General features: G+C 41.7%; 1 protein-coding gene across 1 annotated transcript; it reads right to left on the bottom strand.

Moving 5' to 3' along the window:
- Positions 1–51568: 51568 nt before the first annotated feature.
- Positions 51569–121626, bottom strand: LOC124278895 (protein unc-93 homolog A-like). The gene is made up of 5 exons (XM_046714699.1): positions 121549–121626; positions 95757–95902; positions 55238–55351; positions 54548–54812; positions 51569–52347 (listed from the first exon to the last, which is right to left on the bottom strand). The coding sequence occupies exons 1-5, from the start codon at positions 121592–121594 to the stop codon at positions 52118–52120; spliced, it is 801 nt and encodes a 266-aa protein (XP_046570655.1). The 5' UTR covers positions 121595–121626; the 3' UTR covers positions 51569–52117.
- Positions 121627–121896: the final 270 nt, after the last annotated feature.

A 121896-nucleotide genomic window follows, 5' to 3' on the forward strand; every position in this document is an offset into this window, starting at 1 on the left:
CTATATCCAGTATTCAGCTGATCTGTCTACACTATATCCAGTATTCAGTTGATCTGTCTTCAGTATGTCCAGTATTCAGCTGATCTGTCTACACTATATCCAGTATTCAGCTGATCTGTCTACACTATGTCCAGTATTCAGTTGATCTGTCTTCACTATGTCCAGTATTCAGCTGATCTGTCTACACTATGTCCAGTATTCAGCTGATCTGTCTACACTATGTCCAGTATTCAGTTGATCTGTCTTCAGTATGTCCAGTATTCAGTTGATCTGTCTACACTATGTCCAGTATTCAGCTGATCTGTCTACACTATGTCCAGTATTCAGCTGATCTGTCTACACTATGTCCAGTATTCAGCTGATCTGTCTACACTATGTCCAGTATTCAGTTGATCTGTGTAGACTATATCCAGTATTCAGTTGATCTGTCTACACTATGTCCAGTATTCAGTTGATCTGTGTAGACTATATGCCAGTATTCATCTGATCTGTCTACACTATGTCCAGTATTCAGTTGATCTGTCTACACTATATCCAGTATTCAGTTGATCTGTCGACACTATATCCAGTATTCAGTTGATCTGTCTTCAGTATGTCCAGTATTCAGTTGATCTGTGTAGACTATATCCAGTATTCAGTTGATCTGTCTACACTATATCCAGTATTCAGTTGATCTGTGTAGACTATATCCAGTATTCATCTGATCTGTCTACACTATGTCCTGTATTCAGTTGATGGCCTTGACCTTCCAGCATCGTAGGAACCGTCTGCAGTGGTCATCACTACATCGCTGTTTATTGTTACAATGTCATTTTGCTGATAAAACACGTCTATTGCAGTGTGCTTCAACATACATTTTCCATTTCATCAAAAGGTTTTGTTATTTTTATCTTATTGGAAGAAACAAAACCTGTGTACTTTCTTTTGCACATCAGTTTACATTGGGTCAAAAGACATGTGCCTGTGATAGCCAAACGATGAGGAATATTTGTCTTTCTTTGACTTCAACCATGTGTTTTTCTCGCTTGGAGGGGGAAGCAATGATATTTTCTCCTAAACGGGCTCCGCTTCATGCATGGCCGATGACGTGTGCACTTCTGATTGCGAGCCGTCTGCAAACCCCACGTCCATCAGCCTGGGTGCGGGAGACATTAATCAAAATCAGTGTCAGTCAGCTAGACCAGCTTTGAGAAATGAAATTAACCATTTTGTTTTCATTACTTTGGGTCAATAACTCAATATCTTTCAAAGAACGTCGATTCTTGAACAAGTCATCATACGGTAAGCAATGTGTTTGTGGAGAAGTTGGAAAGTGGATGTTTACGTTGATCTTGATAGTTATAAACGCACCTGTTCATCTGAATAAAGCACATGGAGGCCATGGGATTCTATACAGTCTTTCTTCTGGTGTGACACTCACTGCTTCCCTTGCCCCAGGTTCAATACTTGTTTGACCTTGTACAATGTGAAAATTGAAGGTTAAGTTGCGAAAGCCGAGATTGTCAGATTTTTGTGCCAGCAGCTCTATATGCGGTGTGAGGTTGAAATTGGGCAGCGGGCTCGTTAATATTTCAACAGAGTGTAGGACTGGGCGCGAAACAGGGCAGAATGAAGGCCTGTCGCTGGCTGCGCGCCCGGCATGATCAATGAAACACACCTCCTACAATATAGGTATGATTAAAGGACAACACGTGTCGGGACTCACATTCACGGCGTTATCATCTCTTTTTAATATGAACAAAAATATATGTGCCGAACAAGAGAAGTAGACTATTTTATTATCAAGATATCTGAAATGTGTAATTATCCTAAACGACATGATGAGTCAACCATTATCCACAATCAGTTTCTGTTAAAGAGCTATCTGTCCTTGCCTCTCACTGTGCCTGTCACTGTACCTTTCACTGTGTCTGTCACTGTACCTCTAACAGTGTTTGTTATTACACCACAACAGTGTCTGTCACACTGCCTCTAACAGTGTCTGTTACTACACTACAACAGTGTCTGTCACACTGCCTCTAACAGTGTCTGTTACTACACCACAACAGTGTCTGTCACACTGCCTCTAACAGTGTCTGTTGCTACACCACAACAGTGTCTGTCACACTGCCTGTAACAGTGTATGTTGCAACATCACACCGGTGTCTGTCACACTGCCTCTAACAGTGTCTGTTGCTACACCACAACAGTGTCTGTCACACTGCCTCTAACAGTGTCTGTTGCTACACCACAACAGTGTCTGTCAAACTACCTCTAACAGTGTAGGGCGGTGGGGTAACCTAATGGTTAAAGCGTTGGCTCGTCACGCCGAAGACCAGGGTTCGAATCCCCACATGGGCACAATGTGTGAAGCCCATTTCTGGTGTCCCCCGCCGTGATGTTGCTGGAATATTGCTAAAAGCGGCGTAAAACCAAACTCAGTCAGTCAGTCAGTCTAACAGTGTATGTTGCAACATCACACCGGTGTCTGTCAAACTGCTTTTAACAGTGTCTGTTGCTACACCACAACAGTGTCTGTCACACTGCCTCTAACAGTGTCTGTTGCTACACTACAACAGTGTCTGTCACACTGCATCTAACAGTGTCTGTTGCTACACCACTACAGTGTCTGTCACACTGCCTCTAACAGTGTCTGTTACTACACCACAACAATGTCTGTCACACTGCATCTAACAGTGTATGTTACTACACCACAACAGTGTCTGTCACACTGCCTCTAACAGTGTCTGTTGCTACACCACAACAGTGTCTGTCACACTGCCTCTAACAGTGTCTGTTGCTACACCACAACAGTGTCTGTCACACTGCCTCTAACAGTGTCTGTTACTACACCACAACAGTGTCTGTCACACTGCCTCTAACAGTGTCTGCTACACACCACAACAGTGTCTGTCACACTGCTTCTAACAGTGTCTGTCACACTGCATCTAACAGTGTCTGTTACTACACCACAACAGTGTCTGTCACACTGCCTCTAACAGTGTCTGTTACTACACCACAACAGTGTCTGTCACACTGCCTCTAACAGTGTCTGTTGCTACACCACAACAGTGTCTGTCACACTGCCTCTAACAGTGTCTGTTGCTACACTACAACAGTGTCTGTCACACTGCATCTAACAGTGTCTGTTGCTACACCACAACAGTGTCTGTCACACTGCCTCTAACAGTGTCTGTTGCTACACTACAACAGTGTCTGTCACACTGCATCTAACAGTGTCTGTTGCTACACCACAACAGTGTCTGTCACACTGCCTCTAACAGTGTCTGTTACTACACCACAACAATGTCTGTCACACTGCATCTAACAGTGTATGTTACTACACCACAACAGTGTCTGTCACACTGCTCTCTAACAGTGTCTGTTTGCTACACCACAACAGTGTCTGTCACACTGCATCTAACAGTGTCTGTTGCTACACCACAACAGTGTCTGTCACACTGCCTCTAACAGTGTCTGTTACAACACCACAACAGTGTCTGTCACACTGCCTCTAACAGTGTCTGTTGCTACACCACAACAGTGTCTGTCACACTGCCTCTAACAGTGTCTGTCACACTGCCTCTAACAGTGTCTGTCACACTGCATCTAACAGTGTCTGTTACTACACCACAACAGTGTCTGTCACACTGCCTCTAACAGTGTCTGTTACTACACCACAACAGTGTCTGTCACACTGCCTCTAACAGTGTCTGTTGCTACACCACAACAGTGTCTGTGACACTGCCTGTAACAGTGTATGTTGCAACATCACACCGGTGTCTGTCACACTGCCTCTAACAGTGTCTGTTGCTACACCACAACAGTGTCTGTCACACTGCCTCTAACAGTGTATGTTGCAACATCACACCGGTGTCTGTCAAACTGCTTCTAACAGTGTCTGTTGCTACACCACAACAGTGTCTGTCACACTGCCTCTAACAGTGTCTGTTACTACACCACAACAATGTATGTCACACTGCCTCTAACAGTGTCTGTTACTACACCACAACAGTGTCTGTCACACTGCCTCTAACAGTGTCTGTTACTACACCACAACAGTGTCTGTCACACTGCCTCTAACAGTGTCTGTTACTACACCACAACAGTGTCTGTCACACTGCCTCTAACAGTGTCTGTTGCTACACCACAACAGTGTCTGTCACACTGCCTCTAACAGTGTCTGTCACACTGCATCTAACAGTGTCTGTTACTACACCACAACAGTGTCTGTCACACTGCCTCTAACAGTGTCTGTTACTACACCACAACAGTGTCTGTCACACTGCCTCTAACAGTGTCTGTCACACTGCATCTAACAGTGTCTGTTGCTACACTACAACAGTGTCTGTCAAACTGCCTCTAACAGTGTCTGTTGCTACACTACAACAGTGTCTGTCACACTGCATCTAACAGTGTCTGTTACTACACCACAACAGTGTCTGTCACACTGCCTCTAACAGTGTCTGTTACTACACCACAACAGTGTCTGTCACACTGCCTCTAACAGTGTCTGTCACACTGCATCTAACACCACACCACAAGTGTCTGTCTGCCTCTAACACTGTCACACTGCATCTAACAGTGTCTGTTGCTGCACTACAACAGTGTCTGTCAAACTGCCTCCAACAGTGTCTGTTGCTACACTACAACAGTGTCTGTCACACTGCATCTAACAGTGTCTGTTACTACACCACAACAGTGTCTGTCACACTGCCTCTAACAGTGTTACTACACCACAACAGTGTCTGTCACACTGCATCTAACAGTGTCTGTTGCTACACCACAACAGTGTCTGTGACACTGCCTGTAACAGTGTATGTTGCAACATCACACCGGTGTCTGTCACACTGCATCTAACAGTGTCTGTTGCTACACCACAACAGTGTCTGTCACACTGCCTCTAACAGTGTCTGTTACTACACCACAACAGTGTCTGTCACACTGCCTCTAACAGTGTCTGTTGCTACACCACAACAGTGTCTGTGACTCTGCCTGTAACAGTGTATGTTGCAACATCACACCGGTGTCTGTCACACTGCATCTAACAGTGTCTGTTGCTACACCACAACAGTGTCTGTCACACTGCCTCTAACAGTGTCTGTTGCTACATCACAACGGTGTCTGTCACACTGCTTCTAACAGTGTCTGTTGCTACACCACAACAGTGTCTGTCACACTGCCTCTAACAGTGTCTGTTGCAACATCACACCGGTGTCTGTCAAACTGCTTCTAACAGTGTCTGTTGCTACACCACAACAGTGTCTGTCACACTGCCTCTAACAGTGTCTGTTGCTACACCACAACAGTGTCTGTCACACTGCCTCTAACAGTGTCTGTTACTACACCACAACAATGTCTGTGACACTGCATGTAACAGTGTCTTGTACTACACTACAACAGTGTCTGTCACACTGCATCTAACAACGTCTGTTGCTACACTACAACAGTGTCTGTCACACTGCATCTAACAGTGTCTGTTGCTACACTAGAACAGTGTCTGTCACACTGCATCTAACAGTGTCTGTTGCTACACTACAACAGTGTCTGTCACACTGCATCTAACAGTGTCTGTTGCTACACTACAACAGTGTCTGTCACACTGCATCTAACAGTGTCTGTTACTACACCACAACAGTGTCTGTCACACTGCATCTAACAGTGTCTGTTACTACACCACAACAGTGTCTGTCACACTGCATCTAACAGTGTATGTTACTACACCACAACAGTGCCTGTCATCAAGCATCTAAAACAGCCTCTGTTACCACGCCCCCTACGTGCGTGCGCCTGTTTGTGTATGTTTGTTAATGTTTGTGTGTGTGACTATGTATGTTTCCTTGTGAGTGTTCTAGGGGTGGGCGATAATACCGGTTAACCGGTATATTGCAGTTCGAACATCACAATACGATATGTTGTGGTACACTTTTCGCGAACCGGTTCTCCCGATACGATCGTAATTTGTAAGGGTGGATATTGCAGAGAATTTTCATATTGCGATATACTGCGATGCGAAGGCATATATTGCGATGTGCATTGCCTGATATTTTGGACAGCAACTTGACCTGGTCAGGACATATCAGAGATTACTGGTCATTAATGAGTAAATAAACTGACGTACAAAAGAAAGTACACACCTGATGCTTTGGTAAAATGTTTTCCTAAAAACAGCGTAATATTTAGAAAAGTGTTTAGATTGCGACTCACAAGTCACAAACATTGTGTACGTGTTGCAATAATATCATAGATATCGTACCCAATTGAAACACTGCTAGCAAAATATTTACGTTGTTTTAATAGTCGCAAAACACAAGGTGTGTACTTTCATTTGTACATCAGTATATTTAAAACTTTGCGAAACACTTCAACTTAAATTTAGAACACAACTTCATACCGAACTCAGTGTGAAAAACGGAAATATCCGAAGATTTCCGAGTGTTACGAAGTTATCCGAATGCATGTGAAAAGACCGGTTTTGGATCAGCGTATCGCAATACGTATCGTTTTGATGTCTGAACCGGTAAATACCGGTAAACCGGTTATGTTGCACAGCCCTAGTAATTTTCGTCATGTAGTCAAAACTACTAATACCATTTGTATTTTCTTGACATTATTATACATTAATAGTTTTGAGAATGTTTATTGGTCATATAATTGCATTTGCGTGACTTTTAAACCATTTAAATAGAAAACTAGATTGGTACCGGCACTCGCTGTAAGGATAAACAAACCAAAATAGGGGACGCCGCTGCAGGCGCTTTTTCTCGAATTCCAAACTTTAGAGCGAAGTCTTTAATTTTCAACTGATCCCTTGTACAATCACATCTGAGTCCTGACAGTGGCCAGTGGCATCGTTTCAAAAGAAAGGAGACAGCAATTTCATTACCTTAACCCATGTGTTACACTTTCACAATACATTGCAATACATATTGCAATACGCCAACACATATCGCAATACTAAAACTTTAATACCCAATACCCAACCCTAGAGTGTACACACGCGTTTGTTTGTGCACGTGTGTTTATGTTCGTGCTGTGTGTGTGTATGTATAATTGTATGTATATGTTTTGCTTGTGTATGTATGTTTGTATGTGAGTGTTTGTGAATATAGAATAGAATAGAATAGAATAGAATAATACTTTAATGCCTTTTCAGGAATTTGTGTTACATCAGCAGAGCTACTGACACATTAGAGAGATACCAAACATATTTACATAAATTCTTTGATTTAGGTATCTTCACATTTGTTTAAGAGAGATGTGTGTGAAGCTGTGCTGTGTGTCTGTATGTGTATACGTACGCGTGTACGTGTGTGTGCGGGCGTCTGTGCTTGTTTGTACGTGTATGCAGGCACTAATTGCATGTCACTTTTTAGCTCCGTCTACAAAGATCTGAGTGGACTTTTCATTAGAGACGCCACAAAGCAAACCTGAAACTACCCAGGAGCATCATCCTACACCTCGTGTCGCCCAGTTCTATACTAAGCAGGAAAAGAAACGTCAGTTTGGAAGTTTCCTCCGCAGAAACGGATAACTGTAAACTCATTTAATGTTTTGATTGTATATTTTTTTGACAACATCTCCAACTTTACCTGAGCAAAGACATTCCTTCACAAACTCAGAATGGAACCCAGGAAATGGTCTCAAAAACGCAACTTCATCTCGAAGACGGTGTTCTCCATATTTTTCATGCAACTCATGCTGCACGTGATTATCACAAGGACCAGTCCTATAAATGCACCCCTCCCTCCCCAACCCTTCCTACCTGGTTGAAACATTCACATTAAAACGTCAGCAGGATGCCGCGACTCACAACAGCTCAGAGGAACCAGGCGCTAGGAAGACTTGAAGCTGGCCACACTGCACAAGCCGTTGCCAATCATTTTCCAGGTGATTGTTCGGACCATCTACAGGCTGCAGCAACGTTTCCGGGCCACCAACACTACAAATGAATGCCCCCGTACTGGCAGACCAAGGGGGACCACAAGACGACAAGACCGCCATGTTGTGCGACAGCATGTACAGAATCCCTTCATGCAGGCATCCGAAACAGCACGCCAGACAGTGGGAACACACGGAAGACCAATCAGTACTGATATAGTACACCGACGTCTTAACAGCGGGAACCTCCATTGCCGTAGACCTTACCGTGGACCTATCCTCACCCCTCGTCAACGGCGTGAACGTCTACAGTTTGCCCTACAACACCAAAACTGGCGATACAGGCAATGGAGAACTGTTCTGTTCACAGATGAGAGTCGGTACTGCGTATCAACTGCAGATGGCAGAACAAGAATATGGCGACGACGTGGCCAGCATTACTCAGACCAATGTGTTATGGAAAGAGACTAATGGGGAGGTGCAAGCATCATGGTATGGGGTGGAATAGGCCTGAGCAAGAGAGTGGGTCCTGTGGTGTCCCAGAACCTTGGTCCAGGGAGAGGAGGCGGCATCACAGCGGTGCGCTACATCGACCAAGCTCTCAGACCCCACGTCATACCACATTTCGCACGTCGCCGGAACAACCTTTTCCAGCATGATAACGCCCGGGCCCATACGGCCAGAGCTACACGGAACTTCCTACAGCAGAACGGTGTCAACACTATGCAGTGGCCAGCCCTTAGTCCTGATTTAAACCCAAGTGAACATCTTTGGGATGAAATTCAGAGGAGACTGAATAATGTCATACCAAGGCCGAACACAGCCGATTTACTGCGCCAGGCCTTTCTCAGAGTGTGGTTCCAGGTACCAATGGCCTTCATCAATCGATTGGTGCACTCCATGCATAGACAGTTATTGCCGCTCGTGGTGGTCACACTAGATACTGGAGTCAAGAGTCTGAATGGACTGCAAACGTTCACGTAATGTCTTGGAATTGTGCTGAGTCATTCATTGATGTGTCAGGATATTGTACACAAAAAATGTTTCTGATCCGCTTATTATGTCCATTTCTGTAATGATTTGATTACAGTGCCTATCTAATTTTGAATTCGTACTGACGTTGTTTTTTTTGCTGCTGAGTATATTATCGATACTATCATGTCTTTATTTCTTAAAATTTTGATACTACAAGACACAATTTTTTTTTAATCTATAGAAGTTTTTTTAATATTGTCGTCGACAGCTGATGTGGACTGCCGATTGTAAGCTTTGACTGTCGCTTCTGCCTTGCGACTTATTATCGCATGATACGCGACAACACAGCCCGTGTAACAACGGAGATGACGTCATCAGCATTTGCAAATGGCATGTTTTGGAAAGGTAAAAATGTGACCGTGCCTGATCTGGTGACAGACCCAAGCCACAGTCATCCCTTGCAGCCATAGGGGCAACAAAATATGTGCGAGTTGTCGTGGTGGCACAACACACCTTCAGTGAGCAGATAGTGTCTGGCAGTCACGGACCTAAGCCACAGTCATCCCTTGCAGCCATAGGGGCAACAAAATATGTGCGAGTTGTCGTGGTGGCACAACACACCTTCAGTGAGTACCTAGTGTCTGGCTGTGTCAGACCCAAGCGCTGTGCCGCTAGACCATCAGTAATGTAGGAATTATTGTTCTTGTTTCTTTATTCTTTAACATCTTCACTTGACTAAAAGCATTACTGGGCTGCAGTTTATCAGAGCAATATCCTCTTGTACCAAAAATCCATATACCTTCAGCGCGTCTACCATTTACCATGTTGAGTGATGTACTTGCCCTGGAGGCAACGACAGCGTGTGTATTCACTGAGGGAATGGACGGTAACAAGCTGATATCTTCCCTAACAATCTGTACTAGAGTGGCTACTAGGACCTGGTATTTACACTACTTAAACAGAAACGTAAAAGTAGAAACATTGGACATATTTGACGGAGTTGTGCTGATATTCATACAATATGAATACCAGATATGTATTTCTCATGTATGCATGCACCGGGAGTGGTTTGAGTGGGTAGAATCAGGTACGGCGGCTAACAAATACCAAACAAGTTGGGGAAACGCAAAAACGCAACCACGGGAGCATGACGGCCAAACACACCAACATGAAATGAATGTGCAACATGAATTGTTGGCCTATGAAAACGATGGTTTCCATTTGATTGCCATAACAATTGTACAGCAAGTGAAAAGTGAAAGCATGCCACAACTGACAGATGCTCATCGGCAACAACGCCATCGGTCGACTGCAGGCTTGGGATTTGGCTTCCACCGAACCGGTTTCATACCCAGATACGACCGACCGTGTGTAAACTCACCACTGTCATCGCTACAGCTAAAGCAATACCAAGATTGCGTAGGATTTCAGCCCAGACAGTAAGGAACCGACTACGCGCCGCGGGTATTCGTCCGGGACGACCAGTCCGAGGCGTCATTCTGAGTGACGTCTGGTGTCAAGGACATTGAGTATTTCCACAACAGCGATGGGGACGTGTTCGGTTTATTGACGAGTCATATTTTTGGCTTCTTCGAACAGATGGAAGACGCCGCGTTTACAGACGTCGTAGGAAACGTTATGCTCAAAACTGCATACAGACTTTTTAGAGGATTGGTGGCGAGAGTGTAATGATGTGGGTCGTCATCTCCCATGCCGGTAGCACAGACTTGGTACACGCCCTGTTCAATTTAACGGCACAACGTTGCTAAAATGAAATTCTTCGGCCACACGTCCTTTCCATTATGCAACATGCAAACGTAAGTTTTTCAACACGACACGGTAATACTGTTTGAGGAACCACAACATCACCTTGACATTCGATTGAGTATATATCTGTAGACTTGTACATTGGTCCCTCTTTAAAGTGACTGGTATTTGGTGAGTTAGTAGATTAGCAATGTTGAAGAAAACTCCGATAGGGGAAGACATGCCAAAGTATGTTAGATCACTTGGACCCATTTTCAAATAAGTCAGGCTTCATTTTGTCTGACGGATGATGGTCCTTTAACTCGATCCAATGCATCGTCAGGTGGTCGCATCCAACTCGTATTTTGTCAGATCGAGTCTGGGTCTGTCCACTTCCATCTCGGTTCCACGATGTCTTCCTAAATACAATCTTTACCGGTTTGTTCGTGGAATTGAAAAATCGATGTTGAAGTACATCTTGGGATCTGTCAGAGGGCTATAACGTGGCGTCCCATTTCCTTTGAAGTTTTACTTGTTAACAAGCCGAGGTAGAGGGTACGGGGGGATACCATTGGGTACACGGGAAGGAAGGGGGACGCTACATTCTCACAAATTATACCAGTAGGTCACCACGGAGACGCTACCCTGTCAGAGGTCACATGAGAACGTCACTATGGGGACGTTTGATGATCTATTCTCAGCAGCACACGAGCATTGATATCTAGGTTTCACTGCATTAATTTAAAAAATAATTGAAAATTGAATAGAATTACTTGCATGTGTCTTAGAACAGTCAGTAAGAATAGTAAACTTCAGTAGGAATACCTTCACAAAATATGCTGTTTAAGTGTCCATAAGTGATTTTACTTGAAGCCCATACACAAATGAATTAAAGAACTCACCGAGATTGGCATGTAAATACCTTTAATTGAAACACTGAACACACATCATTTCTGAAAACACATGAAATCTTCATGGATAAAGCGTGTAATCATGGATAAAGCGTGTCAAGAATCAATGAAGGTAACAGTGACTGACAGCCTTGGCACCTTGACCCGTCAACTACCCTTCAGAAAAAGACACTCTCTATTATTGGTTGATATTGAACACACTCAGACAAGGCGATATAAACAAGGCCATTGCCATAGGGGAATTGTGGGGTCAACATTCCTGGACGTTTTGGCAAACTATGATCAGCTCTTGGCGACCTTTGACTCGGTGATGCAACACCTATCATCAGGAAATGGCTCTACAAGAATCTATCCGAAATTTGAAGGGAGCAATGACTGTTTTATCCCGGCTAAGGTTCATCAAGTGTCTCTAAACTCTATATATTGATATGATTTCAATGTGTGCACCAAATGAAAAGAGGTGTTTGGAGGTTGTCCTTAAAAGGGAGTGTGCAGGTTTGAAGACCTCCCAGTGGCCTTTATCAAGTGATACAGAACAATATGTTGTGTTTCTCCAACGCGTGTTAAGCAATACAACCACATGCTCGTGTCAGAACAGTATCTTGAATTTTTTCCATCACGTGTTAAACAATGCAACCACATGCTCGTGTCAGAACAGTATGTTATGTTTCTCCAACAGGTCTAAAACAATACAACCACATGCTCGTGTCAGAACAGTATGTTATGTTTCTACAACACGTGTTAAACAATACAACCACACGCTCGTGTCAGAACAGTATGTTATGTTTCTACAACACGTGTTAAACAATACAACCACATGCTCGTGTCAGAACAGTATGTTATGTTTCTCCAACACGTGTTAAACAATACAACCACACGCTCGTGTCAGAACAGTATGTTATGTTTCTCCAACACGTGTTAAACAATACAACCACATGCTCGTGTCAGAACAGTATGTTATGTTTCTCCAACACGTGTTAAACAATACAACCACATGCTCGTATCAGAACAGTATGTTATGTTTCTCCAACACGTGTTAAACAATACAACCACATGCTCGTGTCAGAACAGTATGTTATGTTTCTACAACACGTGTTAAACAATACAACCACATGCTCGTGTCAGAACAGTATGGTATGTTTCTCCAACACGTGTTAAACAATACAACCACATGCTCGTGTCAGGACAGTATGTTATGTTTCTCCAACACGTGTTAAACAATACAACCACATGCTCGCATCGTATTACAGTATTTTGTGCTGCTCCAACATACATGGCTATATATTTTGGTACAAACGGAAGTTACCCTGCGATTTAAGGAAACTGGCAATCTTCCTGGCACGATCTGGACCTCTATAAACCGTCAGCTCACTGGTTTAACTTTTTGTATTTGTACACAATCTAGAGTGGTAAACAGGAATAGGTCAAACTATTGCCTCTAAACCTTCGACAGCAAACACATAAACGACATCCCCGTCATCCCAGATTGTGGAAATTACGCAAGCCACATCTAAGTTTGAAGAGTACTTAGGCCGTCCCCAAGCCGGCAGCGTCGCGTACCAACACCATGTCCGACAAATACTCTCAGAAAATTGATTTTATACAATTTTGCATAGTCGGTAGTACACCATGGAAGAGCTTTCACATCCGAATTACTGCAACGGTGGCAAAAATTCAATTTTGCGGTCTCGCAAGACATTTCAGAAAATGGCTGGCGGAAAGCTTCGTGCTGTGTCGGCGACAGGGGTGAGCTGTTGACTCCGGCGACTACAGAGGACGTCAGCAGGGAGACGGAATCCCAGGTCAGAGGGCAAATAGGACTCTGAAGGTCAATCAACATTACAGGTAAAAAGCGAGAACAATAAACCAATCATGTATTCTGAATTGACAGCCTGCTTAAACATGAATAAAACTGACAAGAGTTTGAAATTCCTGCAAAATATGGGGTTAGCTGTACATTTAACACAAATAGTAATACAGGTTTACAAAGATATACGAAAGTGACGGAAACTAAGGTCTAAATACACTAAGTTTCTATTACTGTTTATGGATGTATATGTAACACTATTCGTGCATTTGTAACACAAGAAGTGTATCAAGAGAGTGTTGTTAGTGATGGTTGCCTCGATCTTACTTTCTACCCACTGTAACTGTAGCGTAAAGTTAGTGATGGTTGACCCGATGTTACTTCCTACCCAGTGTAACTGTAGCGTAAAGTTAGTGATGGTTGCCCCGATGTTACTTCCTACCCAATGTAACTGTAGCGTAAAGTTAGTGATGGTTGACCCGATGTTACTTCCTACCCAATGTAACTGTAGCATAAAGTTAGTGACGGTTGCCCCGATGTTACTTCCTACCCAATGTAACTGTAGCGTAAAGTTAGTGATGGTTGACCCGATGTTACTTCCTACCCAATGTAACTGTAGCGTAAAGTTAGTCATGGTTGCCCCGATGTTACTTCCTACCCAATGTAACAGTAGCGTAAAGTTAGTGATGGTTGCCCCGATGTTACTTCCTACCAAATGTAACTGTAGCGTAAAGTTAGTGATGGTTGCCCCGATGTTACTTCCTACCCAATGTAACTGTAGCGTAAAGTTAGTAAATGTTAGTGATGGTTAGTGATGGTTGCCCTGATGTTACTTCCTACCCAATGTAACTGTAGCGTAAAGTTAGTGATGGTTGCCCCGATGTTACTTCCTACCCAATGTAACTGTAGCGTAAAGTTAGTGATGGTTGCCCCGATGTTACTTCCTACCCAATGTAACTGTAGCGTAAAGTTAGTGATGGTTGCCCCGATGTTACTTCCTACCCAATGTAACTGTAGAGTAAAGTTAGTGATGGTTGCCCCGATGTTACTTCCTACGCAATGTAACTGTAGCGTAAAGTTAGTCATGGTTGCCCCGATGTTACATCCTACCCAATGTAACAGTAGCGTAAAGTTAGTAGCGTAAAGTTAGTGATTGTTGACCCGATGTTACTTCCCACCCAATGTAACTGTAGAGTAAAGTTAGTGATGGTTGGCTCGATCTTACTTCCAACCCAGTGGAACGGTAGCATAAAGTTAGTGATGGTTGCCCCGATGTTACTTCCTACCCAATGTAACTGTAGCGTAAAGTTAGTGATGGTTGACCCGATGTTACTTCCTACCCAGTGTAACTGTAGCGTAAAGTTAGTGATGGTTGCCCCGATGTTTCTTTCTACCTAATGTAACTATAGCGTAAAGTTAGTGATGGTTGGCTCGATCTTACTTCCAATCCAGTGGAACGGTAGTGTAAAGTTAGTGATGGTTGCCCCGATGTTACTTCCTACCCAATGTAACTGTAGAGTAAAGTTAGTGATGGTTGCCTCGATCTTACTTCCTACCCAGTGTAACTGTAGTGTAAAGTTAGTGATGGTTGACCCGATGTTACTTCCTACCCAGTGTATCTGTATCTATTACGCTGCTTGGCTTGACTTTCTATCCAGTGTATGTTGTACCTGCACTCAGTTATGGTTTCATTGCCAGGAATCAGTCATTGGACCAAATGTCCAGTTTGATTTGAGGATTGGGTGTTATGTCCAGTACAGGTTTGGAACAGGTTTACTTCGATACAAAGGCATCAGATATTAATATATTTAAGTGGAATTCAGGGTATTAGAATGCCATACACTGCAATCAATAAAGGTACTAGAATACTCAACATGTCTGTCAATTCAGTGTACTAGAGTACCCAACTATTATGTCAATTGAGTGTACTAGAATACCAAACACTTCTGTCAATTCAGTGTACTAGAATACCCAACATTTATGTCAATTCAGTTTGCTAGAATACCCAACATTTCTGTCAATTCAGAGCACTAGAATACCTAAAATTTATGTCAATTCAATGTAATAGAATGTCCAACATTTCTGTCAATTAAGTGTACTAGAATACCAAACACTTCTGTCAATTCAGTGTACTAGAATACCCAACACTTTTGTCAATTCAGTGTACTAGAATACCCAACATTACTGTCCATTCAGTGAACTAGAATACCCAACATTTATGTCAATTAAATGTGTACTGGAATACCCAACATTTATGTCAATTCAATGTGTACTAGAATACCCAACACTTCTGTCCATCGAGAGTACTAGAATACCCAACACTTCTGTCAATTCAGTGAACTAGAATACTCAACACTTCTGTCAATTCAGTGTACTAGAATACCCAACATTTCTGTCAATTCAGTGTACTAGAATACCCAACACTTTTGTCAATTCAGTGTACTAGAATACCCAACACTTCTGTCAATTAAGTGAACTAGAATACCCAACATTTATGTCAATTCAATGTGTACTGGAATACCCAACATTTAAGTCAATTCAATGTGTACTAGAATACCCAACACTTCTGTCAATTAAGTGTACTAGAATACCCAACACTTCTGTCAATTCAGTGTACTAGAATACCCAAAACTTCTGTCAATCCAGTGTACTAGAATACCCAACACTTCTGTCAATTCAGTGTACTAGAATACCCAACATTTCTGTCAATTCAGTGTACTAGAATACCAAACACTTTTGTCAATTCAGTGTACTAGAATACCCAACATTACTGTAAGTTCAGTGAACTAGAATACCCAACATTTATGTCAATTCAATGTGTACTAGAATACCAAACATTTATGTCAATTCAGTTTGCTAGAATACCCAACATTACTGTCAATTCAGTGTATTAGAATACCCAACATTTATGTCAATTCAGTGTACTAGAACACCCAACATTTATTTCAATTCAATGTGTACTAGAAAACCCAACATTTATGTCAATTCAGTGTACTAGAATACCCAACATTTCTCTCAATTCAGAGAACTAGAATACCCAACATTTCAGTAAATATAGTGTACTAGAATACCCAACACTTTTGTCAAGTCAGTGTACTAGAATACCCAACATTTATGTCAATTCAGTGAACTAGAATACCCAACATTACTGTCAATTCAGTGAAAAAGAATACCCAACATTTATGTCCATCCAGTGTACTAGAATACCCAACACTTCTGTCCATCCAGTGTACAAGAATACCAAACACTTCTGTCAATTCAGTGTACTAGAATACCCAACACTTCTGTCAATTCAGTGTACTAGAATACCCAACACTTCTGTCAATTCAGTGTACTAGAATACCCAACACTTCTGTCAATTCAGTGTACTAGAATACCCAACATTTATGTCAATTCAGTGTACTAGAACACGCAACACTTCTGTCAATTCAGTGTACTAGAATACCCAACATTACTGTCAATTCAGTGTACTAGAATACCCAACATTACTGTCAATTCAGTGTACTAGAATACCCAACACTTCTGTCAATTCAGTGTACTAGAATACCCAACATTTCTGTCAATTCAGTGTACTAGAATACCCAACACTTCTGTCAATTCAGTGTACTAGAATACCAAACACTTCTGTCAATTCAATGTGTACTAGAATACCCAAAACTTCTGTCAATCCAGTGTACTAGAATACCCAATATTACTGTCAATTCAGTGTACTAGAATACCCAACATTTCTGTCAATTCAGTGTACTAGAATACCAAACACTTTTGTCAATTAAGTGTACTAGAATACCCAACATTTCTGTCCATTTAGTGTACTAGAATACCCAACACTTTTGTCAATTCAGTGTACTAGAATACCCAACATTACTGTAAATTCAGTGAACTAGAATACCCAACATTTATGTCAATTCAATGTGTACTAGAATACCAAACATTTATGTCAATTCAGTTTGCTAGAATACCCAACATTACTGTCAATTCAGTGTATTAGAATACCCAACATTTATGTCAATTCAGTGTACTAGAACACCCAACATTTATTTCAATTCAATGTGTACTAGAATACCCAACATTTATGTCAATTCAGTGTACTAGAATACCCAACATTTCTCTCAATTCAGAGAACTAGAATACCCAACATTTCAGTAAATTTAGTGTACTAGAATACCCAACACTTATGTCAATTCAGTGAAATAGAATACCCAACATTTATGTCCATCCAGTGTACTAGAATACCCAACACTTCTGTCCATCCAGTGTACTAGAATACCAAACACTTCTGTCAATTCAGTGTACTAGAATACCCAACACTTCTGTCAATTCAGTGTACTAGAATACCCAACACTTCTGTCAATTCAGTGTACTAGAATACCCAACACTTCTGTCAATTCAGTGTACTAGAATACGCAACATTTCTGTCAATTCAGTGTACTAGAATACCCAATCCTTCTGTCCATCCAGTGTACTAGAATACCCAACACTTTTGTCAATTCAGTGTACTAGAATACCCAACACTTCTGTCAATTCAGTGTACTAGAATACCCAACATTACTGTCAATTCAGTGTACTAGAATACCCAACATTACTGTCAATTCAGTGTACTAGAATACCCAACACTTCTGTCAATTCAGTGTACTAGAATACCCAACATTTCTGTCAATTCAGTGTACTAGAATACCGAACACTTCTGTCAATTCAGTGTACTAGAATACCCAACATTTCTGTCAATTCAGTGTACTAGAATACGCAACATTTCTGTCAATTCAGTGTACTAGAATACCCAATATTACTGTCAATTCAGTGTACTGGAATACACAATATTACTGTTAATTTAGTGTACTAGAATACCCAACACTTCTGTCAATTCAGTGAACTAGAATACCCAAGATTACTGTCAATTCAGTGTACCAGAATACCCAACATTTCTGTCAATTCAGTGTACAAGAGTACGTTACACTTACTATTCATTCAGACTGGATGAAAGTTCCGGCGTTTTCTTTCTTAGAGTCTCCAGCAGCTCAACCCCAGGTCATTTACAACTGTCGTGTTTACAGTGTACAAAATCGTTAGAATTCACTAGATTTTTTCTGGTATCTAAATAGCAGTAATTCAATAAAACGTTTAGTATTCCCTGCAAGTCATCCCGTACACCAGCGTGTTTGGACTACGGAGCCAAATAATGCCCCAATCAAAGGGAAATGGGCCCATCGGCAAATTGACTACAATCACTATCACAGTAATTGTCACAAACGAGGCGTTTGGCTGTGCACATGGATTGTGGCTGTGTGATTACTGAAGCAGTGACCAGGGCGGTCACCACTGGCATCCATTGATCTCTGTAATGTAATCTGGACTGCTGGCAGGATAGGATGAACGTCCTAGGCCCGTCCACACAGACCTCGCCGTCCACACAGGATGTCCCCACTGCAACATCACCACAGACTCAACAGTAGACTCTTGGCCGCAATTCAAGCATCTCAGTTTCGATTTAACATTAAACTGTCGTTGTATATTTCCTATAATCAACACGACACACATGTATTCTCCAGCTGACAATTACCTTGGAGAGAAGTAAATGATTCAGATTTGGCTTTCAGTACGCCAGTGAAAGCAATAGCCTGTTGACTGTGGTCTATAGCTGCGTCGGGTTCATCTTGCACCGTGTTCACCGTGGTTGGAAGTAACCTGTTTACAGATGGACTTGTTCGAATTCACATCTGTAAATATTCAACATATTATATAATGTACTGTCCGTACAGTGCACATTAGACTGTGCAGTGGACATCAGGGCGTTTGTACATTGTACATTAGATTGTCAGTACATCGTCTTTAAGGCTATCTGTACATTGTACATTAGATTGTCCGTACATCGTCTGTAAGGCTGTCTGTACATTGTACATTAAACTCTCCGTACATCGTGTATAAGACTGTCTGTACATTGTATGCTGGATTGTCCGAACATTGTACATTACATTGTCTGTACAATATACGGACAGCCCAATGTTCAATATTATGGACAGCCCAATGTTCAATATTATGGACAGCCCAATGTTCAATATTATGGACAGCCCAATGTACAATATTATGGACAGCCCAATGTTCAATATTATGGACAGCCCAATGTTCAATATTATGGACAGCCCAATGTTCAATATTATGGACAGCCCAAATGTTCAATATTATGGACAGCCAATGTTGGACAGCCCAATGACAATATTATGGACAGCCCAATGTTCAATATTACGGACAGCCCAATGTTCAATATTATGGACAGCCCGATGTTCAATATTATGGACAGCCTAATGTACAATATTATGGACAGCCCAATGTACAATATACGGACAGCCCAATGTACAATATTATGGACAGCCTAATGTACAATATACGGACAGCCCAATGTACAATATTATGGACAGCCCAATGTACAATATTATGGACAGCCCAATGTACAATTAAGCTGTCCGTACATTGATAATGGGATGGTACAAATATACATACGACTATTCGTACATTGTGTATTAGACTTACTCCCCATTGTAGACTGTAGACTGTACAATTGACTGCTTGTTCATTGCATATTAGACTCCATGTCTACATTAGGCTGGACTCTCCATGTCAACATTAGGCTTGACTCTCAATGTACACATAAGGCTGGACTCTCCATGTCTACATAAGGCTGGACTCTCAACGTCTACATTAGTCTGGACTCTCCTTGTCTACATTAGGCTGGACCCTTCATGTCTGCATTAGGCTAGACTCTCCATGTCTACATTAGGCTGGACTCTCCATGTCTACATTAGGCTGGACTCTCCATGTCTACATTAGGCTTGACTCTCCATGTCTACATAAGGCTGGACTCTCAACGTCTACATTAGTCTGGACTCTCCTTGTCTACATTAGGCTGGACCCTTCATGTCTGCATTAGGCTAGACTCTCCATGTCTACATTAGGCTGGACTCTCAATGTCTACATTAGTCTGGACTTTCAATGTCTACATTAGGCTTGGCACTCAATCTCAATGTCTACATTAGGCTTGGCACTCAATCTCAATGTCTACATTAGGTTTGACTCTCCATGTAAACATTAGGCTGGACTCTCCATGTCTACATTAGGCTGGACTCTCAATGTCTACATTAGGCTTGGCACTCAATCTCAATGTCTACATTTGGCTTGGCACTCAATCTCAATGTCTACATTAGGCTGGACTCTCCATCTAAACATTAGGCTGGACTCTCCATGTCTACATTAGGCTGGACCCTCCATGTCTGCATTAGGCTGCGCTCTCCATGTAAACATTAGGCTGGACTCTCAATGTCTACATTAGGCTGGACTCTCAATGTCTACATTAGGCCTGACTCTCAATGTCTACATTAGGCTGGACTCTCCATTTCTACATTAGGCTGGACTCTCCATTTCTACATTAGGCTGGGCTCGCAATGTCTACATTAGGCTGGACTCTCAATGTCTACATTAGGCTGGACTCTCCATGTCTACATTAGGCTGGACTCTCAATGTCTACATTAGGCTGGACTCTCAATATCTACATTAGGCTGGACTCTCAATGTCTACATTAGGCTGGACTCTCAATGTCTACATTAGGCTGGACTCTCCATGTCTACATTAGGCTGGACTCTCAATGTAACATTAGGCTGGACTCTCCATGTAAACATTAGGCTTGACTCTCCATGTCTACATTAGGCTGGACTCTCCATGTCTACATTAGGCCTGACTCTCAATGTCTACATTAGGCTGGACTCTCCATCTAAACATTAGGCTGGACTCTCCATGTCTACATTAGGCTGGACTCTCCATGTAAACATTAGGCTGGACTCTCCATGTCTACATTCGGCTGGACTCTCAATGTCTACATTAGAATGGACTCTCCTTGTACGCATTAGGCTTGACTCGCAATGTCTACATTAGGATGGACTCTCTATGTCTACATTAGGCTGGACTCCCCATGTCTACATTAGGCTGGACTCTCAATGTAACATTAGGCTGGACTCTCCATGTAAACATTAGGCTTGACTCTCCATGTCTACATTAGGCTGGACTCTCCATGTCTACATAAGGCCTGACTCTCAATGTCTACATTAGGCTGGACTCTCCATCTAAACATTAGGCTGGACTCTCCATGTCTACATTAGGCTGGACTCTCCATGTAAACATTAGGCTGAACTCTCCATGTCTACATTCGGCTGGACTCTCAATGTCTACATTAGACTGGACTCTCCTTGTACGCATTAGGCTTGACTCGCAATGTCTACATTAGGATGGACTCTCTATGTCTACATTAGGCTGGACTCCCCATGTCTACATTAGGCCTGACTCTCCATGTAAACATTAGGCTTGACTCTCAATGTGTTCATTAGGCTGGACTCTCCATGTCTGCATTAGGCTGCGCTCTCCATGTAAACATTAGGCTGGACTCTCAATGTCTACATTAGGCTGGACTCTCAATGTCTACATTAGGCCTGACTCTCAATGTCTACATTAGGCTGGACTCTCCATTTCTACATTAGGCTGGACTCTCCATTTCTACATTAGGCTGGGCTCGCAATGTCTACATTAGGCTGGACTCTCAATGTCTACATTAGGCTGGACTCTCCATGTCTACATTAGGCTGGACTCTCAATGTCTACATTAGGCTGGACTCTCAATATCTACATTAGGCTGGACTCTCAATGTCTACATTAGGCTGGACTCTCAATGTCTACATTAGGCTGGACTCTCCATGTCTACATTAGGCTGGACTCTCAATGTAACATTAGGCTGGACTCTCCATGTAAACATTAGGCTTGACTCTCCATGTCTACATTAGGCTGGACTCTCCATGTCTACATTAGGCCTGACTCTCAATGTCTACATTAGGCTGGACTCTCCATCTAAACATTAGGCTGGACTCTCCATGTCTACATTAGGCTGGACTCTCCATGTAAACATTAGGCTGAACTCTCCATGTCTACATTAGGCTGGACTCTCCATGTCTACATTCGGCTGGACTCTCAATGTCTACATTAGACTGGACTCTCCTTGTACGCATTAGGCTTGACTCGCAATGTCTACATTAGGATGGACTCTCTATGTCTACATTAGGCTGGACTCCCCATGTCTACATTAGGCCTGACTCTCCATGTAAACATTAGGCTTGACTCTCCATGTCTACATTAGGCTGGACTCTCCATGTCTACATTAGGCTGGACTCTCCATGTAAACATTAGGCTTGACTCTCCATGTCTACATTAGGCTGGACTCTCCATGTCTACATTAGGCTGGACTCTCCATCTAAACATTATGCTGGACTCTCCATGTAAACATTAGGCTTGACTCTCCATGTCTACATTAGGCTGGACTCTCCATCTAAACATTATGCTGGACTCTCCATGTCTACATTAGGCTGGACTCTCCATGTCTACATTAGGCTGGACTCTCCATCTAAACATTAGGCTGGACTCTCCATGTAAACATTAGCATTAGGCTAGACTCTCCATGTCTACATTAGGCTGGACTCTCCATGTTTACATTAGGCTTGACTCTCCATGTAAACATTAGGCTGGACTCTCAATGTCCGCATTAAGCTGGACTATCCATCTAAACATTAGGCTGGACTCTCCATGTCTACATTAGGCTCGACTCTCCACATTTCATATTAGGCTTGACTCTCCATGTCTACATTGGGCTGGACTCTCCATGTAAACATTAGGCTTGACTCCCATGTCCATGTCTACATTAGGCTTGACTCTCCATGTAAACATAGGCTAGGCTGGACTCTCCATTATGTAAACATTAGGCTTGACTCTCAATGTCTGCATTAAGCTGGACTATCCATCTAAACATTAGGCTGGACTCTCCTTGTACGCATTAGGCTGGACTCTCAATGTAAACATTAGGCTGGACTCTCCATGTAAACGTTAGGCTGCACCCTCCATGTCTACATTAGGCTTGACTCTCAATGTAACATTAGGCTGGACTCTCAATGTCTACATTAGGCTTGACTCTCCATGTCTACATTAGGCTGGACTCTCCATTTCTACATTAGGTTGGACTCTCCATGTCTATATTAGGCTGGATTCTCCATGTATAAATTAGGTTGGACCCTCCATGTCTACATTAGGCCTGACTCTCCATGTAAACATTAGGCTTGACTCTCAATGTGTTCATTAGGCTGGACTCTTCATCTAAACATTAGGCTGGACTCTCCATGTCTACATTAGGCTGGACTCTCCATCTAAACATTATGCTGGACTCTCCATGTCTACATTAGGCTGGACTCTCCATGTCTACATTAGGCTGGACTCTCCATCTAAACATTATGCTGGACCCTCCATGTAAACATTAGGCTTGACTCTCCATGTCTACATTAGGCTGGACTCCCCATGTTTACATTAGGCTTGACTCTCCATGTAAACATTAGGCTGGACTCTCAATGTCCGCATTAAGCTGGACTATCCATCTAAACATTAGGCTGGACTCTCCATGTCTACATTAGGCTCGACTCTACATTTCATATTAGGCTGGACTCTCCATGTCTACATTGGGCTGGACTCTCCATGTAAACATTAGGCTTGACTCCCCATGTTTACATTAGGCTTGACTCTCCATGTAAACATTAGGCTTGACTCTCAATGTCTGCATTAAGCTGGACTATCCATCTAAACATTAGGCTGGACTCTACATTTCACATTAGGCTGGACTCTCCATGTCTACATTGGGCTGGACTCTCAATGTAAACATTAGGCTGGACTCTCCATGTAAACATTAGGCTGCACCCTCCATGTCTACATTAGGCTTGACTCTCAATGTAACATTAGGCTGGACTCTCAATGTCTACATTAGGCTTGACTCTCCATGTCTACATTAGGCTGGACTCTCCATTTCTACATTAGGTTGGACTCTCCATGTCTATATTAGGCTGGATTCTCCATGTATAAATTAGGTTGGACCCTCCATGTATACATTAGGCTGGACTCTCCATGTCTACACTAGGCTGGATTCACCATGTATACGTTAGGCTGGACTCTCCATGTCTATATTAGGCTGGACTCTCCATGTATACATTAGGCTTCACTCTCCATCTAAACATTAGGCTGGACTCTCAATGTCTACATTAGGCCTGACTCTCCATGTATACATTAGGCTGGACTCTCCATCTAAACATTAGGCTGGACTGTCCATGTCAATATTAGGCTGGACTCTCAATGTCTACATTAGGCCTGACTCTCCATGTATACATTAGGCTGGACTCTCCATGTAAACATTATGCTGGACTCTCCATGTCTACATTAGGCTGGACTCTCCATGTCTACATTAGGCTGGACTCTCCATGTCTACATTAGGCTGGACTCTCCATGTCTACATTAGGCTTGACTCCCCATGTTTACATTAGGCTTGACTCTCCATGTAAACATTAGGCTGGACTCTCAATGTCTGCATTAAGCTGGACTATCCATCTAAACATTAGGCTGGACTCTCCATGTCTACATTAGGCTCGACTCTACATTTCATATTAGGCTGGACTCTCCATGTCTACATTGGGCTGGACTCTCCATGTAAACATTAGGCTTGACTCCCCATGTTTACATTAGGCTTGACTCTCCATGTAAACATTAGGCTGGACTCTCAATGTCTGCATTAAGCTGGACTATCCATCTAAACATTAGGCTGGACTCTCCATGTCTACATTAGGCTGGACTCTACATTTCACATTAGGCTGGACTCTCCATGTAAACATTAGGCTGGACTCTCCATGTCTTAATTAGGCTGGATTCTCCATGTATACATTCGGCTGGACCCTACATGTCTACATTAGGCTGGACTCTCCATGTATACACTAGGCTGGACTCTCCATGTATGCATTAGGCTGTACGTTCCTTGTATGCATTAGGCTGTACGTTCCTTGTATGCATTAGGCTGTACGTTCCTTGTATGCATTAGTCTGGACTCTCCATGTATACATGAGGCTGTACGTTCCTTGTATGCATTAGGCTGTACGTTCCTTGTATGCATTAGTCTGGACTCTCCATGTATACATGAGGCTGTACGTTCCTTGTATGCATTAGGCTGTACGTTCCTTGTATGCATTAGGCTGGACTCCCCATGTATACATTAGGCTGTACGTTCCTTGTATGCATTAGGCTGTACGTTCCTTGTATGCATTAGTCTGGACTCTCCATGTATACATGAGGCTGGACTCTCCATGTCTACATTAGGCTGTACGCTCCTTGTATGCATTAGTCTGGACTCCCAATGTATACATTAGGCTGGACTCCCCATGTATACATTAGGCTGGATTCTCAATGTATACATTAGGCTGGACTCTCCATGTCTACATTAGGCTGTACGTTCCTTGTATGCATTAGGCTGGACTCCCCATTTATACATTAGGCTGGACTCTCCATGTCTACATTAGGCTGTACGTTCCTTGTATGCATTAGGCTGGACTCTCAATGTATACATTAGGCTGGACTCCCCATGTATACATTAGGCTGGACTCTCCATGTGTACATTAGGCTGTACGCTCCTTGTATGCATTAGTCTGGACTCTCCATGTCTACATTAGGCTGGACCCTACATGTCTACATTAGGCTGGACTCTCCATGTATACATTAGTATGGACTCTCCATGTATACATTAGTCTGGACTCTCCATGTATACACCAGGAGTCATTGGTCATGGAGTCAACTATGGTCGAAACTACCGATCGAAAGAAAGTTATCGCTGGTACAGGTTTGAACCCAAGCCGAAAACATTCGCCAAAACGCAACATGGTCCCAATAACAACGCAGCTGTCCGAAACCATCGCTCGAATCGTGTATTTTTCAAAACGTGAAAAACGTAATTTTAGTAGGATATTAGTCCAAATGCCATTCGAAAAAGAACAGTCTTTCGACGACTTGGTATGGCTAGTACACGAGCCTGTCGCCCCTTCCGTCTACAATGTCAACGCAGACTGCAGTGGGCACGAACTGTACGTCGGTGGCTGCGACGTGACTGGGGGAGATTGCACTTGACAGGTGAAAGTCGGTTCAGTCGGTTCAGAAACGATGGCAGAGTTCGAGTAGAGGAACGAAGAGGAGAGCGACCGGCGCGAAACTACGTTCAAGAAGTTCATCTGTTCAATGGAGAAGGGTCCATGGTGGTATTTGTGGCCAGAAAACAACAAGACTGGTTATCATCCTAAGGAAACCTGAGTGCCCAGCGACACAGGGATGGAGTGTTGAGGTTTTTTGTGGTCTTGAACTTGAACAGACTCTCTTGTATACAGGATCCCCAACTGACGTCATCCGCCGAGTGAACTCTTTCGGAGTGAACTCTCATTTGTGTAATGTAATTTTTTGACCCCTTGACTCATTCTTAATGAATTGCGGCAAAATGCAAGACCAACATTACAATGAATTTTCAGTTAAATCATTGAAAAATTATTTCTGTTCGTAAAATAATTATCATCAATCTCACGTGTTTGTTGCTATTTTTGGTCAAGTGAAGTCGGTGATAACTTTCTTTTACCCGGTAGTTAGGTGATGTGAACACGCCGGTCACTGCTTGTATTATCTGACCAGTACCACCAGTCTACGTAAGTTACCCACACAAACTCTCATTAACAACACAGAATTCTGTCTGAAGGCCATTTACGGCCAGCTGCAGAGTCGGTCTTCACCATGGTGGTAGTGACAGGAGTGGCCCGACTCTTCACACCAGAAGCACTTGACACTCTGACTGACATATCACGTGGCTCCGTGTTATAACCAGGCCTACGAAAGGCTGGTCCGTCTGCGAACAGTGTGTCCAACCAGTCCTTGAAGGAAATCAATCGCAGATAAGTTTTAGCAATCCCTGTGTACTTATTCTATCATCTTGACCAGTGACGATTGATTCCGGGATTAATGGTTGCTCTAAACTTTCACACCCAAAAACGATCAAACCGAAAACCCGATTTGTATCACAGTTGTTCAATATCGTTCTCCAATTCATCAACTTGTAACTTACACGCGGCGGGGATAATGAGGTGGAATGTACACAAAGAACTTAGTTAAGCACTCCCTGACATCTCTCATGATTGAATGAGCCCCGATCTTGACCCTTTGGAGCAGATCTGGGACATGATTGGTCGTCGTGTGCAAAAAGAGAACCTCCTGTGTAGAAACTGGGCCAATTGGAAGCTCCTTTACACGAGGAAAGGCATAGAGTGCCCCTTCAGAGGATCAGGAGGCTGACAGGGGGTATGAGGAGGAGAGTGCTGGCTGTCATACATACAGTCACATGGATGTTACACTCGGTATTCAACTTGAATCGTGTAAGACACGCAAAATGACATTTTAAATGTTCACATTCACTAATAAATTCAACATTAAACATTCCAGGGCCATTCTTGTACAGACATGGTTTTGTATGAAAATCAGTGTATTTTTTTAAGTGAGCAATTATCATCATAAGATCAACATTCCAGTCATTTCGTCAAAGAATCATACGGGTCAAGAAAACTCTGCTTTTCCATCGTGGTCACCACGACAAGTTTTATGTACGTGTTGAAAACCTACTGCAAAAATACAGGGGTGCAAGTTCTTTGTGTATATACAGAAGCTGTGTTGTCATTCATGTTGATACCTGAAGATCCTATTCGCCTTGCACCTGTACGCCACGCACACAAACGCACTCAAAAGGAGCAGTACTCTTTGGTTCGTTAAATCAGACATTTGACAAAACGACATGCTTTCCCTATTCAGGAATCCGGAATATCAGGGTTTAACTGTAGTTAGCCAGTCGGCCAATGCCCTGGCTTCTTCCATGTGTACGAATTAGGACGGACGGAACACAGTGGCCAAATGTCACCCGTTAATAAGATTATCCTGGATTGTGTCAGGGAGGAATTAATGTCGCCGAAGCTACAGGTTAAAGGTTTCCTTGTTCCACGGTGCCTGCTCCTTGTGTCGCCAGCTGTGATTGGTCAGCCAGGGGTGGTTGTATCCCGTCATCTAATGACCACATCAAATATTGCCACACTGTGTGTTCCCTAATCGGATTTTCCTTGCATCAGGGATAAATCAGAATATATTTTTGTAACAAATCACGTCAGATTTTGTGCAAAACAACACATGAACCGTCATCCATCAACCATCTTAATGGTGGGGCCTTACTGTCGCACTTACCGGCCCTGACTCGGCATCCTGATATTGGCACTGCGCTTATACTTTAAGCTTGACGAATCATTGTAGCATTATTCCGAGAGTACATCGCGCGAAAGGGCGAGGTTTGAGTAATCACGTGCCACATGGCAGTTATCACACACAATTCACATTCGTCACGAGTGGTGCTCGTCCGTAAACCAGCACCCCAGGATGAGTCCTGAACATGTCGCGCTCTTACAGCTTGGGCAGTCGCCAGGAAGGAACTGAAGCCTGCATTTGTATATCAGTGTTTAGCCTTGCCATTTCTGAACCAAGTTTAGTACTGTATGCCGTTACTTGTGTGTAAGTGGTATAGAATCAACGAGACTATCCATGTACATAGCTTACATTGTAGTAGTGAAATTCACTGCATGTACTGGAAGAGTATACTGTCAATACATTAACGACACATCCTGCATCCTCTGACCTACAATGCCAGATTGTTTCAGATTTTCCGAGTGCTTCCAGCTAATGCTCTTTTTATATTCTCGTGTTTAGTTTTCATTTTAGTGTGAATGAGTGAGTTGAGTTTACGCAGCTTTTAGCAGGGCACATCAGGTTTCACACATTGTACTCATGTGGGGAATCGAACCCGGGTCTTCGGTGTAACGAGCAAACGCTTTAACCACAAAGCTACCCCACCGCCCCCTTTCATCTTAGACATTACATTGTCTTCTTTAATTAAAATGTTGTAGTTTTACATGCTAGTTTTATGTTCATATCTGTGATACTCTTGTATTTTTACTGTCCATCGTCGACAGGTTTTACCCTCCAAAATGTTTTCATCTTTATTGTATAAATTGTTTTCGTCACGATATGGCTGAGACAATGCCGATGTGATGTTAAATACCAACTCACTCATTCACTCTTAGACATTACCGAATAAGTGACTGTGTCTTTTTAGGTAACATCTAAATTAGCAAAACAATAAATAAAGGAATATGATGGAGAACTTACGGAATATGGTCAGCCCTCAGTTTGTGAACAACATAGCGACAGAAATCGAGAGGCTGAAATAGTTCACGTAAAAGTCGTGAAGTATTCCTGATTCATTGGTGCAGCCACCTTGGACGTGTCGGTGATGCTTCCATATATATGCTGGTTCCCGGCTCCTTTTGCGCGCGCTAACTTGCGCCAAAGCTAGGAGCCGGTATAGGCTGCCATTTAAAACGTATATTGCGATATGCGAGACGGGGTCCAGCTTACGTCTTTATATATGCTTGTGTGCTTCTTGTATGTAATCAATCACCAGCTATCAGTCTAGATATGAGATGCAAGAACGAAGTAGAATCACACCGAAGTGGAGATGATCTGTGATTTCTGAACGAGGTATCGCCCGGGCATGGGACTGTAAGTGGCGTTTTCTCTGGCATCATGATCACGCAGAGATATTGGCCTCTCGTGCACGTCATCGGCGACAGAAATATCGCACAAATCAAATTTGAACGTCAAGAATTACATCCACTGCATAGAAGCCATTATTTCGACCCAAATCTAGACTTTTAGAATTAAAGATGAAAAACTCGGTTATATAACCTTTAAGAATTACCCCGACCTTGGGAAGAAATATATAACAGGAGGTTAACAAGATTTGCAAGTGTGCAAACATGTTTGTGAGTGGTGAGGTGTTTGACATGATACAGAAATAAGCACAGGTCTCTTCAGCTTGTGTCGGCATACACGGGAATCAATCTCGTCTTGTGAAGCGGTAATCACCTTGTGATGGAACCCCGTAAATGTAGTTTGTTATAAAATCCCCAGGCTCGGTCCGATCCCAAGTCAGCAGCAATTTGTCAGTTAGTCCCAGTCAGAGACCAAAGGACTTTCTTCTTACACATCGAGTGCCGAGCAAACACTATACAGCACATTATCAACACGAGCAGCATATTATCAGTTAAGTGCACAACATCTAAAAAATTGACATGTATTATCATCTTTAACTATATCATCACTGAGAAATATATCGATATGTGCATGTAGCTGATGTATTGACCTCTGTATGAATGAAGCTGTCCCCCTGTAGCTAACCGTCCCTGTATGCATGTATTTGGCACCAGTATGTACGTAACTGAAATCTGTATGCGTGTAGCTGTCCCCTATGCAGTATGAAGTCAACAGCTCCTGCACACAGTCTTGACCCATCAACTCCAGCATACAGTCTTGACCCATCAACTCCAACACACAGTCTTGACCCGTCAACTCCAGCATACAGTCTTGACCCATCAACTCCAACACACAGTCTTGACCCATCAACTCCTGCACACAGAGACGTGTACCATCAACTCCTGCACACAGAGACGTGTACATCAACTCATCAAGTCCTGCACACAGAGACGTGTACCATCAACGATCACACTCATGCACACACTCCTGCACACTGTACCATCAACTCCTGCACACAGAGACCATGTACCATCAACTCATGCACACACAGAGACGTGTACCATCAACTCATGCACACAGATCTGTACCATCAACTCCTGCACCACACAGACGTGTACCATCAACTCATGCACACAGAGACCTGTACCATCAACTCCTGCACACAGACCTGTACTATCAACTCATGCACACAGACCTGTACCATCAACTCATGCACACAGACCTGTACGATCAACTCATGCACACAGAGAAGTGTACCATCAACTCATGCACACATTTGATCAGTTCTCAGGCTCCATAAATTGAAGTGCCTTAAAATGTCCTATATTGAGACGATATAGCTTGGCATGGGCAATGTGAGACTGGTAAGTTTGGAAAGAGTCCCCAAGAGAGTGTCTGACAGGCCACAATGCATCTTGTTTTAATTCAAACTAGATCAGATATTCATACATGGTTGCAACCGCTCAAAATGACATGTGTCAAAACTGAACTATCAGTGAAAAGTGTTAATGGAGATACCCCATGACCGCCATGGGCTACCTGCTTCTTGTCCTTACAGCCAGTGAAACAGACAAGGCCTTAAGGCACAATGCGAGCCCCCGACAACTGGGGAAATAAACATGCCCCGGAAGCAACAAGTCAGGGAAAGGGTCAATCCTAACTGGTTCCCTTGTTAAGAGGAATAGTAGATTCGTGTTCTCCCAAAGTTACGTTCATACTAAGCCTTGTTTATGGGACATGTCTGCGATCTAACAGCCGACCCATAGATATACTGAGATGATACATATCTATGGAATGGAGTTCGGGGGGCGTAGTCTTTGGCAAGAAAAACCTGGGTGACAAGACAAGCTGAAAAGGACTGTACTCTTTAGCCTGAAATTGAGAAATATGTATATTACTGAGTGTTTTGTTTAATGCCATAAATCCACACCATCAGGACATGGTGACACACAGACCGGTCCACACCACCAGGACATGGTGACACACAGACAGGTCCACACCATCAGGACATGGTGACACACACACAGGTCCACACCATCAGGGCATGATGACACACAGACAGGTACACACCATCAGGACATGGTGACACACACACAGGTCCACACCATCAGGGCATGATGACACACAGACAGGTCCACACCATCAGGACATGGTGACACACACACAGGTCCACACCATCAGGACATGGTGACACACAGACAGGTCCACACCATCAGGACATGATGACACACAGACAGGTCAACACCATCAGGACATGGTGACACACACACAGGTCCACACCATCAGGACATGGTGACACACACACAGGTCCACACCATCAGGACATGGTGACACACAGACAGGTCCACACCATCAGGACATGGTGACACACAGACAGGTCCACACCATCAGGACATGGTGACACACACACAGGTCCACACCATCAGGACATGGTGACACACAGACAGGTCCACACCATCAGGACATGGTGACACACACACAGGTCCACACCATCAGGACATGGTGACACACAGACAGGTCCACACCATCAGGACATGGTGACACACAGACAGGTCCACACCATCAGGACATGGTGACACACAGACAGGTCCACACCATCAGGACATGACACACAGACAGGTCCAAAACCATCAGGACATGGTGACACACACAGGTCCACACCATCAGGGCATGATGACACAAAGACAGGTCAACACAATCAGGACATGGTGACACACACACAGGTCCACACCATCAGGGCATGATGACACAAAGACAGGTCCACACCATCAGGACATGGTGTGACACACACAGGTCCACACCATCAGGGCATGATGACACGCAGACAGGTCCACACCATCAGGACATGGTGACACACACACAGGTCCACACCATCAGGACATGGTGACACACACACAGGTCCACACCATCAGGACATGGTGACACACAAACAGGTCCACATCATCAGGACATGCTGACACACAGACAGGTCAACACCATCAGGACATGGTGACACACACACATGTCCACACCACACACACATGTCCACACCATCAGGACATGGTGACACACAGACAGGTCCACACCATCAGGACATGGTGACACACAGACAGGTCCACACCATCAGGACATGACACACAGACAGGTCCACACCATCAGGACATAGTGACACACACACAGGTCCACACCATCAGGGCATGATGACACACAGACAGGTCCACACCATCAGGGCATGATGACACACAGACAGGTCCACACCATCAGGACATGGTGACACACACACAGGTCCACACCATCAGGGCATGATGACACACAGACAGGTCCACACCATCAGGACATGGTGACACACACACAGGTCCACACCATCAGGACATGGTGACACACACACAGGTCCACACCATCAGGACATGGTGACACACAGACAGGTCCACACCATCAGGACATGGTGACACACAGACAGGTCAACACAATCAGGACATGGTGACACACACACAGGTCAACACCATCAGGACATGGTGACACACACACAGGTCCACACCATCAGGACATGGTGACACACAGACAGGTCCACACCATCAGGACATGGTGACACACACACAGGTCCACACCATCAGGACATGGTGACACACACACAGGTCCACACCATCAGGACATGGTGACACACACACAGGTCCACACCATCAGGACATGGTGACACACACACAGGTCCACACCATCAGGACATGGTGACACACAGACAGGTCAACACCATCAGGACATGGTGACACACACACAGGTCCACACCATCAGGACATGGTGACACACAGACAGGTCCACACCATCAGGACATGGTGACACACACACAGGTCCACACCATCAGGACATGGTGACACACAGACAGGTCCACACCATCAGGACATGATGACACACAGACAGGTCCACACCATCAGGACATGGTGACACACAGACAGGTCCACACCATCAGGACATGGTGACACACACACAGGTCCACACCATCAGGGCATGATAACACACAGACAGGTCCACACCATCAGGGACATGGTGACACACACACAGGTCCACACCATCAGGACATGGTGACACACAGACAGGTCCACACCATCAGGACATGATAACACACAGACAGGTCCACCACATCAGGGCATGGTGACGTTCAGACAGGTCCACACCATCAGGGCATGATCACACACAGACAGGTCCACACCATCAGGGCATGGTGACGCTCAGACAGGTCCACACTATCAGGACATAATGACACACAAACCACAGAGCCTGGCTGTAACATCCAGTTTTAACCAGAAATTGTCTGCTTTGGGCCTATCAGAAACACACAATCACAATGTGTGTACACCTAAAGACATTGTATTGCTTTAACTGCGAGTTACATTTGTCTTAAATATGTTGTCAGTGTAACTGGTAGTTCAACTCACTGGTGTTAGGAGCAAGTATAGTTACATAAATACGTCTATCATAAGAATCATGGGTGGCCCAGGTCTACGTTTATGAGGTATAATGTAACTGGAATAAAATTCAAAGCATCATTAAACCCTATTCACTCACACACTCTATGACTTGAGAGTTAAAGTATGAGAATATTGTAGACTATTGATCTTGACTAAAATTCCAGTAATAGGGGCTCTTCCTCAGCCAGCATTGAGGCCACGCTGACTACACACTCAACATCACCAACACCCCTGCCGCGGGCACTCATCAATTATTAAACAACATTTTTTTTTCTGTGAGTGTATAGGTCAGCATCTGCTCACAGTGTATCCTACAGTGTCTTGTCTCTTAGTAGATCCATACTCCAGGAAGTTATCCTACAGTGACTGGCCACTCAGTTGATGTATACTCTGGGAAGTTATCCTACAGTGACTGGCCACTCAGTTGATGTATACTCTGGGAGGTTATCCTACAGTGACTAGCCACTCAGTTGGTGTATACTCAGGGAGGTTATCCTACAGTGACTAGCCACTCAGTTGATGTATACACCAGGAAGTTATCCTACAGTGACTAGCCACTCAGTTGATGTATACTCCAGGAAGTTATCCTACAGTGACTAGCCACTCAGTTGATGTATACACCAGGAAGTTATCCTACAGTGACTAGCCACTCAGTTGATGTATACTCTGGGAAGTTATCCTACAGTGACTGGCCACTCAGTTGATGTATATACTCCAGGAAGTTATCCTACAGTGACTAGCCACTCAGTTGGTGTATACTCTAGGAAGTTATCCTACAGTGACTGGTCACTCAGTTGATGTATACTCCAGGAAGTTATCCTACAGTGACTGGTCACTCAGTTGATGTATACACCAGGAAGTTATCCTACAGTGACTAGCCACTCAGTTGATGTATACTCTGGGAAGTTATCCTACAGTGACTGGTCACTCAGTTTGTCTATACACCAGGAAGTTATCCTACAGTGACTGGTCACTCAGTTTGTCTATACACCAGGAAGTTATCCTACAGTGACTAGCCACTCAGTTGATGTATACTCTGGGAAGTTATCCTACAGTGACTGGTCACTCAGTTGGTCTATACACCAGGAAGTTATCCTACAGTGACTAGCCACTCAGTTGATGTATACTCTGGGAAGTTATCCTACAGTGACTGGTCACTCAGTTGATCTATACACCAGGAAGTTATCCTACAGTGACTAGCCACTCAGTTGATGTATACTCTGGGAAGTTATCCTACAGTGACTGGTTACACAGTTGTTCTATCCTCTTGGAAGTTATCCTACAGTGAAAGGTCACTCAGTTGATCTATACACCGGGAAGTTATCCTACAGTGACTGGTCACTCAGTTGGTCTATACACCAGGAAGTTATCCTACAGTGACTAGCCACTCAGTTGATGTATACTCTGGGAAGTTATCCTACAGTGACTGGTCACTCAGTTGTTCTATCCTCTTGGAAGTTATCCTACAGTGACTGGTCACTCAGTTGGTGTATACACCAGGAAGTTATCCTACAGTGACTGGTCATTCAGTTTGTCTATACACCAGGAAGTTATCCTACAGTGACTGGTCACTCAGTTTGTCTATACACCAGGATGTTATCCTACAGTGACTAGCCACTCAGTTGATGTATACTCTGGGAAGTTATCCTACAGTGACTGGTTACACAGTTGTTCTATCCTCTTGGAAGTTATCCTACAGTGAAAGGTCACTCAGTTGATCTATACACCGGGAAGTTATCCTACAGTGACTGGTCACTCAGTTGGTCTATACACCAGGAAGTTATCCTACAGTGACTAGTCACTCAGTTGATGTATACTCAGGGAAGTTATCCTACAGTGACTGGTCACTCAGTTGTTCTATCCTCTTGGAAGTTATCTTACAGTGAAAGGTCACTCAGTTGGTCTATACACCAGGAAGTTATCCTACAGTGACTGGTCACTCAGTTTGTCTATACACCAGGAAGTTATCCTACAGTGACTAGCCACTCAGTTGATGTATACTCTGGGAAGTTATCCTACAGTGACTGGTCACTCAGTTGATCTATACACCAGGAAGTTATCCTACAGTGACTAGCCACTCAGTTGATGTATACTCTGGGAAGTTATCCTACAGTGACTGGTCACTCAGTTGTTCTATCCTCTTGGAAGTTATCCTACAGTGAAAGGTCACTCAGTTGATCTATACACCGGGAAGTTATCCTACAGTGACTGGTCACTCAGTTGGTCTATACACCAGGAAGTTATCCTACAGTGACTAGCCACTCAGTTGATGTATACTCTGGGAAGTTATCCTACAGTGACTGGTCACTCAGTTGTTCTATACTCTGGGAAGTTATCCTACAGTGACTGGTCACTCAGTTTGTCTATACACCAGGAAGTTATCCTACAGTGACTGGTCACTCAGTTTGTCTATACACCAGGAAGTTATCCTACAGTGACTGGTCACTCAGTTTGTCTATACACCAGGAAGTTATCCTACAGTGACTAGCCACTCAGTTGATGTATACTCTGGGAAGTTATCCTACAGTGACTGGTCACTCAGTTGATCTATACACCAGGAAGTTATCCTACAGTGACTAGCCACTCAGTTGATGTATACTCTGGGAAGTTATCCTACAGTGACTGGTCACTCAGTTGTTCTATACTCTGGGAAGTTATCCTACAGTGACTGGTCACTCAGTTGGTCTATACACCAGGAAGTTATCCTACAGTGACTGGTCACTCAGTTGATGTATACACCAGGAAGTTATCCTACAGTGACTGGCCACTCAGTTGATCTATACTCTGGGAAGTTATCCTACAGTGACTGGCCACTCAGTTGATCTATACACCAGGAAGTTATCCTACAGTGACTGGCCACTCAGTTGATCTATACACCAGGAAGTTATCCTACAGTGACTGGCCACTCAGTTGATGTATACACCAGGAAGTTATCCTACAGTGACTGGCCACTCAGTTGATCTATACACCAGGAAGTTATCCTACAGTGACTGGCCACTCAGTTGATGTATACTCTGGGAAGTTATCCTACAGTGACAGTGATCTCTTGGAAGTTATCCCAGTGACTGGTCATTCAGTTGATCTATACTCTGGAAGTTATCCTACAGTGACTGGTCACTCAGTTGATCTATACACCGGGAAGTTATCCTACAGTGACTGGTCACTCAGTTGATCTATACACCAGGAAGTTATCCTACAGTGACTGGTCACTCAGTTGATCTATACTCTGGGAAGTTATCCTACAGTGACAGGTCACTCAGTCACTGATCTATACACCAGGAAGTTATCCTACAGTGACTAGGCCACTCCTGGTTAGATCAACTGAGTGACCAGTCTACAGGATGACTGGTACACTCAACAGCTAGTCGCTGTAGGATACTCTTCCTGGTGTATAGACCAACTACACTGTAGGATAAGTTATCCCACAAACTGAGTGACCAGTCACCTTGTTGATGACTTTCCAGAGGTAACTAAGTTATCCTACAGTGACTGGTCACCCCGGTGTATGATCAACAGTGACCAGTCACTGTAGATATCCTACAGTGATAGGTCAACCAGTGACTCCGAGGGGACAGTTAGTAACCAGTCACACTGTAGGATAACTTCCCAGTACATCAACTGGAGTGGCTTGGTCACTCGTAGGGTAACTCCTGGCAAGTTATCCTACTGAGTGACCAGTCACTCAGTAACACTACATCAACTGGGAAGTTATCACCGTAGGATGCACTTCCTGGGTGTATATAGACAAACTGAAAGTGACCAGTCACTGTAGGACAACTTCCTGAACTCTGAAACAAACTGGGGACCAGTCACCTCGCAGGATAACCCCAGTAGTATACATCAACTGAGTGGCTAGTCACTGTAGGATAACCTGGTGTACGTTATTCAACTGGAGTGACCAGTCACTATAGGATAACTTCCCCAGAGTATACATCAACTGAGTGGCTAGTTATAGGATAACCCGGTGTACAGTGAACCGAGTCACCAGTCACTATAGGATAACTTCCGGTGTATAGACCAACTGAGTGACCAGTCAATGTCGGATAACTCTTCAAGAGGATAGAACAACTGATAAAACCAGTCACCTGTAGGATAACTTCCCAGAGCATACATCAACCGGGAGGGCTAGTCACTGTAAGGATAACACTCCTGGGTGTATAGATCAACTGAGTAACCGTGTCACTGTGGGATAACTTCCCAGAGTATACATCAACTGAGTGGCTGGTCACTGTCAATTCCTGGGTGTAACTCTAGTGACAGTCACGGGATAAGTTATCCTGGAGTGACCAGTGACTCCCCCCAGAGTCATCCTCCAGTGGCTAGTCACTGTAGGATAACTTCTGGTGTATATCCCAGTGACCAGCCTACTGCAGGATAACTCAGGTGTATGACCAACTGAGTGGACCTTTCACTGTAGGATAACTTCGAGCATACTGAGTGACCACCGGATAACTTCCCAGTATACTCAACTGGACTGAGGTAGTGACTGTAGGATAACTTCCTGGTGTATAGATCAATTGAGTGACCAGGGTAGGATAACTTCCTGGTGTATAACTCTGAGTGACCACACTTTGGGATAACTTCCAAGAGTATAGAACTGGTCACCGGTCTATATTCACCAACTAACTAGTGACTGTGACTAACTTCAAGGCTATAGTAACTGATAACCAGTCTGTAGGATAAATACATCAACAGTGACTAGTTACTGTAGGATAACTTCCTGGTGTATAGACAAGTCTCTGAGATATCCAACAGTGACTGGTCACTCAATAACTCTACACTCTGGGAAGTTATCCTACAGTGACCGGTCACTCAGTAACTCTACACTTTGGGAAGTTATCCAACAGTGACTGGTCACTCAATAACTCTACACTCTGGGAAGTTATCCAACAGTGACTGGTTACTCAATAACTCTACGCTCTGGGAAGTTATCCTACAGTGACTGGTCACTCAATAACTCTACACTCTGGGAAGTTATCCTACAGTGACTGGTCACTCAATAACTCTACACTCTGGGAAGTTATCCTACAGTGACTGGTCACTCAATAACTCTACACTCTGGGAAGTTATCCTACAGTGACCGGTCACTCAGTAACACTACACTCTGGGAAGTTATCCTACAGTGACTGGTCACTCAATAACTCTACACTCTGGGAAGTTATCCTACAGTGACTGGTCACTCAATAACTCTACACTCTGGGAAGTTATCCTACAGTGACTGGTCACTCAATAACTCTACACTCTGGGAAATTATCCTGGTGTCTGGTTACTCAGTAAATTTCTTGGACCTTTGTTTTAGAGTGAGTGTGTATGGTTTCAGGCTGCTTTTAGCAATATTCAAGCAATATCATGGTTTTACAGTGAGTGGTCTCACCAAAGGCAAGTGAGTTTGTTCATAAACGGCCTCTGTTCACCCAGCAGTGAATAGGATAAGTCATATAACTGTTAACCCTCTAGCCCCTGACAGGCTGCTTGGGTTATCCGGGGTAATAATGTGTTAGCACCTTGAGCATGCACAAGTGTTACAGTGGAAACAGGTGCTTAATATAGTATGACCAGAAATTATTGAGAATTTTAGGTATATGTTTAATTGGATTCTAGTATAAACAACCTTGACCAGCTATCAAGTGCTTGGTTTCATTCAAGAGAGACAACTTCGTTAATCATTTTTCATTAGTTTGTGAAGAGTTATCCCCCTTTGTTTACTTGCTAGCAGACGACATTTTCAGCGATCCTCAGTATGGATGATTTAGAGAAGAGGAAGTTGATTTTAGAGCATTATAACAAGGACATCAGATCAGCTAAAGTGATTTCAAGTAGAACAGGCATCCCTTTGTCCACTGTTTATCGTGTTTTGAAAAATATTGCAAATGGATATGGCACTGAGCACCAGGGAGGCGCAGGTAGGCCCAGAAAATTGACTGTAGGTGTCAGGGGGCTGCTTGGTATTCTTGTTTCTAAAAACAAACAAAGAAGTTTAGAAAACTTAAGGCTGGATATGATTGATAGAGGAATTGTGGTTGTCTGTAAGGAGACAATTAGAACTGAGCTTCATGCAATGGGTTGGCAGAAAAGTCGAGGAATTCCATCACCGATCATGAAACCTGAACAAAAGGAGCGAAGGTTGAGCTGGTGCTTACAGCATAGAAATATTAACTCGGACAATGTGATTTTCTCAGATGAAAGTTCTGTGTGGCTGTTTCCTAATACACTGAAATTCTGGACCAAACAAACTGAAAAACCTTTGTATCAGCACCCAAAGTACAGTCCGAAATTTAGTGTGTGGGGTGGCATATCTGTGTTAGGGGCAACGCCCCTCCGTGTATTTGAAGGGAATATGAACAGTGAGCGGTACACAGATATTCTCGAGGGACATTTATTTCCATCTGCTCACGTGTTCTATGGAAATATTTGGATTTTCCAGCACGACAACGACCCAAAACATCGTTCAAAGCATTCACAGGCCTGGTTTCGGACCCAAAATAGGACATAATTAGATTGGCCAAGCTATAGCCCTGACCTAAATCCAATAGAAAATGTTTGGGGACTTATGAAGGAAAGTGACGATTAGAAAAATCTGACAAATATTGCTGAAATGAAAGAAGAGGTGGTCCGATATTGGGACAGCATGGACCACGACTTTCTAACTTCTTTGATCAGTAGTATGCCCCACCGCATTGAAGCCTGCATTGCTGCCCATGGTGACTTGACAAAATACTAACTGTTCACCTGTCTTTGAATCTGGGAGTTATGTTCTGTTAATTTTCACATTTAATACGTGAGTAATGAGTGAAAAAAATATATAAATTTACAATCTTAAATTCTCAATAATTTCTGGTTGTACTGTAAATAGCCATTATTATTATTAAATTGATGTGTTCACATCACACAGGTAATAACCTGTCACTGTATGAACGTGTTTGAAATTTTGTAGACAAAACTGAAGCATGAAATTCCACAGTGACAAATCTTACCGTTGTAGGCCTTAACATAAGAACCACCAGTACAGTAAAATGGTATGCTTCATTTATCTATTTCAAATGTGACCAGTTCATACAGTGACAGGTTATTACCTGTGTTTCTTTAATTGACAGTGATAACCTACCAACCATTACCTAACCAACCACTGACTATCTCTGCTCTAGCTACCAGCAGAATTTGCAAGTGTCACGATAGAATGGAGATACTTCATCCCCCTCAGCATTGGGTGAACTAAAACCTTGGTGTGGTTGTCATCCAGATTGCAGTCATTTTGATTTTATTAATATCCACCAAAACTTACCCTTTTCATATTGGCACTACAATATAACCAAAACACTGGTGAAACAGATCCTTCAATCACATCTTATTAAGAGCACCCAAAAGAACAATATGAACCTCCATGAGGTTGTTGCACTGGTTTATTGCACACAGAAAGAAGTACATGTTGGTGGGTGTCTGTCTGTACGGACCATCTATCTACATGCTGTGGATTTGTGGAATCTGTTGTAACCCAGGATCACACACCATACGGATGGTCAACACTGTCATGATATTTATAATGAGGAACAAACATGGACAATCCTACTGTTGGTTGAAGTGTAAAAAGTATAACTTCAGAATATATACATCAGACAAACCTTGATACAAAAAAATTACAACTGCTTGGGAAATTACATAGATTTTTTTGGTAAGAGACTACTACATTAAATTAGCATTATCCCAGAGTAATGCTTGAAATGTACTGGAAGAGAAAACACTGTCATTAAGTAAAATACATTCATATTTAAATTCACATGAAAGCTTAACAATTCTCTGATGGATAAATACTATTTGTAGTTTTGAAACATTTCAACAAAACTTATACATATCAATAAAAATTATTCAACTAACCAGAACATGATTGTCACATAAAAAGTGGAAATACAAATACTTCTCCGAGAGTTGTTTTGAACTGGAAGAATTGTGAATGCACCTACTTGTAGAGAGTGTTATTTCCCTCAAATCTGTGAAGCAGACAAGATTCCGAAATGAATGTAATGCCACAATCACTGGAGTCAACTGTTCCTGACAGCATCAATATGATGACTCCTGGGATTAACTACAATAGCTGCTTAGCATGGACACAAAGCTGGAACAAACTTTTAGTCTGCATTGTGGTGGCCATCCTTGGGTTATGATGGGTCTATTTAGACAATGAATGATAACCATACAGTATACAGCACTAACATTCTGTCCAACTTAGTATAAGCTTTGATCTATGAACGTGAATTGCACCCGACCTGCTACATTGTTTACTAATAAGGATCAGATATATGTCTCAAGATATTCTTCCTCTTTATGCTTTTTGAAAGGCTGAATCTGATGTTGATATTTTGCATTCATGAATTTGGCAATACCAAGCATATGTAATGGTAACTGTTTCACTGAAGCTACCGTGGAGAAATACATGGGGCTCCCGGTCTACCGAGGGGCATTATATAAGGCTCTCGGGTCTACCAAGGGGCAGTATATAAGGCTCTTGGGTCTACCAAGGGGCAGTATATAAGGGTCTACCAAGGGGCAGTATATAAGGCTCTTGCGTCTACCAAGGGGCAGTATATAAGGCTCTCGGGTCTACCAAGGGGCAGCATATAAGTCTCTCTGGTCTACCAAGGGGCAGTATATAAGGCTCTCAGGTCTACTGAGGGGCAGTATATAAGGCTCTCGGGTCTACCCAGGGCAGTATATAAGGCCCTTGGGGCTACTGAGGGGCAGTACAGAAGGCTCTTGGGTCGACCAAGGGGCAGTATATAAGGCCAATGGTCGACCAAGGGGCAGTACAGAAGGCCAATGGTCGACCAAGGGGCAGTACAGAAGGCTCTTGGGTCGACCAAGGGGCTGTATATAAGGCCCTTGGGTCATCCAAGGGACAGTACAGAAGGCCCTTGGGTCTACCAAGGGGCAGTATATAAGGCTCTCGGGTCTACTGAGGGGCAGTATATAAGGCTCTTGGGTCTACCGAGGGGTAGTATATAAGGCTCTCGGGTCTACCCTGGGGCAGTATATAAGGCCCTTGGGGCTACTGAGGGGCAGTACAGAAGGCTCTTGGGTCGACCAAGGGACAGTATATAAGGCCCTTGGGTCGACCAAGGGGCAGTACAGAAGGCCCTTGGGTCTACCGAGGGGCAGTACAGAAGGCCCTTGGGTCTACCAAGGGGCAGTACAGAAGGCTCTTGGGTCATCCAAGGGGCAGTATATAAGGCCCTTGGGTCTACCGAGGGGCAGTATATAAGGGTCTACTGAGGGGCAGTATATAAGGCCCTTGGGTCTACCGAGGGGCAGTACAGAAGGCTCTTGGGTCTACCAAGGGGCAGTATATAAGGCCCTTGGGTCTACCCAGGGGTAGTATAAAAGGCTCTCGGGTCTACCCTGGGGCAGTATATAAGGCCCTTGGGGCTACTGAGGGGTAGTACAGAAGGCTCTTGGGTCGACCAAGGGACAGTATATAAGGCCCTTGGATCTCTACACCAAGGGGCAGTATATAAGGCTCTTGGGTCTACCAAGGGGCAGTATATAAGGCCCTTGGGTCATACCAAGGGGCAGTACAGAAGGCCCTTGGGTCTACCGAGGGGCAGTACAGAAGGGCCCCTAGAAGGCTCCTGGGTCTACCGAGGGGCAGTATATAAGGCCCTTGGGTTCTACCGAGGGGCAGTATATAAGGCCCTTGGGTCTACCAAGGGCAGTACAGAAGGCTCTTGGGTCTACCAAGGGGCAGGCAGGAAGGCCCTTTGGGTCTATAAGGCCCTTGGGTCTACCGAGGGGCAGTATATAAGGCCCTCTACCAAGGGACAGTACAGGACCTTGGGGCTCTTGGGTCTACCGAGGGGCAGTATATAAGGCCCTTGGGGCTAGGCCCTGGGTCGACCAATGGGGCAGTACAGAAGGCTCTTGGGTCGACCAAGGGACAGTATATAAGGCCCTTGGGTCGACCAAGGGGCAGTACAGAAGGCCCTTGGGTCTACCGAGGGGCAGTACAGAAGGCCCTTGGGGCTACTGAAGGGCAGTATATAAGGCCCTTGGTTCTACCGAGGGGCAGTACAGAAGGCCCTTTGGGCTACCGAAGGCCAGTGTATAAGGCCCTTGGGGGCAGGGCAGTACAGGACCTTGGGCTACCGAAGGCCAGTGTATAAGGCCCTTGGGTCTACCGAGAGGCAGTAGAGAAGGCCCTTGGGGGGCAAGGACCTAAACATGCCATGATTGCAGTGTGTGTCAATCGTTAGATGCACAGTCTGGAAGTAAATTGGCCGCCTTGTGGGAACTCACATTGTTCTCTGGGATTGTCCTTCATATGCCTGATTTAATAAAAAGAGATAGTGTCAATTCTTCTCGCCATATAGCTTGCTTAGCTGATTTCAGAAATACAGTGAGGTCCTGTTGATGAGGACTGTTAGGTATCATCAAATTTGATTTGATTAATTGAGTTTCATGTACAAAATCAAGTAGAATAATGAAATCAACAGACAGAATCTGACATCTACAATGTGTTTGTGCATCTGTAAATAACACTGTTGGAATGTATGTTCATGTGCACTGTTGTTTTTGTTTTGGTCTAAAATATTAAAACCTTTGTAACTGAACTGCATTTTTAAATCATGGAATACACACATGTATGAGAACCACTGGGAAAATCTACAAACCTGAGTGATACAGGCAAGTGACCAACCCACCAGGCACATTGATACAGGTAACTGACCATCCCACCAGGTACAGTGATACAGATATCTGGACCACCCATCCAGGTACAGTGATACAGATAACTGACCACCCTACCAGGTACAGTGATACAGGTAACTGACCACCCCACCAGGTACAGTGATATAGGTAACTGACCACCCCACCAGGTACAGTGATACAGATAACTGACCACCCCACCAGGTACAGTGATGATACAGGAGTAACAGGTGACTGGACCACCCCACCAGGTACAGTGATACAGGTCCACCAGGTTCAGTGAACCACCCCACCAGGTACAGTGATACAGGTAACTGGACCACCCCACCAGGTACAGTGATACAGGTAACTGGACTTCTCCACCAGGTACAGTGATACAGGTAACTGACCACCCCACCAGGTACAGTGATACAGGTAACTGGACCACCTCCACCAGGTACAGTGATACAGGTAACTGGACCACCCCACCAGGTACAGTGATACAGGTAACTGACCACCCCACCAGGTACAGTGATACAGGTAACTGGACCACTCCACCAGGTACAGTGATACAGGTAACTGGCCTGCTCCACCAGGTACCTGGACCAGGTACAGTGATACAGGTAACTGGACCACCCCACCAGGTACAGTGATACAGGTAACTGGACCACCCCACCAGGTACAGTGATACAGGTAACTGGAACTGGACTACTCCACCAGGTACAGTGTGATACAGGTCCACCAGGTACAGTGATACAGGTAACTGGACTACTCACCAGGTACAGTGATACAGGTAACTGGACTACTCCACCAGGTACAGTGATACAGGTAACTGGACTACTCCACCAGGTACAGTGATACAGGTAACTGGACTTCTCCACCAGGTACAGTGATACAGGTAACTGGACTACTCCACCAGGTACAGTGATACAGGTAACTGGACTACTCCACCAGGTACAGTGATACAGGTAACTGGACTACTCCACCAGGTACAGTGATACAGGTAACTGGACTACTCCACCAGGTACAGTGATACAGGTAACTGGACTACTCCACCAGGTACAGTGATACAGGTAACTGGACTACTCCACCAGGTACAGTGATACAGGTAACTGGACTACTCCACCAGGTACAGTGATACAGGTAACTGGACTACTCCACCAGGTACAGTGATACAGGTAACTGGACTACTCCACCAGGTACAGTGATACAGGTAACTGGACTACTCCACCAGGTACAGTGATACAGGTAACTGGACTACTCCACCAGGTACAGTGATACAGGTAACTGGACTACTCCACCAGGTACAGTGATACAGGTAACTGGACTACTCCACCAGTGTATTATGTAGGTTGCCCTGGATGCAGAGAGCACTTATCTTATTCAGGGCAGTGGTGCTGTTGAAACCTGGCTAAAAAGGCTGAGGAATGCATGACAGTGTCTAGTCCATCTAGCCCAAGGAACTAACATGGGCAGTCAACAAGGACAAAATGTTCTGTATAGAAAGGGCATTTGCGGAAAGTCACCTACACAATAAAAATCTGCAACAGCAACCATACAGTCCTTGCACAGCATACAGTGAAACTGGAAGTCTTTGAAGGTCTACAAGTAATTTCAGTTATTGGCCATATACAGTCATACCTAGGTGTTATATTGGCAGCAGACAGATTTGGTTGAAAGGTGTCATCAGCTGACAAGAGGTGGGATGGGAAGACTAATGCCACACACTGTTCTGATCAATGCTGAGGAGACAGTGTGGAAGAAAGGGTCTGAATCAGTCATCTGTGTTGGCCGTCTGTGAGATGTGAGACTGGCAGCAATACTTTACCTACATCAGAAACATCAATAAAACAGTCCTGCAGAACAGCTGGACTTGTATTGCTCATGATTCATGTAAATGTTATATATCTTCATACTAACATATTCAACATTATAAGGAAATGCAAAATGAATCTGTACAGTAAAGATTCTATACATACTTGAGATATACAACTACTGTAATTAAATTGAATGAAACAAAGAACATTGTGATAACCTGAGGTGGAAAAATACATATGTCTATGGTGCAAAAGGAATCCTCCCTACCTTGTATGTCTCTATGTATTCACAAAATACCACATTTCAGAAAACCTGAACAAAACCTAAAACAGGTGACATCATTTGTTGGCGGTGGATGGTCACCTAATTCTGCAGCTTCACTGACACATCAATGTTTGGAATGGCATTGGCCAACCTTACCTTAATTGTAGTCCATCTATTTATATTACTGGGATACCAAGTAGCAATGGAAAAAGATAATATTTGACCAGCTATCACCTATTTATTCTCCAGAGACTGTTTTATACCTTCGCACTGCCCCCACCTGCATCTATCCGGATTTGGAGAGCCGACTCTTGATTCTCTGATAGCCCTCACTGATTCTTTGCTAGCCCTCAGCGCGTGCCAGGGTTAACTGGTTGGGCATATGAATCCCAGCTCTGCCCCAAAATATGAAGTTAAGTTTATCAAGTTACCCAGATTTTATTACCTGTGTCATGTACGTCTTTCCTCAACATGGTGATGTGCTGGCACACAACCATGATTATAAGTAGTTTCAGTTAGTAAGTAGTACTGAGCTTTTACATTAATATATTCTCCTACAGTCCAACTGATCCTCATCATATCAAATATGAATGCTTCATATGTAAGTTATATGTACGAAACCCGTGCCTCTTGGCATCAAGTACCTTCCTTCACTGTCCTGGGACTAGTATCAGCCCCGCCTCCCTCCATCTGCATTACCACTGAAACTGATATCCCGCCTCCCTGGCATCACTCCTCACACCAACCCACAGATCACTGGCTGCTGATGCTTTCTCACAGCTCAGATGAGTACTTGATGGCTAAATCACTGACATGTGAGTTGGCCGAGGATTGTAATCAAATGATGGTGAAGATGGGGTCAGTGAAGCGAGTACTCTGGGTCTTTACAGCAGGCCGGTTGTCGTCCCCAACCTGACACAGCCAACACTGAGTCATCGTAGTCACGTCAGTCACACTTCATTCTAAGCCAAGTACATGTCTCCTGCAAACTAATTTACAATAATTTGTTTCCTGTGTTCTGAAAGCGAAACCCAAATGTCCCTAAACTTAGATCTGTCAGAACACTGTTGCTAGTTTTTGAACATTTGAGGGAAGTTCAAGGTTCGTAGATTACCTCAGCATGATAATTCATTATCGCAATGAAAGTTTGTCTTTTCCCCAGTTTCAGAAAGATCATCTTGTATAATACTACAATATATTGTCAAACTAAAATCTGTGTTGTACATCAGGAGATTATGAAAGTGTAGAATGTCATATGAACACTTGGGATCTTTCTGCCCAGCCTGAAAATTACACTCACAAAACCATATGTTTCAGGTTAATACTACAAGACATAATCTTGTACACAGTTCTTGTTGAACACTACACTATATATATATTGCCTGCTTCAACTTAATTTGGAGTTTCACATTCTGCATCAAATTTCAGAAGACAGTCAACACTGAACATACTCACTTTACTAAAAATAGATATGCTTTGGAAAAATAGAAACTTTAAATGACTTGCAACAGAATTACCTTTGAGGACACCTTGGAAACTAAATACTCTGTGCAACAATTATCATGAATCAAAACTAAAAGATGTCATATTTACAAACATTATCATAATGATCCCCCCAAAAATTTGTTATAAAAGCATACACACCGTGCTCACTTACAATGCTTACATACTCAAACACGGGGAGGTGGTGTCACTGCTTGGGCAGCGTTTCAAGGACTGCTCCATTTCCTGTCACCTGATGTGCAGCTCTGATCATGTACCAACATTTCAGAGCTTTCCTGGCCTAAGTTAGTCCATTCTCTACCTGGTTGAAATCTCAACATTTTGCAATTGTTAATAACTCACCTGTACTTGATATTCAGTTGGTTGTGATGTTTCTGTATTAGAAGATTTATTTATTGGCAGAGTGAATTGTTCCTTACTTTTAGATTGACCCACTGATAGCAGCAGGAATTATTGTCCCTTTTGTGCTTACTTGTCATTGGCCCAATACATGACATATGTTTTCACAAAGGGCTATCAAGAACCCCTCCAGAGTACTACTTCCTAAAGAGTAAACCCTACAGACTGAACTGTGGATTCACATAATCCAAACACCACATTCCAGGATCAGGGCTTAGCTTCTCTGAAAACATGGTATTGTTTGACAGTGGCCCTTCTAACATACAGCACCACCAGGAAAGTTACAACAGAAACAAAAGTGTGATTAAATGTTTTGGCGCGTCAGTTTGATAACTGTGTCCAGTCTTCTTCAGCAGGAGACTAGTGGTGTTTTCAACCTTGACACCAGCTAGTTTCATGAATATTCTGTCTTGTCTCTTGTTGCCACCAATTCAAAGGTCGAAGAGGCTGGGAAGTGAGAATTTACATTCTTGTCACCACAAGGGGTGATTGCATGTCACTAGTCACTGCATAATGTCATGTTACAGATATATAAACATCAGCTGTCATCAAAGGTAGTTACACATTGACAGCCTGCAACTGTCAATGTCACAGACACAGCATCAGCAGCTGACAGCATCGTCGTGTGCCTGACAGACTTACACTATGAAATCACTCACCCTTCAGTAATTCACAATTATTTACAACAGTAACGTCACTCAGCATCTGTACAGCCACAGACCGCTGTGTGTTGTTTCTTCTGTGTGAAATGTCAGTCTCTCTTGTGTGTAGTGCACCATCTCCATCAGAGTGTCTCTTTTATGTACATGTTTGGTGCTGTCTCTCCCATGGGTGTAGCACTCATATATAGAGAGCGTCAACTCCATCACACTTAAGATCTCTGTTTGGAATGTCATTCCTGCAACATGTCACTAGGTTTTAAGACATACAACATCTCACTTGGTTGTAAGTACGACAAGTGTGAATTTCAAATGTCATATATGGTCCAATATGTCACTCCATCAGTGTCTCTCCAGTTTTGTTGTGCACTTAATCACTGTGTCTCCCCAGTGCGTAGTGTACGGATTACATCACCATGTCTCTGTTATTGCACCACTTCCGTTATGTCTCACCTCTCCATCAGAGGGTCTCTCCCATGTGCAGTGCACTAACTCGCTTGTGTCTCTCCGATGTGCAGTACACTATCTCGCTTGGGTCTCTCCTATGTGCAGTGCACTAACTCGCTTGTGCCTCTCCTATGTGCAGTCCTGTGTCTCTCCTATGCAGTGCACTAACTCGCTTGTGCCTCTCCTATGTGCAGTGCACTAACTCGTTTTGCCTCTCCTCTGCCTAACTATGTGCAGTGCACTAACTTGCTTGTGTCTCTCCGATGTGCAGTGCACTAACTTGCTTGTGTCTCTCCTATGTGCAGTGCACTAACTCGCTTGTGTCTCTCCTATGTGCAGTGCACTAACTCGCTTGTGCCTCTCCTATGTGCAGTGCACTAACTCGCTTGTGCCTCCCTAACTCGTTTGTGTGTATGTGTAGGGCACTAACTCCATCACAGCTACAATCTCTGTTTGAAATGTCATTCCTGCAACATTTCACTGGGCTGCAAGTGGTACAAATGTAATACTTCTGTAGCATAATCCATGTAATAAAACAGTTCAGTAAGTTTCTGTCTTTGCCACACAAATCAATACATTTGCATAATATTTGTCCAGCATGAAGTTTGCTAGTGATCTGCACCAGCATGTATAGCCAGTTGTCCTCCAAGCTGACAGTCGCACTCTTGCAGACACTGTATGGATAGTTGGAGTTACACTGTGGCATTACCACATGTATCGCCAGTTGTCCTCCGAGCTGACAGTAGCACTCTTGCAGACACTGTATGGATAGCTGGAGTTACACTGTGGCATTACCACATGTATCGCCAGTTGTCCTCCGAGCTGACAGTAGCACTCTTGCAGACACTGTATGGATAGTTGGAGTTATACTGTGGCATTACCCCATGTATCGCCAGTTGTCCTCCGAGCTGACAGTAGCACTCTTGCAGACACTGTATGGATAGTTGGAGTTATACTGTGGCATTACCACGTCACACATTATTCTGTTTCATCTTAAACAGCTGGCATCAGTGGAGGATCCAATGAATTTGTCCTTTCTGAATGTTTACACTTGCAATGCAGAGGATATCATACATGCCTCTGCAACCCTTGTTAGGATCTCCACCCTAACTGGTGTATGTGTCTTCATGAAGAACTACCCTTAAAGCCACGCTAATACCTCCCAAATAACACAGCAATACTGTAGAATAAAGAAAAAACTCCACTTACAAACACTGAATGTCCAGAATAAGTTCCTGTTCTCATCAACATCACATCACTGATGCTGAATGATCATCAGACAAACGTTGGATTGTGGTGGCTGCATGAGTGATGGATCATCAGATAAACGTTGGATTGTGGTGGCTGCATGAGTGATGAATCATCAGACAAAAGTTGGATTGTGGTGGCTGCATGAGTGATGGATCATCAGCAAGAATCTGATACTATTAAAATCAGCCATTTTCATCTGTTATAACATCTGTTGATTAGTGTGGTGGTGTTTTGTGTATCAGAGTCAATGTAAGGTGTCTTCGTATTATACCATCTTTTAATCAATGTGGTGGTGTTTTGTGTTTTGGAGTAAAGGTAACGTATCCTCTGAATATAACATGTTATTCTATGTGATGGCGTGCCTTAGTTCATCAGATTCTTAAGTTCAAAATAAACTCATACTTGCAATAAATTAGCCAAAAGGAAGTATGTACAACCGACAACTGTTTCAGCAGCCATATTCACTAACACACTGTTCAGTGGTCAACATCTTCAATATGGCTGCTGTGATGTCATACATCAAGACTGTGACAAAATGAAAAAGATACCATAGCTAAGATCATCTTATTACCCTACAGACTTCAGAGGAGATGCCTAAAAAGTAAAATTTATGACTGGTGGAATAAGTGGAATAAGCACAATGACATATGTAATCTCACAATGGCTATTCTGATTTGTATCTGAACAGTAATATCATAATTATTTTTCTGTCATCAATATTTTTGAGTGTCACTCAAACCAGATGTCCAGAGAAAGAAGTTCTCCAGGTAAGTTCCACATATCCCGCACACTTTGACTTCTGGTGATGTTGATATCGCCTTCAGTTGTGTTCCTCAAAAACATCATCCTCATCTACATGCCTCACTCGATACTCGGCCAGCACATAGAACATGATGGCCACCACCAACATTGTCATCAACATGTACAGCTTGGCCGACACACACATGAACGTCCCGCAGCAGAAGGCAATGGTGAGTCCCAGACTCTGGAGCAGGCGGTAGTTGGCAAAAGCTATATCCGGCTCATCTACACAGGTCAGGCAGATGAGAGCTGCAACAACAGATACACTTTTTCTGTAACTGGGAAATGTGGCTACAACTTCGGTTCACAAGAGCTATATGAACAAGAGATGTCATTCTTAATCATTAGGAATAATCACTAAGATACAGTTTTAAGTAAGAATAGTGATAATGAATTCAAATCTCAAATGGCCTAGAGTGAGTTTAATTGTATTTAGCAATAGCATGATGGGGGACACCAGACATGAGATTCACATATTGTACCCATGTAGTTAATTTAACATGGCTCTTTGACATGACGAGCGAACACTTTAACAACTAGGCTACCCTACTGCCCTCAAATCCCCTAGAAGTCAGGTCACAATGACCTAATTACGGTATGAAGTAAATGAACTTGACATTCACAAAAAATAAAATGCAAACATGCGTATCTTTAATACAGTATCATCTCCTTCAAAGTAGTAGAAACATGGACCAAAGACAAAGTCAGAGTCCTCCCCTATGTGAAAGGCATTCAAAGACCCCACTCTACTTGCTCAATCCATAAACTAAACCACCAACTGAAAAAAATCATCAAACATCTCTATTGTTTTTAAAACAGCCACACCTGCAGTACATGAACAAGTTTCAGGAGCACCTTTAGAATACAGCACCACAACTTCTCATGAGGACGATCTCTGCCGTAGGTCACGTGTCATTAAGACAAGCTACCAGTTTGTGAGAACCCGTCGGACGCGAACCCGCGACCTTCGGATTGTTAGCTCGACAGCTAACCGACTGAGCTACGTCCACACTGTTGCACAATGTGCAAATTTATTGAGTCATTCCTGTGACGTCACGGAAATGAACGGAAAGAGTCGAATAGGTCACGGACAATTACGAATGTTACAGGTAGACTTGGTGTCTCGTGATTTTATTCTACGGACAATTGCCGAATGGATCCGATGCCATTTGGCACACTCGTCCAATTCCGTAATCTACAAATTAACGTGTGCCGTGGAATGAGCCGATATGCCTCAAACTGAATAGGGTTGTTGACGTCAGGCATCAGACGTAGATTTCACGGTGCATGCATGAATGACGCGCTTTTATATAAATCGGTGATTTAGTGACAGAAAAGTGATGTAGGGAACACTGTCAGGATAATGTGGATTGCACTAAGGAACGAGGGAGACATGAGCATGTGTAGTGACGGCACGAGGGTGAGTTAGCCTTCGAATCATTACTGAACAAATGTTGCGTATGAAAGAGGCTTGAGTGCAAATTCCAGGCCAATTTCCATTAGCCCAAAATTTCTACATTAACCCATTTCTTAATGTACTTTCGACGTTTTTGGTTTCCCGTTTTTGTGTGAAAAAAATGTATTAAAATGCAAAAAGGAAAAACAACAAATGGTACTCACGTATTACACCGGACATGTACCTACTATATTGGATAAGGTCCCTAACCCTAACCCTAAACCCTCAACCCTAACCCTAACCCCTTGAAATATTTCTAATAAATAGAATGCATTGACCGAACCCCCTGACATGTACCTACTATATTGCATTAGGTCTCCAGCCCAACCCTAACCCTAAACCCTAAGCCCTAAACCCTAGCCCTAGCCCTAGCCCTAGCCCTAGCCCTAGCCCTAGCCCTAACCCTAATCCCTTGAATTAATCCTAATAAATAGAATGCATTGACCGAACCGGCACAAACAAGACTGACGTGTCTAGTGTAATGCATTATTACCGCTTTGAAAAATAAAATACTAATAAAACACTTGCAAATTACTGAATGACAAAAATGTATATGTAAATTTAAAAAATTACAAAATACAAAATACACAAAACATAACACCTCTGCAGCCCGTAATACAAATAAATATGAGCGTATTAGTGAAAAAAGAAAAATATTTCAAACTGGTGCTTGCAAAATATTGCACATCCGCCGGTATACAACTACTGGAAACTCTCAACATCGTTGGGCTTATGCAATGACATAGCTCGTAGAGATGAAACACCAGTGAGCGGAGCTTATACGCACTCGCTGAGCCAGACAACCGTGTTGCCATGCAGGCGTCATAGGGCATTGTTTCGAGAACGTGCTTTCGAACAAAATCACATTACATTACGTAAAAGGGTATTATGACGTATTTTTAAAGTTTGTGGTGCTGTATTCTAAAGGTAGGCCAAGTTTCACACTTCAATTCACTAAACTTATCAGATGTCTTGAACCCTTTGAACACTTACTGTTACACTGTGTCTGCCACACCGCATCACAGACGCCCCAAGCTCCGGCCAGGACAAAAAACAAGACTGGATGCTTGTCTGGTATCCATATAAGGAATCCGATCATGAGTGCAATGTGCATAATGCCGCCAAATCCAAGCACCACCTCCCGGGGTATCCGCTTCCCAGTTAGGGCTACCAAGATGGACCCCAGCATGCTGCAGATCCCCATAGTGATCATTGTGTAGCCCACGTACTCCTCTCCAAGTGTGCAGGTCACATAATGCTGCAAACAAACAGGCACTAATACTCATACCTCAAACACCTTTCCGGATAGATACCTCTCAAATCTTGCCTGTAGGAAAAACAATGATGTCCTGATTTAAACCAAGGGCCATAACTCAGTTCAATTATGAATTGTAAAAGTCACCTATTAATAGCCCCTACAACTCTATCATAGTGATGTATTTTAAGGGCCAATTCTTTGAAATACTAACTGTTTAAACATCCTCTGTTGAAATACATCTTAATACTAATGACCAAGGTGAATTTCTCAAAAAGAAAAATACTTTATTGTAGCCAGAGATACAAGGAAAAACAGCATGTTGCATCATAATGCAGACATACAACTTATTTGGGGTGAAGATAAAAGGATAATAAAGTGTAACAATAGGAGTGAAACAACTTGGGTATTCATTGAAGATTTATTACCTGGTTAAAATCTGAATACATGAAACCTTGTTGTAGGCCAGTAAAAATTAGCAGAGGAATCAGCAGCCGAAATGTTTTGTGAGTCACCATCTGACTGACATGGTCCACCAACATCTGAAACATAGATGACACCATCAACACTTACAGACTCTCTGAAACACCAAAACTATCAACAGCCAGAGTGTCACATTAAACCCACATGACCACCAACATCTGAAACATAGATGACACCATCAACAGTTACAGACTCTATGAAACACCAAGACTGTCAACAGCCAGAGTGTAACATTAAATCCACATGGCCACCAACATCTGAAACATAGATGACACCATCAACAGTTGGAGACTCTGAAACATCAAGACTGTCAACAGCCACAGAGTCACATTAAACCCACATGGCCACCAACATCTGAAACATAGATGACACCATCAACAGTTGGAGACTCTGAAACACCAAGACTGTCAACAGCCAGAGTGTAACATTAAACCCACATGACCACCAACATCTGAAACATAGATGACACCATCAACATATACAGACTCTCTGAAACACCAAGACTGTCAACAGCCAGAGTGTAACATTAAACCCACATGACCACCAACATCTGAAACATAGATGACACCATCAACAGATATAGACTCTCTGAAACACCAAGACTGTCAACAGCCACAGAGTCACATTAAACCCACATGGCCACCAACATCTGAAACATAGATGACACCATCAACAGATATAGACTCTCTGAAACACCAAGACTGTCAACAGCCACAGAGTCACATTAAACCCACATGGCCACCAACATCTGAAACATAGATGACACCATCAACAGTTGGAGACTCTGAAACACCAAGACTGTCAACAGCCAGAGTGTAACATTAAACCCACATGACCACCAACATCTGAAACATAGATGACACCATCAACATATACAGACTCTCTGAAACACCAAGACTGTCAACAGCCACAGAGTCACATTAAACCCACATGGCCACCAACATCTGAAACATAGATAACACCATCAACAGTTACAGACTCTATGAAACACCAAGTTTGTCAACAGCCAGAGTGTAACATTAAATCCACATGGCCCCCAACATCTGAAAACATAGATGACACCATCACAGTTGGAGACTCTGAAACACCAAGACTGTCAACAGCCACAGAGTCACATTAAACCCACATGGCCACCAACATCTGAAACATAGATGACACCATCAACAGTTGGAGACTCTGAAACACCAAGACTGTCAACAGCCACAGAGTCACATTAAACCCACATGGCCACCAACATCTGAAACATAGATGACACCATCAACACTTGGAGACCCTGAAACACCAAGACTGTCAACAGCCACAGAGTCACATTAAACCCACATGGCCACCAACATCTGAAACATAGATGACACCATCAACAGTTACAGACTCTCTGAAACACCAAGTCTGTCAACAGCCAGAGTGTCACATTAAACCCACATGACCACCAACATCTTAAACATAGATGACACCATCAACAGTTGGAGACCCTGAAACACCAAGACTGTCAACAGCCACAGAGTCACATTAAACCCACATGGCCACCAACATCTGAAACATAGATGACACCATCAACTTTTACAGACTCTATGAAACACCAAGACTGTCAACAGCCAGAGTGTCACATTAAACCCACATGACCACCAACATCTGAAACATAGATGACACCATCACAGTTGGAGACTCTGAAACACCAAGACTGTCAACAGCCACAGAGTCACATTAAACCCACATGGCCACCAACATCTGAAACATAGATGACACCATCAACAGATATAGACTCTCTGAAACACCAAGACTGTCAACAGCCACAGAGTCACATTAAACCCACATGGCCACCAACATCTGAAACATAGATGACACCATCAACAGTTGGAGACTCTGAAACACCAAGACTGTCAACAGCCAGAGTGTAACATTAAACCCACTGTCACATCTGAAACATAGATGACACCATCAACATATACAGATTGAAACACCAAGACTGTCAACAGCCAGAGTGTCACATTAAACCCACATGGCCACCAACATCTGAAACATAGATGACACCATCAACAGTTACAGACTCTATGAAACACCAAGTCTGTCAACAGCCAGAGTGTCACATTAAACCCACATGACCACCAACATCTGAAAACATAGATGACACCATCAACAGTTGGAGACTCTGAAACACCAAGACTGTCAACAGCCACAGAGTCACATTAAACCCACATGGCCACCAACATCTGAAACATAGATGACACCATCAATCAACAGTTGGAGACTCTATGAAACACCAAGACTGTCAACAGCCAGAGTGTCACATTAAACCCACATGACCACCAACATCTGAAACATAGATGACACCATCACCCTGAAACACCAAGTTGGAGACATTCTGACCAACACCAAGACTGTCAACAGCCTCTGAAACAGAGTGCCAACATTAAACCCACATGGCCACCAACATCTGAAAACATAGATGACACCATCAACAGATACAGACCTCTGAAACACCAAGACTGTCAACAGCCACAGAGTCACATTAAACCCACATGGCCACCAACATCTGAAACAGAGATGACACCATCAACAGATACAGACTCTCTGAAACACCAAGACTGTCAACAGCCACAGAGTCACATTAAACCCACATGGCCACCAACATATGAAACATAGATGACACCATCAACAGTTGGAGACTCTGAAACACCAAGACTGTCAACAGCCAGAGTGTCACATCAAACCCACATGGCCCCCTGGTAACAAGACTTCAGCTCCATATGCCTGACAACAATCCATCAGTGGACTGATTCATATATATCTCATTTGTCTGTAACACTTATAACCACCCTCACGGAAATCAGGGTCAGATGTTTTTAGAACATTTTTTAACCTTGGTATACATGACATAACCATGAAAAATAAAAATCAGTCACAATCAATAAAGACCCTCTCATGAATATCAGAATATCACAGACATTTCTTGAAAATGAAATAAATGTGATGTTCCAATAATAGCAAATGTTTGTACTGTATGGGCATCAAATGGGTATAACATCAAATTCATCAGACAGAACATTATGCAAGTAGATGAGGCTTGAGAGAAAAACAGGCACTATTTACAGACGAGTTATGGGAGCAATCCTCCAAGGCTAAGATAAACATCACAATCAAATCTGGTAGCTTGGCCTGGATCAAAGTCTTTGTACGAACATGTAATTGGATAATTGTGGGTTTATTACAAATCTGATGAAAATTGGTCGATACAATTTCTCAATTACAACTAAATCATTGGGTATGATTGGATTACTGATGGCAGTTAATGTCATTTTGCAAGTCTATTTAGAGGCAAGGCAGCTACACAAGCCAGCATCAGTAATGACATTAACTACTCAAAGACTTCTGGTTCTTGTCAATAACAAAATACTACACTTAAAGTGTGGATGTCTGCTTGGTATTAGATAGTCTACTGTGTTTAATTCATGGATTGTATGTGATTCATCGACAGTAAAAAAAGACAGACATAGAAATTAACACTTTCCTTAATGAAATGGAAGTGAAATCTAATATAATGCACATTGTTGCTCAGTGGTACAGCTGATTGTAATCAAACTGTCTATGATAACACCTAGATTACCCAGGTAAATTTGAGTCCGACATATAAACCAATGTGTGCAATTACAAAACAAAAACAAATTATTACAAAATGCTATTGATACAAATCTTTCTGCACTATAACGGAGGACTCTGTGCTATAGGGATGAAACTCTTCCTTGCCCCCATGGGTGAAACCTAGGGTGAAACCATTCTTAACTTGTTTTGTTTTAAACATATTTTATTCACTGAGAAAAGGATTAGGAACAAGCTCTCCTTGAGGGTATTTTCTTAGCTTCCTGGGCTGAAACAATTCCTGGGTACCTGGGATGAAACAATTCTGGGTTACCTAGAGTGAAACTATTCTTGGCATGGGTTAAAGCAATTCTTGGTTACCTGGGCTGAAACCTACCCTGACTTCCTTGAGTGAAACCCTTCCACGTTATCTAGGGTGAAACCCTTCCAGGCTACCCAGGGTGAAACCCTTCCAGGTTACCTAGGGTGAAACAATTCCAGGCTTCCTGGGCTGAAACAATTGCTGGTTACCCGGGATGAAGGCTGGAGTTGTCTGCATCCTGTGCTATGTATACGTTAGCACCCTCCTCAAGGGTGATATGGATTTCAGCGTTCGAGCCGTCAGGTGAGAGCGTTGAATCCATATCACCCTCAGAGGGGGGGTGCTAACCTACTTATACCACGTGGGTGCCGAATGGACTCGTACATTGCTTGTTGCACTTGCGTTTCCTGCACTGCCAAGGTTGTTATCCACATATCAACCTCTGCACTTGCAGATAGAAGGTTGATACACAGAAAATCAACCTGCCAGAACAATGGACATAACATACCCTAGTGGTATAAACTCTGATATCAACTAACGGTTTTCTGCATTAGGTTGTATGCACTGATACCACCCAAAGGCAGTCTGTACTAAGTGGTATATGTTGATATCAACCAAAGGTAGTCTGTATCACATGGTATCTGTGATATTTATCAAACGTAGTCTGTATCCATGCAATGATTCATGCCAAGTTGACAATTCAAAACCCTAATGTTTTATGTGCACAAGCTCCCGACACTGAAGTCTACCATTGTCATCATACCTTGGTGTGTTGGTACACACTGAGATACATGTCATGAACCATCCAGGAATTAAAGACAAATTACCTTCTGTACCTCTCATTTGTTTCATACAGAGCAGTTGCATTACCTTAGAATTTCTCAAGACAACTGGTTCTAACACTACTAACCTTGTCACTCCATCACTACCAGAGTGAACTGGGATCTGCATCACTTTGCAGTCCACTTGCCACTAGTTTGGTAATAAATAATATTGAATGAACAACTCTGAAATCTCTGAACATATAGGACATGCATCTGGTGACTTGTCATAGTGACTGAGATAGGACAGCCATGGGTCAAATAATTCCAAAGGCCAAAAAACTATGTAGCCCAAATATGTATGACTTAATTGCAATTATTGATATGACGCTGATCTCCATTAATCCTCATCACCATGGTATTGTACACAGAATTGTCAGCTAACCCGTGCATCTCCCTCATTTTCATTAATTAGCGTACATGACATTTATAACCTTAATTGGTCATCCCATCGGTCGTGTTTGCCATCACATACGTCCAAGGCAATGACATTATCTCTTTATCTGCCATTGTTTACATCTACACTGTCAAGCAGTCTGGCATTCTGACTCCTTGTGTAAGACCGACCATGAACAGGTCGTGTCACCTAATTAATGTTGAGCTGGAAAAGCTGGTAATTGCTGTCTTGTGGATTTGTTTATGATGAACTGTGTAATGAACTAAAGAAGTTTGGATAACATATTTCTACATCATTTCGTCACATGTAAACATTGACAGACTGATGAATGATACAGACAGACATGAATATATAAGCTGTTTTAGAAAGGTTCACGTGAAGAATCCACAGAATCAAACAAGGATTTTATGCAAGTCGGCAAGCACCACTAGGTTTACAGTCTTGATGAATGCTAAAAGCCAATATTGCTGAATATACAACTGCCCTCACCACCATCAGTACGGTTCACTGACACAACAGTACATATGTTACCAAAGGATTGTCATACTATTGCTAGTATAGTTGGAAGTAATTCTGTAAAATACCAATACTGGGATATATGGAGATTATTACATGAGCAAGTGTGTCATATGACGTATGAAACAAGTGCAAAATTTGGTATTGCCCAAGCAAGAGCGAGGGCAATACAAAATTTGGCACGAGTTTCGTATAGGTCATGTGGCACACTTGCAAGTGTAATAATTTCTTTATTATCCAGTTTATTCATGTGCATTTGTGCAGTAAAACACGTTAAGCAAGTGTGACTGCCCAGTTCATTGATGTCACGTTCAATTGTTTAAACAGAAACAATGGTTGCTAGCAAAAGTAATATGTGCACACATGATATTTATGACATTGGTTATGTTTCACCATATGGATAATAAGAGTTTATATGTCATGACTTTTGAAACAAAGACAGCAATAATAAATACAAATGTGTTTCATTTCTGTCCTATGGAAGGTCATCATTATTTGCCATGCTTTCCAGCCATTCCCCCTGAACCATATGAAATGTCTACTCAACATTTATAGAAACTCTAAACAGCAGAAGTCATGCGAAAGCCATAACAACTGAACTCTTATAGCTGTTGAACAGCTCTGAAGGACAAAAAACATATTTGTTCTAATAGACAAAAAAGAATAACTCCAGTAGGAATTTTGTGCCCCCTGAGTGATCAATAACTGAATGCCTGTGTAGCACTACAACAATAAACTGGAATCGTAGTGTTTGATTGGCTAGCAGGGCACAGGACCAAGTCTGGGAGGTTGGGGCAACAAACCCTCTGGAATAACATCCCCACTCTTGTCACACATCATTCTTTCATTGATTAAAAATATCCTGGAACATTAATCCAAATATTGACAGCATCTCAGGGAAGGAAGAGAATTAATTCTTGTTTTAGACTGGGGCTATTAGTCATGGCTTAACACCAAGTATATCAATTACTGGGCAAAGTTGTAGTGAAGTGTGTGTTGGAATGTACAGGAGCCCAGTGTTGGCCTAATGTGTGGTATATTTCATCTATCAATGCAAGTTCGCCTCCATTAACAAGTTGTGTAGTCATTAGAGGTGGTGGTTGTGCTGCTTCCACACAAGCTGGCCAGTCCCCAGGGAACCGCTACATCACAGCTAAAAGTCTTCAAGCTGCTATGGCAAGTGTCCAAATATGGTCGTATTTATTGGGATTTCGTTTTCCAAGCTGCAAATAGATAAGTCTTATGTATGTGAAACACTCTCCCTGAACACATAGACTTAGCCCCACTCACAGCCTGCTGACCCAGTGAAATCAATTGGCAAAGGCCAGCCTTAATATTTCTCTTGAGTTTTGTGCATTTCCAAAGTCAATTTCAGCCTTGACAGTTTCATTTCAGAGAAATGTGTCTGTCAATAGCGTTGTTCAGGGCCGTATTTAAAAAATTCTACAGTAGTTGACCCATCACACTATCTTGTCTTCTTCCAGGACATAAATCCCTGGCACTAATATTCAGTGCAGTCTGGTCTCATTGTTTAACATGAACACCAGCATTGTTCAATGGGTTATGCTGCAGCCAACTCCAATACAGCAGTCCAACTCCACATGACATTCCGGCAGCCTTGCAGATGATCTCCTTTAACTGAGGAAGCCGTGTCTGTCATGGCGGATGATGACACGCAGTGTTGTATGTAACGCAGATATGTGCGTTCAGTATGCACAAATGTATAGAATGGATGCTGACCAAAATATGCACTGCATCCTCAGGGCGCACAATAATATTTACTGTATTGAATTTGTGACAAGAAATATATAGATCTGTTGTTTTCAGCATTCTACACCATTTCCAAGGACCCGTGAAATTGGTAACAGGGGGTCCTCTAGACCCTTAGTTTTGCTGGATAAAGTAAAAGCCTGACACTTTCACATCTTCTCATGACTGAAGGTGACACTATACAGATCTTCTCATGACTGGTGACACTATACAGATCTTCTCATGACTGGTGATACTATACAGATCTTCTCATGACTGAAGGTGACACTATACAGATCTTCTCATGACTGATGATACTATACAGATCTTCTCATGACTGAAGGTGACACTATACAGATCTTCTCATGACTGGTGACACTATACAGATCTTCTCATGACTGATGATACTGTACAGATCTTCTCATGATTGATGACAATACTGTACAGATCTTCTCATGATTGATGATGATGACAACACTGTACAGACAATCTTCAGATCTTCTCATGATTGATGACAACACTGTACATATGACTGATGGCAATCTGTACAGATGGCTGATGATGATACTGTACAGATCTTCTCATGACTGATGACATTGTAGAGATCTTCTCATGACTGATGATATTGTACAGATCTTCACATGATTGATGATATTGTATAAATCTTCTCATGATTGATGACATTGTACAAATCTTCTCATAACACTGTACAGATCCTCTCATGTCTGTGACAACACTGTACATATCTTCTCATGACTGATGATACTGTACAGGTCTTCATATGACTGATGACATTGTACAGATCTTCTCATGACTGGTGATACTGTACAGATGTTCTCATGACTGATGACATTGTACAGATCTTGTCATGACTGATGGCAATACTGTACAGATCTTCTCATGACTGATGATATTGTACAGATCTTCTCATGACTGATAATGATACTGTACAGATGTTCTCATGACTGATGACATTGTACAGGTCTTCTCATGACTGATGGCAATACTGTACAGATGTTCTCATGATTGATGATAATGTACAGATCTTATCATGATCTTCTCTGTACAGATCTTGATCTTTTCATGACTGATGGCAATACTGTACAGATCTTCTCATGATTGATGACAATACTGTACAGATCTTCTCATGATTGATGATGATACTGTACAGATCTTCTCATGACTGATGATACTGTACAGATCTTCTCATGATGACTGTATGATTTGATCTTCTCATGACTGATACAATAATGTATGATACTGATCAGATGTTCTCATGACTGATGATACTGTACAGATCTTCTCATGACAATCTGTACAGATCTTCTCATGTGACACAGATCATCTTCTCATGACTGATGATACTGTACAGATCTTCTTATGACTGATGACATTGTACAGATCTTCTCATGACTGATGATACTGTACAGATGTTCTCATGATGATGACATTGTTCTCATGACTGATGCAATACTGTACAGATCTTCTCATGATTGATACTGTACAGATCTTCTCATGATTGATAATGATACATGACTGATGATATGTTCTTCTCATGACTGATGATATTGTACAGATCTTGTCATGACTGATGATATGTACAGATCTTCTCTGTACATTGATCTTCTCATGACTGATGATATTGATACTGACCTTCTCATGACTGATGATATTGTACATGATCTTGTGACTGAGATGATCTTCTCATGATTGATGATATTGTACAGATCTTGTCATGACTGATAATGATACAGTACAGATCTTCTCATGACTGATGATATTGTACAGATCTTCACATGATTGATAATGATACTGTACAGATGTTCTCATGACTGATGATACTGTACAGGTCTTCACATGACTGTTGACATTGTACAGATCTTCTCATGACTGATGATAATGTACAGATCTTCACATGACTGATGACATTGTACAGATCTTCTCACTGATGACATTGTACAGATCTTCTCATGACTGATAATGATACTGTACAGATGTTCTCATGACTGATGACATTGTACAGATCTTCTCATGACTGATGGCAATACTGTACAGATCTTCTCATGACTGATGACATTGTACAGATCTCATGACTGATGATACTGTACAGATCTTCACATGACTGATGACATTGTACAGATGTTCTCATGACTGATGATACTGTACAGATCTTCACATGACTGATGATATTGTACAGATCTTGTCATGACTGATAATGATACTGTACAGATCTTCTCATGACTGATGATATTGTACAGATCTTCTCATGACTGATAATGATACTGTACAGATGTTCTCATGACTGATGATACTGTACAGATCTTCTCATGACTGATGATATTGTACAGATCTTCTCATGACTGATAATGATACTGTACAGATGTTCTCATGACTGATGACATTGTACAGATCTTGTCATGACTAATAATGATACTGTACAGATCTTCTCATGACTGATGATACTGTACAGATCTTCACATGATTGATTATGATACTGTACAGATGTTCTCATGACTGATGATGATACTGTACAGATCTTCACATGACTGATGACATTGTACAGATCTTCTCATGACTGATGATATTGTACAGATCTTCTCATGACTGATGATATTGTACAGATCTTCTCATGACTAATAATGATACAGTACAGATCTTCTCATGACTGATGACATTGTACAGATCTTGTCATGACTGATAATGATACTGTACAGATCTTCACATGACTGATGACATTGTACAGATCTTCTCATGACTGATGATATTGTACAGATTTTCTCATGATTGATGATGATACTGTACAAATCTTCTCATGATTGATGACGATACTGTACAGATCTTCTCATAATTGATGACAATACTGTACAGATCTTCTCATGATTGATGATGATACGGTACAGATCTTCTCATGATTGATGATGATACGGTACAGATCTTCTCATAATTGATGACAATACAGTACAGATCCTCTCATGATTTATGACAATACTGTAGAAATCTTCTCATGATTGATGACCAAACTGTACAGATGTTCTCATAATTGATGATGATACTGTACAGATCTTCTCATGATTGATGACAATACTGTACATATCTTCTCATAATTAATGGTGATACTGTACACATCTTCTCATGATTGATGACGATACTGTACAGATCTCATGATTGATGATGATCATGTACAGATCTTTTCAGGACTGATGATATTGTACAGATCTTCTCATGACAACACTGTACAGATCATTTCATGACTGATGGCAATACTGTACAGATCTTCTCATGATTGATGACAATACTGTACACATCTTCTCATGATTGATGACGAACCTGTACACATCTTCTCATGGCTGATGATGATACTGTACAGATCTTCTCATGACTGATGACATTGTAGAGATCTTCTCATGACTGATGACATTGTACAGATCTTTTCATGACTGATGATATTGTACAGATCTTCTCGATTGATGACAACACTGTACAGATTTTCTCATGATTGATGATGATACTGTACAGATCTTCTCATGATTGATGATGATACTGTACAGATCTTCTCATGATTGATGATGATAATGTACAGATCTTTTCATGACTGGTGACACTATACAGATCTTCTCATGACTGATGACATTGTACAGATCTTTTCATGACTGATGATATTGTACAGATCTTCTCGATTGATGACAACACTGTACAGATTTTCTCATGATTGATGATGATACTGTACAGATCTTCTCATGATTGATGATGATACTGTACAGATCTTCTCATGATTGATGATGATAATGTACAGATCTTTTCATGACTGATGATATTGTACAGACCTTCTCATGATTGATTATGATACTGTACAGATCTTCTCATGATTGATGATGATACTGTACAAATCTTCTCATGATGGATGACAATACTGTACATATCTTCTCATGATTGATGACAATACTGTACAGATCTTCTCATGATTGATGATGATACTGTACAGATCTTCTCATGATTGATAACGATACTGTACAGATCTTCTCATAATTGATGACATACATGCTGGTAGCCAGTGGCTTATATCACTTGAGGTCTCCTGTGTGATCCTGACAAAGAATACAAGGCTATGTGTGTAGTGGTTGTAACCACCTTTGGGGAAGTATCTTCACATAATTCCAAATTAAGAAGGGTTTTCATCTGGTGTAGTCTGTTTTTACGAATATACACTGCCATTATTCATACAATGCTTTTTTCCATATAACTTGTAAAGTGCAGTGTGAACTATGCGCAGACAAGTAGCAAATCCATGTTTGGGCATCCATCACTGTTCGCACCTGTTGCTGAAGCATTGTCTCCTGATATGCAGGGTCTCAATCTAGAAGGGTAGAAATATATTTATGGGTAATTTGCTTTCATCCATCGTGTTAGTGTGCTTTTAGCGTTAAAAAGTTTTAGGCCCAAGCTGCCTCTTTCACTATTTGCAGGGTATGAATAGCAAAATTCCTGCTATGAAATCAAATGAGTGTCATGAAAAACCAATGGTACCAGCACAGCCATTGATCCACAGCATCTGTGCATGATGAGGCACATCACACATTGTAACAACTCGATCTCAGTCCACTTGTATAACGAGTATTAAGGCTCAGGACCTATTCCGACCCAGTCTCCAAACAGGGTTTTGTCTGAACAAACATGCTTCACACATACTTCACTTGTACTGATTATGTATATGTTTACCTATGAGAGACCTTGCTAAGGACCAATCATGGAGTTATTTACACATTCAGAAAAGTTTAAATTTAGTACTTTTCTTTACTTTTGGATGGCATGGTGTTTTACACAAACAACTTTATTGGAAATTAAGAAACCTATATTTATGACTCTTGCTATGTGATGTCATAGTTAGTTTTGAGTTATCAACCATTCCTCTCATTTTCAACTACATATTGTATTCACGGAATCATGGAAACAAACATGTATCAATAATTTCTCAAAGACCTGTGCACACCAACCATCAAACTAGGTCTGGTATGCCAGGATTGACTAGCTATGTTTGACTGAGGAGGTAGAATAATTAACAAAATTGAAAACAGAAGAATTGTTTTTGCACCAAACACATTTCCTATTAAAGTGAAAAGAAAACTTCCAAGAGGAGAGCTGTGACATCTCTAACTGACTGTACAAAAACTTTTTCTGACACAATTTGATAATGCAAACTTTGAGGATGTAATGATACCCACTTGGATTGGATACAGGTCTGGGTTATTTGTGCTGCAGTCTCACATGCCGTTCTCCTACAACCACTTAATCTAATTGATGGACTGAGGAGGAGGGCTGGGCTGAAGGCACTGACAAATGCTGACAACCTTCATTTATAAATACACTTTGAGTGCACAATAAAACTGATATGATGACTGAAAAACATCCCATTTCTCTGGCCCTTTACCTCTGCCTGTGGATACTTCTCACTTTGACCAGCACAGTGACAGGTGCTTCAAAGACATTGGCTGCTGAGTAGTGCATCATCCCTTTACATGTGCGAGATTCATGGGGGATGTGTCATCCTGCAGGAAAGTGGTTTAACTGACATGTCATGGTAACTGACAAGCTGAACCCTCTGGAAATTGATACTTTATGAAAAGGAAAATTTATTGACAGGTGAAAGAGATTAGAAGTTGGAACCTTCTGGCAATAATACTGCACTGAACAGCCAATACAGTATGAAAATATTGAAAAGAAATGGATTTTCTGGCTCTAGTTGACATGTTAATGGTAACTTGAGTTCAGTGTTATTCCTTACAAATTTATTGGGTTAGTTCATCCCGCATCTCTGGGCCTGTGCAATTTACAGCCTACACTGTTAGACTGTGGCATGATGGCCTACACCGTAAGACTGTGACATGGCTACCTACACCGTTAGACTGTGACATGACAGCCTACACCGTTAGACTGTGACATGACAGCCTACACCGTTAGACTGTGACATGACAGCCTACACCGTTAGACTGTGGCATGATGGCCTACACCGTAAGACTGTGACATGGCTGCCTACACCGTCAGACTGTGACATGACAGCCTACACCGTTAGACTGTGGCATGATGGCCTACACCGTTAGAATGTGACATTATGGCCTACACCATTAGACTGTGACATGACTGCATTCACTGTTAGACTGTGACATGACTGCCTACACCGTTAGACTGTGACGTGACTGCCTAAAACGTTAGAATGTGACATGACTGCCTACACTGTTTGACTGTGACATGACTGTTACAGCTCCATGTTAACTAATGGGTTCTGTCTATTGCTCTGTGTTATTTGATGGGCACTGTTACATCTCCATGTTAACTAATGGGTTCTGTCTATTGCTCTGTGTTATTTGATGGGCACTGTTACAGCTCCATGTTAACTAATGGGTTCTGTCTATTGCTCTGTGTTATTTGATGGGCACTGTTACAGCTCCATGTTAACTAATGGGTTCTGTCTATTGCTCTATGTTATTTGATGGGCACTGTTACAGCTCCATGTTAACTAATGGGTTCTGTCTATTGCTCTGTGTTATTTGATGGGCACTGTTACAGCTCCATGTTAACTAATGGGTTCTGTCTATTGCTCTATGTTATTTGATGGGGCTGTTACAGCTCCATGTTAACTAATGGGTTCTGTCTATTGCTCTGTGTTATTTGATGTCTATTGCTCTCTTTATGGGCTGTTTTGATGGGGCTGTGTTATTTGATGATGGCTGTTACAGCTCCATGTTAACTAATGGGTTCTGTCTATTGCTCTGTGTTATTTGATGGGCACTGTTACAGCTCCATGTTAACTAATGGGTTCTGTCTATTGCTCTGTGTTATTTGATGGGTTACAGCTCCATGTTAACTAAGCTCCATGTTAACTAATGGGTTCTGTCTATTGCTCTGTGTTATTTGATGGGCACTGTTACAGCTCCATGTTAACTAATGGGTTCTGTCTATTGCTCTGTGTTATTTGATGGGCACTGTTACAGCTCCATGTTAACTAATGGGTTCTGTCTATTGCTCTGTGTTATTTGATGGGCACTGTTACAGCTCCATGTTAACTAATGGGTTCTGTCTATTGCTCTGTGTTATTTGATGGGCACTGTTACAGCTCCATGTTAACTAATGGGTTATTGCTGGGCCTGTGTTATTTGATGCTCTGTGTTATTTGTTACAGCTCCATGTTAACTAATGGGTTCTGTCTATTGCTCTGTGTTATTTGATGGGCACTGTTACAGCTCCATGTTAACTAATGGGTTCTGTCTATTGCTCTGTGTTATTTGATGGGCACTGTTACAGCTCCATGTTAACTAATGGGTTCTGTCTATTGCTCTATGTTATTTGATGGGCACTGTTAGAGCTCCATGTTAACTAATGGGTTCTGTCTATTGCTCTGTGTTATTTGATGGGCACTGTTACAGCTCCATGTTAACTAATGGGTTCTGTCTATTGCTCTGTGTTATTTGATGGGCACTGTTACAGCTCCATGTTAACTAATGGGTTCTGTCTATTGCTCTGTGTTATTTGATGGGCACTGTTACAGCTCCATGTTAACTAATGGGTTCTGTCTATTGCTCTGTGTTATTTGATGGGCACTGTTACAGCTCCATGTTAACTAATGGGTTCTGTCTATTGCTCTATTGCTCTGTGTTATTTGATGGGCACTGTTACAGCTCCATGTTAACTAATGGGTTCTGTCTATTGCTCTGTGTTATTTGATGGGCCACTGTTACAGCTCCATGTTAACTAATGGGTTCTGTCTATTGCTCTGTGTTATTTGATGGGCACTGTTACAGCTCCATGTTAACTAATGGGTTCTGTCTATTGCTCTGTGTTATTTGATGGGCACTGTTACAGCTCCATGTTAACTAATGGGTTCTGTCTATTGCTCTGTGTTATTTGATGGGCACTGTTACAGCTCCATGTTAACTAATGGGTTCTGTCTATTGCTCTATGTTATTTGATGGGCACTGTTACAGCTCCATGTTAACTAATGGGTTCTGTCTATTGCTCTGTGTTATTTGATGGACACTGTTACAGCTCCATGTTAACTAATGGGTTCTGTCTATTGCTCTGTGTTATTTGATGGGCACTGTTACAGCTCCATGTTAACTAATGGGTTCTGTCTATTGCTCTGTGTTATTTGATGGACACTGTTACAGCTCCATGTTAACTAATGGGTTCTGTCTATTGCTCTGTGTTATTTGATGGGCACTGTTACAGCTCCATGTTAACTAACTAATGGGTTCTGTCTATTGCTCTGTGTTATTTGATGGGCACTGTTACAGCTCCATGTTAACTAATGGGTTCTGTCTATTGCTCTGTGTTATTTGATGGGCACTGTTACAGCTCCATGTTAACTAATGGGTTCTGTCTATTGCTCTGTGTTATTTGATGGGCACTGTTACAGCTCCATGTTAACTAATGGGTTCTGTCTATTGCTCTGTGTTATTTGATGGGCACTGTTACAGCTCCATGTTAACTAATGGGTTCTGTCTATTGCTCTGTGTTATTTGATGGGCACTGTTACAGCTCCATGTTAACTAATGGGTTCTGTCTATTGCTCTATGTTATTTGATGGGCACTGTTACAGCTCCATGTTAACTAATGGGTTCTGTCTATTGCTCTGTGTTATTTGATGGGCACTGTTACAGCTCCATGTTAACTAATGGGTTCTGTCTATTGCTCTATGTTATTTGATGGAGGCACTGTTCCAGCTCCATGTTAACTAATGGGTTCTGTCTATTGCTCTGTGTTATTTGATGGGCACTGTTACAGCTCCATGTTAACTAATGGGTTCTGTCTATTGCTCTGTGTTATTTGATGGGCACTGTTACAGCTCCATGTTAACTAATGGGTTCTGTCTATTGCTCTGTGTTATTTGATGGGGCACTGTTACAGCTCCATGTTAACTAATGGGTTCTGTCTATTGCTCTGTGTTATTTGATGGACACTGTTACAGCTCCATGTTAACTAATGGGTTCTGTCTATTGCTCTGTGTTATTTGATGGGCACTGTTACAGCTCCATGTTAACTAATGGGTTCTGTCTATTGCTCTGTGTTATTTGATGGGCACTGTTACAGCTCCATGTTAACTAATGGGTTCTGTCTATTGCTCTATGTTATTTGATGGGCACTGTTACAGCTCCATGTTAACTAATGGGTTCTGTCTATTGCTCTGTGTTATTTGATGGGCGCTGTTAGAGCTCCATGTTAACTAATGGGTTCTGTCTATTGCTCTGTGTTATTTGATGGGCACTGTTACAGCTCCATGTTAACTAATGGGTTCTGTCTATTGCTCTATGTTATTTGATGGGCACTGTTACAGCTCCATGTTAACTAATGGGTTCTGTCTATTGCTCTATGTTATTTGATGGGCACTGTTACAGCTCCATGTTAACTAATGGGTTCTGTCTATTGCTCTATGTTATTTGATGGGCACTGTTACAGCTCCATGTTAACTAATGGGTTCTGTCTATTGCTCTATGTTATTTGATGGGCACTGTTACAGCTCCATGTTAACTAATGGGTTCTGTCTATTGCTCTATGTTATTTGATGGGCACTGTTACAGCTCCATGTTAACTAATGGGTTCTGTCTATTGCTCTGTGTTAGTTGATGGGCACTGTTACAGCTCCATGTCATTTAATGCTACCTCCAGCTATACAGAATGTATGTAAACTTTACAACTACTGCAGTTAACGTGTATGTGACACCTAATTGAGGTCATACATCTTGACACCACGCCACATCAATTACAGTTAAAAATAGTCCAGATGCGTCCATATTCCTCTCCCTGTCTCCACCATCAACACTCACAGAAGACAGATAAATCTATAAATAGCAATCCTTAAGCCAGAATAGCTTTTGGCGTTGGATACAATTGCCGAAAGCAGCTGGCCTTGTGCTATTCTGTGCATCTAGCGATTGATTGTGGTTCTCCTTAAGGGTTTGCAACAGTAATAGTAACCAGGATCACTTGTTTGGGACATGCCTGACCTTTACTGCATATGAAACTAGAGCTACAGGAAACAGGGCAAATCCTCATTCACACTTATGCAGCCAATATCACTTTCAACTGCAGAGCATTTAATACATTTGCAAGTTATTGATTCTGATGAATGACCTGAGTTCCATGTAGTATAACCTTTTCCAGTATGGCAATACACAGAGGAAGTACTTGTGGTACCATCTGGAGAAGTGCAGCTCAATTCCAATATCACAAGCTAACACAGATTGCAAAGTGTGAAATAGAGCTCTACAGAATCAATTTTAGATGATGAAGACTGCACAGTGGCATTTACGATGGGAAATAGAATATATGTCATGAGTAGGTACAGCTATGTGATGTGTGTAGGTGGAAATGTGTGCTGTCTGGGCAGAAATGTATTTGGTTTGCTGGTAGAAATATGTGTGGTGTGCACTTAGAAAAAATAATTGTGTAAGTAGAAATAAGCAGGTGTAATTACATGTAGGTGTACACAGACTGTAGGAGTGTATAGATACACTTGTAGTGTATGTAGCTCAAGTAGGTCAGATAGACTGTGGGTGTGTTGCATAGATGTAGGGTACATAGACTGACGGTGTGTCATATAGATGTAGGTCAGATAGACTGTGGGTGTGTCACATATATGTAGGGAACATTGACTGTAGGTGTGTCACATAGATGTAGGTCAGATAGACTGTGGGTGTGTCACATATATGTAGGGTACATTGACTGTGGGTGTGTCGCATAGATGTAGGGTACATTGACTGTGGGTGTGTCACATATATGTAGGGTACATTGACTGTAGGTGTGTCGCATAGATGTAGGGTACATAGACTGTGGGTGTGTCGCATAGTGTAGGGTACATAGACTGTAGGTGTGTCGCATAGATGTAGGGTACATTGACTGTGGGTGTGTCACATAGATGTAAGGTACATTGACTGTGGGTGTGTCGCATAGATGTAGGGTACATTGACTGTGGGTGTGTCGCATAGATGTAGGGTACATAGACTGTAGGTGTGTCAGCATAGATGTAGGGTACATTGACTGTGGGTGTGTCACATAGATGTAAGGTACATTGACTGTGGGTGTGTCGCATAGATGTAGGGTACATTGACTGTGGGTGTGTCGCATAGATGTAGGGTACATTGACTGTGGGTGTGTCACATATATGTAGGGTGCATTGACTGTAGGTGTGTCGCATAGATGTAGGGTACATAGACTGTGGGTGTGTCACATAGATGTAGGGTACATTGACTGTGGGTGTGTTGCATAGATGAAGGGTACATTGACTGATGGTGTGTCATATATATGTAAGGTACATAGACTGTGGGTGTGTCACATATATGTAGGGTACATAGACTGTGGTAGTGTGTTGCATAGATGAAGGGTACATTGACTGTGGGTGTGTCACATAGATGTTGGGTACATTGACTGTAGGTGTGTCACAGAGATGTAGGGTACATTGACTGTGGGTGTGTCGCATAGATGTTGGGTACATTGACTGTAGGTGTGTCACAGAGATGTAAGGTACATTGACTGTGGGTGTGTCGCATAGATGTAGGGTACATTGACTGTGGGTATGTCGCATAGATGTAGGGTACATAGACTGTGGGTGTGTCACATAGATGTAGGGTACATTGACTGTGGGTGTGTCACATAGATGTAAGGTACATTGACTGTGGGTGTGTCAGCATAGATGTAGGAATTACATTGACTGTGGGTGTGTCGCATAGATGTAGGGTACATAGACTGTGGGTGTGTCACATAGATGTAAGGTACATTGACTGTGGGTGTGTCGCATAGATGTAGGGTACATTGACTGTGGGTGTGTCACATAGATGTAAGGTACATTGACTGTGGGTGTGTCACATAGATGTAGGGTACATTGACTGTAGGTGTGTCGCATACATGTAGGGTACATAGACTGTGGGTGTGTCACATAGATGTAGGGTACATTGACTGTGGGTGTGTCACATAGATGTAAGGTACATTGACTGTGGGTGTGTCACATAGATGTAGGGTACATAGACTGTGGGTGTGTCGCATAGATGTAGGGTACATAGACTGTGGGTGTGTCGCATAGATGTAAGGTACATAGACTGTGGGTGTGTCACATAGATGTAGGGTACATAGACTGTGGGTGTGTCACATAGATGTAGGTACATTGACTGTGGGTGTGTCACATAGATGTAGGGTACATTGACTGTGGGTGTGTCACATAGATGTAGGGTACATAGACTGTGGGTGTGTCACATAGATGTAGGGTACATTGACTGTGGGTGTGTCACATAGATGTAAGGTACATTGACTGTGGGTGTGTCACATAGATGTAAGGTACATTGACTGTGGGTGTGTCGCATAGATGTAGGGTACATTGACTGTGGGTGTGTCACATAGATGTAGGGTACATTGACTGTGGGTGTGTCACATATATGTAGAAGTGCATTGACTGTAGGTGTGTGCATAGATGTAGGGTACATAGACTGTGGGTGTGTCACATAGATGTAGGGTACATTGACTGTGGGTGTGTGCATAGATAGATGTGATGGGTACATATGACTGTACATAGACTGTGGGTGTGTCACATAGATGTAGAATTACATAGACTGTGGGTGTGTCACATATATGTAGGGTACATAGACTGTGGGTGTGTTGCATAGATGAAGGGTACATTGACTGTGGGTGTGTCGCATAGATGTTGGGTACATTGACTGTAGGTGTGTCACAGAGATGTAGGGTACATTGACTGATGGTGTGTCGCATAGATGTAGGGTACATTGACTGTAGATGTGTGACATAGATGTAGGGTACATTGACTGTAGGTGTGTCACATAGATGTAGGGTACATTGACTGTAGGGTACATAGACTGTGGGTGTTTTGCATAGATGTAGGGTACATTGACTGTAGGGTACATAGACTGTAGGTGTTTCGCATAGATGTAGGGTACATTGACTGTAGGTGTGTCACATAGATGTAGGGTACATTGACTGTAGGGTACATAGACTAGGGGTGTTTTGCATAGATGTAGGGTACATTGACTGTAGGGTACAGACTGTAGGTGTTTCGCATAGATGTTGGGTACATTGACTGTAGGTGTGTCACATAGATGTAGGGTACATTGACTGTAGGGTACATAGACTGTGGGTGTTTCGCATAGATGTAGGGTACATTGACTGTAGGTGTAGGTGGATGTGGATACAGAATCAATGATTAACAGCATGGTGTCTGACTGTTGGCATGGATCCAGCAGAGACTTGACTCAGGCTGTCTGGCGTTCACCATTCATTCTCTCCTTGCTGCTATGATCACACTTTCACAATCGACTTCACCCATTCCAATCAAGGCCAGACAAATTCTTAACTCATTATTGGAGCATGGACTCAACTTGGCTGGTGAATCATTGTAGGCTGGTTCTGCCCATGCAGGACTTAAGAACTGTCCCATCTAAAAGGTGCAGGGGATTAGTCCTCATCTACACTTGGGATTAATCCTGAATTGTTCCCTGTGTCTGTAAACAACCGAGCACTACCTAATTCCAGACCAATATGACAGATGTACAGAACCGTTACATGAAATAAGTGAAGTTTCATCATCCAAACTATATTGGTTTTGAAAAGAATTACTGGTAATGTTTCAGTGGGGTTGTGATAGTGACCCCTAGTCTTGTTCAAATACATCCAATTACAGTTTCGTAACATTAACTTTGCTGAAGTTTAGGGTTAGGTGATGATGTTTTTCACACTGTATATAACTGTGTATTATTGTCTGTTGGATCTGCAATGTAGAAACCAGGTGGATACAATATGAAATATTACTACCTGTTTTACCTCCTATAATGTTTCAAGTGATCCAGCATGTTTACTGACATACAGTGCTGTGGCAAGTGTCACATCATGTTTACTGACATACAGTACTGTGGCAAGTGTCCCAGCATGTTTACTGACATACAGTACTGTGGCAAGTGTCCCAGCATGTTTACTGGCATACAGTACTGTGGCAAGTGTCCCAGCATGTTTACTGACATACAGTACTGTGGCAAGTGTCACATCATGTTTACTGGCATACAGTACTGTGGCAAGTGTCCCAGCATGTTTACTGACATACAGTACTGTGGCAAGTGTCCCAGCATGTTTACTGGCATACAGTACTGTGGCAAGTGTCCCAGCATGTTTACTGGCATACAGTACTGTGGCAAGTGTCCCAGCATGTTTACTGGCATACAGTACTGTGGCAAGTGTCCCAGCATGTTTACTGACATACAGTACTGTGGCAAGTGTCCCAGCATGTTTACTGACATACAGTACTGTGGCAAGTGTCCCAGCATGTTTACTGGCATACAGTACTGTGGCAAGTGTCACAGCATGTTTACTGGCATACAGTACTGTGGCAAGTGTCCCAGCATGTTTACTGACATACAGTACTGTGGCATGCATCCCAGCATGTTTACTGACATACAGTACTGTGGCAAGTGTCCCAGCATGTTTACTGACATACAGTACTGTGGCAAGTGTCTCATCATGTTTACTGGCATACAGTACTGTGGCAAGTGTCCCAGCATGTTTACTGACATACAGTACTGTGGCAAGTGTCTCATCATAATTACTGGCATACAGTACTGTGGCAAGTGTCCCAGCATGTTTACTGACATACAGTACTGTGGCAAGTGTCTCATCATGTTTACTGACATACAGTACTGTGGCAAGTGTCACATCATGTTTACTGGCATACAGTACTGTGGCAAGTGTCTCATCATGTTTACTGACATACAGTACTGTGGCAAGTGTCACATCATGTTTACTGGCATACAGTACTGTGGCAAGTGTCCCAGCATGTTTACTGACATACAGTACTGTGGCAAGTGTCCCAGCATGTTTACTGACATACAGTACTGTGGCAAGTGTCCCAGCATGTTTACTGGCATACAGTACTGTGGCAAGTGTCCCAGCATGTTTACTGACATACAGTACTGTGGCAAGTGTCCCAGCATGTTTACTGACATACAGTACTGTGGCAAGTGTCCCAGCATGTTTACTGACATACAGTACTGTGGCAAGTGTCCCAGCATGTTTACTGACATACAGTACTGTGGCATGCATCCCAGCATGTTTACTGATATACAGTACTGTGGCAAGTGTCCCAGCATGTTTACTGGCATACAGTTCAGAGGCAAGTGATCCAGCATTTTGAACTGAGGTATGTGTCTCAGCATGTATACTGGCATACAGTACTGTGGCAAGTGTCCCAGCATGTTAACACGCATACAGTACTGTGGCAAGTGTCCCAGCGTGTTTACTGGCATACAGTACTGTGGCAAGTGTCCCAGCATGTTTACTGACATACAGTACTGTGGCAAGTGTCCCAGCATGATTACTGGCATACAGTACTGTGGCAAGTGTCCCAGCATGTTTACTGACATACAGAACTGTGGCATGCATCCCAGCATGTTTACTGACATACAGTACTGTGGCAAGTGTCCCAGCATGTTTACTGACATACAGTACTGTGGCAAGTGTCTCAGCATGTTTACTGACATACAGTACTGTGGCAAGTGTCCCAGCATGTTTACTGACATACAGTACTGTGGCAAGTGTCCCAGCATGTTTACTGGCATACAGTACTGTGGCAAGTGTCCCAGCATGTTTACTGACATACAGTACTGTGGCAAGTGTCCCAGCATGATTACTGGCATACAGTACTATGGCAAGTGTCCCAGCGTGTTTACTGACATACAGAACTGTGGCAAGTGTCCCAGCATGTTTACTGACATACAGAACTGTGGCATGCATCCCAGCATGTTTACTGACATACAGTACTGTGGCAAGTGTCCCAGCATGTTTACTGACATACAGTACTGTGGCAAGTGTCCCAGCATGTTTACTGACATACAGTACTGTGGCAAGTGTCCCAGCATGTTTACTGACATACAGTACTGTGGCAAGTGTCCCAGCATGTTTACTGACATACAGAACTGTGGCAAGTGTCCCAGCATGTTTACTGACATACAGTACTGTGGCAAGTGTCCCAGCATGTTTAGCATGTCCCAGCATGTTTACTGACATACAGTACTGTGGCAAGTGTCCCAGCATGTTTACTGGCATACAGTACTATGGCAAGTGTCCCAGCATGTTTACTGACATACAGAACTGTGGCATGCATCCGAGCATGTTTACTGACATACAGTACTGTGGCAAGTGTCCCAGCATGTTTACTGGCATACAGTACTGTGGCAAGTGTCCCAGCATGTTTACTGGCATACAGTACTGTGGCAAGTGTCCCAGCATGTTTACTGGCATACAGTACTGTGGCAAGTGTCCCAGCATGTTTACTGGCATACAGTACTGTGGCAAGTGTCCCAGCATGTTTACTGGCATACAGTACTGTGGCAAGTGTCCCAGCATGTTTACTGGCATACAGTACTGTGGCAAGTGTCCCAGCATGTTTACTGGCATACAGTACTGTGGCAAGTGTCCCAGCATGTTTACTGGCATACAGTACTGTGGCAAGTGTCCCAGCATGTTTACTGGCATACAGTACTGTGGCAAGTGTCCCAGCATGTTTACTGACATACAGTACTGTGGCAAGTGTCCCAGCATGTTTACTGACATACAGTACTGTGGCAAGTGTCACAGCATGTTTACTGGCATACAGTACTGTGGCAAGTGTCCCAGCATGTTTACTGGCATACAGTAGTGAAGCAAGTGATCCAGCATTTTGAACTGAGGTATGTGTCTCAGCATGTATACTGTGGCAAACTTTCCATGTGTCCTTGTGTTGCACTGTGGAAATTAACCCTGTCTTATTATTGGAAATATCCCTGGTCCAGCTCGATGACATGACAGGGAGCCACAAGGTGTAATTCTAAATGTTCTGTAAACCCATAATCTCACAAGGGCAAAGCATCCTGCCCCAGATTTTATTTCATTAACCTCGTTCTGTCATTATTCTTTAACCTCTAATGCAAGCCTTAACATAATTTACATTTTGATGAATGTAACACAGTTGTTTTTGTACACATTTATTTCATTCAATTTCAACTTTTTAAAGACTGAAAGACAACCCTTTGTTTCCCTGCGTGTCACTTGTACTGTGTCTGTTCAATTTGATTTCTGGAAATCTACTTGAGAGCTATTCCTCTTATAACGCGTAATGAATATATCCCCCTCATTGTTTTCCAACTTTTGCAATTATCTTCACTTTTATGATCTACAGCCTAATAATTGACAAACTGGAAACCTCTCTGCACTGTGGGTAAATTAGGTCACTTAGTTTTATAATTACATATCCACCAAAACACAAAGGTTCACATATTTGAAAAAAAGAAAGTTTTAGCCAACTGAAATTACTTACCAGCATTAAGACAGAGATATGACAAAACAGTCTACCCATGATCAATCTCCAGCATATTTACACTCTACTGAATCATGTCCCTAATAGAAGAATCCTGTACTCCCAGAATAACATCAAGTCTGACATCCATGAGAGAACTCTTCCACAGGGCAAAACACACATGGATCATGTTCTCTCTGTGAATCATTGCAAGAGAACCTAATCAAGGCAACAAACAATAGTGCAACAACATAAAAACATGCACTCTCAACACAACCACTATGAGAGTTCATCTGCAATTACATCACCCTTGGTCCTGAACTGGGCACTGTGGAAAAACACTAAGTAATCAATGCTGAATGATAACAATCCCCTTCTATCGGTATATGCAGGGGAGCGACTGTCATGCATGCTCTCTCACATGCCTTAATGCCAGACATTACCTCTTAAGTTATTATGGATTTAGATAGGATTGACAAACATGCCCCACCAGCTTGTGTGAGATACTTTATTAGACATAGTCTTACATTGCTCTTGCTGTATGATGTTGGGCTGATTGTTTATCTCAGCCTTTAATGGAAATCTTAGGGTTTTTGTGGCTTTTCTATCCTGGTTGTTGGGAGATGATATCAAAGAAGTTACTGCTTTGATGCATCCATGGTTACAATGCCAATTAATCATTTAGGACTCTCTAGCGTATAATAAACATTAACACAAGTCAAAAGATGTGCTTATTTCTCCATTGATCTCCATCAGTGGGATTGCAATATTTCTATAACAACGTTAAACAGGTTCCTTTCCCAGCTCCCCGCTATCTTCTCTGTGCTGGGACCACTGCCAGGAACTTGCACAAGTGCATGACTTATTGAGGCTCCTTGGTGTCTGTGGTAAGGTTTAAGGGGGACCATACATAATTCAATGGTGGGCAAAATACAATTTTGAATGGACGCTGAGAACTGCCTCTGAGCTCAAGCTGCTCACAAAAAGAATGAATATACATACAAAATCAATAAGTTTATGAAACATTGCAAATGTGGGCATTTTTTTAGTTATTTGTTGCATTTTTTCTCTCTTACAAATACAACAAATAACAGTCACATATAATAAGGTAAACATCTGATAGGCATTGCCATGTACATTAGGATTTTCATCTTCATTATTTTCAGATCCTTAAACAAATATCAAAGAGGAATACAACTCATGAATATTCATGAGCTCCTAAACCAATCAAGCACAGTCTAGAGATACTGCTGTGTGGCTTGAGATAATAACAAACAAGCCATAGGGATCACTGAATTAATACTGTAAATCTTTAGCCTTGACTAGAGACCCGCAACATTACCTCACTTAAGGCAGATCATGTTAAGGAGTCAGTTACAAGGAGACTAAGCAATTTGCTATCCATTGTAAGCTTTAGTTTGAAATGGCTGGAAAGGTTCGACACACTGATTAGATAAATCATCTCAGCATAACCTGTACTTGTAATTAAGAAATGTTACTGGAGGCCATCAGCTAGTCTGAGTAGTACCGAATGTATCACCACAACAAACTTCAAAACAACCACAGTACTTGTACAGCTAGCCTGTGTTTGACTGGATGCAGCATCACAACTGTCTTAAGCTGCACTTGTAGCTACACTATGTTTGACTGGATGCAGCATCACAACTGTCTTCAGCTGCACTTGTAGCTACATTGTGTTTGACTGGATGCAGCATCACAATTGTCTTCAGCTGCACTTGTAGCTACACTGCGTTTGACTGGATGCAGCATCACAACTGTCTTCAACTGTACTTGTAGCTACACTATGTTTGACTTGATGCAGCATCACAACTGTCTTCAACTGCATTTGTAGCTACACTGTGTTTGACTGGACGCAGCATCACAACTGTCTTCAGCTGCACTTGTAGCTACATTGTGTTTGACTGGAGGCAACATCACAGTTGACTTCAGCTGCACTTGTAGCTACACTAAGCTTTACTGGACGCAGCATCACAACTGTCTTCAGCTGCACTTGTAGCTACACTGTGTTTGACTGGATGCAGCATGACAGTTGACTTCAGCTGTACTTGTAGCTGCACTATGTTTGACTGGATGCAGCATGACAGTTGTCTTCAGCTGTACTTGTAGCTACACTAAGCTTTACTGGACGCAGCATCACAACTGTCTTCAGCTGCACTTGTAGCTACACTGTGTTTGACTGGATGCAGCATGACAGTTGACTTCAGCTGTACTTGTAGCTGCACTATGTTTGGCTGGATGCAGCATGACAGTTGTCTTCAGCTGTACTTGTAGCTGCACTATGCTTTACTGGATGCAGCATGACAGTTGACTTCAGCTGTGCTTGTAGCTACACTAAGCTTTACTGGACGCATCATCACAACTGTCTTCAGCTGCACTTGTAGCTACACTGTGTTTGACTGGATGCAGCATGACAGTTGACTTCAGCTGTACTTGTAGCTGCACTATGTTTTACTGGATGCAGCATGACAGTTGTCTTCAGCTGTACTTGTAGCTACACTGTGTTTTACTGGATGCAGCATGACAGTTGTCTTCAGCTGCACTTGTAGCTACACTATGTTTGACTGGATGCAGCATGACAACTGTCTTCAGCTGTACTTGTAGCTGCACTATGTTTGACTGGATGCAGCATGACAGTTGTCTTCAGCTGTACTTGTAGCTGCACTATGCTTTACTGGATGCAGCATGACAGTTGTCTTCAGCTGTACTTGTAGCTACACTATGCTTTACTGGACGCATCATCACAACTGTCTTCAGCTGCACTTGTAGCTACACTGTGTTTGACTGGATGCAGCATGACAGTTGTCTTCAGCTGTACTTGTAGCTACACTATGCTTTACTGGACGCATCATCACAACTGTCTTCAGCTGTACTTGTAGCTACACTGTGTTTGACTGGATGCAGCATGACAGTTGTCTTCAGCTGTACTTGTAGCTACACTATGCTTTACTGGACGCATCATCACAACTGTCTTCAGCTGCACTTGTAGCTACACTGTGTTTGACTGGATGCAGCATGACAGTTGTCTTCAGCTGTACTTGTAGCTGCACTATGTTTGACTGGATGCAGCATGACAGTTGTCTTCAGCTGTACTTGTAGCTACACACTGGACGCAGCATCACAACTGTCTTCAGCTGCACTTTTACTGGACTGGATAGCATCATCACAACTGTCTTCAGCTGCACTTGTAGCTACACTGTGTTTGACTGGATGCAGCATGACAGTTGTCTTCAGCTGTACTTGTAGCTGCACTATGTTTGACTGGATGCAGCATGACAGTTGTCTTCAGCTGTACTTGTAGCTACACTATGCTTTACTGGACGCATCATCACAACTGTCTTCAGCTGCACTTGTAGCTACACTGTGTTTGACTGGATGCAGCATGACAGTTGTCTTCAGCTGTACTTGTAGCTACACTATGTTTGACTGGACGCAGCATGACAGTTGTCTTCAGCTGTACTTGTAGCTACACTGTGTTCGACAGGATGCAGCATCACAACTGTCTTCAACTGTACTTGTAGCTACACTGTGTTTGACTGGATGCAGCATGACAGTTGTCTTCAGCTGTACTTGTAGCTACACTGTGTTTGACTGGATGCAGCATGACAGTTGTCTTCAGCTGTACTTGTAGCTACACTATGTTTGACTGGATGCAGCATGACAGTTGTCTTCAGCTGTACTTGTAGCTACACTATGTTTTACTGGATGCAGCATCACAACTGTCTTCAGCTGCACTTGTAGCTACACTGTGTTTGACTGGATGCAGCATGACAGTTGTCTTCAGCTGTACTTGTAGCTGCACTATGCTTTACTGGATGCAGCATGACAGTTGTCTTCAGCTGTACTTGTAGCTACACTATGCTTTACTGGATGCAGCATCACAACTGTCTTCAGCTGCACTTGTAGCTACACTGTGTTTGACTGGATGCAGCATGACAGTTGTCTTCAGCTGTACTTGTAGCTGCACTATGTTTGACTGGATGCAGCATGACAGTTGTCTTCAGCTGTACTTGTAGCTACACTATGCTTTACTGGACGCAGCATCACAACTGTCTTCAGCTGCACTTGTAGCTACACTGTGTTTGACTGGATGCAGCATGACAGTTGTCTTCAGCTGACTGGATGCAGCATCATGACAACTGTCTTCAGCTGCACTTGTAGCTACACTGTGTTTGACTGGATGCAGCATGACAGTTGTCTTCAGCTGTACTTGTAGCTACACTATGTTTGACTGGATGCAGCATGACAGTTGTCTTCAGCTGTACTTGTAGCTGCACTATGTTTGACTGGATGCAGCATCACAACTGTCTTCAACTGTACTTGTAGCTACACTGTGTTTGACTGGACGCAGCATCACAATTGACTTCAGCTGCACTTGTAGCTACACTATGTTTGACTGGATGCAACATCACAGCCAACTTCACCTGTACTTGAAGATGGCCTGTGTTTCTTCAACAAATCATTCGGTGCTTTACATCAACAAGCGTTGCAGTTGTTTACTCACGCTTAATATTTGGCTGAAATTGAAGTCTGTCAAGTGCAACATTCGCCATACTCTGTTGTTAGCTTTGCAAAAGGAGGCATTAACACTTGCCTGCTAACCTATGGCAAATTGATTAATGTGGAGGGCATCCTTCCCATGAGTTAAAGTTTCCGTGTTCTGAAAGGTTTTGCTTGTATTTAATCATTATTTACGCTAGTGGAGTTTCAAAGTTCAGTTCTGGTCATGCTGTGGTATCAAAGTGGTTAATGTAATGTTTCGTTTTCTTTTCTCAGTATCAAGCTTACACCAGCAGACTGACTGGCTTGTGTCTACAGTACAAACCAACAATCATAACTGGAGATCTGTGTGATGAGGGCTGAGAGGAGGAAGACAGGAGGGATTCAGTTCATTTCACTTTCTAAGACACTGACTGACTGCCATCCTAAAATTCCTGAGGATTATATTTTTTATCAAGGTTATGATGTAGAACAATGTCCTTATGCCTTTAGTCTGCTGTGTAATTAAAACTGAAAGTAGTGAGGACAGGGATCTAAGGGCTGTGTGATTAGAGGTGAGCATAGTGAGGACAGGGATCTAAGGGGTGTGATTAGAGGACAGGACAGGGATCTAAGAGGTGAGAGTAGTGAGGACAGGGATCTAAGGGCTGTGTGATTAGAGGTGAGCATAGTGAGGACAGGGATCTAAGAGGTGAGAGTAGTGAGGACAGGGATCTAAGAGGTGAGAGTTGTGAGGACAGGGATCTAAGGTCTGTGTGATTAGAGGTTAGCATAGTGAGGACAGGGATCTAAGAGGTGAGAGTTGTGAGGACAGGGATCTAAGGTCTGTGTGATTAGAGGTGAGAGTAGTGAGGACAGGGATCTAAGAGGTGAGAGTTGTGAGGACAGGGATCTAAGGGCTGTGTGATTAGAGGTGGAAGTTGTCAAGACAGGCATCTAGGGCTGTGTGATTAGAAGTGAGAGTAGTGGTGGGATGAGGTGAGGTGAGACAAGACAAGATATTTTGTACAGAGAGTTTACACATGTGTGGCTGTTTGTAGTAGTTGAAAGAACCACCACTGATGATGGGTTTTGAAAGCACCTGCAATGTAAATCAGTGTGAACACAGGATGATGTTTATCTGTCAGGTGCCCCAGTACATTGCTAATGCCTGTGTTTTTTTAAAGCACCTGCAGTATAAAACAGTGTGACCACAGGATGGGGGATGATGTCTGCCTGTTAGGTGCTCCTCTCCCCTGCTGATGGACTGGGCCTCATCTGTTCATTACTAAAATACTTCTTACAAGCCTCTGTACTAGAAACTAACAATGTGTTGCTGCATTGAAGGGTATGGAAAACCCTTGTATTGTTATATATGACAGCTTTATACTGAATCAACTTCAGGAACTGTGCTGGACACAGATGGCATTTGGACATTTTCATAACTTTATCAACTTCTGATTAAGACAGTACTCTACAGTACAAAATTTGAGGATATTTATCTTCAGGATACTGTGAATGACATCAAAGAACTGGGCCGTTCTTAAAACCTGAAACTAACAAGATGGATGAACACAGACATATTTACTACATAATTTTGCATAATGATATGTAAAATATAAGTAAAATATTGAAGCTGTTAAGTTTGTAGGTAACACATGTAAAGTACATCTACAATAAATCCTTTTTCTTCATTGTGTTATTTGACCCATGATCTTGGGTATATGAGGCAAGCCAACGAACTATGGATCAATGGCTATTTGTATGATGCTAAGTAATTAAGTAGTTATTGAAAGTGAAGTGGTTACAATATTGATATTCATTTCTATCTTGCTCTTGTAGCTCCAATAATTTGAATCTATTTACAGATTCAATTGTGTCAAAAAATATTTCTACTCCAAGTCAGTTTTAATGCTGTGATTGAGGATTCAGGTTTTGTTAGTAAAGTATTAAGTTGAGAAGTCCAACATTAACCAGGATCTGTTACTCAACAGGAATTACTATACAGCAGCTACTTCAAAGAAGTGACAATATTCTCTGTGTGCAGACTGTTAAATAACTTTGGCTGCCCCTACTGACTGTAGCAGGTGATCACTCAACTTATAACTTATCGGTAGAAGGGGCACATGTAGGAATAGGGCTGCCCTACTGACTGTAGCAGGTGATCGCCTCAACTGTAACTTATCGGTAGAAGGGGCACATGTAGGAATATGGCTGCTCCTACTGACTGTAGCAGGTGATCGCCTCAACTGTAACTTATCGGTAGAAGGGGCACATGTAGGAATATGGCTGCTCCTACTGACTGTAGCAGGTGATCGCCTCAACTGTAACGTATTGGTAGAAGGGGCACATGTAGGAATATTGCTGCCCCTACTGACTGTAGCCGGTGATCACTTCAACTGTATCTTATCGGTAGAAGGGGCACATGTAGGAATAGGGTTGTTCCTACTGACTGTAGCAGGTGATCACCTCAATTGTAACTTACAGGGGAGAAGGGGCACATGTAGGAATATGGGTTCTTCTACAGGATGTAGCATGTGATCACCTCAACTGTAACTTACAGGGGAGAAAGGGCACATGTAGGAATATGGCTGCTCCTTCTGACTGTATTAGCAGATGAATACCTCAACTGTAACTTACAGGGGAGAAAGGGCACATGTAGGAATATGGCTGCTTCTACAGGATGTAGCATGTGATCAGTCTGACTGTAGTTTCCAGGGATATGTAATGACATTTGTCTTGGTGACCCAGTCTGCATCACCATCAATAGTGATAAGAACAAGAAAGACAAGGAACTGGAGGTAAAACTGAATAGAATGAGTTTGCAATGCAAGTGTAAAGCCAGCTCAGACATTTCCAGTCTCGTTAAGGCCATGAAAATAATTAATTACACTTGACAGAATCTGTAGCAGACATTAAGTGGAGTAGAATAGTGATGCTGATCCCAGTTGTCAGTGTTCATGCTTTTGCTGTGCATACTTAGACATGCTATAACACGGGCTAAGTCAGACAGTAGAAACGATGAACACACTCAACTCCAGCCTCCCATCTCAGAGCTTAGCAAGAGGCGGGGGAGAATAAAATCTATAACAGCCTGACACGGAGGCCATGGCGAGCTGGCTTAGCCAGGATCACGGTTTGACCGACGGAAGAGGTTTGACTAATGAAGCAGTAACTCGGCTAGTCTGGAGGGACACAATCAAATATGCCCTCACACAGTCCCGACAAAAGTGAACACAGCCTGACAATGCTGGCATGCAACTTAAAGAACAGTGAGAGGCCCATCACAGAATTTGTCCTCACAGCGACAATCATCACAGAATTTGTCCTCATAGCAACAACCATCACAGAATTTGTCCTCACAGTGACAATCATCACTGAATTTGTCCTCACAGTGACAACCATCACAGAACACGTCCTTACAGTGAGAACCATCACAGTATACGTCCTCACAGCGACAACCATCACAGAATATGTCATCACAGCCAGAACCATTGTAGAATTTGTCCTCATAGCGAGAACCATCACAGAATATGTCTTCATAGCGAGAACCATCACAGAAAAGGTCCTCACATTGACACATCACAGAATAAGTCCTCACATTGAGAACCATCACAGAATAAGTCCTCACATTGACACATCACAGAATAAGACCTCACATTGACACATCACAGGACAGAATAAGTCCTCACAGTGAGAACCATCACAGAATAGGTCCTCACATTGACACATCACAGAATAAGTCCTCACATTGAGACACATCACAGAATAAGTCCTCACATTGAGAACCATCACAGAATAAGTCCTCACAGTGAGAACCATCACAGAATAGGTCCTCACATTGAGAACCATCACAGAATAAGTCCTCACAGTGAGAACCATCACAGAATAGGTCCTCACATTGACACATCACAGAATAGGTCCTCACAGTGAGAACCATCACAGAATAAGTCCTCACATTGACACATCACAGAATAAGTCCTCACAGTGAGAACCATCACAGAATAGGTCCTCACATTGAGAACCATCAGAGAACAGGCCCTCACATTGAGAACTTAATATGTCCTCACAATTAGAACCATTATAGAATGAAGTCCTCACTGTGAGACCCATCCCTTAAGAAGTGTTAATAGGGAGGTCAATCACGGGATATGTCCTCATCAAACTTTGCAATCAGATTAAATAGTATAAGTTGCAAAATCTACAGACCTCCACACTTAATAACATAATATATAAAGGGGGCAATGTCCAGTGTAGGAAAGATAGCCCGTCCCAACGTCCGAGACGGGTGAATTTTTTGGAGGACGGGTTAAAAAAATATCTAGTCCGTCCTCATGTCGGGTCAATTTTAGCAAACCAATGACATATATATAATGATTTTAACCTTTTTGAATATTTACTGCCGAAGCTGTTTTATTTATATTTGGAGGACAGGCTAGATTATGGCAGGACTGGTAAAAAATTTGACCTGCCAGTCCTGTGGACAGGCTAGATTTTCTACATCTTTCCTACACTGCAATGTCAAAGAAAAAGTTTAGTTTCATAAACAAATTGACATTATACACTCTACCTACACTGAATAGTTTTAATAGTGTAGTTAATATGGTTTGTAAAGATTGATTCTTTGATAAATCTCCTGAATACATCACTAAATACATGGTCCTTTGATCCTGAATAAATGTTCATTTATTGCCTGCAGAAATTCTGCTATGACCTATTCATACCAGGCCAGACTAAGTTCCCTTTGGTTCTATAGATTTTCTTGGTCAACATGCCAAGGACTCTACTGCTATGAATGCTTTGTCGCTGAATACTCTATTAGTGCAACATCAAATCTAGTATTCTACCCCTATGTCTATTGATTCATTTAGTATAACACTAAGTTCAGCATTCTAAAAAAGAGCTTTTGGGACAGAAAATCAACAGAATCACTGATGTTTGGAGCTATGGGACAACAGAATCACTGATGTTGGTGCTATGGGACAACAGAATTACTGCTGTGTGGTGCTATGGGACAACAGAATAACTGCTGTGTGGAGCTATGGGACAACAGAATAACTGCTGTGTGGTGCTATGGGACAACAGAATCACTGATGTGTGGTGCAATGGGACAACAGAATCACTGATGTGTGGTGCTATGGGACAGCAGAATCACTGATGTGTGGTGCTATGGGACAACAGAATCACTGATGTGTGGTGCTGTGGGACAACAGAATAACTGCTGTGTGGAGCTATGGGACAACAGAATCACTGCTGTGTGATGCTATGGGACAACAGAATCACTGATGTGTGGTGCAATGGGACAACAGAATAACTGCTGTGTGGAGCTATGGGACAACAGAATAACTGCTGTGTGGTGCTATGGGACAACAGAATCACTGCTGTGTGGTGCAATGGGACAACAGAATAACTGCTGTGTGGAGCTATGTGACAACAGAATCACTGCTGTGTGGTGCTATGGGACAACAGAATCACTGATGTGTGGTGCTATGGGACAACAGAATCACTGATGTGTGGTGCTATGGAACAACAGTATCACTGCTGTGTGGTGCTATGGGACAACAGAATCACTGATGTGTGGTACTATGGGACAGAATCACTGATGTGTGGTGCTATGGGACAACAGAATCTCTGCTGTATGAAATGAGTGAGTAAGGCTTTATGCAGCATGTTGCAATATCCCAGCAATATCCCAGCAGGGGACACCAGAAATGGGCTTTTCACATTGTACCCATGTGGGGAATCTAACCTGGGTCTTCAGCGGGACAAATGAAAGCTTTGACCGCTAAGCTGCTATAATACCTCAGTCCTCCCCACAGGAGGTTGAAAACAGTCTGTGCTTTTCAAAATATTGTGCAAGGGCATGAGTGGACAATGATGCTCTAATGAGCTGTGGAATACGGGAAACATGTAGCTACAGTATACTGAAGGTATCAAGTGAACACTACACTATTTAATTGTCTGGGTTTACGTCACTACAAAACAGATGTGCTGAATTTGCCAGGTCAGCATTCTTCATCTGCAGGCCTTTGCTCATACACCAAACACAACAACAAACCCAACAACTTCAACCCACCTAGGTCAACTTGAAAGGATTTTTAAAACCAGATATGCATGTCTGCAATTTGTTGCCAGCATTGATGGTTTCTTCCACATGTGCTTTCCTTCTATCGTCTTTATTCAATGGAACATGGCACAAGCTTAATTTCAATTGCATCTAAAGACATTGCACAGTCTTCCCTGTCAAATACAAAACTGCATAATCAGGTAGCACACGACAAGGCCAAACACATGTGGGTAGAAGGACTCAATCACCAAATATAAACTTCAATGGATGGAGATGAGAACTTTTTAAGCAATAGACACTTCCAAACTATAGTCAATCCATGTTATGTGTATAATAGTGGTCTAGTGATAAAGAACACATTGATAGAATTTTCTTAAATAGTCAAGCCAAGAGTTATTGTGATGACATATACTTACTGAAATTGATATGAATCATGACAATGAAAATAATGTGATCGATCAAGCTCCTAACTTTAGTACACAAGAAAGCACTTACCCTGGTAACCTGATGCCAGTTAAATGTGTATTGGGTTCAAGAAGAAAGTCACACATCAACATTCCTTGCAACTGCAGTACATCTGCACTGGGGAATGAAATTATTTCCCCATATCACACATAAAGAACTTAAAACTGACTAGGCTGCACTGCAATTAAACTTTTGAATAAACATTTGTGGAGAAACAAGAAAATCAATTGGATCCATCTTCAGCCTAATGACACATCAGAAGTTTGAAAGAAAAAGAGAATTTCTCCTCGATAAACACTCTATATGACTACTTTAGAGGCTGGTCCCAGTCATGTTAGCTTTTCTGCACAGTTGTTAATATCTGATTGTTCACTGGAGCTGATGTTGATGTTTGAAGGTTCCCATTAAATATTGATACAAGGGAATATCAACCGGTAGAACAAAATGTTCCCCAATATATAGGACAAACCAAGTCATCCTAGATACAAGGGAATATCAGCCAGTAGAGCATGGGCATTCTAAATGTCACACAGTATATTGGACAAATGCCCTCCAAGTCATCCTAGATACAAGGGAATATCAGCCAGTAGAGCATGGGCACTCTAAATGTCACACACTATATATTACAAATGCCCTCCAAGTCATCCTAGATACAAGGGAATATCAGCCAGTAGAGCATAGGCATTCTAAATGTCACACAGTATATTGGACAAATGCCCTCCAAGTCATCCTAGATACAAGGGAATATCAGCCAGTAGAGCATGGACACTCTAAATGTCACCCACTATAAAGAACAAATGCCTTCCAAGTCATCCTAGATACAAGGGAATATCAATCCAAAGAGCATGGACACTTTGAATGTCCCCTAGTATATGGGACAAACTCCCAAAAAGCCATCTGAGATAAAAGGAATATCAACCAGTAGAGCATGGAAAATCTAAATGTCACACAGTATATAGGACAAACTCCCTCCAAATCACTTTGGAAGCCATGACACTTTGACCCTTGACAGGTGCTGATTCTGCCTCTCAACTGTTACAGTGTCTCCACACTGAAATAGCTCCAAATTTATCAGTATTTGTCAAATTATTGTATTTACAGTCACTGCCGATTTGAAGAAGGAAGGAACAGATGTACTAAACAATCCCAATACCCTGCTTGTACATAGGGACTGTGAAATTAAAACAGAGATCAACATTTGCACTGATGATGACAAAGTCAAATGAGGTTTCCCTTTCATAACAAGCAGACACTTCATGATTTCAAAACAGTGAAAATATCAACTCATTCACTCTTAGCTCACCTGACTGAAAGTCAAGTCAACTTCTGTTGTTGCCTGTTGTGTCATTTCTTGTCAATGTCTACTCCTCAGAAACCATTGGACCAATGAAGATGAAACTGCACATCCTTGGCCAATGAATAACCACACGCCAGTCTGTTCAAGGTGTGTGGTCCTGTGCGCAGAGCTCAGGTCACAATCAGTTAAAGTTAAGCAACGTTGGGCGCAGAAAGTCATCGTATGGGTGACTGTGTTTGGCAGCTTCTGACAGTTTCTTGGACTCCAGTCCTGCCCCACAACGAATCACATGTGATACATGTGGTCTCACCTAAGGCAAGTGAGTTTGCTCAAAATTGTCCACCCAGCAGTAAAATTGGGTACCTGGTATGATACGATGGTAGTCTGAATTTGAACCTTGAGTGCCTGACAGGCGACCGGTTGTATTCTCCACAGGGAGTGATCTGTACTCATTGACAAGGGGTAATATGTCTGAGCTATTGGAGCATGCATCCATGGAGAAACGCGCAATATAAACAGACTATTAAATTATTAGCATGAATCTGAGTTTCAATATGCCATATTGAAAAACCTATTTATAGACATTCATTCATTCATTTCTAAAACTACATAAAAAGTTTGTAAAGTGGCACAACCTATGCATTCCAGTTTTTGTGAAACCTTAATATTTTTCACTTGATCTGACCTTTGTACTTTAATCAAACTAAAAGCTGAAACTTCTTCTGGCCATTACTAAGCCATGTTCATTGATACTGTAACGAAATGCAATGTTATGTGCAGTTAGTAGTGTGACTCAATACATATGTTCCCCTTGAACATTTAATACTTTAGCATGATTTGAACTTTTGACCAGTTTCTAAATTCTATCCTGTCTTATTTCTTTACACTAAAAAAACCATTTCTTTGGAAACCACTGTAGAAACAAGGCTAAACTTCACATTCTACATGACCACTGAGTTTGTTCACAAGGTTTGAAACAGATTTTGAATATGGTCCGGAGTGAGGTGGTTGTTTAGTTAGTTGACAGTGTTTACAGATATGTTTTTAGTCCTTCAGCAACAAGTTTGACCATGTTTTGACAATACCCTTCAATTCTCTTAAAAGGCATAGTTGGCTCTGTGATTTTCTTCTCACTGGAAATGGTTATATTGAGTGTCCTGAAATTTGGCACATATGATTTGTCCTTTACGTGATAGCATCACATTTTTATCAAACCATGGTATTTAGAAAGTATTTGAATGTCAATGCTGACAGGAATTTTTATTAATTATCTTAATTTATATTCTAAACTGTCTATCAAGGTGATTTACTGTCCAGCAGTACTTTTTTCATACAGATCTCCAACTGTGTTTCCCACAGTGTGTGTGTCCGAGACTTCAAAGTGTGACATGAGTACATCTGCTCTGTTCTGTCACATCAGCAGACATAGTAGAGCTTCAGAAACAGAGGGAAAGGAAAGGAAGAAATAAATATCTGGCAAATCTGACTCACTTCTGCCACAAGCACTCACAAAATTACGCTGAGCATGGTAATTTGTTTTGCATAAAGGAACAATGAGATTGTGTGTGCAGTCAGCTGACAGTGACGTTGCCTATTTTTGTAACCACATCGGAAACTGAGTGAATCCAGATGGCCAATGGGAACTGTACATTTTTTCATGAGAGTAAATTACTAGATTGAAATGCAGATGAATTTTGAATCTGTTTTCCACATAACATGAATGTAGCATCCGATAATTTACAATACCAAGATCCCTAAATTTATCTGAAGGTACCATCAGTTTCCTACAATGCAATGATCCCTCAACTTGTCAGGATTTAGCCAGTTTCCTACAATACCATGATCCCTCAACTTATCTGAATGTACCATCAGTTTCCTACAATGCCATGATCCCTCAACTTGTCAGGATATAGCACCAGTTTCCTACAATGCCATGATCCCTCAACTTATCTGAATGTACCATCAGTTTCCTACTATGCCATGATCCCTCAACTTATCTGAATGTACCACCAGTTTCCTACAATGCCATGATCCCTCAACTTGTCAGGATGTAGCCAGTTTCCTACAATACCATGATCCCTCAACTTATCTGAATGTACCATCAGTTTCCTACAATGCCATGATCCCTCAACTTGCCAGGATATAGCACCAGTTTCCTACAATGCCATGATCCCTCAACTTGTCAGGATGTAGCCAGTTTCCTACAATACCATGATCCCTCAACTTATCTGAATGTACCATCAGTTTCCTACAATGCCATGATCCCTCAACTTGCCAGGATATAGCACCAGTTTCCTACAATGCCATGATGCATCAGCTTATTGGGTGTGGGGTCAGTTTCCTATACAGACATGATCCATCAAATTAACGGGTGTGGTGTCTGGGTGTAGTAACTGAGTTTTCTGTTTTATCAGTTCAATTAAGAACATCTGAAGTTTAGCATTTGGCAAAAGGACTCACTGACCTAAAGTTTTAACTCCAATTTAGACATTAACTCACAACCTAACTAAGCACAGGTGGTGGCTATTGCTCTTTCAACATTATTTGTGAACACTTGGTTTGTTTTAGTACACAATCCTATCAACCAATCTGAGACAAGGCTAAAGTACTCAAGCATCCCTGTAACTGGGACCTTGTGCAAATCTAAGTGTAAGCTAAGATGGTTGTCTCTGTTTTTATCCTGTTACAACATAAGCCCTGGATCTCTACCGTTGTCTTGGCGAACCAGAGCAACGTGTAGGTTTTCATTGTGACAAAAGCAAGGTTTCTCCAATTTGTGTATTAGCTGTGACTGATGTCTGTTTCACTGCCAGTCTGCATTATTGGGGCTGTGCAATTCTCCTTGTCTTCCTCACAAACAACATCAGTGACAATAATGTCTGACCCCCCAGCACTCCAGCTATGCCTCCCACATTCCAAGGCCACCATTACACTGCGATGAATTGCTCTGCCTCAGCCCTTACCTAAGCCTTATTACTCTGTACAGAAAACAAAGTGGAGTAGCTTTTGTGTGTGCTTCCTATGTGAAACCTTACATGGATGAGCACTTCACCTTCGAATTCACAGCAGACTGAAACCAGTCCAAAAAATCACAATTCATAACATCTCAATAACATGATCAGTTGATTTGAGTAATGTCTCTTGAGGAAAAATAATCAAATACATGTACATCAATGCAGATTTGTGGCTACTCATCATAAAATCAGATGCTCAATACACTCAAAACATCAGTGTTTGGAAACAAATAGCAATAACACAGCAGCCTGTAAATAACTGAGTCTGGATCAGGCAATCCAGTAACATCAGAACTGACCCCACCATCAGGGCACAATGACAAGTGTCCATCAGTTATCAACAGGAATCCTGAAAAGAAACACATGTACATTCATGAATCCTCCATACTTTGTTTGTAGATTCAAAGTCGAAGAATCACATGCACTTATATTTACCTGATATCCGGAAGATTCTGTGTCAATGCGTGCCCCGATCCTGTCTAGCAGGATCACAATCAGCAGGAAGCCAATGAATCCAAGGACAATGTAGGAACACATCAACTTCCAGAGCACTCCAGAGAACTTGCTGACACTGTCTTCCTCTGTTGCAAACAAACAAAATCATCCTGTGTAAAAGGACTACATGGTCAGAATCATTACTACAGAGAAACAGACTCACATCCGCCTAGACAAACAAAACAGTACACAATTAACATTGCTAAGGCACAGAGTTACAGGGAGCAGGTACAAAAGAAACATTTGAAATTTCTAAATGCCATTATTTAGTATATTGATGGAAAATCAGTGTCGTCAGTTTTGTTTTACATTCGGTGTGCTTAGTTCTCATGAGGATCACATTGTATTCATCAGCTGTTTTAGTCATGGTAACTAATTCTCCCTTGTACCAACACTGATATTTGTACTGGACAAGAAACAACTGAACATAAAGGCCCCACTGTGTGCAGTGTCAATCAACAGTTGTTACATAAGTATTTGTGCATGTACTATAAATTCCATTGCAGTCTTTGGGATGGTACCCATATGACATATCCTTTGGCACCTCAACCTCTATAACATTGATTCTGGTATACACAACCCCCTGCACATAACAGCTGGTAACTTCAATTCATGTAACATCACCATATATCACATTTAAATCTTGATACATTGCATTAGGTACATTCAACCCTGTATTATTGCCTCTCTTACATTCAACCACATTAAACCACTGTTGGCAGATTCACATCCCTGTAACATCACCACTGGTACAATCAACCCCTGTTACATCACATCTGTTAAATTCAACCCCTGTTACATCACATCTGTTATATTCAATACCTGTAACATCATCGCTGGTACTTTCAACGCATCACATCACATCTGTTACATTCAACCCATCACATCTGTTATATTCAACCCCTGTTACATCACATCTGTTACATTCAACCCCTGTAACATCACATCTGTTACTTTCAACCCATCACATCACATCTGTTATATTCAACCCATCACATCTGTTATATTCCACCCCTGTTACATCACATCTGTTATATTCAACCCCTGTTACATCACATCTGTTACATTCAACCCCTGTTACATCACATCTGTTACATTCAACCCCTGTTACATCACATCATTCAATACCTGTAACATATCGCTGGTATTCAACCCTGTTACACATCACATCTGTTACATTCAACCCATCACATCTGTTACATTCAACCCCTGTTACATCACATCTGTTATACAATACCTGTCATCATTGCTGTACTTTCAACCCATCACATCACATCTGTTACATTCAACCCATCACATCTGTTATATTCAACCCCTGTTACATCACATCTGTTACATTCAACCCCTGTAACATCACATCTGTTACATTCAACCCCTGTTACATCACATCTGTTACATTCAACCCCTGTTACATCACATCTGTTATATTCAATACCTGTAACATCATCGCTGGTACATTCAACCCATCACATCACATCTGTTACATTCAACCCATCACATCTGTTACATTCAACCCCTGTTACATCACATCTGTTATATTCAATACCTGTAACATCATCGCTGGTACATTCAACCCATCACATCACATCTCTTATCAACATCACATCTGTTATATTCAACCCTGTTACATCACATCTGTTACATTCAACCCCTGTTACATCACATCTGTTACATTCAACCCTGTTACATCACATCTGTTACATTCAACCCCTGTTACATCACATCTGTTATATTCAATGCCTGTAACATCACATGTTGGTTCAACCCATTCAACGTTATATTCAACCCTGTTACATCACATCTGTTACATTCAACCCCTGTAACATCACATCTGTTACATTCAACCCCTGTTACATCACATCTGTTACATTCAACCCCGTTACATCACATCTGTTACATTCAACCCCTGTTACATCACATCTGTTACATTCAACCCATGTAATAGTTCCTCTGTTACATTCAACCCTGGTTACATCAGCTATGTTAGCTCCATGTCCAAGTAACCTAAATCATCTCTATGAATGAGTGTGTTAGTGAACATTGTGGCTATATACGTGTTATCTACTGTTACCTAAAAGCACATGGTCCTTCGAGCTCTACTTGAGAAGGAAAACAAATACTCAGATTCAAGATACCACAATGACGAATCATACCACTGCTTATTAAACACACATTGTATTTTCTGATGTCAGAAAACCTAGCAAACTTGCCCTATGGAATCTTGAGTATTGGCACAGACTTGGGCAGACTGGGATCATGCCCAGGGTGCCAGACAGCTTCCTATTGGTAGTTCAGGCACCTCTTAACATTTCCAAACCCTTCCATGGACATTGGAACTACGCAGTGGACTTCAGCTACATCTGTTGCTGTTATAACACACCTGGCCATGATTTCTCCAAACAAACTGAAGTCTGAGTTTGGGAGTTTTTACTCAAAATATGAGAAAATGCATTTCCCAGAATGAACTGAAATCGATTTCTAAAGTCAAACATAGTAGACAATTTGAGTTTGGTGGTTAGATTACTTAAGTTGTTTGGGCTTTTATATTTCAAAATAGGCAGTTAGTTGAGTTAAAAATTCAACTTTTTCAGATTGTCAAACTCGGTTTGAAATTTGAGCAAAAAAAAGTTTGTTTCGAGTGAGTGAGTGAGTGAGTGAGTATGATTTTACACTGCTTTTAGCAATATTCCAGCAATATCACGGTGGGGGACACCAGAAAGTGGCTTCACACAGTTTGTTTTGAGAAATCGGGGCCTGATTTGTCATGTTGGAGACAATCAGTTTCTCTGTACTGGGAATTGTGGGCCTGCTCAGAATAATCATTTGACATACACCAACATAGTGGGTAAGTATGTAATATCATGCACTGCATCTCTGGTACTTGTCTCTTGTGCAACTCCTCCATTTGCTGTTTCCAAAATGGGTACCGGTAATTATTCAGAATGAATCTACCTGATACCTGACACAGAATTTCAGATCCTTGAGACTGGAATGCTACACAATTTAACTATGCCTTGAAATGTGCCTCTACTAAGAATCTTACTGCCATGGTAAAATCAAGGTAGCAAACTAGTCCATCTAACTTAACAGACAGAAGACGCAGCAAATACATCCTATGGACTATATCCTGAATGTCACTTTTCTGTGGTGAAATATCAAGGAGACCATGTATAACTGACAGCAAGGAAAGAGAATATTGCATTTATTCTTGGACACATGTACATAGGAATCAATCTGTTCTATTTGATGGCTGTGTTGGCTTGAATTAAGGCACAAACTTAGCTATTCACATACAAGGCAGTATGACATTTTGATAACTTACATTAAAGGTCTGCATTTTGGAAAAAAGAAAACCCAGAACAATCTGTAATCATATTGACTATTCTGGTTTTAATAAAATATTTTGGCACAGTAAAATATATTCATTGTAGAAAAAGTTATCTTCAGCAATTTTTTGGAGTTAGCCATTCATGGAGTCACTGGGTATATATTATGTCCCTGGTGAAGTAGTATGGGAATGGGGTTTTCGTCATATGTGAAAGCAATAAGATGTACTTGGATAAGATAGGTCATTGACGTTACTGGTACTCTGCAGATGGGAAGAAACTCCTACCCCTGAGCTATCCTACTTTCTTGATTCCAGAATGTGCCTTTACAACCTCTTGTTCTGGTACACTACCAAACTGTCAGTTAAGTCAACCTGTGAAGATTAATGGGTGAATTTTCACACAAAGTCAAACCAACATTTTGTAATATAAAAAAAAAAAAAAATTACGATGTACCTAATTTTCAGTTAATTTTGCTTACTGAATATGACAGTTTGAGTGAAACCAAGAAACAGGAAATTTGCTGCAGAATTCTTAACTGTTAAGTGTATTTGTGTACATGATGTATGTTGAATTCAATTTGACTTCAAATGAGGGCTGAAGAGGAGGGATTTATGTCCCTCTGGCATCCAGGGGGGTAACCAGGGTTCAGATGCAGTGTCATTTTGAATCTATTGAACACACAATCTTTCATATGTTATATGTGTATTTTGTGGGAGATGTGGAGATTCAGGGATATGATGATTGCGGTAACCATAACAAGCCTATCTTCCACAACCAACCTTATTGTTTTTTTATATCTAGCAAGGAAAAGGAATGAAATGCTTGAGAAAAGAGATTAATATGATCATGTTATGCTCCAAGACCTATTAGCACAAAGCAATTTGTGTTGTGCCTCCAACACCCCTGTTATTGTACATAGGTCGGGATAGTCAGACAGTCATGATTGCTTTGGGCAGGCGGGCCCTTTTTATTAAATTGAATGTTTTGTGTCCTCAGTTTACCTCTTGTTGTGCAGACCTCTGACAAGCCAAGAAGAGGACATAACTGAAACTATACAGGAAAACCTTCCCTATATGCAGTATCATGAATTATGTTGTGATATTTTCCTTAAAATGCCTTCTGTAGATATAGTCACAGAGGGACCATTCTACAGATCTGTACTGGCTTCGCATATTTCCCATAATCCCCTACTCTGGATATGGCTCAGTTCAGACACACCAGACATAAATTAGAACTGAATATTTTCCTTCCTGCTTCCAGCATTGTGTAAAGTAATAATCACCTATGATGAAGTGACATACAATAAGTAGGAATGTGCAGAAACAGAGGAGACACCGTGAGTGTCAGATTGAATGCTGCAGCCCACGTGTACGGCACGATACGCCTTGTAATGGCCTATTGATCTGCGATGGGAGAGCCGCCATTGTGTGGAATAATAGAGATGAACAATAGCAGTGATAGCAACTCACATCTCCCTGTTATTCCATAATTAGATTTAAAGGCATACAACACTAAGCTGCACTCTCCAATTTCCATGTTGTCTGAGCTTGGGGTATTTCATGAAAGTTGTAACATGATTACATCTGGTGCTATGAAAATATGCTACACTTAAAACTGTTTTCTGTAGTCGTGTGTGGAGAATGAAAGTGAGCAAGACAAACAGAATATATTGTTTCTGTGTTTGAGGCATATGGAGAGCATGATTTTTGTAATGGAATCACACAGGCAATTTGGAAAACATGTGGAATTCAGTACACACATGCATAAATATGATGGCAGCCTGACAATGTTCATCTGGGAGGAGAAACACAATATCCCACTGACACCTAGCCTGATCGTCTTGCATGGTCATAAAGTAGATTCTCGCAGCAGTATTAACTTTCCTACACTTTGGACACTCAAAACCAAATAATTGAATACTTTCTGGGGCTAATAGGTTTTTACACCTAACGGACAGTGTTTTCCTGGATAGGTGAGGTCTTTTACCATTATCACAATGATCAGATAATACTGATATCATTTCTCTATATTATGTGAACCTTCACTCTGCAACATGGCCTCAGTCCTCAAACAACATTGATCAACATTTCTTTTGGGTAGAGCTTAAAGGACAATTTGACTAGATACATTTTGCTGCATCCATGTTTTCAAACCATTTTAAAATGACCTTGGCTTGATTTAAGGAACTTGACTTAATTTGAACGAGGTACATGTTGACAAGAAAACAAAATTGCATCAACAAAACAGGCTGCACTATGGTCCAGTAAATTTATCATAGTTGAAACACAAGCCAGTCTGCCTCAAGTGTCACAAACATAACAATGCATTGTTGTAAAACATAATAGGAATATCATATATACATATAGGAATAATCATTAGGGGTAATGCGTAAAATCAACTTGTGTGGAAAAGTAAGAGACCGTCAGTCACAAATTAGGAAATTTGTTGACATCCTCTTGGTGCTAGTCGACACAAATAAACGGCTGCATCTGTAATGCGGTACATTTGTAGATGTTTTATACAGTTAAATCAAACCCTGATACCACTGATTGAAATAGGTGATTAGTATACATGTCAGTGATACACAGCTTTCTAGGTATCTTAGTGTAGCAGTCACAGTATTCAAATTTACTCTATCCAAGAAAGTACATTCTGAATAGCAGTTGCAATGCAGTAAATGCTACTTGTCATGAGATAGAGGATGTGTCCCACTTCTCATGACATAGAGTTATGTGTCCTACTTGTCATGTGTCCCACTCGTCATGACACAGCCATGTGTGCTACTTGTCATGACATAGATGTATGCATGCTACTTGTCATGACATAGAGGTATGCATGCTACTTGTCTTAACACAGTCATGTGTGCTACTTGTCATGACATAGAGCCATGTGTGCTACTTGTCATGACATAGAGCCATGTGTGCTACTTGTCATGACATAGAGCCATGTGTGCTACTTGTCATGACATAGAGCCATGTGTGCTACTTGTCATGACATAGAGCCATGTGACATGCTACTTGTCATGACATAGAGCCATGTGTGCTACTTGTCATGACATAGAGGCATGTGTGCTACTCGTCATGACATAGAGCCATGTGTGCTACTTGTCATGACATAGAGCCATGTGTGCTACTTGTCATGACATAGAGCCATGTGTGCTACTTGTCATGACATAGAGCCATGTGTGCTACTCGTCATGACATAGAGCCATGTGTGCTACTTGTCATGACATAGAGCCATGTGTGCTACTCGTCATGACATAGAGCCATGTGTGCTACTTGTCATGACATAGAGCCATGTGTGCTACTTGTCATGACATAGAGCCATGTGTGCTACTTGTCATGACATAGAGCCATGTGTGCTACTTGTCATGACATAGAGCCATGTGTGCTATTTGTCATGACATAGAGCCACGTGTGCTACTCGTCATGACATAGAGCCATGTGTGCTACTTGTCATGATATAATATCAAAATACACTGATTCATGTATAAACAAAAATGTGACCATTTATTGAAATGACATACAACTGATAATTCCCCATGGCCTTATGTAATACACTGGATATTGGGTTGAATGGAAATCTGATACTCAAAGACAATCATAAAAATACTGAATCTTATCTAATTACCATACATGTCAACTATACCTTGGACTACTGCCAAATGGATACAATTATTTTCATATGCAATCTGCAGGGCATTAAAAATGCCAACCAGTTGTGAAAGGTATGGCTTTAAAGCACCGATGAAATTAACACAGGTACTATTGGAATACTGTAGGAAAACCTACCTGTTACAGACTGCTCATTCCACATGAAGAAGTCAACAACTCATGTTAATAATGGTGCTCATTAATAATTATCTAATTAACCTAATTATCTGAATGTAAAACAATCTGTATATTTTTTGGCTGTGGTATACCTTCATATGTTACCCTACCTAAGGCAATACTGTAGGAACATGTCCTACTAATATCATCAGATGTAAATAGTTCATTTCTCCCCCATTATTTAAGTTGTATGATTACTCATTGCCATTGATGTTGATTTATATCTGAACAAAGACACCTGCACGGTATCATGCCAAATGACATGTACTGACATCCATATATCTATTCTAATGAACATATTCAAGATAATCAGTGATTAAATACTATATTTTACAACGGATGGCTGAAATGTTAAATCAATTCACTTTTTTTATGTAATTAGCTATCCATTTCCTCCATCTACAAAGTTAGGGTTGATCAATATGCCTTCAGCAAACCATTAATTACATGTGATAATAATCGATAGCATAAAATTTCAGTCTGCTGAACCTAAATGTTTTTGATAAATAGATATTTCAACTAAATTCTAAAGTTTGGTACACTTAATAATCTTCATCCTCTTATGGTTAAGAACACCCACAAATTGGATCAATTCATCTACTATTTGTAAATGGTTTTAAAGAAGAATTTCAAAACAATGTGTGCATAACATTTTCCTCCCAATGTCAAAAGGTAAGTGCAGACAATGATTTCTTCATCAAATCTGAAATCAATCATACTAAATTATCATTTCTGCAAAGTTCTAACTCTCTTGTTTGCCGTTTTGAGAGGACTGAAACATTTGCTATATTCTATTTTAAAAACTAGTGATTTTTCAATTTTGATGCCTGAAATGCATCCCCTTGTGGCCAGCAACACCAGTAAAAAAGTTTCTGCTCAATCCATCAAGTGGCTCTAGAGAAATGTCAAAATTTGTATTTCTGCAACATGATCACCAACTGCAGAAGCTGATTGCTGCTTGTGGTGCCTAGGACACATTGAACAAACCTGATAATAGCTCTGGTTATTATCCTACATTAGAATTATCTTTCTGAGACCTTGAAGTTTCTGGAATTTGGAGGTTCCCACATTTTCTGAATTTAGATTAATAATATTCAAAAGGATAATTATGATAAACAATAATTACGAAAAGAAAGTCCAGACATGTTTTTTTATATGTAACTGACAGGAACCTTCTAGCATTTGGGTTTGAATAAATTAATAAACTGACAAAATATTTCTGTTTTTTCTTATGTTGTTTGTTTGCTTGTTGCTCCAGCTATATGACAGCCTGTAAATAATGGACTGGGGGCCAGACAAACCATACACTGACAATTAGAAAGCCCCATGCCGGTAAATACAACAAAATGGAATCAACCCTGTCAACAACGCCTGACCTGATCCGCTCAGTCACCTTGTATGAACATGTTGCTGGTCACAACTTCCAACAAAGAATCTCCACAGGGTTTACAAACTTCAGGAGGCCCTTGAGTATGTTAATGGCCAAAGTGTGTTGCCTCAGGTGAGATTTCCATCCAAAACCACATTTACTCACTAGACTAAGTTATGTAAGTGCCAAGCAAATTCAAGGTCAAAATGACAGGCCAAACATCAGCCAAGCATCTGCAAAACTTAAAAGTGTAATATCAATAACATTGATACCATGTACAAATGTTTCATTTCTGTCACACCGCTTCATTTCTCTATTTGAATATTGAAGCCATGTACAAATGTTACATTTCTGTCACACCGCTTCATTTCTCTATTTGAATATTGAAGCCATGTACAAACGTTACATTTCTGTCACACCGCTTCATTTCTCTATTTGAATATTGAAGCCATGTACAAACGTTACATTTCTGTCACACCGCTTCATTTCTCTATTTGAATATTGAAGCCATGTACAAATGTTACATTTCTGTCACACCGCTTCATTTCTCTATTTGAATATTGAAGCCATGTACAAATGTTACATTTCTGTCACACCGCTTCATTTCTCTATTTGAATATTGAAGCCATGTACAAATGTTACATTTCTGTCACACCGCTTCATTTCTCTATTTGAATATTGAAGCCATGTACAAATGTTACATTTCTGTCACACACCGCTTCATTTCTCTATTTGAATATTGAAGCCATGTACAAACGTTACATTTCTGTCACACCGCTTCATTTCTCTATTTGAATATTGAAGCCATGTACAAACGTTACATTTCTGTCACACGCTTCATTTCTCTATTTGAATATTGAAGCCATGTACAAACGTTACATTTCTGTCACACCGCTTCATTTCTCTATTTGAATATTGAAGCCATGTACAAACGTTACATTTCTGTCACACCGCTTCATTTCTCTATTTGAATATTGAAGCCATGTACAAACGTTACATTTCTGTCACACCGCTTCATTTCTCTATTTGAATATTGAAGCCATGTACAAACGTTACATTTCTGTCACACCGCTTCATTTCTCTATTTGAATATTGAAGCCATGTACAAATGTTACATTTCTGTCACAGTGTTTCATTTCTCTATTTGAATATTGAAGCCATGTACAAATGTTACATTTCTGTCACACCGCTTCATTTCTCTATTTGAATATTGAAGCCATGTACAAATGTTACATTTCTGTCACACCGCTTCATTTCTCTATTTGAATATTGAAGCCATGTACAAATGTTACATTTCTGTCACACCGCTTCATTTCTCTATTTGAATATTGAAGCCATGTACAAACGTTACATTTCTGTCACACCGCTTCATTTCTCTATTTGAATATTGAAGCCATGTACAAATGTTACATTTCTGTCACAGTGTTTCATTTCTCTATTTGAATATTGAAGCCATGTACAAATGTTACATTTCTGTCACAGTGTTTCATTTCTCTATTTGAATATTGAAGCCATGTACAAACGTTACATTTCTGTCACACCTTCTTCATTTCATTTCTCTATTTGAATATTGAAGCCATGTACAAATGTTACATTTCTGTCACATTTCTGTTTCATTTCTCTATTTGAATATTGAAGCCATGTACAAACGTTACATTTCTGTCACACCGCTTCATTTCTCTATTTGAATATTGAAGCCATGTACAAACGTTACATTTCTGTCACACCGCTTCATTTCTCTATTTGAATATTGAAGCCATGTACAAACGTTACATTTCTGTCACAGTGTTTCATTTCTCTATTTGAATATTGAAGCCATGTACAAACGTTACATTTCTGTAACAGTCTTTCATTTCTCTATTTTAATATTGAAGCCATGTCATGTACAAATGCTAGTTTCAATTCTCCAGACCTTGTGTTTTCAATTGTCTGAAGAAGTCTGATGTAATCAGCCAAAGAGTAGAGTGTGCAACACAGTTTGCATCCATTTCAATTTGTGGTTAAGATAAAACGTCACATTCTGAAGACAATGTGTTAATTTTATATCTGTAGGAACACTAGATGGATTAAGCAGTGAAAAAGCAAATGATTACAAATGAGCTTATGAATCTCTACTAAGACTTTAAACCATTTATGACTCAAATTAATCTAGGCTGAAATTTTGTTGGAGTGCACTGCCTATGAATATATAAGAACAAAACAAATAAAACTTGTTGCTGAAGCTATACACTAACACAAACATTTGTGATATGTTGCAATGGTAGATAATGCAATCTAATTTCTTAAATCTATGAAGCTGTCCATGAGATCGAATTGCATTCATAAAGAGCACATTTCACATCGACAGACAACACTAAATCACTCCTAACAATAACACATGAAATAGCAATGTAACATTGTTTAGAATAACTGGGACCTGAAAGAAGATATCCAATGACAATCAATGTTGTATGACAGCAAAGAAGCCTTGCACCAAGCTAAAGGGCCAGTAATTGCTGATGGCTGGGAAACAACTGAGAGTATTCATTTCCCCTTTATACACTGAAACCCGAGACAGCAGCCAGAGAACATCAGTCCCTTGGTAGCTGGTCAGAACAGCATCATCTTACACCTGAACCAGAAATCCACCATCATCAGCACTGTTCAATAAAACAAGTACAAGAAGTTACACATGTTCCTAATTCTCCATGGACTAGTGCATGTTCTAATGGGGATTTGTTCTCTAGCCATATGTCAGTGCCATCTTCCTGTAGCTGAAGTGTGAGTGAAATCTGAACCCTGACATTCCCATACCGACTACTTGATGCTGTTGCTAGGGGATTCTATAATAAAGGTTTCGGTTTTCAAACCTTGATTCCTATCCTTGTCATATCACAGGGACTGCAATTTTGTTGATCTTGTCCTGGAGACCGAAGTCAGTTGCTTCCTAGTTACTGCATGCTCAAATTACAGTAAAGTGTTTGTTTCCTCCATGCATTGTTTCAGAGAGTCAGCTTCGTTCCAGGGATCAACAGTAAAAACATTTGTAAGCAGCCAATATGGCTGCTGTGTTACTCTTGTCAGGAGCCACATAGGTGGAAAAAGCCAATTCTAACTCAAAGAATTCATTTCTTTCATAGTTTTTCAGTTGTTCTAAATTATCAGAAACCATGAGTTTCAAAACATTTCTACAGTGAAAGACAAATATTGACATTCCCCACTTCTAATAGATTAAGATAATTTTGGCAGATTTCATTTGCTTTGTTCCTTTCAGTGAAGTTCTCAAACCCCATCAAACCTGCAGGTGAACAGCTGTCTCCTAGTGATACATACCTGTGAAATTATGTCACATGTAATTCCTAAAGGTCACTTGTCATAATTAGCTCACCTGACTAAAAGTCAAATGGGCTTCCATTGTGGACAGTTTGGCCAGACTTGCATTGAACAGAATCACAGCCAATATCCCTGGACCAATAAAGCTGAAACTCTAAGAGTCATATGGCTCTCTGTTTATAACCATTGTTTTTCTGGATATGTTTAATTTTGACCTTGATTTCATTAACCCAAATTGACAGAAACTTCTGATGGCCATAACGTATTAATATTTGTTTAAAATGTAATGAAATTTGGTATGCATGTAGTTAGTAAATGGCTCAATACATACATTTTATTTTCAATGATTTTACATTTTGACCTTTATACTTTGACAAAAATACTTGATACTTCAATGCATTTCCTTACACTGTAATTATCATCTCCTTAGAACCCTCAATATGAACAGAGTAGAAATATCCCATACTTGCTCCCAACATTGATGATAGATACCCCAATTTGTTCAAGAGGTCCGAATACAATTTCTCAATATGGTCACCATATTGAAATCTATGTTTTTGGTGCCTGCCTTTGATGACATGTTAAACTGCTGCCTAGATATGCATATGAAGTACAGTGCCATGACACTGATTTCATTATATCTGGTAATCAACTAATAAAATGATGACAAGAAATATCCTTATGCAATGAATGACTCCAGCACTTTTATCACTGAATCATGCTTAGCCCAGTTGAAATAATCAGCAAAACCTAAAGTAATTATTTTCACTAACGGGTTGACTCCATATTTGACATTGACAGATTTCACAAAGTATGGCTTTCACTGAAAGACTTTTCAATTTTACAGGGCTCTAGATTATGTTTTTGGCAACTATTTTTTCACTAACAAATTATCATTCAAATCAGGTATTGACAGTTTTCTTGGTTATTCCAAAAATGTTACTCTCTTGGGAAAAGTCTGTGGAGTTTTTCATACATCAAGGAGAAGACATGTTTTGGCTTAAATTCTGAATCTGGTGACCTAATTTTCATCTGATTGTATGCTGACCAAAGTGTGCCACATTTCATATAAACAAGAATTCTATGTGTGTTGTCCCAACAAGAGGCCAGACAACACTGTTTGTATCCTAGGTCCACTACATTGGAGTTGAAGTACGCATAATGCCTGCAAGAAATACAGGTATGGTATCTAAACAGGATACATGAGATAAACAACAACAGTGTTGTTTTACTAATTAGACTTGGACATTTTTCATGTGCATTTGTTAAAAAAAGCGAGTAAACAAATTCAGAGGGTATTTTATGGAAGTACACAGCTAATCTCGGCCTCTGACGTCTGACAACTTCAGCTTATTGTTTGTACAAGACACTGGGTTGAACCTACAACATCACTGTCAGTCCTAGATTGGCAGGCGCTGCCTTCAGCGGTCTGCACCGAATCACAACCTATAAATGTCAATTTCATGCAAAACTAACAAACCAATCAAATCAAATTATTTTTCTTCTGGCAGGGCATCATATATATATATATATAAGATCATAGGGTCATCACTGTCGATAGCGATCATCCAATCAGCATACATTTTAACTTTAGATGTAAGCTGAAAAGCCAAATTCAAGAAACTCTTGAATGAAAATGAATTAACTCACATTGTTACAATTATAGTTTTGATTGTTTTTGTGGATCTGTTACCTAGATATCTATCAGCAGGAGTGAAAAAACAAACAGTTGACAATCAGTAGATATTTCTGTACTGACATTCATGCGTATCAAGATCTGTGTTGCTAGCAGGTAGAGGAACAAACACTTTAGAAGTTTATTTACAGTAATGCATACACAAAAGAAACAGAATAAAGGAATTCAAAATAAAGATAATTATTCCCTTGGAAGCTTTAATCTTATGCAACAATTAACAATCCTGATTATTATCTACACTGTGAAAATTAGTCCGAAACTTTAACGTCGTGCTGGAGAATAAAAATGTGTATGTTTTTTTTATTTATCCAACACTGATATAATGATAATGTTGTTATTGATGGATTTGTGGTAAGTGTTTTAAAACTACCTGCCCATTTTATGTGGGCTGAATATTGGCTGGATTAGTTCTAGTAATGCTGAGTAATTGCTTCAGTGGCCAAGCTTGGGTAATGTCATCTTAAAGGTCACATGCAACCAAAAAATCAAATATAATTAAAACACAATTATCACTTATTCATGACATATAATATACATTCCTGGTTATGAAAAAACATATAAACAAAATTATAAGCGTACAAAAGCAAATCAAAAGTGCAATATTTTGTACTTGGGTTTACTTCCCTAGAAACGTAGCAGCCGGGTTACCAAACCCAATCAGAGCGGGTGGGTGTGGACTCAAGTGTAATGGCTGGTTTATTTGCAGATGCCCTCACGGCTCATTGTGTGTGTATATATAGAGATGTTGGGTTTTGTAAATACATGCTCATTTTTTGTGTATAACATTTTGCAATCAACAGACATCATAACATGTCATGTGTACAAGTATCTCACCTGCCTGTTTGTGTAATTACATAATGTGACAGAGACCGAACTCGGGCCATAAATCAATACGTTTTGTTTATTGTGTATAGCCTGATAGGTGTTAAGTTCAAATGCATGTGGTCAGTGATCGAAAAGTTGTGTATTGAATATTGTCATTAGCAGACACATAGGTGTCAATAAAACAGACATTGAGTTATCATCTATATCACAGTTAGAAATTCTGTCAGCGCTAAATAATGACATTGCTTTTAAGCATCGAACTGAGAAAGTGACTCGGCAAGAAGAATGTGTGGTGAAATAGACAAATGAAATTATATAAACAGTTAAATCGGTAATCTACTATCATAACATATGAAAAGCTCGTGCCTGTGAAATATCCACAAAACGTTAGAAAAATAGCTCACACCAAAGCCTTCACTGAGTATTCACCGGACAACCCGCTTCCAAGCTATGCTAACCTATTTCACTGCGCATGTGCTATGAGCGCAGCCCAGTGCAGCGAAGCCCAACTGTTGAAACCACTTTTCCCCCAAGCGCTGGGGGAAAATTAGTGAATTGTTTGAACTCCAATTTCGTGCGTTTTTTTTCTGTTGCATTATTTTTCAACTTTATAAGTTGAATTTGCATTTTTTGATGATTTGTTTCGGTAAGTCCACACTGAAAGGTATCAGAATCTGCAAAGTTGTGTTTAACATTGCATGTGCCCTTTAAGATATTACAGTAAAGGAACACCAACAATCTTGCAGAATGAGCTGGGTCCAGTTCAGTTGTGTGACAGTATTTATGGGACACCTACAGGTTTGTGTCGCAAGCTAAAGACTGGACTTCATACTCTGGTTGTGATCAGATTTGTAAGACAACTGTGAAGACATGCAATGTCCAAGTACCATTATCTAAGCCATGTCAGCAGCACTTTTCAAATTAACAACTCAGAAAATAATTTTAGTTGATGCAAACAGAAGTGTGGCTGCTATATGCCAACTGTGACTGAGCACTGATACCTCAACCGGCAGTCAGTAGAGTTGGGGAAACCATAATCCCACTAACAGATGTAAGATGGTCTTCCTCAGCAGTCACACATCCAAATAGTATTACTACTCAGCTGTCATTTCCACCACCAAGTCCCTGTTAAGAATCCGGTACTGAGGATCTTTTCTCCCTGAAATTCCCCACAGGCAATGACTAAGGTCTGGCTGGAATTCAGCTGGCGCCTACCATGTGTGCTTATATCTAGTAAAACACTGGAATACCTTCCCCAGAGATCCCTTCTTCCTTCTGTACACAGCCATAGACACTGTTTTTCTTTATAGGGTAGACAGCGTATTGTCATATTTAGGTTCTTAAATGTATTAATACACTACAAGGTTGACACATATTAACAATAACTGTATTTGCATATATAAATAGTAAAAGTTACATGGACTTTATTATTTTTGTTTCAGTTTAGTAACTGGACAAATTATTGAATGTTTCTGCTTATAACTACACTTGACTTTATTCGCTATATCTATTTTTGTTTTGTTTATCATTTCTGATAGGCCTTCTTTTCTGTTTGGACGACTCATTACTCAAGTCGTGTTTCACTTTAATTTTGGGAGTCTATAAGTATGTAAAGTATATCTGGCAGGGTGGTTTGTAATCAGTGTGCATAGAGGGAGGGTTGATCCACTACTATTTGAGGCAGTTACGACAATAATCATATATCCAAAATTAAAATGTGGATATCAACAGGAATTAATTCCAGTTTTATAACATGCTCTTACTTCTCATGGAAAAGGTACATGGGAATAGTACTGCAACATTCCTTTTGACATGTACATTGAATGGAAACCTGCTTGCAAAGATTCCATACTTATGTATGAGCTACACGTTAAACATGGAGTGAAATATGTAAACCTGCATGTTCATTGATTTGTGTACATAAACACTGCAGTTTAGTTTATGTTTTCTTACAGACAAATGTTTAGCATATACATTCTTAAAATATCTGAAATACTATTAATAAATCATACATTTTTAAAATACTCCTGGGGACACTTAATAAGAGGAAAACAAGCAAAAACTCAACATCCAATTACATAAAATTATTTTGAAGTGCTACAATATATAATATGTACTGAGGTGATATTCTTTACAAGACACAGTAACAGCTATACTCCTACTTCTCTGGCTGTGTCATCTTGCCTTGTCTACAACATCCTTAAAGCGAGGCAGACAATTGCTCCAGCCTGTCAAGATTGTGCCATTTTTTAGCCCTTCAAAATTGAAAAAATGTCTGTCTGATGGTAACTGAAATGTTACTCACATTCTTGGGGTACAAGCTACATGATATGAATGTGTTGAGAATACCTGTAGCTATGGTAGATTTTATGGTTGCCACTGAGTCACCCAGACTGCACAATGGTTCTTACTGACACCACTTGGGAAGTGAGCAGACATAAGAATTCCATGTATTCTGTTTGACCAATTGTAAATCCTGGGTGACCATACACACATAGAGAAACAAATGATAATCAGGCCTTTAAGTTTTTCTAGCATGATTCTCACTTATCAAAAGGCTTCTATTGAACGATGGATCCTGATAACGTATGGCTACCATGTCAGATTATAACACTAATGAGAAGTGCATTAATTTTCTGTTACTAAATTGTAGCCCGGTAATATCCCAACAGTACATGGATAAAGGTGTTCCTGTAATTGAATATTTCAATCACTATCCCCTAAAAATCAAACAGAAATTTGGAAAAGAAATCCTATTTCACTCTCCTACCAATCTCATTAAGCAGTGGCACTAGGTGGTTTAATTATTTCTCCTAACAACAGATTGAAGGGATTGGCAGCTTTAATTTAGCATAGTTCTCATTTCTTGGACTTGCTTGAAATAATCAATAACTTAAATACTGAGACTGACATTCCACTCACAGATACCAATGTTTGTAAAGCCCCACATGGGATTTGGCCTGGCAGGGCTCATTCACTTGTGTGTCTACAGTACTGCCACCTCCATCAGACTCAACACACCCTTCTCACACAACATCCAGCTGTGAGTCTACTGTACTGCCATCTCCATCAGACTCAACACACACACCCTTCTCACACAACATCCAGCTGTGTGTCTACTGTACTGTCACCTCCATCAGACTCCACACACCCTTCTCACACAACATCCAGCTGTGTGTCTACTGTACTGCCACATCCATCAGACTCCACGCACACCCTTCTCACACAACATCCAGCTGTGTGTCTACTGTACTGCCACCTCCATCAGACTCCTGCACACCCTTCTCACACAACATCCAGCTGTGTGTCTACTGTACTGACACCTCCATCGGACTCCACACACCCTTCTCACACAACATCTAGCTGTGTGTCTACTGTACTGCCACATCCATCAGACTCCACACACACCCTTCTCACACATCCAGCTGTGTGTGAATACAATGTACTGCCATCTCCATCAAACTCCACACACCCTTCTCACACAACATCCAGCTGTGTGTCTACTGTACTGCCACCTCCATCAGACTCCACACACACCCTTCTCACACAACATCCAGCTGTGTGTCTACTGTACTGCCACCACCATCAGACTCCACACACTCTCCATCTCACACAACATCCAGCTGTGTGTCTACTGTACTGCCACCTCCATCGGACTCCACACACCCTTCTCACACAACATCCAGCTGTGTGTCTACTGTACTGCCACCTCCATCAGACTCCACACACCCTTCTCACACAACATCCAGCTGTGTGTCTACTGTACTGCCACCTCCATCGGACTCCACACACCCTTCTCACACAACATCCAGCTGTGTGTGTCTACTGTACTCACACCTCCATCAGACTCCACACACCTTTTCTCACACAACATCCAGCTGTGTGTCTACTGTACTCACACCTCCATCAGACTCCACACACACCCTTCTCACACAACATCCAGTTGTGTGTCTACTGTACTGCAAGCTCCATCAGACTCCACACACCCTTCTCACACAACATCCAGTTGTGTGTCTACTGTACTGCCATCTCCATCAGACTCACACACACCCTTCTCACACAACATCCAGCTGTGTGTCTACTGTACTGCCACCTCCATCAGACTCCACACACCCTTCTCACACAACATCCAGCTGTGTGTCTACTGTATCTCCATCAGACTCCACACACCCTTTCTCACACACAACATCCAGCTGTGTGTCTACTGCTGCCATCTCCATCAGACTCACACACCTTCTCACACAACATCCAGCTGTGTGTCTACTGTACTGCCATCTCCATCAGACTCCACACACACCCTTCTCACACAACATCCAGCTGTGTCTACTGTACTGCCACCTCCATCAGACTCCACACACCCTTCTCACACAACATCCAGCTGTGTGTCTACTGTACTGCCATCTCCATCAGACTCCACACACCCTTCTCACACAACATCCAGCTGTGTGTCTACTGTACTGCCACCTCCATCAGACTCCACACACCCTTCTCACACAACATCCAGCTGTGTGTCTACTGTACTGCCACCTCCATCAGACTCCACACACACCCTTCTCACACAACATCCAGCTGTGTGTCTACTGTACTGCCACCTCCATCAGACTCCACACACCCTTCTCACACAACATCCAGCTGTGTGTCTACTGTACTGCCATCTCCATCAGACTCCACACACCCTTCTCACACAACATCCAGTTGTGTGTCTACTGTACTGCCATCTCCATCAGACTCCACACACCCTTCTCACACAACATCCAGCTGTGTGTCTACTGTACTGCCATCTCCATCAGACTCCACACACCCTTCTCACACAACATCCAGCTGTGTGTCTACTGTACTGCCACCTCCATCAGACTCACACACACCCTTCTCACACAACATCCAGCTGTGTGTCTACTGTACTGCCACCTCCATCAGGACTCCACATCCACCCCTACTCACTGCACAACATCCAGCTGTGTCACACTAGCTGTGTGTCTACTGTTCTATACTGCCACACCCATCAGACTCAACACACCCTTCTCACACAACATCCAGCTGTGTGTCTACTGTACTGCCATCTCCATCAGACTCACACACACCCTTCTCACACAACATCCAGCTGTGTGTCTACTGTACTGCCACATCCATCAGACTCCACACACCCTTCTCACACAACATCCAGCTGTGTGTCTACTGTACTGCCATCTCCATCAGACTCACACACCCTTCTCACACAACATCCAGCTGTGTGTCAGCTGTGCCTGCCACTCCCATCAGACTCCACACACCCTTCTCACACAACATCCAGCTGTGTGTCTACTGTACTGCCATCTCCATCAGACTCCACACACCCTTCTCACACAACATCCAGCTGTGTGTCTACTGTACTATACTGCCACATCCATCAGACTCAACACACCCTTCTCACACAACATCCAGCTGTGTGTCTACTGTACTGCCATCTCCATCAGACTCCACACACCCTTCTCACACAACATCCAGCTGTGTGTCTACTGTACTGCCATCTCCATCAGACTCACACACACCCTTCTCACACAACATCCAGCTGTGTGTCTACTGTACTGCTACCTCCATCAGACTCTTCTCACACACACCCTTCTCACACAACATCCAGCTGTGTGTCTACTGTACTGCTCACACAACATCCAGCTGTGTCTGCTGTACTGCCATCTCCATCAGACTCCACACACCCTTCTCACACAACATCCAGCTGTGTGTCTACTGTACTGCCACATCCATCAGACTCCACACACCCTTCTCACACAACATCCAGCTGTGTGTCTACTGTACTGCCATCTCCATCAGACTCCACACACCCTTCTCACACAACATCCAGCTGTGTGTCTACTGTACTGCCATCTCCATCAGACTCCACACACCCTTCTCACACAACATCCAGCTGTGTGTCTACTGTACTGCCATCTCCATCAGACTCCACACACCCTTCTCACACAACATCCAGCTGTGTGTCTACTGTACTGCCATCTCCATCAGACTCCACACACACCCTTCTCACACATACAGCTGTATGTGAATACAATGAACACACATCAGGTAACAGAGCAGGGAGACCTACTAATGTGTGTCTACAATGTACACACTTCAGGTAACAGAGCAGGGAGACCTACTAGTGTGTGACTACAATGTACACACTTCAGGTAACAGAGCAGGGAGACCTACTAGTGTGTGACTACAGTGTACACACATCAGGTAACAGAGCAGGGAGACCTACTAGTGTCAGGAGATCCCACAGTGTACACACATCAGGTAACAGAGCAGGGAGACCTACTAGTGTGTGACTACAATGTACACACTTCAGGTAACAGAGCAGGGAGACCTACTAGTGTGTGACTACAGTGTACACACATCAGGTAACAGAGCAGGGAGACCTACTAGTGTGTGACTACAGTGTACACACATCAGGTAACAGAGCAGGGAGACCTACTAGTGTGTGACTACAGTGTACACACATCAGGTAACAGAGCAGGGAGGGAGACAGTGTACACACATCAGGTGTGTGACTACAGTGTACACACATCAGGTAACAGAGCAGGGAGACCTACTAGTGTGTGACTACAGTGTACACACATCAGGTAACAGAGCAGGGAGACCTACTAGTGTGTGACTACAGTGTACACACATCAGGTAACAGAGCAGGGAGACCTACTACAATGTAAGGTAACAGAGCAGGGAGACCTACTGTGTGACTACAATGTACACACTTCAGGTAACAGAGCAGGAGACCTACTAGTGTGTGACTACAATGTACACACATCAGGTAACAGAGCAGGGAGACCTACTAGTGTGTGACTACAGTGTACACACATCAGGTAACAGAGCAGGGAGACCTACTAGTGTGTGACTACAGTGTACACACATCAGGTAACAGAGCAGGGAGACCTACTAGTGTGTGACTACAGTGTACACACATCAGGTAACAGAGCAGGGAGACCTACTAGTGTGTGACTACAGTGTACACACATCAGGTAACAGAGCAGGGAGACCTACTAGTGTGTGACTACAATGTACACACATCAGGTAACTGAGCAGGGAGACCTACTACTGTGTAATTATATTGTACATTTTTCAGCTAACAGAGTAAGCACACCTACCACTGACACAAAGGAGAACACATGAAGGTTAGAGACTGCTCACAAATATGTGTGTGGGTGTGGAAGAGCAGCAGCTAATATGTCAAAGCAAAACACAAGACACTTTGACATTTCTGGGCCTCAGTAGAGATAGTCAGAGAACATAGTTTTGAAAAGAAAATACAAACTGGACATGCCAGATTGAGCGTAGTTCAATGCTACAGCTATTGATAAGTAATTTCAAAGTGTCATGTATGTAGCTAAAAAGGGATTAAGAATTGTGATTAAGGTGTTGGGCTGATACCTGTTTCCAACATATCCACAACAATTTCTATTGAAACATTTGTATGTTGAATAGTTCTAAAATACAAACTTTGTCATTTGGCAAAACCGTTGTGTTCAAAGCTTAGCCAAACATGAAAACAACAACATTACACAACACCAAAAATGACACAATCAAAGAAGAAATGACCACGCTTATGCACAATAGCTACTTCTAATACATGTATAAAACACACTTAGACTTTTCTCTGATAAAACTATATTAACCATCAAAAGGGTAAACGTTGAAGCAGAATACCCACTTTAGGCCATAAAAAATCAAAATGGTTTCCTGAATGTCAAAGCTGACACAAAAATGATGCCATGTCAGAGATCGAGTCATATAATTTTTCACCCTGGCGTCAATCAGCTACTTTGGCATCAACAGTTAGAGCACTGAGACAGTTTCAGACAGGACACTTATATACTGGACAACCATTGTCCAGTGCTGATGAGGATTACCAAGCTACCTCATTGGTTAAATCCAAACCTTACTCTATATTGGGGCTGTCAGAAATAGACGTTGAATGTCCAAGCATCAACATGGGCGACCTGGTCCGGCAACAGGTGGAAGCTTAACTTGGTTTCCAAGAGAATTAAAAAGAATATTACTGCTGCACATGCTCAGAAGTGACAAGTCTGTTACAGACGCTGATTTCATGAAGAAAATCAACTCTTGACACCCTGAACATTCCACATGTTTCCGACCCTAGTAGAAGTAATAGCTCTTTGCACCTTGCACTATACAAGGTTTTGATTAAAAAAGCAATACTTCAGCCATACAGGATGCAGTATTCTGTGTCCAGTAAAACCCTGGGAAACCAACATTCTCTATTTGTATGTATACACGATGCAGTATTCTGTGTCCAGTAAAACCCTGGGAAACCAACATTCTCTATTTGTATGTATACAGGATGCAGTATTCTGTGTCCAGTAAAACCCTGGGAAACCAACATTCTCTATTTGTATGTATACACGATGCAGTAGTCTGTGTCCAGTAAAACCCTGGGAAACCAACATTCTCTATTTGTATGTATACAGGATGCAGTATTCTGTGTCCAGTAAAACCCTGGGAAACCAACATTCTCTATTTGTATGTATACACGATGCAGTAGTCTGTGTCCAGTAAAACCATGGGAAACCAACATTCTCTATTTGTATGTATACAGGATGCAGTAGTCTGTGTCCAGTAAAACCCTGGGAAACCAACATTCTCTATTTGTATGTATACAGGATGCAGTATTCTGTGTCCAGTATTCTGTGTCCAGTAAACCCTGGAAACCAACATTTTCTATTTGTATGTATACAGGATGCAGTATTCTGTGTCCAGTAAAACCCTGGGAAACCAAACATTCTCTATTTGTATGTATACTATTTGATGCAGTATTCTGTGTCCAGTAAAACCATGGGAAACCAACATTCTCTATTTGTATGTATACAGGATGCAGTAGTCTGTGTCCAGTAAAACCCTGGGAAACCAACATTCTCTATTTGTATGTATACAGGATGCAGTATTCTGTGTGTGGGAAACCAACACAGTAAATTCTGTGTCCAGTAAAACCCTGGGAAACCAACATTCTCTATTTGTATGTATACAGGATGCACATTCTCTATGTGTCCAGTAAAACCCTGGGAAACCAACATTCTCTATTTGTATGTATACAGGATGCAGTATTCTGTGTCCAGTAAAACCCTGGGAAACCAACATTCTCTATTTGTATGTATACACGATGCAGTATTCTGTGTCCAGTAAAACCCTGGGAAACCAACATTCTCTATTTGTATGTATACAGGATGCAGTATTCTGTGTCCAGTAAAACCCCTGGGAAACCAACATTCTCAGTATTCTGTGTCCAGTAAAACCCATTCTCTATTTGTATGTATACGATGGGAAACCAACATTCTCTATTTGTATGTATACAGGATGCAGTATTCTGTGTCCAGTAAAACCTGTGTCCAGTAAAACCCTGGGAAACCAACATTCTCTATTTGTATGGAAACCAACATTCTCTATTTGTATGTATACAGGATGCAGTATTCTGTGTCCAGTAAAACCCTGGGAAACCAACATTCTCTATTTGTATGTATACAGGATGCAGTATTCTGTGTCCAGTAAAACCCTGGGAAACCAACATTCTCTATTTGTATGTATACAGGATGCAGTAGTCTGTGTCCAGTAAAACCATGGGAAACCAACATTCTCTATTTGTATGTATACAGGATGCAGTAGTCTGTGTCCAGTAAAACCATGGGAAACCAACATTCTCTATTTGTATGTATACAGGATGCAGTATTCTGTGTCCAGTAAAACCATGGGAAACCAACATTTTCTATTTGTATGTATACAGGATGCAGTAGTCTGTGTCCAGTAAAACCATGGGAAACCAACATTTTCTATTTGTATGTATACAGGATGCAGTATTCTGTGTCCAGTAAAACCCTGGGAAACCAACATTCTCTATTTGTATGTATACACGATGCAGTATTCTGAGTCCAGTAAAACCCTTGGTATAAAAAACATTTACTATGTTTAAGTGTCTGTTTGTGTATTTGAACCCATTATGATGTCATCTGTCATCATTATTCACCTTTCTTACACAAACCAGTCAAGGTCCAGGTTAAAATATTGATCTTCAGTAACCCATGCTTGTAGTAAGAGGCGACTAATGGGATCAGGTGGTCAGGCTCGCTGACTTGGTTGACACATGTCATCGGTTACCAATTGCGCAGATTGATGCTCATGCTGTTGGTCACTGGATAGTCTGGTCCAGACTCGATTATTTACAGACCACCACCATATAGCTGGAATGTTGCTGACTGCGCTGTAAAACTACACTCACTCACTTCTTACTCAACTAAAGGCAACAGTTTTACGCCTTGTACAGGAAAATGATCACACTTTTCAAGGCTTGTTGTAAGACCTCCTTGTGCTTTCAAACATTTTTACTTTCTTCTATTCTCAAAATGTCACCATCCAAAACCAAAGGTCCATGCACCCACCATTGTCACATTATTAGTCATCATTTGACTTATTTAAGTAGTTGTCAAAAACTGGCAGCAAATAATATGGGTACTAAACACGCAGCATGTAAAACAGCAGTTACGTGAATGTAAAGTCCACCAGTGGCCCTCTTGTTTGCCACATTTGAAACAAATTTAATACCATGGAATAAGTCGGATAGCCGCATATGTGAGCATTATCATGATACATACACTGGAACAGCTTGCTAACAATCCTCAACATGTGATCTGTCCTCATGATCTGAGGTGTGGGGCAGTACTTCATGCTGGCCATATAAGACATTGGGTCTTATCACTTTGACTTTTGTTACTACCCACAACAATAATCTGTTCATGTGAGTAGTGTCATGGAAAGTATACATAATACAGCATGGGAACTACTTAGAAAAGCACACAGGGAACGCTTCAAAATTTGTCTTGAGTGAGGTGCCAACATCATCTATTATGTGAGATAAAGTCATTTTAAGAAGGTAAGTTGAGAACCATGAAACTACAATTTCACTGAAGTCAACCTCTATTGTTCTGATAATATCATATCATCTATCGGCAACTCCATAAACAATGGTGAACATCATATTGTTCTAAATGAAGAAAGCAAGATGGCATCCTCTCGCTGACAATTATCCAAATACTCCTGAGTAGTAAAATTATATGAAAGTTAAAACATTCTTCTTTCAGTATATGGATGCATCCAAGCCATAATACATTGCAATAATCAAGGATTTGAAGTGAAAATATATTAACCACTGTAGAAGTTTTCATATTTGATATGTTCATATTTTCTGTGCCAGAGCCACACTGATAGATCTTAGTCCTAAGTTTAAATTCCAGTACTTCTCAGCTATATATATTAACATACTATTGCTTTTTGTAGACAAGCCATGGCATTTTCCAGGGCATTTACATTACATGAAAAACTATAGAGTACAAATTACCTGTCAGAGACTGTTGAACTACACACATAAGACATGTCATGCACATGACATACAACACGTCTACACGTCTCACATATGTCATGCATGTCATCCAACACAGCTACAGCTACCACGGAGGCTAGGACACACCAAATAAATGATAGCTGAAAGAAAACACAATACAACTTGAATTTAAGATCAGCTGAAGTGAAGGTCACAATACAAATATGCACCACAGTTGATCATTTCTTCAATGGGAAAGACAGTTCTAGAAATGCATTTCAAATATTTACTGGTTCCAAAATTGCACCTTTTCCAAAGTTTCAAGGAAACATGTAATGGATAATATTCAAGCTTAATGATAAACAC

Source organism: Haliotis rubra, unplaced genomic scaffold (genome assembly GCF_003918875.1).
Source record: "Haliotis rubra isolate DU_JTF1 unplaced genomic scaffold, ASM391887v1 Scf243, whole genome shotgun sequence".
NCBI classification, from domain to species: Eukaryota; Metazoa; Mollusca; class Gastropoda; order Lepetellida; family Haliotidae; genus Haliotis; species Haliotis rubra.

What these genes read in the sequence shown, in the direction of transcription:
- LOC124278895 (XM_046714699.1), bottom strand. Translation starts at nt 121,594, where the DNA reads ATGTGCATGACATGTCTTATGTGTGTAGTTCAACAGTCTCTGACAG. An exon ending in AGTTCAACAGTCTCTGACAG is followed by an intron (nt 95,903 to 121,548) that starts GTAATTTGTACT and finishes TGTTTGCAACAG; the next exon opens with AGGAAGACAGTGTCAGCAAG. An exon ending in GTGGCAGACACAGTGTAACA is followed by an intron (nt 52,348 to 54,547) that starts GTAAGTGTTCAA and finishes CTGTTGTTGCAG; the next exon opens with CTCTCATCTGCCTGACCTGT.